This window comes from Juglans microcarpa x Juglans regia, chromosome 5D (genome assembly GCF_004785595.1).
Source record: "Juglans microcarpa x Juglans regia isolate MS1-56 chromosome 5D, Jm3101_v1.0, whole genome shotgun sequence".
Taxonomy (NCBI): Eukaryota; Viridiplantae; Streptophyta; class Magnoliopsida; order Fagales; family Juglandaceae; genus Juglans; species Juglans microcarpa x Juglans regia.
The window spans coordinates 6,787,717-6,912,845 of record NC_054602.1 but is presented as its reverse complement, the minus strand read 5'-3'; the positions used below and the strand labels follow the sequence as shown (position 1 = coordinate 6,912,845).

Here is a 125,129-nt window from a genome sequence, read left to right as displayed (position 1 = left end):
TTTTGTATGCTAAGGTTACGTTTGGATGTTGAGATGAGTTGAAGTGAGTTGAGTTTTTTATGAATATTAGTGAGTTGAGATTGTTGAATGAGTTTGGTGGGATCCACTTAAAATGAGTTTAAAATGTGTTTAGATGTTAAGATGAGCTTAGATATATTTATGAATAAACGATTTCGTCAACTGTAGTCTATCCTTAAAATAGTTGTTTTGAAGTCGAATAAGTTGTTTACGACGAGATCATGGTGTCCGCGTACGACGAGACCGATTGGTGCAGGAACGACTACATATGAGATTCTGCCAAGACAGAAATTGGGACTTTACAAACTTCCAACGGCTATTTATTAATAGTGCCAATTTGAAATTTGAAAGAACATAAAACGTAACGGTCGTCGGTCCCGGTGTATCGTTCTTTATTTTTTGTGCTTTTAGGATATAGCATATTTGTAAGCCCCAAGAGAGTTCAAATATCTCTCAATACTTAACTGCAATTATTATTATTATTATTATTTTTAAGAAGAACCGGTAGCCACACACATAGCGGCCCCGTCCCAATATTTTACTATAATTTTTTACGCTCAAAAGCATTTTCCCAGATAAGAAGTTCCATGCAGTAGTCGATCAAGGCACTCCTTTCTTAGCATCGTCTTCATCAAGGTTTTGCTTTTCTCACATGCATCATTATTGCTAGAAAGAAAAACAACTCATACGGTGAATTGTAGACCTCCATTTTGAATTTTCGACAACTGAAAGGGATCTTTATTTTCGTTATGTTGATGTCGTGTTTCGCAACCCGAACAGTTCCGTAAAGCCCAAGCTTCCAGGTACCTGCAACTAAGAAGAAAGTGAAGCTCTCGTGGCCTCCGAGATCACTCTGATGCCCAAGTCAATGGATTGCTCTTTGGAGAAGGAAAACACAATGCAAAATAAGAGTTACGTAAGTTGAATCGAGATCCTCCCGTAAGAAGGTTATCCCTTATTTATACTTGAGTGGGGCCTTTTAGTCGAGGGAGATCGTGGCGTGTCAGATGTCAGGCCTGACACCACCCATTCTCTGTCGCCTTAGTGGGGGCTAGTTTGTGGCCTAACGAGGGATTGTGCCGTGTCTGTTGTCCTACGTCTGTGCAGCTACCACTTCTCTGTCATGCAAGGAGATGTCAGATTGCGGGCGAGCCATCTTTAGCTCGTGGGACATTCCACTATGCATCGGATTTCCTAACATCGATCTGGGTTGGCTCGTGCTTGGGATTAGGGACTCTAGGATTGGAGGCATGATGATGTGTTGCCCATCTGGCCCGGTAACTTGATTTGCTAATTTGCAAAACCCGATCCTTCCGAACCCTGAATTGATAGGCTCGGTTAGATCGGGCCTGCGCTTACTTGACTTCTCAACCCTCTCGCCCTGAGTTCTTGGCTTCCCTACTCGGGCCTAGGCTTCATGGTTCAACCTTCCTAGGCTTGGGCCCTTCGGAAATGGGCCTTAGCTTTCTTAGGCACGGGCCTTTTGGGAGCAAGCCTTCCCTCACACATTACATGACTAGTTTTTTTTTTTTTAAACTTATTATAGGTGAGATGAAGGAATATGGGATGATTCAAGAAATACCAGAAAAATTGAACATTGGTTGAAGTTTATGCATACATACTCAGTATGTGGGAAAGAAAGAATGGTCTTCCAAAGAATAACAACCACAGTGTCCTTTCTCCATTTTCTCCATGATCGGATCAGGTCTTCAAAGGCCTATGCAGCAGGGGGATCTTGGCAACCGGGTTCATTCGCGTACTTCTTGATGCTTTCGAAAGCATGACAAGTCCATGCGTTGGAGGAAATCTATGGGGAAGGTTTCCCTTTACCGGTTTTCTAGCAATGGTGTCAGCCATTGGAACTATAATGACGGAAGCTTTTGCAATAGGGTACCAAAAGAGGTCCGAGCTTAAAAAAGCTTAGTCGGAGAATGCCAACAAGGAAAGTGATGGGGCACATGTTCATGGTCCTGCATTAAGAGGAGGGGAGACCGCCAGCTGCTGAGATAACTCATGACTGTACTTCTGCGAACGAGTCAACTCTTCGCGAGTCCATGCAAAATACACTAATAATAAGCCAAAGACCTAGCACTAACATTAAATTACACTAACAAGAAAAAGAAAAAAAAATGGTCCTGCATTTGTCTCAGAGAGGTCAAATTCTTCTGATCTCATATGCCACCACATAATATCTTAGTCAAGGACTCCTTTTACCCCTCTCTCTCTCTCATATGCAACCAGCACTTTTTTTCTATAGTTAAAAAAGCATCCACCTGATAACAAGTGAACTTCTTATGCAAGAGTTAAACATAATTTCCAAGATTTTCAAACTCTTATGCTTTTTTTTTTCTTAATTAATTTGAAGTAATGAAAACTATCCGTAGTTCCTCTCCTTTGTGTTATCTTATTATTTCTCGAGAGTCAAGCAATATCATTCTTATCCACCACCGCAAACTATTTCTAGAAACTCAAGTAACCTAAAACCCTAAATCCTCACCCTAAAAACCATAAACCCAAAAACCCTAAACCCTCACCCTAAGAAGTTCCACGCAGCAGTTGCTAGAAGGTTTTCTGGCTGTTAATCTCTTACATTCTTGAGCATTAGTGCATCAAATCAAAGAAGAGTCATTTGAGCAGCATGTGCCGCCACAAATCTACGTGTGTAAACGGTATACGGGCCACATCGATCAATCCACCACCGATGTGTGTGACAAATACATTGGTACAATCTCCTAAGCCACTCATGCTAATAGGGGCTTAATTAGGATTTGGTGGTGTCTAGGGAGGCGATCGACAAAATGTGCGGAATGTGTCAGCATAAATAATATGTACTTTTTGCACGTGACTATATAAAAAAATAATTATATGTCATAAAATTATACAATTTTTTTCGATTTACTTATATTTTTCTAAGCTTTAAGAAAAATTTATAGATTAAGAATAAACCTAAAATAGTATCTAATAATATAAAAGTCGTTAGATTTTTTATTGTATAATTGTATTACTATTAATAAGTGAACAAAAAAAAGCATGTAAATAACTAATAAATTCTTCACAAAAGAAAATAAATTCTTTACATACTCTCTATCTCTCTAGAAACATCTCATCAATCATCTAGCTAGATAAATTTGCTACCTCTCATATGCAAGAATCTTACAGATTTGTTTTAATTATTAGATAAACTCTATTGAAACTTCTAGCTAGTTAACTGATTAATATGTGGTTAAAAACATCTCAAAGGTTGTAAAGGAAGATTATGTACAAGTGATAGACAAGAAATTTAATGAAGTTGAGAATAACCCAAATGAAAAAAAAAAATTGTGTAACTATATATGTAAACTCAGAAAGATAAGAAAAACTTATATGATATCATTGATATGAAACTAAACAAACAGCACAATGTACACTAAAGACAAATAAAGAGAGATAGAGATGCCAAATCAAGACTATTATGTTAATGGACTTAAAGATATTCGAGTGATATACTGTGTGTTTGAATGTTGGGAGGGCAATCTTAAATATTTTAAGAATATTTATACTTAAAATTATAATTATAATATATATATATATATATATATATATATATATATATATATATATATAAGACTAATTTCTACAACATAGTTCCGCCCCTCCATGCTAACAATTTGGTCTATGCCTCGAGATATCCTGTTACGGTTTCTCGTAGATTTGGAGATAACAAAAGTGGATAGCCTCGTCCAAAACATCTAAACAATTAATGATTAGTGTACCCTTAATAAAACTGGGTCAATTATAATGGAATTTTTGTATAGAGCACCTTACCTCTTCCTCTCATATCCTCGATTTAGTTTAATGCATTGATGACTATAAAAAAATATCACCAAAACCATCGTGACCAAATGACACCTTATGGGTTGGTTGCAATTGACAGTTCATCTGTGCAGAAAGACAAACTACGTCGATCAAATTAAGGCATTAGACCTATGGATAATGCTACTAAGTAAGTCTCCTTAATTTGCCATCTCATTTAGACCGCTCATGCATTTATTTATTTATTTATTTATTTATTTATTTATTAATAGTTAAGGAATTAACTATTAGTTTATTTGTATTTTTTTTTATTTTTTAAAAATGTTTGAACATGTTTAAAAAATGTTTGAAATAAAAAACAAAAAAAAAAAAAGTACAATTTGAACTAGACAGCACAGGAGTAGCCACCTGCAGGCAGCATAATAGCACCACTCTTAGACCTATTATCTCGAAGGCTACAAAAAGAAATAGAAAAGATAAAACATATAAAAAGGAAATCAAAAGTTATTATGCAGACCAATAATTCGAGAAGATAATCTCGACAAGATGTTCATTTGTCTTACTAGTTTTGAATTATTTGCAAGAAAGGGACATATAGAGTTTCGTGGAATTAAAAAGGCAAGAACTCAATGGAGAGGGGGGAGGAAAGGACACAAATTATCACAAGCCCTTGTAAGTTGCTCCTGATTGCTTGTGGATCGAATCTCTCTGTGTCGAATGGAATGACAGCATGATAAAGCTAGCAATCCTACGCTTGTCGTCTTGCAGTCTGCCTTCAATGACCTATACATATGGTACTAAACCAATTGTTTTCTCTCTGTCACTGTCTCTTTCTCACACACATGCCCACAAAAAGGATTTCTGGGAATGTAGTATGAGTCTAACTCTAACCTCTCTATTTATTATATATACTTCGCGTCAATACTTAATTCTCAAAACGAAGCTAAATTATTTCCTCGATTGTGTCTTGCCTACTAGTTACTTGTATCCTAACAATGATCAAGTTCCGAAGATTTTCCTGCAAATTCTTAACCATCACTTCTCTTATTCTTCACGTTGGGGGTCCTATCTTAGTCTCTTCAAAGTGCATATGTGAATCCCAAGAAGAAGATCGAAAAACATCCGACGCACTCAAATACAAACTAGTTGCCATGGCTTCGATCCTAGTTGCCAGTTCGCTAGGAGTTTGTCTTCCATATTTGGTAAAGAAAACATTTCTTCACCCAGAGAAAGATATTTATTTCCTTATAAAGGCCTTCGCGGCCGGGGTGATCTTGGCAACCGGGTTCATTCACGTACTTCCTGATGCTTTTGAAAGCTTGACGAGCCCATGCATTGGGGGAAATCCGTGGGGAAAGTTTCCCTTTACCGGTTTTGTAGCAATGGTGTCGGCCATTGGAACTATGATGATGGAAGCTTTTGCAACAGGGTACCAAAAGAGGTCTGAGCTTAGAAAAGCTCAGCCGGTGAACGCCGAGGAGGAAAGTGATGGGGCACATGTTCATGGTCCTGCATTTGTCTCAGAGAGGTCGAATTCATCTGATCTTATCCGCCACCGCATAATATCCCAGGTAAGTCAAGGACTCCCTTTACCCTCTCTCTCTCTCTTCCATAATTTTGGCTAGGCACTGGCTTCTACGTTCCTATTTTTATTTTTTATTTTTTATTTTTACATTAGGCCTAAAAGCATTTCTGCAATAATTTTGTTTAAAAAAAAAAAGGCTTGATTTCGTATAAATCAATACAATGCACAGGTTCTGGAGTTGGGTATTTTGGTTCATTCTGTTGTTATCGGGGTATCGCTTGGTGCTTCAGAAAGTCCAAAGACAATCAAGCCTCTAATAGCAGCGTTGAGTTTTCATCAATTTTTTGAGGGCATAGGACTTGGCGGATGCATCTCTCAGGTACTCTTAAAAAGAAAAGACACTTTTATTCGCATTTCTACACAATAAGTATCATAAATTCATAATATGATGAATTAGAAGGTTAAGGGGTGGTTTGGATAATGAAACACTCTTAACTCATCTCATCTCATTTAATTATTATAATTTTTTCAAATTACTTCCAATTAAATAAAATATAATAAACAATTCAATTTTTTTAAATTTCAAAACAAAAATAATATTATAATAATATTTTATTCAATTTTTCAACTCTCATCTCAATTAAACTCGACTTTTTGAAGGATTGGGTTAGGGTCCTCCCTTTGTTCCTGAATTTTTAGGTCCGTGACTTTCAACTTTGTGGCTTTGGGTAGTCAAGCCAAGGATCGGAGCGTTACTCCAAAAAAGTGGAAGAAAACAAGGTGCTTATAGTGAAACATATATATGTAATTTTTTTCAGGCTAAATTCAAGCATCGAACCGTAGCAATTATGATACTATTCTTCTCCCTGACCACCCCAGCAGGGATAGCAGTGGGCATAGGCATTTCGAACGTCTACAAGGAGAATAGCCCTACCGCACTCATAGTTCAGGGGATTCTCTTATCAGGATCGGCTGGAATTTTGATATACATGGCACTTGTTGATCTTCTTGCTCCTGACTTCATGAACCCCAAAATGCTAACCAATTTTAGACTTCAAATCGGAGCTAATTTTACACTCCTTCTAGGAGCCTGTTTTATGTCGCTCCTGGCCTTGGGAGACTCTAATTAACATTTTCTTTTTTCCACTTTATATAAATCTAAAACATATCCTTATATTTCCTTTCTGGTTTTGTTTTGTTTTATGTTTTTACTGCCAATTGCAAGAATGGGTCCTAAAGATTCTGAACCTAGGTATTACTTTTATAATTGATGGATCCATTTACAAGTTAAAAAAATCTATTCATCATCTTTTCATCATCTCATGATGTGTCATTAGATGATAGGTTTATAAATGAAATATAATAAATAATCTCCAATCATCTAATGACACATCATTGAATGCAGATGAGTGGATCATGAAAATTAGGATCATGAGTAGCATTACTCTTACAAGTTATATAATACACAGATGGATATATAGGACATATCTTTTTGTAATATTCAAGATTAAAAATTGAGAAATACTTTAACCACAAATGAATTACATAAAAATAAACTTACAAATTGACGTGACTTGATGTGATACATCAGATTTAAAGTTACTCTTATTGTAAAGTAGATCTAATAGATTTCATCAAATCACGTCAGTTTATGAGTTTATTTTTATATAATATATTTGTCTTTATAGCAGTTCTGTTAATAGTTGCTCTTTTTGCGTCTCATACATGCTATATCACACTATATGAATCTTTGGTTTTACTCCCGTCCCCATTTTGGAACAGTGAGACTGACTGGGAATGGAATTCCATTGACACGTAAGTGTTTGAAAAACTGATAAATGGCTTTCGATTGTAAGCTATGTTAAGCACTACCATTGGGTTAGGCAAAGTTTTTAAGTCTTTGGATTCAAAAAATACTTCAATTCATATCGTTTCATCTCATCTAATCATTATAAATTTTTTAAATTTCTAAATAAAATATTATAAACAATTCAATTTTTAAAATTTTGAAACAAAAATAATATTAAAAATAATATTCTAATAATATTTTATTCAACTTTCATTTCATCGATCTCAACTCACTATCCAATATTTTGTCACTTTTTTTTTTACATTTTGGCTACTCTATTAAAAAACTTAACCCATCTTAGATTAGACATCTAACTCTCTATAATAATAAAACATTATTTTTTATCCATTTTTTCAATTGTCATATTTTTCAGATCTATTGATCATGTTTTTTTTTTTTTTATTTAATTGTCAAATTTTTAAAAATGTACATTTCCAATTACGGTCTTATTTTATAGAATCCAACCATCCTAAGAATTATACTGCCCACGTATAATCAAAACTATAAATATTTCAATTCAATATGTATTCAGTATTGAATTGAAATATTTATAGTGTTCAATAAAAGATGTTAAACAAGTGTTGCTGAAAGTCATCTTACATGTGAGATGCCTACTTTAATGTAGATCAAAATGACCACGTGTTAGACAAATAACGTTAGGTCTGGTTTGGATAGAGAGATGTTTTCATCTCATCTCAATATCTGAATACCACGAACATAAATATTTTTAAATTTTAAATTTTTTTATCTAATCATTATAGTTTTCTCAAACTTTCAAACAAAATAGAAAAAACAATTCAATTTTTTTAAATCTCAAAATAAAAATTATATTCTAACAATATTTTAACTTTATAATATTTTTATTCAACTTTTTATTTTCCCTTTCTCAAAATCTCATAAAAAATTTTAACTCAAACTATTTTTAACTCATCTCATCTCAACTCAAATATTTCATTCATATTTATAAATCATTTCAATTTATTTCATCTCAATTCACTGCCTAAATCAGGCAAACAGCTAGTGGTTTTAATAATGGGGCTTTTGGGAATCAGCCTGTTTCTTTTGGGATGATGGGCTTACGCAAGGAGCCAGCATGGTTGTCTTGTGTTTGAATTAATAATACTTGAATATATGTGATCTGTTTGCATTACAAGCCCGAAACTTTATGCTAAAATTAAGTCCTTGTAAAATTAAAAGATCGAAGCATTTATGATCTGTATCTTATGCCTCGAATAATCGCATGTCTAGGAAAGAGAGATGTCGTGAAAACGACTATAGAAAAATTAAAATAGAATAAAAAATCAACCACGCAATATAAAGATTTATGAGAATTGACAATTTCCTTATATTCACGAAACTGCAAAAGATTTTATTCTCTTAAGCAATGTTAAAGTACTCTATGGGATGAAATTACAATGTTTAGAACACTCATATTGTTCATAATAAACATATATATAAATTATACACACAGATGGAACTACTAAGAGGCTTGGGGAGGCCTTGGCACCCCAAAATTTTATTAAATTAAATTTTGAAAGGTATTTTTATAAAGTAGACTATAAGAAAATTAGTATTTGACCTTCTAAAATTATTTTTTTGTAACTTGGCTCCCCAAACCAGATTTTCTGGTTCCGCCCCTGGTTACACAATGCAAGTCCTAATTTTTCAATTATCACATTATTCGTTTAAGTAAGGTGTCAAGCGAATTTCGAGCAAACTCTCTGCTTGATGTTCACTTGAGCGACATGTCAAGTGAATGTTGAGCGAATTCTATACCAAAACTTTGCTCTAGCAACTTGCCGCGCAAACATTGAGGGAACTTTTTGTCCCTCATGATACCTATGTTCACTTTGGCTTGTGCTTATCGGCTCAAGCCTCCTTGAAACTTTTATCAAAAAATTGTGACGAATCATTGTCGGGTCAGGTCATTAAATCGGGTACCACAAGAATAAATCAGGCTCTATAAACCCAACAAAGGAGGTGTTAAACGCACTCCGTCAAAGAGAAAGCCTCTAAATGCATTTGAGATGAGAATCTTGAGAGGAGTGAATCGATCGCTAGGCCGTCTTTGTGATGTTTTTATTTTTTTCTTGGCATCATCGTCTTCCTGAAAGCTTAAAGCTAGCACTGTTTCGTACACAAACATCTTTATTTCTTTTGCTTATTCCTCAATGACCTATGGTTTGGAATTCGTTGCAAAAGAACAACTTCTTAAAAGGCAATGATCCTATCCGTTAGGCTACGGACGCTTGTTATTCACATTGTTTCGCACTGATCTAAAAAGTGAATGTCAAACTTCAGACCTTAGAGAGGACACCTCTCTATTCTTCTTTCTTCCTTGTCATCTTTCCCTCTCCTATGCACGTGTGTCTACACCAGCTCAAGAAAACTTTTCCTTTTCAAAATCTCCTTCTTATGACCCGCATTTTAGGTGTATGTATGCACCAAGTCATGATCTTGTTCTAACCATTAATGCATTATTCGCATTTTTATTTTTATTTTTATTTCTCTTATAAATATTTGGAAGTGTCCGATTTAAAATTATCGTGGACGGCATAGTTTAACTTGCTATTTGAATCATTCATATATATTTCCTTGCCCAATTTCGAATCCCATCTCGATCGTAATCGGTAATCACGACTACTTTCGGCCATGGCAATGGATATTGATGGTTGTTGCAAGGCGGACACCTGAACAGTAGACAAAGATGAACAAATTCAATGGCCTTTTGTAGACATTCTTCTTTATTATACCCATTATTGCCGACACCCTACACGATTCAACACTAGTAGTTAGTACTACTGCAACTTCTCTCCTGCATGTGGGTTCACGTTTCCACATCGTGTTGGCAATTTCTATGTGTTTTTCATTTTGCAAACATGTAAGTCAACAATGACGACGACTTTGGTATCGTTCCTGTTAGGACATGCTACAAAATGGTCGTGGATATTTAATTATTTATACGGTGGTCGGCCTCGTGGCTCCATTTATATTTTCTTTTTCCATATCTACAATATTGCCAATGCAAATCAGGTGGGATATTATATATGATTCCTCCACATGAGCTCGCGTAAGACATGCTAGCTATAATTTTCCCATTTTGTTTATTGAATGGAGACTTGCCTTTTAATTGCTGCTACAGTGTCCGATCTCTCCCATGTAAAACTGAAAGAAAAATAGATATAGTAAGTGGATTCTATAACATTTATTGAGTATTTAATACAGTCTCATAAATTTATTCAGATAAAATTATAAATGTAGCAGGTATCACTTCATATATCTATTTTTCTCATTAAATCTAGAGACTACACCCTAATGGTAGGATGCATCAACTCTTTAATTAAGGGTTGCAAAATCTTACCAATCGAGATGTTGAACGTACGGGGGGGTCCTACGAACACCAGCCATAGGTCACTGCCGGGGAGTATGCTCCCGAAAGAAAGAAAGAGAAGGCCCAATACGACTCCATGATCAGGGGCACTTAGCGAGACCAGTACTGTACGTAATCATACAAAATAATCTTTGTTTGAGTTCTCCTTTACTGAATTTTTTTAATATCTGCAAAGTTGAGGGATACTAAAAATAAATAAATAAATGCTAATCCACACTTTCATCATATAACTTCTAAAGGAAATATCAACTTATCAAGTATCTTCAATATTTTAAATATATAAAAAAATTTAATTATTTAATCGGTATTTTAAAACTCCTGGTTGATTCAATTTTCTTTTAACAATAGAGTTACATCATATAAATATATTTCAAGTATACATGAACAGTTATTTATACCATTATAAAAAATACTGGTCGTTTAAACGGTCCAAACTGATATCACTGAGTAAATTTAACATTACCTCGTTTGTATTTAAAACTTACATCAACTCATCTCATCTCATTATTACACTTTTTTAAATTATCATACAAAATATAATAAATAATTTAATTTTTTCAAATCTCAAAATAATTTTTCTAAATTTATAGACAAAATATAATAAATAATTTAACTTTTATTCTACTATTTACAAACGGCCATTTCAATCTATCTCAACTCATCTCTAAACCCAAACCACTTTACCAAACTAACTTTTAATTGCGAAGGATGATGTTGATAAAAAAAAAAAATACATATAATCCCAGTTATGACAAGTCGTTAACACGACCTTTTGGCTCTAAAGTCTAGGCATGATAATTTGGTTCTCGAATTTGGGTTTCGAATTTGTGTGTCGAATGGATTTTTTTTTAATTTAATGATTAAGGAAATATTTTTAATTATGTTATGAATTTTTATATGTTTTAAAAATATTTATGATGATTAAAAAAATAAAATAAAATAAAATAAACTCTTTTTATCTTTTCGGTGGGTTCTCGTGAGCATAGCACTAATTAAAATATCCTCTTTGTCGGTTTGTTTTTGTTCCTTTTCAACTTAAGTTGGTACGGCTGCTGCCTGCTGGTGATGATTCCTGGAGCAATAGTCGTGTAGACGTGAGTTCATGGCTCTCTAAAAGTTTGGTTGAAAGCTTGATCAATATCCCTCTTTAGACTTCTCTAATATTGGTCTTTTCTGCTCTTATTTATTTACTTGTTTATTTATACCCCAGCTGCTAATTGAGCTTATGATCAGGCTATGTTTTGTCTATTATCGCTGGCTTGAAAAAAATAAATATGGGAGGCGTTGAACAAAAGTTTGCTTGTTTTGATCCTCCCCAACCTTGGAATTAAGAATTTCATATTAATTTTGTCGTGCTAACACCATATTCATGTGACTGAATCACAGGCAAACTGTTGTAATAGTCAGCTGAATTAATATGGTGCTAACACCATTTCATATACTTAAGATTTTGTAATAGTCAAAATCAGCTGAATTATAAAATCTCAACTACATAGCAAATTCGGAATATATCTTATTAGGATTTCATTAGATTTTCCTTTAGTTGTTAGGAAGTCCCACTTGAGAGACATGATGCATATTCTCTGCTGCAATAGTCAAACAGATCGTCTCGGGAGGTTAAGACAATTAATTAATTGTGCTTACATATGGTATGAGGAAAGCAAAGATAATGTATTGATCAACATGAATATTGTCAAAGGCTCAGTGGCATATCTATTCTATCATAATAATCAAATACCTATTAGGGATTTTAAAATCACATTGCAGAGCCCATTGGCATTGGCAGTCAAGAAATCCAAAAATTAAGAGCACGTCGAGAATATTGCTTATTAGTTCAATTGTGTAGACAGTAATCCGAGGATTAGCTGGTTTAGTACGGCAGCCTTTGGGTGACTACATGCCAAGCACCAGCAGGCTGCTCAGTATTTTTAATCCAATATTTAACATCTGCGTTTGACTTACTGTTGAAATGTCTTTTGCAACTCAGAAAAAATAAAATTACTTTCTGCTCCTCGTTTGCTCTTAAAAGAAACGACCGATACTACTTGATTAAAGATGCTTTTTCCATGTCAGCTGCATGGATTATTGTCCTAGTGAGCCTCTGTCTTGGCCGAAAAGCCAAGGGTGCGTCTTTCTGCAAACCAATGGTTAACTTCGTGGATATCACTTTGTCATGATATAAAGCAAAACAAAAAGCACTTGCCCAAAAAGCGAAATCAAAGAAGAAGTCACCAATTCATCCCCAAAAAAGGAACAAAACAACCAAAGCTTGTATAAAAAAAAGAAACCATGATGGAGAATTTCAATGTGTACTGTCTGTTTTTTTCTCGTAATGGATAAGCAAGAGTCATAATGCACTGCAATTGCATATATTAGTCATGATACGACGAGGAATCACAATGCATTTATTGAGTTTGCCCAGAATACAAGAGAGTACTACTGTAATAAACAAAAAATGAGACGTACAGTAGTTGGTAGGAAAATCAAGGTAGGTCGAGCCCTTCAATAAATAAATCTGGTTCCACAAAGTGCTTTGATTAATTCCAGTATATAGCAAGGATTTCCCTCAGAGCAATGACATATTTAATCATCAACAGAACAATAAACACACCAGCAAACAAAAAGGTAGGCATGATGGGAGAAGGGGCTACGTAAAAGATTAAAAAAAAAAAAAAAAAAAAAAGGTCATGAAAAGCGGGCAAACTAGCAGAACCTAACTGCGGCCATGAAATGGACGTGCTTTTTTTTTTTTTCCTTCTTACTTTTTTTTTTTTCTTTTTTTTTTTTTAATGCAGAAAATGCCGAAAACAATGCCACGTGACTGTGAGCATGACACTATTTAAAAAGGTAATGATTCCCGAATTTACTAAAGAGTCAAAAGTTTTAATTCAAGTCTCGACCCAGATCCTTGCCGTTGTGAGCAACGTGGGGCCGGGGGACCATTCGGATCAGATACTTCGGCTTCACGGTTTTGACTTTGTTTTATGACTCGTGCAAGTTGCCGACCACTGGCTCGGAAATTCGGCTTCAAAAGCTATGGCTAGCTAGCTGAGATTGGCAATTCATCCGGATATCAAATTTCACTCTCAACTTTTGCCGGAATTAGGTATCAGATTAAATTACTCGTTATATTATTGGACCAGTAATTTGGTCTGTGATCTTGTTTCACTGTGTTTAGAATCTTAAGATAACTTGTTCATGTTCAATATGACATCTCAAATCTTTGTTCGAGACATGGATCCTACGTTGGCCATATGATTTCAGTGAGATTAAAACGTACGATAATTAAATACATAGTACGATAATTAGATGCATATAATCTTACGTGAGCAAGAAATATTATAAATATTGATTACTACTAATTACATTTCAACTCCTCACTAACAAAATATTGACATATTAGGTGATCAAAGTACGTAGGACTATTTAGGAATATGGTTTTATTGATCACACCTCAGTTTAGGACTTTAAGTAGTTGGTGATCTCGTTTAATTAGCATGGGATATATCTATAATTCGGCCTCGAGCTGCAGCTAGCTAGTTGTAAAGCCGAGTGGAAAGGTCACAATTAATATTGGGATATTGACATGTTTGACGGTGAGTGAAATTGCCGAGAAAGAAGAAACAGTACTGGCCGGCAGCTTAGCTCATTCTCACCTAACGCATCCCTCCACGCGGCGATTCCACCTTCTTTTTAGTGTTTGAAACCTGAAAGCTCAATTACACGATGCTAAGCAATGCCAATCCAACTGCCTTCAACTTCAAACTGTTCACTTTGACTTGGCCACCCATAACTTGTTCCCTACGCTCTCTCTTCTCGCCGTCACTGACTCGCGCGGTACTGCATGAAATTAAACACTCTCTTTCTGCCCAATTATCCCTATATCCCTCCCTATATATACACAGGCCAACCCCGACAAACCTCTCCACACTTAACCCTTTGCCTTGCGTTCTTTTCTCACAACAAAACCCAGAATTATTCATCTCTCTCTCCCTCTTTCTTTGATCTACCTCTCTTAATTGTTATCTACAATTCTATGGCTCGGTTAAGCGCTGTGATCCTCTTTTCCTTGGTTGTCTTCGCTGCGTTTGTCTCTTGTTTAGAAGGCAGGAAGCTCTTGGATTTGAAGCAAACTGAGAAGAGATCGATCCCTGCTTTGAGGGACAGTTTGATTCTGAGTGCCCTTCCAAAGGGTACGGTGCCAGCTTCTACTCCTAGCAAGAAGGGCCATGCGGTGGTGGTGGATGAAAAGCTCATTGGCCGGCACCTTATTAGCACTGATCGGATTCTGCGGTCTGTCCCAAGCCCCGGTGTTGGCCATTAATATCTTCATCAAGATCACCAGGCTTCATTTCTCTATTTGAAACACAATTTTCTCCATCAAATGTAGGCGAGCTTTAGATCACAGGGGATCATATGACAGTTGAGACGTATATATAGCATATGGCTTTATTTGTTTATTCCTCCATCGTTTCCTTCATTTAGGATTCATTTTGATATACATCCATGGTTCCCCTTTAGATTAATTAATAAGATTTCTCGATATTCTTCCATAGCTGGAGGAAGAGCACAAGAGTAAGTGTATGACCCTTTCCTTTTCAATTTGGGTACAAAATTGTATCTTATATCAAACTCAAGAAATAACAGTATTATATTTCTTGGTTGACATTTAATATTTTTATTTATACAAGTTGGCATTTAATATATGATGCTTCTGTATGTGTTCTGATTGATCCGACTGCCTTCGTGATCTATATATATTGTATATATTTCTGAGTTCAAGGCCGCCATATATACTGGCTACCAAGTCTCTTGATGCATGTGGGCGTGTTAATCTGAAATGGCTTGTATTGGATTGGATCATGAGATTTCTTCCATTTGTCTGTTCCAAAAGTTTTTTTTTTTACACATGAACACCACAATATTAAAAAATGCAGCCATTGAGTAATATAGATCACTTCAACCTTGAATAAAATAAATGTTAAAAAAATAAAATTATGAAAAATTCCGAACCAGAGAAGTTACACCCTCAATGGGTAGTGGGCACGGCCTCCACTAATTAATTACCCTCTTATAGGTGGGTATGGCATAACAGCACTACAAAACGTGGTAACTGAATCGGATAGGACATTTCTCCAATGTTTGATGAGTTTGAGGCATCCTCTCATTAGTTAATTAAGTCGCCGTTTAGATTTAGAAAAAAATTGAGATGGTTCGTGAATAGTAGAATAAAATATTATTATAATATTATTTTTTAATATTATTATTATTTTAAAATTTGAAAAAGTTAAATTATTTATAATATTTTGTGTGAAAATTTAAAAAAATTATGTGATGAGAAGAGATAAGTTGAAATAAATTAATGATGTGAGTTTTCAATCCAAAGAATCCTAAAAAGGAAAATCCTGGCACAGTAGTAGTTCTAGTTCTAGCTAGCTAGTTAGCTTTGAATTAAATATAGTGTGGTTGAGAATTAGATCGATCATGTCACGTAATGGTCTGCCACTTGAATCCAATGATCTGGTTGAATAAAATCACCGCGTCGACTTAGCTGGAGGCATATCCCAATTAGTGACAACCACTTCTCGCTTTTTACAAAGATATATAGTGATGATACTCATTAATTCAATTTACCTAAATTCAGATCATGCATATAAGTACTAGGCCGGGACCCAGTACTTGAGATCAGTCGCGCGTGTCCATATATGGTTGGTGCCACATACGGGTTCCAATTGATCATCTGCATTTGATTACGAAATATAAGCAGCTTGCTTATGTTTTCTTTTCTTTCTTATAAAATATTTTGAAATCTATGTTATCAATCTATAGGTATTTGGTGGACAATACTAAAGGCGGAAAAGAAAATTAGACTAAACATACATACATATATATATATATCGAGGCCGTGAATTACAATGAAATTCTTAAAGACATTAATTAATTAGGAAGGGTGCGTAGATGATGAGCTGTACAAGGTCCGTGAGATAGTAGCCATTATATATTTCTCCAAAGTTATAATTACTTGCTCGTGAATTTGAGTCATATCATTGACTGGAAATTGAGGAAAAAAAAAAAAAGTTTTATTAATTACGTGCGTGGAATATTGATCAAGCAAATTGTGTGGATCAGATTGTAGCTTTCAAGAATGACTGAAGCCAAAGTCCTACAAGTTATATATTGAGGTGTTTAATTATTCTAAGAAAATTGGTTTACGTCTTCTTCTTCCCGTGGAAGAAAGTGGAGATCTCTTCGTCAAAACTTTTACTAAGGATTTACCTCGAATTTTTGTCTAAACAAGTAGTCAAAGGCTACGAATAAACAGTCTAACAACATCTTATTATATTTAATTAATGAGTAATATTATATACAGTCATAAAGTATGCAAGCGACGTACAGTCACTTTAAAAAAAAAAGAGATTTATTATTAAAAAAATTAATTCCTTTTAATGTGAATATTGTATTTATTTATTTACACTCATAACTATAACTATCATTTTTCTTAATTAATTGAGTATTTCCTTTAAAAAAAAAATAATTGGATATTTCAACCTTAAACGAAACAAGTGTAGACTGTACAGAGAATGCATGTGATTACTTATATGTGCAAAATCTTTTAAGATGCCATACCTATAGGGTCATCCAAAAATCAGAACCATATATACAAGATTATTGTTAGATCTATAAAAATATATTATAAAAATAAACTTACAATTTAATGTATTTTGATGTAATACATCAACTTTATTTTATAGTAAAAAATTTTATAGTTTAACATGACATATCAAATCAATTTAATTAAGAATATTATTTATACAATCTTTTTCTTAATTAGAATCTAAGAAACGAATCCTGCTTCTTGCAGGTAAGTATGTGAAAGAGAGGCTTAAGGAAAGAAAAGAAAGTATGTGAAAGAGATCAGGCTTAGGGAAAGAAAAGATAGTATGTGAAAGAGAGAAGATGAATATATGTATTAATATAAGAGAAATAATAATTGTAATTGTGATTGCATAAAAATTGTATAATTATTTTGAAAAAAATAAAAAAATATAAGATTTATATGAAAAAAATTAATATTTTAATAATAAATCTCACTTTTTTTTTAAAGTGATTCTACAATATTTAGACTGCGTTTAGATGTTAAATTAAATTGAATTAAATTGAGTTGAGATGATAAAATATTGTTAGAATATTATTTTTTAATATTATTATTTTAAATTTTAAAAAAATTAAATTATTTATTATATTTTATATTAAAATTTAAAAAAATTATAATAATAAATTAATGGTAACAAAGCTAGTATCTCGCTCTCGCTTTTTTTAAAGAGCCATGACAGAGAACTTGCATGGATGACAACTAGCACGCGGGACATGCCCTGCCAGGCTAACTCAAGTACAAAATCATGAACCGTCACCTTGTAATTAATGCTTCTTAATCGTATCTAAAAGGGAAACTTTTGGAGCGCTTTTTCACGACCGCTTGAAGATTTTACACGGCATATTGATCTACGATTAAGAAGTATTAATTACATCTCCTAAAACTAATCTCATCATTATTTTCATCTCATTTTATCTTAAAATTTTCATTTTATTATATCTTCTTCTTAAATATTACTTAAATATAAATATTTTTAAACTAATAATTATAAATTTTTTAAACTAATCTTTACAACTTTTTAAAACTTTCAAATAAAGAATAAAAAACAATTTAATTTTTTCAAATCTCAAAATAAAAATTATATTCTAACAATATTTTAATTTTATAATATTTTTTATTCAACTTTTTTTCTCTTTTTCCAAAATCCTATAAAATATTAATTTAAACTATCTCACTATTATTCATAGACTATCTTATTACTATTCACAAAATTCACATCTCATCTAACTTTAATATTATTTTTGTTTGGAGATTTGAAAAATTTGAATTATTTTTTATTTTTTGTTTGAAAGTTTTGGAAAATTGTAACGATTAATTTAAAAAAGTTATAATAATTAGTTTGAAAATATTTATATTTGAGTGATATTTGGGAAGAAGATGTGATGAGATGAAAATTTTTAAATAGGATGAGATGAGAGTTTTTAGATGGAAACTTTTTCTAAATTAACAAACCTTGATTCAAATTATTTCACTATTATTCACAAACTATTTTATTATTATTCACAAAATTCTCATATCATCTCACTCCCCAACCTTGTACGTTAGTCTTATCAATAATTGAGTTAGGAAAATTTTCACGAAACGTTTAGATAAATCGGCTATGGACATCGACCATGATGCGTGGTGCGTGTGTGTGTCTATATATATATATATATATATATATATATATATATATATATATTATAGTCTGGAAATAGGATCGAGCTTCCATAATTTACATAAAAATATGGTGGCTGCCAGATAGGGCTGCAACCCGAGCAACCCGTTCAACATTTGAGCCCGATCCGATCCGACCCGTGTTTCTGAGTGTGTCAGACCGACCCGACCTGACCCGTCTTGTTGTTGTTTGTTAGTTTTTTTTTTTTTTTTTTTTTTTTTTTTTCGGGTACACGCCCAAGCCAACTAGAACTGGTTGCTGAACCCTACAACACCACCTCTTTATGCTGGTGATTCCCGTCGGGTTTTGTGGAATACTTCACCCAGAGTTGCGGAGGAAAGCAACGGAGAAAAGTAGCAGAGACAGAGAGATCGAGAAGGACCAGCAGGATGGAGATCTGCTGCAGAGCTTCACGGTTTCAACAGGACACAGGATCTTCGACCAGAACACCCCTCTGGTTTTTTAGCGGCGGCACACAAGATCTTCGACCAGAACATCCCTCTACTTTCTTACCCAGTTACCGAGTGTTGTAGATAGCCCAGATCCCCTTATTCTGGAATCGCGTCAACAGCTTCTTCGCCTAAATCTAAAGCTCTAGCCAAGGTTCCGTACTCTTTGCGTCGGTGATTCCGCACTTATTCAAACGATTGGAGTCCACAAAATGAGAGACAGCTGAAATGGGTAGAGACATGGACGGAGAAAATCGAAGAGAGTGGCAAAGGAAATACCGTGTGCCATTGAAACCGTGAAGGGAAACAGAGGCGATGGTGAATTGTATCGCGAGGAAGAGAAGTGGCTAGGGTTTCATCTGCAGAGGATAAAAATGTGGGCTTGAGTTTTTAAAGTGGTGGGTCGCCGGGTTGTACGGGTCGAACCCAAACATTAGTTAAAACCAATTTGTCGGGTCGGGTTTCACAGACGGGTAGGGTCAATCGGTTTCTTGCACAGGCCTCCTGCCAGACGTTTCTTTCCTAAAATCATTTCAATTTCCGTTCTTAACAATGAAACGAAAAAGAAGAATTTCGGCAAAAACTTGTAATATTATACGCATCATGTATGAATTAACGTACAATATTGGATTACACCGACGAAAATTGGATATATCCATTCCATAAAAAATGTGTGTATTGTTGATGTTGAATATATAAAAGTCGAGATAAACGGTGTACACGTGGAAATTCACAAATGAATTCGATCCATGCACGATTAATCAATATTTACGATAATCACTTTAATTTGTCGGTGTTCCCTTTAATTTCCTCATGACTACAACAACCTAGTTTGACTAAAATGGTGTGATTAATGTATGATCTAAAGTTTGCTAAAGATATATATATATATATATATATGTGATTTAGTGAAATTAATGCAACTTTTTCAGTACATATCCAACATTTTTGGTAATTTTGTATCAATCAAGTCACTTGTCAATTAGAGTAGTAGGTAATCTCATGATCATCTCATATAATTAATTAACTTAAAGTTCAATTTGATAAAGTTTAGTCATGGTTCTAACAAAGATGACACATATTTCCGGCCAATATATCACGTCTAAAAACCAATAGTAGTGATCATGAAATTAATTATGGTATTGCCTCCAGCAAACGATGTGAGTTTCAAAAGCAAATTTTGGATTGTCTAAACCGACACGCGCGAGGGCTCCACACCAGACCGTCCCTTTATACATGGGAAAAAGTTTAGCACTACTACCGACGTATTTGTTTGCGATTTACTCGATCGATCGATGTTCACCTTTGACAACTTTTTACGCAATAAGTCAGCAATGTATTTGTTAATTACAAAAGAATGAAGAAGTCAGCAATGACGAGAACGTAAACAGCAGCAGCAGCAGCAGCAGTAGTAAGTAGAATATCATGGTGAATATATAATCTTGGGGCCTGATTAAATATTATAATTGGTTTATTAAGTCACCGGACAAAGCAAGGAACCTCAACTTCCAGCTGTGGACACTAGTCTAGTGCTCATTGATCTGATGCTTAACAGCTAAGAGTTTTAATTTGGTCATTTTTCTGAATGGTCCGAGTGGCATAAAGATGCATGGCATGCACATAACTGGTGGTTTTGGGCTACATGCATTTCTGGCCGGAAATGTTTCTTTTAAAGCTCGAATCTCCCAAGTAATTATGTACTATTTGTTTTGGCTAGCTAAGAGAATATAATCCCTTAAGATTTAAAACTTTCAAGAAAAGAACAAATTGGCCTGGTTTTACAAATTATTTGTGGATTACAGAGCTGCGAATCGATGCTTTCAACAATTTCTGCTTATTCCTCCTATATATATATATATATATATATGTACATGTCTGAATCGGTGAACGTGTAAATGTGAATGGTGGTTGTAGCTCACCAGTCAATTGCATCACTGGGCAACCTACTGGAAACATCCTTTTAATTACTCTGACATCTGATGTAGGACCGCACGTGTCATTTTCGTAGGCCTAAAATATTCAATGGACTACGTAGAAGAAAACAATCTGATCTGCTGACTGCACACATGATTCCCCATTCTTGGGCTACTTATGACTTGAATACCAGTATCGGGAAGAATTTAGCTAGTATGATGTTACGCATGTATATTTAATGGGGGAGCTAGAAAACGTGCAGTCAGTCAGTCGGTCTGACTATCAAAGTATGACTATGACTATATATATGGCTCGGATCGTTGATTTTCAAATCAGCTGGAAACTTTCTGAGAAGCGATGGAAAACAAGTATGATACGGCATTAATATTATAACTTTGCCACTCCCCGGACTTGATCAAAATCTGCCTAATAAACGATTTCCCACGCATATACCAATATATATAACATTTACACCGATAAAATCATATCAAACGCCGATACCTCTTGAGACTTGAGCCATGAGTTGGCATGCACCTTAATTCACGTACCCACCTCAAGTATGCATGGGGACGACGTGAGACAACTGGTTGTTGAATTCCCCCTGCCTAAAAAAAGCCACCAATAAAAAAATCAAATTTAATTATCATGAGTGACGTTTGACAAATAAATGAAGAAAAATGAAAGTATTAGAGGTAAATGGTGGGGAAAGTGGGAAGTGGGGGTTATATTTACTATTGAGCACTGTTTCGTCAAATTAATGCAACACTTTCGCGGAAGGGGACGTTTCTAGCTAATTAATTTGACCCTATAAATTAACAAGGGTCGAGAAGGTGGATTAATTTGACCTCAATAAAATACAAATTAGGAAAGCATTTTGATACAACTACTTCGAATCGAAAGATCGATGGAATTAGTGCTTGCCGACCCATCCCCATACATGACCAGAAGATACATGGAATATGACACTTGCGATGGACAATATTCGAAGCTCGATCCTCAACAAGTAATGCCGTGTGTTATGCACAAAGCTGGTCTTTTATTTACTCAAATGGAATCTCGCCTTAATTTGACTTGGAAAAATCAACTCCACGATTTCCATAATATTATTTTTTAAATATTTTTTTTTTTTTGAAATTTAAAAAAGATAAATTGTTTATTATATTTTGTATGAAAATTTAGAAAAATTGTAATGATAAGATAAGATGAGTTGAGGTGTTTATGTATCCAAACTAAAAGGATCGGCTACGAAGAAAGCGTTCCAATTATGTATTTTATATGTCTGTCCACTGATCGTGTCATGCATGATCAATATGTCATTTTTTATTTCTTTCCAATTTTGCAAACTGTTAGGATTAACCGGTTATCGATGCCTAATTTAAAGTATAATAGCGGAAAAAAATAAAAGTAAATTCGAAAATCACACAAAGAACACCAGGATATAAGTGGTTCAGCTCAATGTGAGCCTTCGTCCACTGTCGAGGTCAGTTTCAATGAATTCATCACCATCAACAAAGGTGGAGTACAAGAGATCAATCACAAAATCTTGAATCCCAAAGCCCCAATACACCCAATGAGCTCTAAGGATTCTTCGAAAAAGGATTATCTCTCTCTACAATGTTCAGTTGCTAATGAGTTGAAAAATACATGAGAAAAGCATGTATTTACAGTCCACGGCGTGAGAAACCTAATTTCAGAACATTCGCTCGAGCATATTGTCAAACGAAGTGGCGAGCCAGGGTCGTCCGAGCCAAAGTCGAGCCACAGATGAGCGGGGTCAAGCCAGGGTCAAGAAATAGTCCAGCCAAACCTCTGAAATGGCATTTTCAGTAAGAAATCAAGTCAAACTCAACACATCTCTACCTTGGCTTGAATTCCATCAAGTCTAAACAAAAAATCCATTAACTAGAACTCAATTTCTATCCTTGAAGAACTCAATTTTTATCCAAAAGTCTTCAATTTCATAGACCACTTAACTAAATCACAAGTTTGGTCCTAATGAAAGGATTCAATCTCACCACACAAACGCAACACACCACTATATAGATTGTTTACTTGAGCAATGACTTCTGAATATGCACAAAGGCAAACAACATTTATTCTCTGCCAAAGTAAGAACACCACAAAAGTCTGCATGATCATATCCCAAATATGGCCAACTGCCTCCTTTATCTATCAAATGAAACTGTAGACTTGCTCTCACTGTGTGCCAATAAAAAAATCAAAATCATGCTTAATTTCAATATCATGATCTTGAGTACCACGTGCACACTACGGTAAAGCTCTCCTAGTAACTCCACCTTCTTGTTATAACTCTGCTCTCATTTCCTGTGAAAACAACAACTGCAAAGCTGTGAAATGAGAAAAATATACCCAATAGCGAGTTGTGTTGATCGCTTCACCCAAATCTGTAGACAAGCCTAGCAAACCCAAAAACATACTACAGGCATTTCTCAAAAGTTCGATTCATTCGTTCAGTTACTCCATTTTTGTAGAGTGGACCTAACTATACAGTCTGGAAAAAAATGCTCTAGCTTTTTGTCTGCAGATCACTAGCCTTCTCAAGTGCTTAACACATCAAACATATCACTAAACAAAGAGTTTAAAAATAAGTAAATCTAAGTTTTTTCTCAAATGGTCATCAACAAATATGAGTACAAACAGGGAACCACATCCCATAAGATGTACCCCAAAAAACCAGAAAGAAATAAACTGCAGTAAACCTGATTCTGCACTGCTTCACAAGAATACAATGCCAACAAAAAATCAAGCTTTCATGTCTTTTGATGACGCAAAGCAAAAAAATTGCCTATTCACAAATACAACACTCGTTCACCCAATATGGCTCAGTCAACGTGCCATAAACGAGTAATACCTGAATCTGAAACGTCTGAAGATGCAACTTGACCGATCACTATACTACCCTGAAAAGGATCGGATTAGCATTGAAGTTTTAGGCCACATTTGAGGTTAGGTCTCTAAAATGGAATAGCGAATGCATAATTTGGTAAGTTTGTAGCTTCTATTCTTAGGGCAAAGAATGTAATTGTTTTAAAAAAATAAAAACAAAATCTCAAATTCTAAAAACTGAAAAAGAATTCTTTAATATTTTTGAGGTGGCAATTGAAAGTAGTTGCTGCCCCAACAAGATGACAGGCCGCAGTCCAACCACCTCTAGAATCCAATTTTGGTGGTGGCCAAACTACTCCGCTACCATTAGAGGCCGTCACCTCATGAGGAGCCTTAGGTTGTACTACCGCTGTAATATGTTTCCATGAGTGGTTGACCCCATCTCCGAAATTGTAGTTGGACAGCGTTCAAACCAACCCCAAAGTTATTTGAGCATCGGGATGCACTACAACAGAAATGGTCTATTGGGACGAAAATTTTCGTCCCAAAAGACCCCAATTTCGTCCCAAAAAAATTTTTGGGATGAAAAAAATTCATCCCAAAGTCGTTCCAATATCACTGTGCCAAAAGGTATTTTGGGACGAAAATCACAATTTCGTCCCAAAAAATTTCTTTTGGGACAAAATTGAAGGAAACCGTTCGAACACGTTCGAACGAAAAAATTTTTTGTCACGGTTTAAATTCGTCCTAGAAAATAGTTCGAACAGAAAAAATTTTAAGTTCAAACAGTAGTGACGTGTTTGAACGATTTCGAAATATGTTCGAACACACATGAATTCGTTCGAACGTTATGAATTGTCTTTGTGTTCGAACGTTAAATGGTCAGGTCGAACGGTATAGGCTATGTTCGAACACGACTGAAATTATTTACGTTCGAACGTTGTGTGATCGTTCGAACTCTACGAACATAAATTTCATTCGAACATTACGTTTACGTTCGAACGCTATTGTCGTTACATAGAGTTCGAACGTTTTACGTTCGTTCAAACGATATCTCTTTAATTTAAATCAATAATAGAAAACCAAATAGACATTCATACTATTTGAAAAAATACATTAGAAACTGTTTAACACTCACAAAAGTGTTAAAATAAGCGCAAACTAAATAAATAACAGTCGAGACGGGCATTGTTCGTACATAAATAGATAATCCCAAAATCCATCAGTTGCTTGGAGGCCTGTACTGTTGCATAAGCTGCTGCATTTGGAGTTGCATCTGTCTTCTGAACTCTTCTTATTGTTCTTCATGTTGTTTGAGGCGCATCTCCATATCTGCTTGTTTTGCCAATTGAGCCTCTAACTCATGCTGTCTTGCAGTCAATTCTTCGATTCTGGAATTTGCATTCTCTAGCGCTATAGAAGTCATAGATGCATTCTCAGAAGAAGAGGAAGAGGGACCAGGCTTTACACAACGACCCAAATCCCTCAAATATCCTGAACGTTGACCCAGGACTTGTGTAAAAATCTCAATATCACTTGTTGAGGAATTTTAATCTGACGCAAATTCAGAACGTAGGGCAATCATTTTATCCTAGCCATATATAAGATAAAGAATTAATATCGTCATAAATATTCTAATATATTTAATTAAAACAGGTTATAAAACTTACATAATTTTCACGGGCATCAGGATTAGTCCACTCTCCATTACGATCAGTGTGCGATGCAGCATATAATTTTATCAGATCATAATTAGTATTTGAATCTTGCTACAATAAATGTGTTAAGATATAAAGTCATTATGATTCATCCAAATAATTAACTATATCTAATAAAAAAAATAGCAATACCAATTTCTTAGAAAGGCGATGGAAAGATCTTGAGCCTGCATGATGATTAATCTTCAATTTTGATCTATTTGTTTTGTTTATAGAACTTCGCTCCTGCAAAGAAATTGAAAATATAATGAAGCGAAATGACAGATAGGACAAGTAAAATAATTAAATTTCATTATACCTGATATGATGGATCCTCAAACATGTCACAAAGTTTTTCCCACTCAGAAGGTCGGACATCCTGGAAAGGATGTTGGCGTGCATCTTCCTTCTTCTCAAACTTATTATAATACTCATGACACCTCGCCTTATATTTGCAGAATGCATTACCCATAAGCTCTTCCACAGTCTTACGCTCCTCTCTCCGACCAAAATTTAATTCGAAATCATCCTTAAAAAAATAGTCACAAACACATTATCATTTATAATATTCTAAATTTAAGTAAAATATAGAAATTTATTCTACTAAATCAATGTTTTAAGCATTACCAAACAAAGCTTCTTGATAAGCTCTTTAACATCTTGGGGGACTTTCTTCCATGAAGTCGTTGCCAAAGGTGCGTAAGTTCGTGTAAGAGCACCCACATGTAATGCAAGCCAAGCTGCTGGTTGTCCTTCGCCCCCAGTATGTTCGTCAGGAATGTTAACCTTGATCTTACCCACCTTCCGATATTTTTCCAACGTCACCCCTCTAGTGGTGCCTCGACCTTGACGAGATTGTACTGTAGATTCTATAAAATATAACATTGTAATCAATTTCATTTATATCTCTATTATAGGACCTTAATTAATAACTTTTATGAGTATTAGATTTTTACCTTATTCTGTAAAATCAATCTCTAATGGTGACAATGAAGGAGAGCTAGGAACAGGTGGAGATGGGTTGCGAACTTCCTTCCTCTTTGGCGGCATAATTTCAAACTACTGATACATTCAATAAGTAAAATATTTGTCATCAAGTGTAATGTTAACACATAATTGGTCAATCAGAATCTGTATCAGTTTCATTTGACAATTCGCTCTCATCATCTGTAGATACTTCAGATGATTCAACATTTTCCTCAACTGTCGCATCAACAATTTCAACCTCAATATCTTCTCTATTTATTGGAATCATCTCATACTGGCTCAAATCCACAAACAAATTTAAGGCGGGTTGACTCTCTTGGTATGCTTCTTGAGTAGAAGAGTCATCTTCTTTTTCATCTTGTCATTCCGCCTGAGGGATAACATCATATATATTTCTTGGAGAATATTTTTGAACTACTCGCCATTGATTTCCTAACTTCGGGTCATCTAAGTAGAATACTTGAGATGCTTGAGAAGCCAAAATAAAAGGATCATCTTCATACCATTTTTTTGATGTATTAACACTCAAAAAATATTCATCATCACGGACTCCAGTACGAGGATTGCTTAAATCCCACTAATCACACTTAAACAGATACACCGCAAGCTCTCCCAAATATTTCATTCCAATTATATCGACAATAACCCCATAGAAATTAATATTTTCTCCATCATGACTTCCTTCGACTAGGACACCACTATTTTGGGTTTTCCTATAACAATCTCGATCCAGTGTGTGATACCTACTTCCCCGAGAAATACATGCAGAAAATCGAGCAGCGCGTCTCGATGGGCCACGCGCCAATGCATACAGTTCATCAGATATATCATTTGGATTATTCGCATGCAATTGTACAACCTACATATTGAGTAAAGCGTATACTATATCAAAGTTGAAATTAATAATTTTTCATTTGTTATTGAGTAACGCATATGTAATTTCATTACCCGTTCTTCAAACCATCTCGGGAACTCCTCTTCATGTTTTTGGTTTATATCATTTACTCTTAGTTCCTTGAGCACGTTAATATGATTACTGAAATTGATGATTACCACAAATATTTTATATTTTGTATTTTTTTAAAATTAATGAGGCAATTTAAATTAAGAAAAAGTTATAACTTACTTCAAGTAGTTCTCTATCTCAGGGCAATTGTTCAGCACGTACCACTGAGCTTTCTCGAACTCTCTTCCACACAAGTCATAACCAAGCACTGCACCAATTGGACGAACTTGTTGGGAAAACACAGAATATATTCCGTTGTCTTGCTCGGTCAACGTCAAAGTTTCTTTCTGGCCGATCAAACCGAGTGTCAACTCCATGGAAATATTTGGAACGGAAAGTATGTCACTCATCGTCAATATATGCTTCTGCAATTGATCCTTCTGGACGGGCCTTGTTACCCACTGTACGTTTCAACTTTCCAAGAAATCGTTCAATGGGATACATCCATCTATATTGAACTGGTCCTGCAAGTCGAGCCTCACGTGGCAAATGAACGACTAGGTGAACCATGACATCAAAGAATGACGGTGGATAAATATTTTCTAGCTTACACAATATTATGACAATTTCTCGTTCCATTCGATCCAAAGCTTCTACATTTAACGTCCTAGCACATAAGTCTTTAAAAAATGCACCTAACTCAATCAAAGCCACGCGCACATCTCTGGTCAAGTACCCACGGATACCAATAGGCAAGATATGCTGTAAGAAAACATGACAATCATGACTTTTTAATCCAGTTATTTTCCAATCATTTGTTCTCACACACCTTGTTAGATTCGAGGCATAACCGTCCGGTAATTTGATCTTCATTAGCCACTCACAAAATGTAACCCTTTCATTCATTGACAATGTATACCACCCAATCGGCATGTAGACAGACGAACCATTTTCTTGCAACTGCATTTCCCGTCTTATTCCCAACCGCTTCAAATCCTTCCTTGAGTTTATTGTATCCTTTGTTTTTCCTTCAATTGACATCAATGTTTCCAATACGGATTCGCAAATATTTTTTTCAATATGCATAACATCAAGGCTATGTCGCAATTTTAACTTCGACCAGTACGGGAGTTCAAAAAATATACTCTTCTTTGTCCAATTCAACTTATTCGTAGCTCGTTTTCTCTTTCATTGTTTTTTATCAAATTCATTACAACCAACATTTATAAATTGTGCAAGTACATCTTCGCCAGACAAATATAGTGGAGGTTGGCCCCATTCAACAGTTCCATCAAACATTCTAGAATTTTCACGCCATCTATGGTCACCAGGTAAAAATCGACGATGACCCATGAAACATAATTTCCTCCCGTACGTAAGCCATTCAGATTTGGTATATTTGTTACAAGTTGGACATGTCATTTTCCCCTTAGTACTCCAACCTGACAAATTCCCATAAGCTGAAAAATCATTTATTGTCCACAACACCGCAGCATGCATCTTGAACGACTTGCCTGTTGACGAATCAAATGTGACAACCCCATTCTCCCACAAATCTTTCAATTCTGCAATCAATGGCTGTAAGTGTATGTCTATATCATTTCCCGGTGACCTCGGACCTGGGATGAGCAAACTCATCATGAAATATGGATCTTTCTTACACTTCCACGGTGGTAGATTATACAGCATAAGTACAACTGGCCAAGTACTATGACTAGTACTCATGTTCCCAAAAGGATTAAATCCATCTGTTGCCAACCCAAGTCTTACGTTACGCGGTTCTTCAGCAAACCATGGGTGTTCCTGATCAAATTCCTTCCACACCTGGGAGTCAGCAGGATGTGACAAAATATTATCATTCCTTACTCTGTCTGATGAGTGCCATGTCATATCTACAGCCGTTGCGTGTGACATAAATAATCGTTGTAATCTAGGTATTATTGGAAAGTGGCGTATGACCTTTTGCTGAACATTTGCCTTGTCCGATGTCCATCTTGACTCGTGGCATATAGGACACTCGCTCAACTGCTCATTCTCTCGCCAAAATAATGTAAAGTCATTCTTACATGTATGTATTACGTTGTAATCAAATCCGAGTCCTCATTTCAACTTTTTTACTTCATAAAAGTTACGAGGTAAAGTATTGTCTGTCGGCAGTGCCTCTTTAAACAGCTCAAGTAACATATTGACTGCCTTAATAGATAATCGACACATTGATTTTATGTGAAGCAATCTTACGGTAAACGACAACTTACTATGTCTTCTGCATCCTAGATATAGCTCAGGCTGTGAATCATTTCACAAGCGTGCAAAAGTGTTATGGCCCCCATCATTTGAGCTTGATGTGTCCGTGTCACCTTCATTCATAAACATTCCCGCACCGATGTCACCTAACATTTCCTCCATATCCTCATTGTAATCATCTCCAACAATCTCTGGTTGTAAATCTTCATCGATCTCTTCTTCTTCATGTGGAGCTTCAAATGAAGTTGGATATGGTTCACCGTGTAAGACCCAATCATTATAACCCTTATCAATACCTTTGACAAACAGATGCTCTCTCACCAAGTCTATCTTATGAGAACGCAAATTCCTGCATTCTCTGCATGGACATCTGATACGCCGATCACTATCACATGTACCCAATGCAAACTCTAAGAATTTCTTAACACCTTCAGTATATACATTGTAATTCTGACCCAATCAATCGCTAACTCTCATCCAACTCTTATCTATGCCGACTATATTCATTACAAACAATATTGTAATGCATCAGCAAACAACTATGTATCATGTACCAATTAATGAGTATGTCACCTTTCACCGGATAGTTGGTCCTATCCCGTTCGGTATTGTAAGATCATAGTCGCCAACCTATGATCTATTATCTGTCACGTCCAACAAAATTTCGGCAGCATCTCCCCATAGTTCTCCAAATATGCTCGTTTGGTTGTGTGCACTGACGATTAACACGTCGTTGCACCATCACTGAAACTGCATATCCAGAGAACAATGGATGAATCTACCAAAATCATAATGTTGGACGACAACAGATATAGTTCTATAGTTTGCGAGAATGATCTTACAATCCCAAACTGTCCACTCTGGACAATTCAAGAGTTATCAATCAAGCATTCATCCGGATTGATAATTCTCAAACGGGTCTAAGGTTTATTTTGATGAACAAACAATGCAAAATATGCTAATATATGTCAAACAAAAACAACATATTATTTATACAACAATACAACAAAAACTTAATTAGTAGGTATTATTAAATCTTAACTATTTATATTTTAATTTAAAGATTTAGTAGTATTTTAATTTGAATATTTATTTTATTAATTTATATTTAACTATTTAAGTATTATTAAATCTTAACTATTTATATTTTAATTTAAAGATTTAGTAGTATTTTAATTTGAATATTAAACTTATTAATTTATCTTTAAGTATTTAAGTATTATTAAATCTTAACTATTTATATTTTAATTTAAAGATTTAGTAGTATTTTAATTTGAATATTAATTTTATTAATTTATATTTAAGTATTATTAAATCTTAACTATTTATATTTTAATTTAAAGATTTAGTAGTATTTTAATTTGAATATTAAACTTATTAATTTATCTTTAAGTATTTAAGTATTATTAAATCTTAACTATATATATTTTAATTTGAATATTAAACTTATTAATTTATCTTTAAGTATTTAAGTATTATTAAATCTTAACTATTTCTATTTTAATTTAAAGATTTAGTAGTATTTTAATTTGAATATTAATTTTATTAATTTATATTTAAGTATTTAAGTATTATTAAATCTTAACTATTTATATTTTAATTTAAAGATTTAGTAGTATTTTAATTTGAATATTAAACTTATTAATTTATCTTTAAGTATTTAAGTATTATTAAATCTTAACTATTTATATTTTAATTTAAAGATTTAGTAGTATTTTAATTTGAATATTAATTTTATTAATTTATCTTTAAGTATTTAAGTATTATTAAATCTTAACTATTTCTATTTTAATTTAAAGATTTAGTAGTATTTTAATTTGAATATTAATTTTATTTATTTAGAATTAACAATATTAAATGGTAGTTGGTTCTAATTATTTGTGATTTAGTAGTACATATAATTTATAACCATACCAAACCTAACGTATTCTGTATACGTTATTGATGTAATGTCATTATCCGTTCGAACTATGAGAACCTATGTTCAAACAAAATGAATACGTTCGAACGGTAATCCGAACCCGTTCGAACGTATTCATTCCAGATTCCAGTCGCCTTCAACAACGCCGAAAACTCTATTAATCCCAAATTCTAACAAACACAAACAACAATCTCAAAGCATACAACTTTCTAACATTGCAAAATATTAAGTGCAAACCATACATTTCTATTTTAAAAGAAATACCTGATTTTTTGAAGATGAAAAGGAAATAATCCGAGAATAATCTGAGAATAATCACAAACTATCCTACAATTAATAATCCGAGAATAATGGAGTGAGATGAACAATTTTTTTGAGCTTAAGGGCTAGTTTGAGAAAGAATACCTCTGATATGCGAAGGGGTAATCTTCGGGCGACCACACGGAGCGACAGCAGGAGGAGAGAAACAGAATTGTGAGGTTCTGTCGTGTTTATGAAGAACATTTCATGTTCGAACGGTTATTTACTAACCGTTCGAACGTGAAAATATTAAGCGGGAGAAAATTCCCTCCTAATTTTCACGTTCGAACGTAACAAAAGTATGTTCGAACGTTATTGATTTATTACCGCTTGAAAATTAACCGTTCGAACTTTAATTTCTAACTGTTCAAACGGTATTGTAAATGTTTATTTATATTTTTTTTTCATTACACCTTTTGAATAAAAGAACAACATTAATATATATAGACATATTAGATGATACTATAGTTTAATTGGCGGGATATTTTCCCACCACTGCAATAATCCGTTCGAACTATAACAAATTACGTTCGAACGGTAATCCAGCTGTCTTGTTTTTGGCGGGATGTTTTCCCGCCATTTGCCTTGTCCGTTCAAATGTTTTTTTACGTTCAAACGTTAACATATGTGTTCGAACGGTTTACGAGTACCGTTCGAACACATATCCTTTATGTTTAAATATAACTTTTTTCATCATTAAATGAAAAGTACTATAACATCATATGTATTAGTTATATATACTATCATATATAATGTAATATATACTATCATATATATAGTAATCTATACTAAATATATAGTATATATATATAGTAATATATATTATCATATATGTAGTGACCTATACTATCATATATATTATTAAGATCATATGTATTAGTAATATATACTCACATATATATAGCCTCAAATATACTAAGGTCACATAATAAAGTGTAGAGAAATTTATAAGATGATAGTATATTAGTAAGCTATACTCTATATATATATGTTGTATAATATCATATATAACTTTAGTAGGTAAAGTATAATGGAATATATAATATGACATATATTAGTTAAGTATAAACTCATACCATATAGCACTACATGCTATTATATGGTACTATATACATATTAATATCTCATATATAACACTTTGATAGTAAAGTATTATGATATATTACTATTATAATATAAAAAAATATTTTATAAGTTATTATGCTTTCATTTAAAGTATTCTACTATCATAATATATATTATAATATTACATATATATTACAGTATATATAATCTACTATAATAGTATATATATTATAACAATTTATAGGAATATAAATATAGTATACATTTAACTATAAAAAAATATTATCGTTCGAACTTTAACTATTAACGTTCGAACGGTTATGCACGTATAAGTTATCGCAGGCAGCTCCTTCTCTCACGCCGCCGTCCCCACCTTTTGAAAAAGCGAGAAAACGTTTGAACGCACTACATTCACCGCCGTCTGCCGTCGTGATCAGCACATACGTCAATCACTTTTCCTCCCAAGTAAAGGTATGTATTTTCAAACTCATTTTACCGTTTATTTTATAATTTTATGGTTTTATTTGTTTTTTTTTTAAATTGCATTTTTTCATCAATAATTACCGTAGACCATCATAAATCTATCGTAGGATGTTTAGAAATGAAGAGTACTTTATTTTTAGTCAAAGAAACCACGGAATCGATTAATTTTTGAGTATTTTCATGGCCACTGAGTTGACTCAGTCATGGCCGAGTTAGATCTGTTTTACGTTTGAACGGTATTAACCAGTCCGTTCAAACAAATAAACCTGTACGTTCGAACTTGATCGACACGTTCGAACGTTATTAATTGTCCATTCGACCATATATTTAGACGTTCGAACGCTAATTATTAAATTCATTCCATTAACATTTTATTAGCTTATGAAATTGTTTTCATCGTTTAATTGATTATATGTTCTATCAATTAATTTATTAAATTACTATTAGTATATAATTTTGTAAATCTTTTAGTCGTAATTAGATTTTATCACTAATCTTGAATGTATATTTTATTTTTAAAATCTCAGGATCATAATAATGTCTTATTGGGGCCGTAAACATGGTAGATCAGGAGAACCTTCCATCCAAACAGTTCGAGAGCGGACCGTTTTACTTGAGCGACAAGTAAAACTGTCTGATTTTGTCGCTCTTATATAGGAGGGTCATTCCCTCCCATCAGTATTCGATGATCGTGGTTGGGCACCAATCTTAGATCAGCGAGAAGAAGGAATGGAGCTCGTTTTCTTCATTGAGATCGTTACTGAGTTCTATAAAGAGCTCGGTGCTGCTAGCCCAGACGATGGAGGGGCATATAGGATCTGTGTCCGAGGAGCTCCTGTTATATTTTCAGCAGACGGACTCGCTGTATATCTGGGTATTCCTAGGCTTCTTGATGCCTATCCAAACCTGCCGCCTAGAGAGTCTGGTCCTTCAGGTGATGCAGCTATGTCTCAGGACAAGGGACTAGATTACACAGATGAGATCGATACACTTGCTGATCACGAGGTCAGAGACTTGATTGTTGGTCCAGATGCTCCAGTGTACGATGGCTCCAAGAGTATTAGGCAGGCAGATTTATCTTCTTTCTTCAAGATTATGAATTTGATCATTGCCAATAATATTGACCCACGGCAGCACAAGACGGAGGTCGGCATGGATCGAGCGAGATTTATGATACGGGTCGCTCGTGGCATCCCGATCGACCTCGTTGGTTATATATTTGAGAGAATCCGATCAGAGGCACGGTTCATTACGACAGATATACTTTCGTTTGGGATCCTCATCACTCGATTTTTGCTACATGCCGGGGTTGTGTCCGAACCTGCCGAGCGTTCCCGATTTCCGATGGCACCGATCAACAACACCACCCTATCACGGAGCACGGGACACTCTAGATTTCGTTTTCGTGGGGCTGTTCCTGACAGGGCTGAGATTCAGAGAGATGCGCAGCCGGGAGATACTGGAGTATCGGCTGGTGAGACATCTACACAGGCTGAGACATCACGCACATATATTCGCGAGGAGATGGCTGACATATTGTGTGCTGAGATCAGCGTACACACATCAGCAGTGATTGATGCAGTGCATACTGCCATGTCTGAGTTGCGTACAGAGATTATGGCTACCATCTCTGGGTTACGTACAGAGGTTAATGAGTTACGTACAGTGATTAATGCCAATAATGCAACTCAGGTCACAGTTAGTACTCGACTGACACAGGTAGAGACACAATTAGCTACAGTCGAGGATGTGTGTAGAGACCTCGCATCACAATAGTTTTTATCTTTTATTTATATTTTCTTTTGTTGTAATTATGACAATATTATATATGGCATTTTGATAATTTGCTTTATTTGGTTGATTAATATATATGTGGTTGATAATATTTATTTAACTAAAAATCTTATTTAACGTAAAAGAAATTATTAAAATATTTTAAAATTAATTACATAAAATTAATTATTGAATTTGTATATATGATATATATTTTTTATATTTTGAGTTTCGTACCGAGATTAATATTATACCTTCGAATGTATAAATGTGGTGCTTGAATATGTTCTAACTACATATATTCCGTTCGAACGATTTAGAAACCTTCTCGCCAGGATTTACCACCAAATATTTTCCGTTCGAACACAACAAATTCGCGTTCGAACGTTTTTGAACTTTCCCCGCCATAATAAAGTAATTATCCGCCAAATTTTACTGTTCGAACGTATTTTTTCACTTTCGAACGGAAAAATTTTTTTGAGACGATTTAATTCGTCACATAAAATACTGTTCGAACGGTTATTTTGACGTTCGAACGATTTTCTAAATTCATCGATTTTTTGGGATGAAATTTAAATTTCGTCTCAAAAAATGATTTTTAGGGATAAAAAAAATTTCGTCCCTAAATAATTTCGTCTCAAAATCTCAAATTTGTTGTAGTGATGTCCGGACTTTCAAGCTCTATTTAGAATATACTAAGAGTATATCAGATTATTTGTGAATAATAACTAAATAATTTGTAAATAATAGTAGGTATTTAATTTAGAACAAAATTTGGGTTTGGATATTTTAAGAATTTTACTCTTTCCAATGAGACATTTTGTTCTGAAAAGAATATGAATGAGCACTTCCCATCTGCATCAGTTGGTAATTTCTCTGGGCTGGCCCTTTCCTCTCTGTTACTAATTAAGGAGATTGATTTCTGTTCGTTAAAAGGCTAGAGCCAAATTTATATGAAATTACGTTGATTAGTTCTCTGTTTATCGTTTTTGTTTTTCGGTTAATCTCTCATTTGCTTTTCATTTCTAGAGAGGCCCTATAAGAAAAATGGATTTTTGTGACTAATTTATTTCAATCAAAAGATTATTCACAATTAATTTTAATTGCAAATAGTCATTTCGCTAGAATTAACTGGTCGCAAATAAGTAGTTTTCGTGTAGCGGATTTGGTCGACCCAGGATCATTAGAGGGGAAGTGTGAGAAAAATTAAAACCAATGAGCTCCCAGTTCATGAGACGCATATATATATAGTCTCCATCACATTGTGCTAATTTTCTTATACATCATCTAAGAAAAGAACCAAATTACGGTCCCAATTCAAGTACTCATTACCATTATTTAGGAATTAAATGCCAAATAAAATTGATCCATGTCCTCATAGGCAATCTCAATCGTACAAAAAATGATTAATTGCCAGCTGATCCGGGGATTGCAATTTAATTAAGAACGTAACAGCAATGCTGGGAAGCTATAGAGATGCCTAGTGGAAATGGGTCCTTTGTGGCCTCTACGGCTTGGACCCGAAGGCGGTGGGATACGACGCTTGGCGATGACATGGGAAGGGGATACCACCTCATGATGCAACTCAAGTAGTTAATTGGCCAACTTGTATATAGTATTTGGAATAATAGGGTTTAATTGGGAGATATATAGAACCTCATCATGTACGTAGGCTAGTTAGGTATATATGGTGGGTTTAATTTATACAATCGGAAAGCTTTGAGATTACGCAATCTCCTAGCTTTGAATAATATTGTACAATTTCTAGGTGACCCCTAAACACAGCACAAAATGCTAGTGTATAACTAGATACCCTCGGCGACGAGCCACTTACCGTTTTAAGTTCATCTTCCTGCAGGTCAACCTACTTTACTGCACCTTCGACCACCAAAAAGTGATCAGACCGAGAAAAAAGTTCCCATCTTTCTTTTTTCGTCTCGAGTTTTCTTATTTTCATGATTGGGGCCATGCATGCAAATATTTTCACAATATTAATTTATTTGAATTTGGACCGATTGATGTGGCCAAATGATGACCATAGGCGAGCTGGAATTACTGGATTTTTACTTGTATCTATGTATTTAGCTGAATCAATGGCAGATGTTGATAGCATTCACGGGCTCCGTAAGGCAGGGGTTAAACCATGTGCGTCTTTTCATGAAAAAAATTATGAAAAATGATATTTAGGTCTCAAATGCACAAGTTTCACCTAAATCGTATGTAAAAAAAAAAAAAAAAAAGATCACGTCGTGAAAAAGTGTGAAAATTTTATTTTTTCTTTGATGGGTTCATATTTTTATAAACAAACTTGTACAAAATTTGTATAAATGTATATAACATTACTAAAAAAATATATAATTTTTGCTATTAACCAACGCATGAAAATAATATTACTAAAAAGTTCCCAGAAATAAATAAATGGATATTATAAATTATATATTTTTTTAGTAATGTTATATATTACTAAAAAAATGTATAATTTTTGCTATATACGAAGTAAAAAGCTCTCCCGTGGATTGTGACAAGTTCGAAGGATTCAGGCATGCATCGTTGTATTGAGATATAATTGACTTCAGCATAGCATATAGATGATCTGGCTGATGCCATTGAGAGATTAATGGCACTTGCCCCGAAACATAACAAAACAAAACAAAATAAAAACCATCAAGGAAATGATGAAACCTTGGAAAGTCAGATAGAACAATATTCACGGAGAATGTGGGAAGTCGACGATATGAATGGTTAGGTGAACGAAAAGTGATTGTCAAATAATGCATGCCCTGCCTGATCTTAACATTGAATATAAGCACATATAGATTAATCTCCTTTCTGGGCTCTGTCTTTTGCACCCCACAACCTGCGCGCCAATGGGGTACGTGTTTTTATCACGAAACAGTACTGCATGTATTTTCCACCACGAAAAGAATATAAATGATTGATAGCTAGCTTTAAATGATCTTCTTCGTACGATGACAGCCAAATAATTGATCATTTTCATTTTATTTGAAAGTTTAGATGAACTCTTTAAGACATTCAATTATTAGATTAACTATTTGGCTGGTTTTAAGTTTCACATGTTTATATGTGGTTTGTCTCTCTGTATTTGGCTGGTTTTAAGTTGCTCATCACAACTCACAAGAATATTTTTCAAAACGATTTTTCCCATAGCTACTTGTTGAAAAATCCTACCATCATTTAGACTTTGAAAAACAATCTCCATGATTTCCATGAAAAGGTAAAGGGTTACCTGACCTCATGAATTGAAGCCCGGCCACCTTTTGGAAAGGTAATTAAGGTCTCTTTGAGAGCATAATTATTTTCAGATATTCTCATACTACTTTATTATTATTCACAAATTATCATCTCATAAGATACTTTTAATATCCAAAAGAAATTGTCCTCTTTTAAAAAACATTTCATCAAAGTATGCCTATCCAATCATAAAATACAATCCTTAATTGAAAAATGATAAGACATACAATTATTTTTACAACATTTTATACAACTATATTTTAAATGAATGACATTTTTATAAATTAACTTATCGGCATAACTTTACATAAATATCCTTATTTTAAAACATGTTTGTATAAATATCTTAATGTTATTTGTTCCTAATCATGATACCTAGTTAGGGACAATTTGATTCCTTCTAATCGTTTAGATTCTCTTATATGGCCACCAAATTAAGATTTACATCAGTCTAAAAGCTCTTAAACTGAAGTGAAAAGGGTACAAAAAGGGTTTGGATTGATTACTATGAGGCCTCGGCAATCACAAGGCTCATTGGTCTCTACTATTGAGGTAATGAGTCGATCAATTTACCTTTTTTGATGCATAGAAATCTTTTGAAGCGTGATGAGTTTCAGCATGCTATATATATATGCATGACTTTATATTTGTTAAACTATCAGATTTAAATATGAGCCCACACAGTCTTTTGGATGCCTGGATTTTGATCCTTTATAATTGTCTGTAACCCCCAAGTATTTGCTTGTAATTACGGTTTTCTTCTATCATAAATGAAGACTATCAATAAATTTAGGGCACCGTCCTTTTTAAAAAAAAATTAAAAAAAAAAGAAAGAAAAACCTTTACTAACTTTCATGTTTGCGCATGTGAGACTCATGCGCCAATGAGAATGAATAGAGTGAGATGCATTTTGTAGCTTTGAGATCAAAAATATGTTGATGCAGGATTTGTGATGGTTACAGTTGGAGCAACATGAAAGACATATGAGCGCCTCTCGCATAGGGAGAGTGTTGTGATCGCAATTTTCTTGCAGTATATACACCATGCACCTATTTTTATTTTATTTTATTTTAACAAGTATATAGTATAAAAATAATGAATAAAATAACTCTTTATTTTTTTCGCATCAATAATTTTCAGATAATCGAAATCTTAGTTTAAATAATAGTCACAGCTCGAAATCTGTACGAACCAATTCTTTTTCCAACCTAATAATTATAAAATGCTAATTTAAATAATAATCATTTAAAATATGTCACTTGAAAATCATTTCTCTTAGGTCAATGCTGGCTGCTATAGCCTTATTTTTGTCATTTCGTCTGCAAAATGACACTTGTATCAATTGTAACTCGGTACCTAAGAAAGGTGTCGTCATGCGAAAAAAAAAAAAATTGAAAATTGAATGATGCAACGTGACAAAGGCGATATGTATTTATATGACTCTATGAGTGTGACAAAAGAGATAATTCGCAGCATCACACATTACAAGTCAATTTGTGGCATAGTGATACTTTAATTTCCTTGTGTATACGAATAACTAAATAAGAAATCTTAAAAGGGTTTTTGACATTTTGTATCACTCGTCCAAAAGGGTGACGATTTATGAATTAGAAATAGTTAGAATGTCCCTTTCTTATTGTTTAATATTAGGGATTTTTTGTTTCCTTAATCATTGAAAATGGATGTGATGAAATGATATAAAGTGATTATGGGACATTCTTTCTTGTTAATTAATTAGGTGGAGTTAGTTTGAAATGGGACGGGGAAGTACTCTCTGACTGTTAAGTACCCCCTCACGTGTTTTGGAATGTGACTTAGAAAATAAATTTCATGGTAGGGCACTCGAGCCTTCAAATTAAAGTGAAGTTCCATGATTAGCAATAAATAAATAAAAATAAAAATAAAAAGGTTCTAAGGACACAAATGTCCGCAACTATGTGTCGGTAGATCAAAACACGTGTGCATGCGCATATTATAATGCCTATTCATTAAGTCCCTAATTTTTTGAGTTGAGTAGTCACGGAGGTTTTATGGACACAAATGTTTGTTTTTGTATGCGAAAAGTTGAGATAAAAGTTAAAAAATAAATAAAATATTATTAAAATATATATTTTTTTAATCTTATTTTTATTTTAGAATTAAAAAAAATTAAATTATTTATTTTATTTTATATAAAATTTTTTAAAAAATATAATAATTAAATAAGATAAAATAAATTAAGAAGTGTTTTAAAAATTAAGAGACAAATGTTTTAGAGCCTATTGTGAAAGTTATGAATATTTTTTTAAAATGAGGATAAATAATGAGATTTATGTAAAAAAAACAAATTTTAATAATAAATATACTATTTTTCAAAAAAATAAACCTAGGCTATCTTAAATATCAATAGTGAAAAGAGTGAATAGGGTGAAAGATAGGACGCGGGAGACCGTACCGTGTTGGGTTGGGGAAGCCTCACCGAAAAGGATAAGGGAATTTATATTGGTTTATCTATCTTCGTATATAAAGTCATATTTGTATAATTTGAGTTTAAATTTTTTTATATTAACTTATGCATCTCTAAATATTTAGTTAGCTGTGAATAAAATTTATGTAAATTTAGAGATTAACTATTCACTCTCCAAAACATATTTTACTCATTTTTTCTCTTTCATTCCTTTCTTGAGAAATTTGTATTGTATTGTAATGATATTGGAGAAATTTGTATTGAAATGAATTTGTATTGTATTTGTATTGTAATGTATTTGTATTGTATTTCCATGTTAATATGTGTTGTTTATGAGCACATGTGATTCATTTTTTGTGTATATAAATTTGATGTATTTTTTTTTTATAAGAATTTGATGTATTTAATTATATATGGAATTGCTAAATTTTTTATGCATGAAATTGTATTAATATATGTACTAGATGCTACGAAATTGTATTTAGGCAAAAAATTAATAATAATAAAATAATAATATTTTATTATTATTTTGTCTTAAATATACATAAACCAATGTAAGAGTTTTGATTGAATGGAAAAGTGGACATGCAAAAGAGGTAATTTTGCATATGCATATGCATATGCTAATACTCTTAAAAGAAAATAATGCATAGTCAAAAAAAGAGTTTACAACTTAATTTACGTTGAAAAATCAGTACATATATCTTGTTAAAAACATTTGGCATTCTAAAATATTTGTCAACTGTAGATACCTAATACCAACAGTATCTTTTTGTGGAGAGCCTATCTCAATGCCCTTCTTACTAGTGTTACTCTATTCAAGAGAGAGATCATTTCAAATTCTGATTGTCCCTTGTGTAAACAACAACCATAAACCATCGAGCATGTGCTTTGGGAGTGCAATTCAACTAGTGATGTTTGGGGTCAATGTTCAACAAATTTACAGAAGAGTGTATCTAATTGTCAGGATTTCAAGGACCTAATTGAGAAGATGTTTGGTGCCCTTAATCAATTTGAAATGGAGGAATTTGTTGTTATTGATTGGCTGATCTGAAAGTTAATGAATGAATTTGTTTTCATAGACAAGTTTACTCCTACTACATTAATGCTTCAAGCAAAAAACTTTACTTTCTGATATAAGGAACAGTTCTGGACCTGGCAAAAGTGTGGCCAATAGGCAATTCTCGATTGATGGATGACAGACCCTCCTCAAGGTAAGGTAAAATTGAATTGGGATGCAGCTCTGGACAGAATTGAGTGCAAAGTGGAGATTGGAGCATCTATTTGAGACTAGGAAGGGAAGATCAAGGCTACACTTAGATTGCAAAAGGGCTTCCTGACCCCCTCCTTGCAAAATCAACAGGAGCATTTCATGCAATCTTATTTTATCAAGAGCTGGGTTTTAGAGACATTATTCTCCAAGGAGATTCATTACAAGTTATTCAGGGACTTGAAAGTGATCATGAAGTTGGAACAAGTTTTGGCTTGTTGCAGGCAGACTCTAGAGTATTGTTGGCAAATCTCAATTCTTGGTCAGTGCAACACACTTGTAGGTCTAATAACAGAGTTGCTCATACCCTTGCAGAGAATGATTTCACCTCTCATTGTATTGGATGATATTCCACTATGTATTCTTCCTTTTTTTATAGAGGTTTTGAATTAATGCAAATCTGGTTATAAACAAATAATAATAATAATTTGAAAGATGAGTCCCGACCCTTATTTTTTCACAATATATATATATATGTTATGAGGTGGCTTGAATTCTGATTGAACAGTGCAAGTGTCGTAGGTTCGCTCGAGCGGAGGTTCACTCAGCTCGAGCGAATTCAGACAGAGAGCTTTGCTCGACATTTGCTCGACATTCAGCTCGAGCGAATTCAGACAGAGAGTTTCGCTCGACATTCGCTCGACATTCAGCTCGAGCGAATTCAGATAGAGAGATTCGCTCGACATTCGCTCGACATTCAGCTCGAGCGAATTCAGACAGAGAGCTTCGCTCAAGTATCGCTCGACATTCAGCTCGAGCAATATCCAAGTCAGAGAGTTTCGCTCGACACTCGCTCGACACCCAGCTCGAGCGAGTTCAGGCAGAGAGCTTCGCTCAACTCTCGCACAATTGTTGGCTTGAGCGAAGTGCAGAATATCTACGTTCGCTCGACACTCGCTCGACGTTCGCTTGAGCCAATGTTCACAAAAGTGAATTCTCACTTTTTCCTATAAATATCAAACGGCGCCTCTCTCATTTGCAAGACTTCAGAATTCATTTGAGTTGTTTCTTTAGTGTTTTCTTGAGAGAGAAGTCTAGAGTGAGTTTTGAGAGATAACTTCCTTGTGAAGTTTTGTTGTATTGATTTGTACTCCATCTCTGTTGATAGTGAAATCTTCGATACCGACCCTACCAGTGGACGTAGGCTCGTTTTTGAGTCGAACCACTTAATTCTTGGTGTTCTTTCTGTGTGATTGTCATCAATTTCTTTCGTTTAGTTCCGCTACTATACTTCGTGTTAGTCCTAGCTACACTCATTCCCAACAAACTGGTATCAGAGCTTAGCTCAGGATCTGGAGGGATGGCAATGGCTAAGTTCGAAGTGGAGAAATTTGACGGTCAGAACAGTTTCAGTCTATGGCGCATCAAGATGAAGGCTTTACTGCGACAACAGGGCTTGTCAAAAGTATTAGAAGTCTCGGTATCTGAAGATTCTCCGGCTCCTTCGAAAGAAGAAGAAGAAAAGGTACACAGTACTATTCTTTTGTCACTATCTGATGGAGTTTTAAGAGAGGTTGCTGATGAGGAGACTGCAACTGGTCTCTGGTCGGCACTTGAGAATCTGTACATGAAGAGATCTCTCACTAACCGGTTGTATTTGAAACAATGGTTATACACTCTCAAAATGAAGGAAGGTACTCTTATTTCTGAACACCTAAATGAATTTAATAAAATCATTATGGATCTGAGGAACATAGATATTAAGCTTGAAGAAGAAGATCAAGCGTTAATTATTTTATGTTCATTACCCACATCTTTTGAGAACTTTGTAAATTCCATGTTGTATGGTAGAAATACAATTTCCTTGGTAGATGTAAAGTCTGCTTTGAATTCTAAGGAGTTGAGGAATAAATTGAGTGTGAAGAACACTAATAAACAAGCTAGTGGCTTGTTTGTTAAAGGGTCCTCAAGCAGGGGTAGATCGAATGACAGGGGTTCAGAGAAGAATAAGGGGAAATCCAGGGGCAGTTCACAAACAACGTTTAGTACGAAAAACGTCAAATGTCATTACTGCCATAAGTTTGGTCACTACAAGAACGAGTGTCCAAAATTGAAAAACAGGGAGGACGGCACTAGTTCATCTAATGCCGTTAGTGTTGCTGATGATAGGTCTAACGACCTAGATCTTGTTCTAGCAATAAGCGACTCCAATAGTCGCTTTAGTGACAAGTGGGTCTTGGACTCAGCTTGCACTTTCCATATGTGTCCCAAGAGGGACTGGTTCACTAACTATGAATCGGTCAACGGAGGTTCTGTTTTGTTAGGGAATGATATGGGTTGCAAAATTGCTGGAATTGGTTCAGTCAGAATCAAGATGTTTGATGGAATTGTCCGGACATTGTCTAATGTTCGACATATTCCAGAGTTGAAAAAGAATCTTATTTCTTTGGGTACTCTTGATTCTCTGGACTACAAGTACACTGGTGAAGGTGGAGCTATCAGAGTCAGTAAGGGCTCTATGGTTGTGATGAAAGGAGATAAGACAAATGGTCTTTATTTCCTTCAGGGCTCTACAGTGACAGGTGCAGCTACAGTGTCAGTCTCAGATGATCCAGATTCAGATGTCACTCGTTTGTGGCATATGCGTTTGGGTCATATGAGTGAAAAGGGAATGTCAATTCTGAGTAAGCAGGGTTTGTTATGTAATCAGAAGATAGGGAAACTGGATTTCTGTGAGCACTGTGTGTTTGGCAAACAGTGCAGGGTTAAGTTCTCTACAGGGGTTCACAGAACCAAAAGTTCTGTGGACTACATTCATTCTGATCTTTGGGGCCCATCTTCCGTCCCGTCAAAAGGTGGAGCTCAATACTTGCTTACGTTCATTGATGATTTCTCTCGGAAGGTTTGGGTCTACTTTTTGAAGCAGAAGAGTGATGTATTTGTCAACTTCAAACAGTGGAAAGCTTTGATTGAAAATCAGACAGGCAAGAAAATCAAGCGACTTCGCACTGACAATGGTATGGAGTTCTGCGGAGGTGAGTTTGATGAATTCTGCAGAAATGAGGGTATTTCCAGACATCGTACAGTTAGACATACTCCACAGCAAAATGGGGTAGCTGAACGGATGAACAAGACCCTTTTGGAGAGAGCTCGCAGCATGCTTTCTAATGCAGGCTTGGCTAAGGATTTCTGGGCCGAAGCAATCAACACGGCCTGTTACTTGGTCAATCGCTCTCCAGCCACAGCGATTGGTTTGAAGACTCCGAATGAGGTATGGTCTGATACTCCTACTGATTATTCAAATTTAAAAATTTTTGGTTGTCCTGCATATTTCCATGTTAATGATGGAAAACTTGAGTCAAGGGCAAAGAAGGGCATATTCATTGGGTATGCCAGTGTGGTGAAGGGATTCAGATTGTGGTGTACTGATCCTAAATCACCCAAGTTTGTAATCAGTAGGGATGTCACTTTTGATGAAAAGTCCATGCTTAGTCCGAGGAAGGAGAATTCTGAGTCTACAGGACAAGAACAGGATGTTAGAAAGCAGGTGGAGTTTCAGGTGGAAGCATCACAAGGGCTGCCCAACGGCGCCCAAGATCATGCTTTTGAAGATGAGCATGATTATGATTCAAGTAGCGGCGCACAAGGTGAGCAAGACTACAATATAGCAACTGGTAGACAGAGGAGGCAGATTAGACCACCTCAGAGGTATGCTCATGCAGATATGGTTATGTATGCTCTTACTACGGCAGAGAATATAGTTGGTCAGGAACCTTCCAGTTATTCAGAAGCTGTCAAGAGCGTAGAATCTGCACAGTGGTGCGCAGCTATGACTGAAGAGATCGAGTCTCTTCACAAAAACCAAACATGGGATTTGGTTCTGTTGCCAAAGAAGGTAAAGACTGTTGGCTGCAAATGGGTTTTCAAAAGAAAAGAGGGAATCCAGGTGATACAGATGCAAGGTACAAGGCACGCTTAGTTGCTAAGGGCTTCAGTCAAAGAGAAGGCATCGACTTCACTGAAGTCTTCTCTCCAGTGGTGAAACACAGTTCGATCAGATTACTACTAACTTTAGTAGCATTGTATGACTTAGAGCTACAGCAACTTGATGTTAAAACAGCGTTCTTACATGGTGAACTTGAAGAAACCATTTACATGCATCAGCCAGAGGTATTCATTGTTGAAAACAAGGAAGATCATGTGTGCAGATTGAAGAAGTCTTTATATGGTTTGAAGCAGTCGCCAAGGCAATGGTATAAGCGGTTTGATTCCTTTATGATTGATCATGGTTATTTGAGAAGTAACTATGATAGTTGTGTTTATCATAAGGAATTATCTGATAAGTCTTTCATTTATTTGCTATTATATGTTGATGATATGCTTATTGCTGCTAGAAGCATACTTGACATAGGTTTGTTAAAGACCCAACTCAGAAATGAGTTTGAAATGAAAGACTTATGTGCTGCAAAGAAGATTTTGGGAATGAAAATCTTCAGAGATAGGAAAGCTGGAAAGTTGTACTTGTCCCAGGGAAAGTACATTGAGAAAGTGCTTCAGAGATTTGGGATGTTTGATTCCAAACCAGTAAGTACACCACTTGCTACGCACTTTAAGCTTTCAGCGTGCCTATCTCCTCAGACAACTAAAGAGGAACAGTTCATGGCTAGTGTTCCTTATTCAAGTGCAGTTGGCAGCATCATGTATGCAATGGTTTGCACCCGCCCAGACATTTCACAGGCAGTGAGCGTAGTTAGCAGGTATATGGCTAACCCAGGTAAGACTCATTGGCAGGCTGTGAAATGGATACTCAGGTATCTGAGGGGAACCCTGAACTTTGGGTTAATATTTGATAGAGATGTCGATCTCAGTTCCAAAGTTACTGGTTTTGTTGATTCAGATTATGCTGGAGACTTAGATAAAAGAAGATCATTGACAGGTTATGTTTTCACTCTGTGTGGGTCAGCTATCAGTTGGAAAGCAACACTACAATCCACTGTTGCTTTATCAACTACCGAGGCAGAGTACATGGCAGCAGCAGAGGCTGTTAAGGAGGCCATTTGGTTGAAAGGCTTGGTCAATGATTTGGGTTTACAACAAGATGGGATCTCAGTATTCTGTGACAGTCAGAGTGCAATACATTTGACCAAAAATCAAATGTATCATGAAAGAACGAAGCACATTGATGTCAGGTACCATTTTCTCAGAGAGATTGTTATAGAGGGTGCTATACAGATTCTGAAGATTGCTACTACAGAGAATCCAGCAGATATGATGACTAAGCCAGTTGCAGTATACAAGTTCAAACTTTGTTTGGACTTGATTGGTGTTCGCATTTTGTTATTCCCGTAAGGGATTTGGTGGTGGGGATTGGTTTTGTGGTCGGAAGTTTTTTGTGTTTTGGCAAAGTTCAAGCCAAGGTGGAGATTTGTTATGAGGTGGCTTGAATTCTGATTGAACAGTGCAAGTGTCGTAGGTTCGCTCGAGCGGAGGTTCACTCAACTCGAGCGAATTCAGACAGAGAGCTTCGCTCGACATTCAGCTCTAGCGAATTCAGACAGAGAGCTTCGCTCGACATTCGCTCGACATTCAGCTCGAGCGAATTCAGACAAAGAGCTTCGCTCAAGTATCGCTCGACATTCAGCTCGAGCAATATCCAAGTCAGAGAGCTTCGCTCGACACTCGCTCGACACCCAGCTCGAGCGAGTTCAGGCAGAGAGCTTCGCTCAACTCTCGCACAACTGTTGGCTTGAGCGAAGTGCAGAATATCTATGTTCGCTCGACACTCGCTCGACGTTCGCTCGAGCCAATGTTCACAAAAGTGAATTCTCACTTTTTCCTATAAATATCAAACGGCGCCTCTCTCATTTGCAAGACTTCAGAATTCATTTGAGTTGTTTCTTTAGTGTTTTCTTGAGAGAGAAGTCTAGAGTGAGTTTTGAGAGATAACTTCCTTGTGAAGTTTTGTTGTATTGATTTGTACTCCATCTCTGTTGATAGTGAAATCTTCGATACCGACCCCACCAGTGGACGTAGGCTCGTTTCTGAGTCGAACCACTTAATTCTTGGTGTTCTTTCTATGTGATTGTCATCAATTTCTTTCGTTTAGTTCCGCTACTATACTTCGTGTTAGTCCTAGCTACACTCATTCCCAACAATATATATATAATAACCTTTTCACTCTATATAATTTGTTAAAAAGAAAATAAAAGAGTGAAATCGACTTCAGGAATATGCAAATGATGTGAAGGCGTTTATTACTCTTTAAATCATGGAAATGAGTAGTTGGTGGTGGAAGTTGGTAAGTCAAAGCAAGCATTCTTTTATTAACTCGAATGGACCATGCGAAAGATCTCATCCCATAAAGAAAAGAAGAAGAAAAAAAGTTAAAAAACAAAGCATGCTTTATATATTTTAAAGCGACCAAGACCCAGTGATCAAAATAACTCCGCACCAAATTTCCTGAAAATTTCGAATCTTCAAATAGATTGTAAGTGAAAAAAATTTGTTAAAAATGTTTGGAAATATTTATAAAAAAAAAAAAAAAAAAACTATTATGTTACTGATGTGTTTCGCACCCTGCTTGCTTTCGACAGTCACTTGAGACAATGGAAATTGATGACTTAGAGTGTCAGAAAGCACATCCGATACATAAGTTAGTTTTTAGATCTAAAGAGAGTGTGAGAAGACCCTCGAATTGTACCTGTGTTAAGGATTTTATTGTTCTATTTTCTGATGGATCACTGTTCCTCTTGTACCTAAAGTGTCTGCCCTACCTTGATAGCATATTGTTACATTTAATGTTGCAGCACTAGTTGGAGACAAGATCTCCCACCGGGATCTCCTGCCAAAGCTCTCTGTCTGCGCATTTAATGCAGTGTAATTCTCTCGGGCCATTCGATTAGTGGCATGCCCAACACTGTCCCCTCTCTCTACCTTGGCCTAGGCCCTCTGCTTCCTTATTAGCCGGTGGACTTGCAACATCTAGGCTGTGAGCCTTAGTAGAAAAGGGTTGGGCTTGAGACGAGGAACGAATATCTCTCACCACCTTAAACTAATTTGCTCATTTTTTTCACAAATATATATATATATATATATGTATATATCAACTTGTATTACATAATGATTTCCTACTTGTTTGTTAAATTATTAGTGGTGTGCTGAAAGTCAATTAAGTAAAGAAAAATGCTTAAGACAGTCACCTGCCTCAAGCGTCATGTAAATGGCTGTTGAGTTGGCAAAAAACAAAACGCTGCATTTTATTTTATTTGTCATTTGTCATGCTGCAAGACCCTTCCCTCTCCTTGAGACGTCCCAAATCACGCAGACCCTTCCCTCTCCTCTATCCCAAATCACGCTGCAAGACCTTCCCTCTCTCTCCTTAGACCCACGCTGCAAGACCTTCCCTCTCTCTGCACAAACCATATGAACCGTACGGTTTTGGGAGCTCACATAGGTCCGACATTGCCTAGTAGTCTAAGGCCCACGCGGATTCGTCCCAGTAATATCCTTTGAGCTTCTCGTCCGGTTCAAACCAAAGTCGAAGGAATCCATTGATGGGTCTGTGGAAGCTGTTGAAGGGTTGTATGTCCACTGGTTTGCTTCCATTTTGATACATGCCCAGATATTCGTTTGTGTTTAATTAGGCGTAAATCGGTCCTTGCCTTCTACTACCTCTGCTTTGGCCTCCATCGTTGTGTGTTTGTAGTATATCTAATCAGAGTTTGATCCAAAGTTCGCATATAAGCCCCAAAAGTTGTAACCTAAGCGCATTGAGTAAAGCCCATTCAATGAAATCAAACACAAATAATTATGGTCCATAATGGGAGTTTCTCCTCCACAAACTGCGGCAGGTTTTGACACAAAAACATAAATTTCATTCACACATGAATTTACATTTCTACGGCATAAACACAAGAATAAGTTTTTTATTTTTGTGTTTTCATGTTTTTTTTTAAATAATAAATAAAAACTAACGTGGCATTATTATATTTGCCGTTTACTCCCCGTTTGCACGAGGCGACTGTACATAGAAGTTCTATTAAGTAAAATGGAGAGGTTTGGTCATTTTACACTATTTCTATTTGTTTTAGAACCAACACCCAACACCCAACATGCATGATATGTGCATGAAAATAATAGATAGTAACTAAATACTCACAATTTATGTTAGGAGTCTCAAACAAAAAATGAAGTATCCTTGTATACGGATAACATCTAACGTATTTTAACACACTCACATACGCACACTATATGCATTTTACAAACCTAAAATGCGAGGGAATGGGTCAATCCATGTAATTAAAACTTTGGCATATAGTCGGATCACGAAGGAAGACAGGTAGAAGTACCTATTTCTATTCAACAATATATATATATATATATATATAATATAAATTGATAACCGATATTATTTCGTTTCGATATTTTATTTATTGATATGAAAATGTGGCCCCACAAGGTTCACCAACACCGGTACCAGCACAGCACCGTCAGCCACAAAGGAAGATTAGGTAAAAGACAGCATGCGAGTCAAAAACAACGCACACAACCCTACATGACTCCCCCTTTTCCTCTTTTATTACTATTATAAATAATATCAAATTGCCCTTAAGCTTAGACAACAACAAACTAGTTCGTGGTCATGAAGTAAACTCGAGGAGGGTGAAAACGACATTTCGCGCTTCTCCTTTTCTCGTTACCCCAACCAATGACAGTCCGTCGTGTCGTTCCTTGATCCTTGCTCAGAAGGCCCCCCCCTCCCCTCCCCCCCAAAACATAATCAAAATTAAAAATATATATAAAAAACACGTGGTACCAAGTCTTTGTAATGAAGTCACCTATGACCTCATTAAGAGCGCCATGTCATCATCCGGAATACCTTATCCGCTGCATTCCTGTGACGTTATGCCACGTGTCAAGATCGTGAAGTTGGGGGCACCCACCATGCGGGTCCCCTCCCTGCCCCTGCTGGTAGGCACGTGCCGTGATTATCTGGAATTTATTTCTAATTTTTTGGTTACGTAGACACGAGGCACATGTGAGTCGCTGCATTGTGCTATTCAAATGGATTTTTCCTTTCTTTTATTTACGTATCTATTATGCGGTTGCGTGTGGGGCCCGGGGGAGCTGTTTGCCTATGGGAGCTGGACACGCAAAGCTGGACCCGGTTCTGTCTAACGTCTTGGTTTTGATACGTGGCAGTACATGCGAGCGACATGTCAGCGACTGCCTTGGTTGGAGGGAGTAAGAGCGCGTGAGGGAACGACTCATCAATGCCAGTTGGCATTACTGGGTAGTCTACTGGCCGACCTTATCCTCTTCCTTTTTATGAAAACAAATATTAATAATATTTACTAATTTGCTTTCTTTTTCTTCCAAAAGGAAGAGGCATTGTATATTGTAGAGAGAGGAGTGAGAGAGAGGGAGAGATTGGAAGGTGACTCTTGGGGATAGACAGAGGACCAAACCAAAACCGAAAGAAACCCTAGATTTCTTGCTGCTGAAAGAATATAGATTTCTTTCGTTGTTTGGATTCTCAGATCCGAGCTTGCCTGAAGGACAGGAATGATCTTATTCTAGAGCTTTTGGTAAGTATAAAATAGTGTCGTTTTATCTTTTTTTTTTTTTTTTTGGTATAATTAGCGATTGGTTAGCTTCTTCTACTCATGTTTTTGTATGGATTTTATCGTTTGGATTATGAATATGCGAGTTTTAGTGAGCAGGAATTGTGTACGCGGATCTTTAACCATATTTGAATGTCAATGACTTATCCGCGTTAATTCTTGATTATGAAGAACCTGCTTTACTTTTTACTTTTTCCGTGGAAATTAATCTTAATGATGCTATTTATGTTATGCTCATTACAGATCGTGCCCAGTTATAATAATTTCGGGACAGAAGCAATCGTGGGTTTGGTGTATAATATTGAGGTCTTGTGAAAGATTTTGGATTGGGAGTATATACCATAGAAACCGTTAAAAATGATGTCCAGATCGTATACCAATCTTTTAGATCTAGCTTCCGGAAACTTTCCCGTCATGGGCCGTGAAAAAAAGCGCCTTCCACGCGTAATGACCGTTCCGGGGGTCATTTCTGAGCTTGATGATGACCAGACCAATAGTGTAACATCAGACGTTCCATCCTCTGTCGTTCAGGATCGTATCATTATTGTTGCTAATCAGCTCCCTGTGAAAGCTAAGCGCAGACCTGATAATAAAGGCTGGAGTTTTAGCTGGGATGAGGACTCTTTGTCATTACAGCTGAAGGATGGTTTACCTGAAGATATGGAGGTATTGTATGTAGGGTCTTTGAGGGTTGATGTTGATTCCAATGAGCAAGATGATGTGTCACAGCTTTTGTTGGATAGGTTTAAGTGTGTCCCTGCTTTTCTACCGCCGGATATTTTATCAAAGTTTTATCATGGCTTTTGTAAACAGCATTTATGGCCGCTTTTTCATTACATGCTTCCCTTCTCTGCAAATCACGGTGGACGGTTTGACCGGTCTTTATGGGAGGCATATGTGGCAGCAAATAAGATTTTCTCACAAAGGGTGATAGAGATTATAAACCCAGAGGATGACTATGTTTGGATTCATGATTACCATTTGATGGTACTGCCTACCTTCTTGAGGAGGAGGTTCAATAGACTACGGATGGGGTTTTTTCTCCACAGTCCATTTCCTTCATCAGAGATATACAGGACCTTGCCAGTAAGGGAAGAGATCCTCAAGGCACTTTTGAATTCAGATCTTATTGGTTTCCACACTTTTGATTATGCTCGGCATTTCCTGTCTTGTTGCAGTCGAATGTTGGGTTTGGAGTATCAGTCAAAAAGGGGTTATATTGGATTGGAATATTATGGGAGGACTGTGGGGATAAAAATCATGCCAGTTGGAATTCACATGGGACAGACTGCATCTGTTTTGAAACTCGCGGATAAGGAGTGGAGGGTGGGGGAGCTAAAACAACAGTTTGAAGGAAAAACTGTGCTTCTTGGGGTTGATGATATGGATATCTTTAAAGGCGTTGATCTGAAATTGTTGGCAATGGAACAGATGTTGAAGCAGCACCCAAAGTGGCAGGGAAAGGCAGTTTTGGTACAGATTGCAAACCCTGCTAGGGGAAGAGGGAAAGATCTTGAGGAAATACAGGCTGAGATACAGGCAAGCTGCAAGAGGATTAACAAAACTTTTGGCCGACCCGGTTATGAACCGATTGTTTTCATAGATAGACCAGTTACTCTCAGTGAACGAGCAGCGTATTACACCATTGCTGAGTGTGTTGTGGTCACAGCTGTGAGGGATGGGATGAATCTTACGCCTTATGAGTACATTGTTTGCAGGCAGGGTGTTTCTGGGTCTGAGTCAAGTTCAGAATTTAATGGGCCCACGAAGAGCATGCTAGTAGTATCTGAGTTCATTGGGTGTTCGCCTTCCCTGAGTGGTGCAATTCGGGTAAACCCATGGAACATCGAAGCAACTGCTGAGGCAATGAATGAGGCAATTTCAATGTCTGATTCTGAGAAGCAGTTGCGGCATGAGAAGCATTACAGGTACGTTAGCACACATGATGTGGCATACTGGTCGAGGAGCTTTTTCCAAGATATGGAAAGAACTTGCAAGGACCATTTCAGAAGACGCTGTTGGGGAATTGGTTTGAGCTTTGGTTTCAGGGTTGTGGCACTGGATCCTAATTTCAGAAAGTTGTCTATTGATGCCATTGTATCTGCATACTTGAGGTCCAGAAATAGGGCTATACTCTTGGATTATGATGGCACTGTAATGCCCCAAACTTCCATCAACAAGACCCCAAGTCAAGAGGTTATATCAATCATAAATATGCTTTGCAGTGATGTTAAAAACATAGCGTTTGTTGTCAGTGGAAGAGGAAGGGATAGTTTAGGCAAGTGGTTTTCTCCTTGCAAGAAACTTGGAATTGCTGCTGAGCACGGTTACTTCATGAGGTATGCTATTTTTTACTTTTGCCATGTGTTAGCACCTGTTTTCTGTTTCCTAATGCCTAAATTGAATAATATCTTAGGTGGCCTGCAGAAGACGTGTGGGAAACCTGCGGACAGAATAATGATTTTGGGTGGATACAGATAGCCGAGCCTGTTATGAAATTGTATACTGAATCAACCGACGGTTCTTATATTGAAACCAAGGAAAGCGCCTTGGTTTGGCACCATCGGGATGCTGACCCTGGTTTTGGATCCGGCCAGGCTAAGGAGATGTTAGATCATCTAGAAAGTGTGCTGGCAAATGAACCTGTTTCTGTCAAAAGCGGTCAGTTCATTGTGGAAGTGAAGCCACAGGTAGGCCTCTGAGTTCTCTAGTCTTGGTTCTTTGGACTTCCTATGTGAATGTGGGTCCCTGTCAATCATCAATATTCATCATATCTTATGATCTAATTGCCATGATTTCTCCACCACCAAACTGACCTAATTGTTGGAGTTTATGTGAACTGATTTTACTCGTATGATGCTTTAAAACCACGTCTGTTATTTGTTACGACTGCTGGTAGAATACACTTGATAAAAACCATGTTCTTCCAGCCTTGAAAAGAAATATATGTTGTTGGACTCACCCATTTTGTTGGAACACCTGGCAGATGCATTTATGGGCTAATGCCTTCATTTTCCCCAATATGACTCAATCTTTTGCAATTATATAATTATGTGAACATTATCATGAAAGAAGTAAGAACAACTGAATCGCATTATTCAAATAATGCGACACGAGGCCATATATGCTTTCATATGTGCATCATTTGTGAGGAAATTGAAACCCAATTTGAGTAGGATGTGTTAGGTTTGGTTGAGAAACCTTATCTCTAACACATTGAAGATGAGTCGTTTTATGTTGGCATGAGGGACAAGCATTAAAGCATAGCATTTAGCATTTGACCCCTAGATTTTATGCGCCATGTTGGCAAAGTGCAACTGTTGTTGGTTCCTTTTAATTAGAGTTGGGCATCCATGTAAGTTGGAGACTTCTGGGCCTAAAAAGATCAAGGACACTGGACTTCCACACAATGAGGTGCTTTTACTTTTGTTTAGAGGGTGTTTCTACTTGCAGTTTAGCCTCAAAGGATGGATTGCTGAAATTTACACGACAAACCTTCACTAGTGGTGGCATGTCAATTTAGCTTGCAATCACCGGCGTGTTACTGAATATAACTTCAATGATCCCATATTTTCATTGCCTATGTCATTCGTATTAATAAAACTGTCTTTGTTACTTATCAAAAAGAAAATCTCATATTTTCATTTGTTCAAGGCTGATTATTTGCTTGCGGATTGAGTGTGTTGTCGGATTATATGGATGCTGACAATATAGCCAGTAGTTGTCTAGCAGTGGGTATAAGCTTTCTATAGACACAAGTAAACAAACGAAGAATAGAATCTGTCTTTATTTGATGCCATGAGAATGCGATTGATATTTCCATGGATTGCTATGTTAACCTAGCTGCAATCATTTTGAAACCTTCCTAATTATTTGGCTTGAATTAAGTTCTTGACGCAAATGATGAGATAAAGTACTTTACATTTAGCTATGGTTATGCAGATGTTTATTCACTGCTTTGCTGTGTCCTCATGTATTTCTCGAAATTTACCTTGCTTATGATCGTGGTTTTAGATATATTTTCTTTCATTATGGTTCCCTCTAGACTTCTTGTGCCACTTTTGGTGCTTTTATTATGCTCCTTTCTAGCTATGTAATGGAGCTTCTATTGCTCAGAAAACGTGATATTTGAATCTGACCTATCATGTGGTCTTTAGGGAGTCAGTAAAGGTGTGGTTGCAGAAAAGATCTTTGCAGCAATGGCGGATCACAGAAAGCAGGCTGATTTTGTACTGTGTATTGGCGATGACCGATCTGATGAGGACATGTTTGAGATCATTGGCAATGCAATGAATAGTGGTGTCCTCTCTTCTAATACATCAGTGTTTGCATGCACTGTTGGACAGAAGCCAAGTAAAGCTAAGTACTATTTGGATGACACGACAGATGTCATAAACATGCTTGAAGCTCTTGCAGAGGTTTCAGACTCTACACCCTCCCCCTCAGATGAAGCTGGAATCTCCCCTTGAAATCTTCCTTGCCTTTTCTGACTCCGGTGTCTTCTGCTTTAAACCAATGGTGGAGATAAGAAGCTGGCCTGGGATTGAAGGTGACGATGACTCATCTCTGTTTGAAGTAACTTGGTGGGAGAAACCTTAAATGATCTTTTCTGATCGGTCTGTGGCCACATGCGATTTTTTTTCGTGACGAACAATGGAGCAGCAGTCTTGATTGCGTGGTTTTTACTTTGGAAAGCAGGATTTCTTTTGCATAAGCTAAGACATCTGAAGGATTGACGGGACCTACCATAAAGATTCATGGAGAGCTGACTGGAGTTGGAAGAAAAGCCTAAATAATCCTTGCATCACATACACATAAAGGCTGCTCAGCCGGCCTAATGCAAATATCAAACTGACCAATGCCGTTCTCGTGCATCTCACTTGAAATTATACCAGGGATAAGTTGTTAATGTTGGGAAAGATGTTCAGGTGGGGTAACAGAAACAGGTTTCAGCTGGTGTAGTGGACGACGCCTCATTAGATGAAACAGTACACTCTAGTGTCTTCTTTTAGTTTTTTCCCCCCCTCTTTAAATTTTTTGAGTGGATTTTATTTTGCAATTGTTACTCCGATATATTTTATATTTTTGGCGTATTCTGTAAATTTTATAGCAAAATATTAGTTTTATATCCTCTATTTCCAATGTCGTATTTTTTACCAGGACCTCGTAAAAAACCGAGGTTTTAACGGTCTCTCTCTGTGCTGGGTGCAGTGGAGCAATAAGATAATGCAAAAGAGAGGAACTCCTTGCATCCATATAGAAGTACTGTGTATTAGTTTCATCTTTCGAATGCTTTCTCGGCATGGAAACTTTGCAGCAGAAGCTTAACAGATTTACTTGCACTAGATTGGATTTCGAGGTCTTTTTACTTTCAATTTTCCAAGGAGAAAATCGTGTCAATCTGTCTTGATTCGTTGATTTATTTTGGTATATAACGTTCAACATGACTTAGAAAACATATAAGAATATATATATATATATAAAGATATTCTACTCTCGAATTCTACGCACTATTCACATAATGAAAATGGTGAGATTTGATTTGTACTATTCAAATTTTATAATTTATCTACTAAATTAAATTATGTCATACAAACACTTTATTATATGTGATACACACACTTCGGAGCAAATTGTCTTGAGAATATAAATTTTCATATATTTTAGTCAAAAAGGGATTTTGATCAAAGGAACTATATTATGGTTGAGGACATTATTAGGTGAATTAAATCATTGGGAAATATTTTATTTAACTATGTAAGTTAGATATGAATGGTAGTTAGAAATATTTTTTCACAGAGAGTTGGCGATACCATATTCTAAACTAAACCGTGCTTGTATCGTTTGTATTCGAACGACTTCTCATTTTCACTGAAGACTGAAAAGGGCAGACAGTGAGGATCGAAAACTGGCCCTACCTATAAATAAACATGGGGCTTGGCTGGCACACAGTTGAAAACCGCAACATTGGAAGCGCCTTTATTTCTCAATCTTTATTGAGAGAACTTTGACAGAGCTTAAGGGGTGCAGCATTTATTTCTCAATCTCATTGTCCTTGTCTACGCCCGACAAGGTGTCTCCCGATTACAAACTCGAATGATTGTTTGTTCGATCTTGGGTGTACCAAGGTGCACGAGGATGTCAAACTTGTCTCATTTAAAGTTCAAAACTTCCTTATTATCCGCATGTGCACTTCTGACTAATAGACTATAGTTTGCAGATGCTGTTTGGGCAATACTTACTGCATGCCTGCATGCTGCTATAAAATGTTTAGATGCTATATATGCTATCAATGACACCCGTTTTGGTTTGCTTAACTAAAGGGTGTCACCACTGAATCCTCTAAGAAAATGAAAGCCGCCAAAAGCAGCAAAATGACACCTTTTTTCTCGGTTTTAGTATCCCTTTTTTGACATGTACTGCTGGGAGCCTGGGGTGGTGGGCACTCGCTCGGAGATTAGATAAAAGGCTAAACTGCTTCGGGCATGCGAGTCTGTGACACAAGATAGAGCTAGCCCGTGAACCAGGCTCAGGCTCAGGTTTCCAGTCCTGCTGTCATTTCGCTGAACGAAATATGGCATTATCTGGCAGTATAGAGATTGTTTTCTTTTAGTGAGTGAAATATAATTAACTAAGATAAAAGATAATAGCCTAATAGGAGGGAGGGATGACAGACCAAAAAAAAAAAGTCAAAACTACCATACAGAGTGATAAAGAAAAACTAGTCAGGAAATGGAACTAAACTGTTTTGGTCCCATAATTACTCCGCGTGTGGTCGAGGAGAATGCCGCCTTGAATACAATTTCTTTGCTTGAAGGAGAACCCATTAGAACTAGGATGTAAAAGTTGATGAATGGTTTACATTGAGAGGGTTTCCCCTCCGACATCCTTTTGAATAGGGAGCATACGAAAGTTATCTCCCTTGTAAAAGAAGTGGTGGAGAAGAGCTTGTAAGAAGGACAGCATTGTTTGTGGGAGCCACACATGCCGGTGAAAAGGAGGCGGTGGAGTCAGACACCAAGAGACTCTCATTGAGGTGCATGAAATGAATAGCGATTTGGCGCAGATTTGGAAGTTAATGTCAATGAAAAGATGCAAAAAAATTAAAAATACAAAATAGGACATGTAAGACAGCCAAGCAGTTGGCTAAAAAAAAGGGTTAAAACTCGAGGCATTTAATATGAGAATAATAAAAAAAAGATCTAAGAAAATAGAGAAATAAAAGAAAATAGAGAAAGGGAGAAACTAGTGGAGGAAGGTTGGAATTTTGAGAGGAGAAGGAAGGCTTATGGGCATATTTTTGGGAGGGGGTTTTGTGAAGGATGGACTAATGAGTTTTGCATAGCTTTATCGGATAGAGATTGATTATAAGAAGTGTTTTATCTCATCTCATTATTATAATTTTTTTAAATTTTCACATGAAATATAATAAACAAATCAATTTTTTTAAATTTCAAAATAATAATAATATTAAAAAATAATATTTTAACAATATTTTATTCAATTTTCAACTTTCATATTAACTCATCTCATTTTATTTCAACTCACTATCTAAACTACACATAATTGACCACATACTATTACCGCACACCTACAAACACCCTAGTTTGGATTCAAGAATCACTTCATCTCATTTCACTTCATCATTACAACTTTTTAAAATTCTCACACAAAATATAATAAACAATTCAATTTTTTTAAATACAAAAACAATAATAATACTAAAAAATAATATTCTAATAATATTTTATTCAACTTTTATATAAAACCATCTCATCTCATCTAACTATCCAAACCACACCTAAAAAACTAGTAAGCTACCTCCATTTTTACTAGCTCTTCTTTTTTTAACCTTTTATTGACAAGATTTATTTTATTTATATTGATATACAGTTTTTGGCATAATCCAACTTCCAATTAGCCCAACCTCCCATTTTATCAGACATCTCTTGACCTTGATCGGGTCGGAATCGTCGGATTGCGTCCCTCTTCCACGCCTTATGACTTGGTTGGCCTTTCTTTTGACCCAGTTTTTTTAAAAAACTCAGGACTTAGGTCCAGTTGTTATTCGACCCAGTCATCTACAATCTCTATTAATATTACTAAGCCAATTTTCGTATCTAAACGAAGCCTTCGAGACCTACATAAAACTGATGTTAAAACATTTCCTTATATATTCAATATTATTAAAAAAAATTAATTTTAACAATATGCTATTATAATCACATATATATATATATATATATGCCCGTATAAATTGTTGCCTATATAACTCTGCATTTTCAGATTTATACTTCTTCCAACAGATTAATACTTGGAAACTGGGTATATATACAATACCATCAGCAATCCATTTAATATCCCATTCTCTCAAATATGTGGAATATAAGCACCCCTATATGGATTAAAATATTTTTCTAATTATAAAGTTTTTATAATTTAAAGGGAGATAGACACCCCATGAATTTTACTATATTAATTGCTGTACGTTGATTTCAGTATTAAATACTAGATCCATCTTTCTAAATTATAATATATATTTGAGTAATAAATTTATATGAAATCTCCATTTCATCCATAAAGAGATTATAGACAAGTATATTCACAAATTGAGATAAATTCACTTAATCTGTTAAATTTATTTTATTAAAAAAATAATTTTACAATTTAACGTATCACATTAAATTACATCAATTTATAAATTTAATTTTAATTATTTGTTAAAAGAGTAAACTTAGCTACAAATTATAAATAAACAAATCCTGCATAGACCATTCGTTAAAAAATAGATTTTTTTTTTTTTTTTAACATTTTTTCAAAATAAAATCCACTTTTCTACAAAAATTTAGATAAAATTTATCTACTTAAAATTTGTACTGATCATTAAAATATTACTCATAGCAATAATATACAAAATATGGTATGGATTTAAAATTCCCGTTACATAGAAGTAGCAGACTAACTTTCCCAAATATGATACCGGAGCGTGTGAAAAAAAAGAGCGTTGGTATTGTACTTTGTCACATGCAATATACAGAACTTTAGCGACTCGCCGGTGTAGTAGTAGCCGGAGACAAATAAACCTGACTTTGTATTACGGTTTTTCCAATCTTGAAACCCGGTACGACTGTGAAACCCACGCTGGGCTCGCCACCGCCATTTCCACCGGCGATTTCACCGGAGTAGAACGACCCTTCCTCTGCCACGCATTCCATGTACACCTCAGAATACCTACAGTTCTTCCTTACCTGAAAAATGCTTACCTCTTCATCGAACGAGAATGCCAAGCAATGTAAAAGCCACACGCGCTTCGCCATCTCAGCAAACGCTACGAAGAAAGAGGAGTCAGGGACGCCCCCGGAGTTCACGAGCTTTCGCTGATTCAAGTTACCGAAGAGAGAGCACTCCATTTTCGCATGTACGAGGTGAAGGTACTTGGCCCTTGTGAACTTTGCAAACGACGAGTTCGGATTATGGGAAAGAAAATGTCTTGGATTCACGTTTGTGAGCTTCTTGAACTTGTCGAAGAAGAGGCGATTGCGGTGTGTTTCAAGAGGAGGTTGTTGTTGGGAGTGATCACTTGGTTGGAACTGAGGGCAATTGAAGCCCTGAAACATGCTTATGTTTACGAAGGATTCGAAAGCGAAGAACCGGTGGCTTGGGTTTGTAAAAACCGCGTCAGGTTCGATGAACTTAACGGCCGCGTCAAGATCCCAGTGCGCCGAATCCATTTTACGTATCATTAATTTCACGAAACTACGAATGGATCGTAGGGTGTAGTGAAGAAATTGGACAAAATGGGTCACATTGAGCACCGTAAGTCGAAGATTATCGAACATGGACAGAGACCCACTTGAATTTAACCTCTTATATAAGCGCTTGTTTAGTGAATTGGAGTTGTCGAGTTGGTTCTGAAGCGAAGTGATGTTGGAGTCTTTGAGGTCAGCCTCAGTCTTGAGCTTCTTGATGGTGATCTCGTAGGTCTTCATCAACCCCTGCTGCTCCTGAACCTCCGCGAGCATGAGCGTGACTTGTGGTGAAAGATCGAGTTCTTTTCTTAAGAAGCTGCGCTTCAGCTCGGAAATTGCTTTGAGCTCGTCCACCACGGTCTGGTCCGCGACCTGAATAGCTTCGCAGTTGTAAGGGTTCTGTGCCATTTGGAGCTCAGCATAAGCAGCTTTGATCGAAGTAATGCCCGCGAAAAGCTTCGCCACCAAAGCTTCCAGCACAGCTCTCTGCTGCCGGCCTCTCGCATCAATATCATTCTTGTCGAACTGCTGGGAGTTTCTATCGGGGAAAGAATCCTCCTTGACGTTGGATTGCGATGTGAGCATGCAAATCCCATTGTTTGAAGTCCGGAGGTTGATAACTTTTTGGAAAGTGCGCGCTAACTTGTTCTTGCTGTTCAAGGCTGATTTGGGTGTCAGTGTATCCATCTTAGAAGAAAGTAGAACAGAGTCGTGTTTTTGGGCATGAAATTGTGAGGAAGTAGTAAGTCGAAAAAGAGGACGGAACTTTCGATTAACAAAGGAAATTCAAAAACAAGGGGTTCGATCGAGGGGAAAAGTTTTTGGAAGATAGCTTATGGAGTGATTTCTACGTTGAAAAGTAGGCACAAAATTTTGACTATATCAGAGTGCAGCCGGAGATGGAGATGGAGATGGAGATGAAGAAAAGTAGGATTTAAAGCGCGGGAAGGCTTTTACGTTACTGCAGATAAGTATTAGTATGCCCTTGGATGTTAAATTTAGATGAGTTGAGTTGAGATGATGAAATATTATTAAAATATTATTTTTTAATATTATTATTATTTTAAATTTAAAAAAAAATTAAATTATTTATTATATTTTATATTAAAATTTAAAAAAATTGTAACGATAAATTTAGAATAATCCAGTAACCAAAAGTTGCACAATTTAGTGTTCTTACAGCACATTTTTTCATCTAAAATTTTATTATTTATAGAAATTATGATTTAATTTAGATAATTATCTATTTTATATCACCTCATATTAGCTATTAATTAATTAAAGAAACAATTTTTTAAGAAGATATTTAAATTGTGCAATAAAAAAAATAAAAAAATGATGTTTGGTTGTAGAATTAATTTGGAGTGGGTGAAGCTATTGGTATGCAGAGGGATAATGATTGTGGGTCCTGCTAGTCTGTAAGGTCATTGATAGCTCACTATCCACTAGTGGACCCTTCCTTCTACAGTCGTTTGGAATGCCAAGAACAAGAGCGAGCTCTCTCTCTCATTTACTTTTTACTGTTGTTAAGACTGCATGATTAACGTCCCCGCAGTTCAGGACTATCTTCTCTCCACTCCTCCCATTTAAATTTTATTTATTTTTATGATTAAGATCAAATGAGATAAAAATTAAAAATATTATTAAAATATTATTAAAATATATTTTTTAAATATTATTTTTATTTTAAAATTTAAAAAAATTAAATTATTTATTTTATTTTATATAAAACTTAAAAAAATTATAATAATTAGATGAAATGAGATAAAATGAATTAAAAAATTTTTAAAAAATAAACTATTACTTAATCGTTATAATTTTTTTAAAATAAAATAATTTTTTTTTAATTTTAAAATAAAAATAATATTAAAAATATTTTATTTTAATAATTTTTATTTATTTTTTATTTTTAATTTTAATTTCAATTCATTTTATTTTATCTATAATTTCATTTTGAAAATAAACGAGATCTGAATTGCTGAGAAAATCCGAGAGAGATGTGCAGTCCATGTTCGGAAATTCAGTACGGCCCCACGTATCTGTTCTTGGAATTTTTCATGTAAATTGTGCAACTAATTGCAGGAAACTCGATCCATCGTCCTTATTTCTTTACATAAATCTTTATGTTTCCTGTAATTTGACTACCATAATTCATCGCTATTATATTATAAAGCTATAAAAAAAAATAAAAAATAAAACACGCTTATTTTATTTACTAGCGATCTAATAACTTTTAAACGTAATTTTTCTTTAACGAAATAGAATTAAAATATATGAATATAATTTTAGGAAACAACGAAATGATGCTGGGGCCTGGCAGCTGAACGTGGCGATCCTTGGTGGTTCCGAAGGCTGATACTCCTTGATATGGATAGAGCAATGGTCGGTGAAGTTCATCGGCGGTGGGCCAAAGATAAGACCGTACTCCCTCCCAAGTTCTTCTACTGCGAGAATTCTGGCTGTGACTCCAACTAATAATTATTAATAAAATAGCCTCCCGTGACTCTTGGGCTTCACATATATAGATACCATGCACATTCATTTCCCAACTTATCTCTTCCCTTATTATTGCTTTACAGTTAGAGTAATATTATATATTATATTATCATCTTATTTTTATTTTATTAAGTAACATTTGATATATTTATTATCGTTAGATGATAAAAAATTATGTAATAAATAATCATTTAATAGTAATAAATATGTCACGTCATACTTAGTGAAATGAAAATATAATAGTAGTATAGTATATAGAATTTTCCTTACAGATAATATATTTTTAATAAGAGAATATTATACATCACACTATCATTCTATTTTGATCATACTAAGTAGTATGTGGTACATTCATCATCATTAGATGATAAAAAAGTATACAATAAATAATCATTTAATAGTAATAAATGTACCATATCATACTTAATAGAATGAAAATAAAATAGTAGTATAGTGTATAGAATTTATAATAACATTTACAAGCCTTTTAATTATCAATATCCTTGGATCAATACTCTCTCTCTCTCTCTATATATATATATGAGAGTATTATTGATTATTTCATCTTAATTATATCGTTTATTTTATGTCATTAAAGTTGTAATACTATGTGGTATATTTATTAAAAAAATTTAAAAAATATATTCAAAATAAAATAACATCAAAATATAAAAACTTAATCCTAAATCTGAAAATATATCAAACACATAAATGTTTCTGAAGGCAATGATTACCTGGAAAAAAAGAAAAGAAAAAACGTCCCGTACTAATTAATAGATACGGAAGATGCATGCATGGAGTAGCAAGAAAGAAAAGTCGAAGCTTCCCAAAGAAATTTTTGCGACTTGGCGAGTATTCATTGAAGATCAAGTCGTGTAATTGTTGCTCTCCTTTTCTAAAAGGATGCAAACTTCTTCAACGCCAAGGTATGTCGACCATCCTTTTCTTAGATCAACCCTTGCTACCGATTTAAGGCTTCCTTTAGTTTGAGAACTCATCTCATCTTATTATTATATTTTTTTAAAAATTTTATATAAAATATAATAAATAATTAAATTTTTTTAAATCTCAAAATAATAATAATATTAAAAAATAATATTTTAATAATATTTTAATCAATTTATCTTATAATAATTTCATCTCATCATATCTCATCTCGTACTCAATTATTTTAAATATGATATTAAACTCTACCACTCACTTATTTTAAATATTTTATAAGTTGGATTCATTCATTTATTTATTAAAGAGTGGTCTAGCTCTCATCTTTTACAAGTTTTGATAAAGAGGCCGCCCACCTTTAGAAATAGGTATTTTCACGTAGATAATGAATATTATTCACACATTTTTAAAAAAAATACATTAAAATTGTACAAATCTTATGCTTTATCTACTATGGTTTGCAAAAAGCTGGAACCTCGTATAAAGCATTAGAAAAATAAAAAAATAAAAACAAAGAAGACAGCCGAAAGAAGATGGTGACGGAAACACATTATTTTACTTCTTGATCCCGAAAATACAGTTTTATTATATACAATCATTTTTATGTGTTTTTTATACATTTTATTAATATAATTAATCAAAACAGTTATTTTATATTAAAATATAGTCATGCATCCACTCACATTACTAAAGTGCACAATAAATATATAAAAGTGATTACACATAAAATTTTTAATATATTAATAAACTAGAGATCAAGGGATATTAATTTTTAATTTTGAGGAAGAAAAAGATACTAGATTAGTTAGGGTCCGTTTGGATATAGATGTGAGATCACTTCATCTCATATGATCTCATCTCATCTCATCTCATCTAATTTTAACTAATAATTTTATTACTATTCATAAACTATATTTTTAACTTATTTTATCTCATCTCACTATCTAAACATACCTTAAATGTTTTATTATTAAGAAAGATTTTAATGTACATATATTCCTTCAAGATCTAACGTACTGTCAATATAATTAAGTAGATCATGATAGTTTAGGAAGAAAAAGTAAGTGAAATTCGTATTAGTTAAAGGATGAAATTAAAATATATTTTTTTTATTAATATAATTCAATGTTTGAACTTATTAGTTAATTTAAATCTTTTATATTTGCTTGTTCAAATGAATTGAAATCCTATGGACTAGAAACAAATAACCACTTTAAATATGGAGTCCAATTTAGTTGGAGGTAAAATTGTTCATGCCCCACAAAATGTGATGTTATTTTATTCAATTTATGGACCTGAATAGATATATATATATATATATATGTATGTTTATTTGTTATCAATTACTGGTCATGGTAGGTTGGGAAAAAGAAAATGTTAGTGGTCATGGCAATCATTAGCTCAGACTATAAATTAAAACACCATCACAAGTTTACAATTAAGGTTAGTTTAAAACCAGGGACATAGCCAATTACACATGAAAGCAGTTTAATTATTGAAATCAGAAGACGTGACCTCTATCAAAATCAAGGCATTCATTCAAGGATGGAATTATTTTGAAAGTGATGGTACTCATGCTGTGAGCATAAAGGGCAAAGTATGGCACAAAATGGATAAATTCTAATTTGTATCTATTTCTATCTTACATTAAATTCTAATTGTTTTTTAAAAAAAATGTAAGATCTAAATGATCATTTTCATGTTCACAACTTCACATGCCTTACCGTACTGAAAATGAATTAATTAACTTCAACTTCTGCCAACAATCCCCCAAATGCATTAAATTGCATTCATGGCATAGGTATGCCGTCAATTGGATTTTTTTTTTTTAATTATTATATATAATATATAGAATCGTTGGGATGTTTGAATTGAATAGAAAGGTTTTGCTACAACAATTTATGTCAAATATTTATAGGCGATCTCTTTATCTTTATATATGCTCCTAGGGATCACCAACAAGGGATATATTGGTATGGCCTTATAATGATTATTTATGGTGCTCTTATTTTTTCAATATACCCATTTGTTACAGATTTAATTAATAATTGTTCGTGGATAAGGTACTCTTTGATCACGTCCGACATACAAAATTATGACAATTGTATTAATTAGGATGGAGGAAATGTATTTAAATGAGTGTTTGAGTAAAGCCTTCGTTAAGTGGCTTCGCCACTACTTTTTTTTTTTTTTCCTATCATTTGGGACACAACCATGTCTACTTCAAGTTTCCATTGGCCTGGATAGCAGAAAGAGTGATACTATTCATCATTTCAATTATCATCATATTTTCATTATTTTATGATGTGACATTAGATGATTGATAACTATTTATTATCTTTCACTTGTAAATCAATCATCTGAAGTCACATCATGAAATGATGAGAATATAATGAGAATATATTTGTTGTATATAGTAGTATAGTATACAATATTAATTACTCAAGTCCAAACAGGGGACGCGACAGTGTTGCTTGGTGTTTAGATATACATCATATTGTAGTATGAGGTCATTCATCAAGGAGGAGAAATGTATGAACTAAGATTACAGTGGCATGAGCCATGAAGAATTAGATGCCACTGTCATCTATCCAAGAAGAGCATCCGACAAGCTTCCATGTAGTGAGTGAAAATGGAGACACTTGGATTACAGTGTCATGAAGAATTACAGTAACAAGCGTCCACCCGAAGGAAAATGAAGCCAGTGGTTTTAACTAATTACCATGGTAGATATATATATATATATATATATATATATATATATCTTAAATCTAACGAAGACTAATTTTGGTAATGGTAGCATATTAGAATATATCATGACTCCTATCATCATCATCATTATTATCATTATTATTGTTAATGCTAAAAAATGGTGCAGCCTAGAAGGTAAGAAAGATCCATTCTCAGACACGCTGAGGTGGGCTATGCCTCGATTGGTGAGGTGTGGAGCTCCCTACAGTGATCCAGTGCGGCTGTACGGTGTCCGTGCATACATTTATAGCTGTGAACAATATTTAAAAGAGGAAAAAATAAGAAGAGATGAATACACAGATTTACGTGGTTCAGCACTAGGCCTATGTCCATGGGGGTTTGGAGAGGGAAGATTCCACTATAATATGCTTGTTTACAATCTCTCATAGTCTCTCATCCTTATTGTACAATAGAGATCTGACTTCACTCCTCATTTGGAGTCTATTTGTCGTGAGGTTGAAGAAGATGAAGTCCTCCCAAGAAGCCTAACCAAAAATACTCAAACCGTCCAAAAGAAAGTCCCTGAAACCGTAGGCACCTGTCCCTTTTATCTCATTCCCCCTTTGCTTTATATCAATTTCTTTTTATTTTATGTCAAATCACCCATTTTCTCTCCTAACACATTACTCATTGCCTTCTCTTGTCCATTCTCTGTCCCCTTTCCCTCTCTCTTCCATTGTCTTCTAGTGATGACCCCTTAATGGGCTGGGCCGGGAGTGGACCCTGGTCATCTATTACTTTCTTTTTAAGCAGTAAAGATTTCTGAGCGTGGGATTAGGCGGGAGATGGGCTCCACTGCATAAAGTGCAAGTGCAAAACCCTTCTTGGTGAGATAAGCAGGAAGTAAGCTCGACCACATGGAGTGTCAGCGTGTAGCTCAGCTATGGTGGGAGAGGGGCTCGATCGCGTAAGATGTGTAGGGTGTGAGCACGTAGATTGCTATGGTGGGAGATGTACTCAACCACGTAGGATGCGAGTGTGTAGCTCGGCTATAGCACGAGATGGGCTCGACTGTGTAAGATGCATAAGGCGCGAGCACGTAGCTCGACTATGGCGGGAGATGTATTCAATCGCGTAGGATGCGAGCATGTAGCTCGGCTATGGCGAGAGATGTACTCAACCGCGTAGGATGCGAACGTGTAGCTCGGCTATAGCGAGAGATGTACTCGACTGCGTAGGATGCAAGCATGTAGCTTAGCTATGTTAGGAGATGTATTCGACCGCGTAGAGTGGGTACAAAAGTTGGTTAGACAGTCAAGTGACTTGCCCGCCTATTCAAACACCTGGGTGGTCGGGCGATTCCTGAACTTTCCCGCTTCTTCGAGCATTTGGGAGGTCGGGCGATCCTTGAACTTTCCCACCTGTTCGGGCATTTGGGAGGTTGGACTGTCCCTAACCTTTCTTGCATATTCTAGCACCTGGGTGGTTAGGCAATCCCTGACATTTCCCGCCTATTCTAGCACCTGGGAGGTCGGAAAGTCCTTGGCATTTCCAGCCTGTTCGGGTACCTAGGAGGTTGGGCAGTCCCTGACCATTCCAGCCTATTTGGATTCCTGGGAGGTCGGGCGGTCCCTAACCTTTCTTGCCTGATCGGGCACCTCGGAGGTCGGGCAGCCCTGACCTTTCCCGTTTGTTCGAGTACTTGGGAGGTCAAGCGGTTGATGAACATCTTGACCGAGGAGCATGCATGGCTGGGGAGAGTCTCTGTCCGAGGAGTATGTGGTTGAGGAGCAGACTACAGAGGAGTTGGTTGCTTGCCAACGACTAAGAAGCTTGTTTGCCGGTCAACGAGCATGATGGCCTAGGGTGCTCACCAGTGGCCGACGGGCACATGGCCATGGAGTGGCTGGCAAACGAGTGTGGTGGACAACGAGCTAATGGCCGAGGGGTGCATGTGCTGTCTGACGAGTACATAGACAGCTTGGGCGAGGAGGAGATACCATAGGCGAGGAGTTCGTCCAACCAGTCAGTCCGAGAGGCTAACGGGCAAGGAGCCCATGACCTCGAGGACTCCCCACCAAGGAGTTCAAGGGCTATTAGTTTGGCCGTATAGGTGTGGCTGGTGGGAAGGCTCCTCACCAGGATCTTCTGCGGTCAAGGAGTAAACTACCGGCAATAGAGATCGTTAAGGGTCACGATGGCAGCAGCTGTGCTGTCTGCCAATCCATAGTGAGGATGAGGGGCTTACAACAGCGCAGTGAACTAGTCAGGTGCCAGGTGCGTGGTCGTTTGCCACCGTATGCCAGTTGCAGGTGTAAGGTGCCCCATCAGCGAGGTCAGAGGGCGATGATAGACCTAATAGTGGCTGCCTACAACGAGCTTCCCATCGTGCTGCCAGGCGCACCCGTACTGTGCATGGTAGGGACATGATGCCCATGCAGCCACTGTGCACTTTAAGTGCACAATATTTGCCCGCTGTGCACTTGTATGAGCCTAGTGTATATTTTTTAACAGTATTTATACTGCTCACTTAAATATACTATGTACTTAAAAGCACAGGGAGTAGTGGGCGTTATTTAAGCTCAAGTGACCGAGGAGTTTGGGACCCAACCCTACACATTGGATGTATAAAAAGTATTTAAGTGTAGTACACTTTTAATCGCTTGGGCGAGGAAAGGTTCACTCGCCCCTTTTCTACAGTAGTGATTTTCATAAAAATAAAAATGGAAAGGCTGAAGATACTTATATGGATGAGTTTTATCTGCTCATTCAGAGATTATTTGGCGCACCGAAAAATCGTCATTCTTCCGCTTTCGGTGTAAAAATAATCTTGATCCCACAAATAGAGCCACTGTCAACACCTTAAAATGGCGCAGTCCGGAAGGGGCGAATTTCTGTCGCGAGGTTGAAGAAGATGAAGTTCCCCCAAGAAGCCTGGCCAAAATTCCCTTCAACCGTTCAAGAGAAAGTCCCTGAATCCATAAGCACCAGTTCCTTTTATCTCATACCCCATTTGCTTTATGTCAATTCCCTTTACTTTATATCAAATCACTCATTTTCTCTCCTATACATTACCTCTTGCCTTCCCTTGTCCCTTCTATGTCATCTTTTCCCCTCTTTTCCTTTATCTTCTAGTGATAGCCCTTTGATAGGTTGGATCTTAAAAATCATTTTGGGTCAGTTGTATTTTACCCCCACACAATTATTATTATCATTATGATGCTTTCTTATTAATTAACATTATTGCATGTCTTGATCACCGATCGAATACGATCGAGTTCGTGACTTCTACTTCTTGACACTTAATTGTGTTGGTTTTGGGGCATTATAATTCCAATTCAACGAGACAATCTAAGAAGTCCCTCCGTTAACTAGTTTTATAGTTTATTTCTCTCTGAATTAGTTCTTTAGTGCGCGCGCGCGCGCACATATATTAACATGAGAAACTAACCCTATTGGTCACGAATTATACCATTTTAACTTAATTCCGAACTTTTTTTTGTTCTTTTCTAGCTTGATAGAAATCACTTGCTAATCAAATGATCTATTTCTTTATTACTTCCTTTCTTTATACATGAACGTTATTCTTCAAATTATTTTAACAGAGATGAACATTTTACAATTTTAAAAGTTTATAGTTTCCTTAGAGCCTTAATTTATATATACACACACACTTCAGGCGATCATAATAACATTTATTTGCATCACCATTACGAAGAAACAAATTATTGGTCATATTTTTCAGGTTCCAGTCTATTGATCATTGATAGAACACAGAACTAAATTGTGCATGACCATTAAAACCTACGCTGAAGTGTTGGTTTAGCGGTAAGAGATAATTGATTTCCATATGGTTTGGTGATGAATTCATCATCATGCATGGGTTTGAGCGTCCGTATATATAAATAATATCGAGGACATAGAACCGATGCTCATTATCTCTATCTACGAACTTATTACTATTATGTTTTTAATGAGACTGAGATCATGTTATGAATTTTAAGTTCATTTTAATGGAGGTGTTTTGATTTCTGTGTCGACCCCACTTTGCGGATTCTTCGCAAGCTCCCTGTGGAACCCCATGATGAGTGAGTCCCAATGCCTTACAGCCATAAATAATGTGTTGATGTTACAGAGGAATTTAATTTTTACCAATTATTATCCTCCATACTAGTGGAGTGGGATGGGATAGATGCAAGACGAAATTCTGAAAATCCTTGCAACTTGTATCAATAAAATAAGATGATAAACAGGAGTTCTGTAGCTGCCTACCTCCCTCACCATGTTTTACACGACTTGAAGTCCATGACAGAAGCGTACGGTCTAATCACAGACATAAGGCTGAGCCCAGCCAAACTTTTCTCAGTGGAATTTCTGCACCTTTTTAAAAAATTTCTCCTCTGAGCAAGTGGAATTCAAACAGCATAGCTGTAGCATGTCCATCCGATAATATCCTTCTGAAATATAACCCAAAAAATAAAAAGGAAAATAAAAGGACAGTATCCTAGGGCTAAAAGTGGGACTTACTGTAGAGGAAATGAGTTACCTTCTCAAAAGATCCAACAGTAATATACAAAGGACATAGAACTCGATTGGCTCTAAAGAAAGCGTTCAGTTTTGCAATTGAGACCCAAGAGGACGAAATAGTAGCCGTACTTTGGTGGTGTCGACAGCTTTTTATTTTTTTTGGGCTGGTTTGGTTTGGCAAAGCAGAGAGGCGTAGTCCAAACTCCAAAGATGGAAAATGGATTCCAAAGGGTACTGATGGAGATGTGGAGAGGAGAGGGAGATGGGTCTGCTATCTGCCTGAGTGTAGGACCCGGTGGGCGGCTGTACTGTCTCTTTAGTGGCCGAAATGCTCTGAAATTTACGTACTACTTCTACTGTGCTTCACTCTAAACTACATGCTCCTGCCAACCAGTCACTCAACTCAGCCCACCTGCGACTCCAACCAGACTCCCTCTGTTCTCTTGCCCTGGATTTTTATCACTCCAAGAAAAAAAAATTGGGGTATATCTCAATTTTGTGAAATTTAGTTTTGCAAAATACTTATATAAATTTAATAAATTTTTTAATAAAATATTGTTATTTTTTGAATTCAAATCATCAAAGTCAAATATATTATTGAAAAATTATGTAAAAGTAATTCTTTTTTCAAACCATATAAGTTATACATTACTTGTCTATATAGTTTTTGAACGTTTAATAATGGAGACACGGGCATGTTTTTTGGTTTTTCAAAGCTGTTTTCCACAAATTATCGTCCTTCTTTTCTGGCTTTTTAAAAGAGAATAAAATCACCCTACTTGTTGGGGGAAGGATTTCTTCATCAGTGAGCGAAGAAAATGTGAAAGGAAAGAAAAAACAAAAACAAGACTTTTGATCGTATGTTGTCCTTGCGGGAAGAATGCATATAATATATGGATTTATTTTCATGCTCTAATGACCTAATTTAGGTTGTAAAATAATAATTTATCTTACAAATCAAATCTTACTATGTAAGTAAGGTAATGGTCGTAGTTTCCATATTAACTTACAAGTAACTCCAGCTGAGTCAATCATATCCTGTCACATTCTTAAAAACACTCATGAGTTCATTCTTTTCAGCTAATGGACACCAAAATAAAGCTAAAAGTCGCTATAGTTTCAAATAATGGATGTATGCACCATCATTGCTATGCATGATTCTATGCACAAAACAAATCGAAGTCCATGTCATTAGCAAACCTGTAACTTCTTAGATTTAAGGATCCCCTTTCTCTTAAAAATAAACAAATAAATATTAAATAAATGGGGAAGAGAGAGAGAGAACAGAAAAGAAACGAAAGCGTTTCTATTTTAAATTTACGAGAAAGCTATCTAGTTCACATAAACATCATCAATCAGAGCTAACCTCTTGCTTCTCATTCAGCCCAGTGTGTGGAGCAGCTGCATACTCGAGCTTTCAACTTTTCAGTGGAGTCGGAAACATGCGAAACTGACCAAGAAACAAGAAAAACAGAAACACCAAAGACAGAAGAGCACATTGTAAGAGAGCACTATATTAAATGATTGAAGGAAACTTTATTTCAATGGGTATCTCCTGTGTCTTAATTTATAACACCCAAATTATGGGGAACCTCCGGATTCAGAGTTTCTCTGGCAGCATGCAACTAAACAACATCGATTATGCAACGAGATAACTAAAAAACAAAAAAAGTTCTCTTTTGCAGACAGTTATGCTTAACTTCCCCGGTCTGCTACGTAACTCCATGAAATTAAGAGGCGTAGCAAGTCAATAACCATAACCAAACTACGTATTGACCTCCATCCACGGTTTGTCGAGGAAGGGCCTACTCATCTTTCAGTTCATCAAAACTGACGGGAAGTTCATCAGCACCACCTAAAAGAGCTAGCATTCCCTAAAACAGACAACTACGGTTTAAAAGCCAAAGAACCCCAGCTCACTCGCTCTTTCCTTCTCAAATGTCTCGAAGTACTGATAGATTATTGTAACAGCAAGCAATATCCCAGTTCCTGAGCCAATTGCTCCCATGAAATCCGCCAGCACTGTGAGTGCACCAATGCACATCCCACCAAATGCGGCTGCAGTAGGTATGTAGCGATTCAATTCCTTCTGTAAGTTTGAATCACGATGTCCTGGCATCACCATTTGTTGTTCCTGCAGAACCAGCATGCGAGCATTCAATATCATCAAGAAATATATGGTTTCTAATTACATTCTTGGAACACCATAACGTATTTCTACAGATCTCTCATCTACAATTTAATGTTCGTGATGATTAATCTGCAATAGTACCTAAATACACATCATGAAGCAGCACGAGAATTTTAACCATGCTCTTGTAAATCTAACAAAAAATTTGTATCAAGTTGCTGCATAGATTAGAGCATGGGGTCCTTCATACGACCATAGAACTAGTGAAGCAAGTGACATAGTTAATTAATATTGCAATCAAGTGTCATTGCTGATCGATAACAGTAACAACAATTTAAACATCATTGACAAAAAGAGATAGCTCTTCAACTTGAAAAAAAAATTACTCATAAATATGTCTGTGGGTGTCTAGTTTACATGAAGTCTCATCTCGGAATACCTTAAGCTGCTTAGCAACATCTCGGGCAGAAGACCCAGACACTTCAATCCAAGTTTTAGAGAAGAGTGCACAAGCTGAAAGCATAAACACCAGATAGAATAGAGCATGGAATGGATGGGCTGCCATATCTGCCAAGCTGTACAATGATACCGATGAAAAAAAAAAAGTATGAGACCGGGCGGAGAGTAGGTTGCATTTGGGTAGTGAGGTACTCTCGGGTATTCTATGAATAGTAGTGAAAAAGTAATGAAAAATTAATGATAGAATATTGAATAGTAGTGAAAAGTAATAATAAAATAATGAATAATAGTGAGGTACTTTCAGTACTCAAACTAGTAGAGAAAAGGCTCGAGGACCAGCTACTCTCAGTATTCTGCACTAGAATACAATAATTATATAACACAGGAAAATACTGCATCACCTTGCTGGTGGAGTGACATAGTAAGCAAGACCGCCGACTGGAATAAACTGGCCACCTGAATATTCAGATTCCTTCCACTTACCCAACAGATTTACAAAGAAATTTCCACTGTACCTCCTGTATAGCAGCTGTAAAAAAGAGAAATGCTATTGCGTTAATCACAACGTAATGCATAGTATTCACCAATGCATAGCTAACTTCAGCACCTGGGAGATGAAATAAAGATTGGAAACAAGGGCTGATTGGAGAATTATAGGCATGTTGGAGGTGTAGAAAAGTTTAATCGGATATGATCCCTGTTGCCCTCGAGCATTCTTTGATCTAACAGGCAGAACTACTCGGAAACCTTGGAAGTAGATGACAATTAGGAAGATCAAAACCGTAGCAAGCAAATTAGTAACGTTGGGAAGGTTCTGCCGATAAAAAGCCTCTCGAAGAGCACGAACTTTGTCGCTCCTAGTTATAAGTAGATGAAACAAAGCAATAACAGCACCTTCAAATTCAGCTCCCCGGCCACTGTTGATAGTTGTGGGGCTAAAAGCTTTCCAAATAATGTTTTCACTGCACAGTAACCAAAAATCAATGATTAAAGAACCATAGATCTTAACACACTAAAAGCTTATGATGGAAAACAAATTTGAAGCCTACCAGATGTTGGTAGCTATGAAAAGGGAGATCCCAGAGCCCAAACCATATCCCTTCTGGAGAAGTTCATCTAGGCAGATAACAATAATTCCAGCAAAACAAAGCTGAATAATGATAAGAATGGCATTCCCAACACCGAGTTGACCAACACTACCATACATCCCAGATAGGACATACGCAACGGCTTCACCAACTGCAATCAGGATTCCTAACAACTTTTGTGCCCCATTTCTGCAAGAATAAATGCCCAACAGAGCAAGGTGTAAGAAAATAGAAGCTACAGAGCCAAACCTTTTTTTTTTTTTTTTTTTTTGTTGAACGGTAAGAAGCTAGAGACCAAAGTACAAGTGAAAGATAATTTTTAGAGGCTAACACGGCAAGGCTGTGCAACTTTTAATTGCATGTACATGCATGCACATTGAAAATGTATATAATTAATTACCTAGTTTTAAAATTTACAATGTGAATTTCTTCACAGAGACAGCATCTCAATACGAAAGCAAATTCCACTATCCTCTAGGACAGCAAAAATTCATGCTTTTCTAAAACAAGAAAACTTAGGTCCAAAATAAAAATATTTAGACAAGTATATAAACTTAAAGCTTTTACATGTAATTTTAGCACTGAACTCTAACTAAATGCTGACAACTGCTTGTAGTTGTCTCAATACTTACAAGAGGGCACGATCCTCACGGACACTGTTGTCCACTTCAATGATTTTAGAACCAGCCAAGAGTTGAATGACTAGCCCAGATGTCACAATAGGGGTGATTCCAAGCTCCATCACAGTCCCACGGTTTGATGCAAGAATAACACGCATCCAATAAAATGGATCGGCACCCGTTGTTGAGTGTATTCCATACAGAGGAAGCTGACTGCAAACTAGAAAGATGAAAAGAGAAATGACTGTGTATATGACTTTCTCTCTGAAGGGAATCTTCCTGTCAGCACTCTGAACCTCTGGCAGAAATGAGAGAAATGGCCTGACCAGGTGCAGCACTCTAAATCCTCCTCCCATCTTGAACAGTGAGAACTAAACCAAGGACCTGCTTCCAAAGTTACACATTTTACCAATAATAGATATTCAAATATGTACCAGGAAATTTACTTATTCAAAGATAAGATTCTAGTTCATCAGAATCTTTAGTCGAATTTTCAGCTTATGAGGAGATGAAATCGTTGAAGGGCAAAGGTTATAAATTAAACATGGTGAAGAACCATAAATCTTACTAAAGCAAGCACATCTAATCAAAACGCTTATTGATCACAAGCATCTTTATTGGATGTCAGCCTATTCAGTTCAATATAGCATAATCCACCCTGCGGTATAATTGTTTTCATCATCATACAAACCAAATTATCACACAAGCATCAAAACGAGGAGATTAGAACCATGACAAATAAATAATGATTCAGACTGCAACGAGGCATACTGTATCTGCTTCCACAACAATAAGTGTGGCAATAATTAGATAAATGAAATACAAGCCTCTGGCACACCCAAAAGAGGAAACATAGTCAGCCACTATGATGTCGTATAGGCTACCACAATAGGAGTATGGGCATAACAATTGGAACTCACAACCTCAGACAGTTTGCAGATAATCCTCAGTAACCAGAAAGACTTTAACACATTCCCAGAAATATTTAATATTTGACAATACATCCCATGGGATTTAAAAGGGGCTGCTGATTAAGCAGAATAGAAGACCTAGATCACAAACCAAATATCACTATCACCCATGCCACCAGCAATTCGACCAAGAGGAGCCAACTAGCATGAATTTTTGTAGTCTTCAAGCCTCATTGTTCTTGTACTATTTTCTTTCTTAATACTTTTTTTTTATAAGTATATTTTCTTTCTTAATACTATAGCTGCTCCAGAAACTTAAACCAGAAAAAATTTAGTCCAATGCTTAAAGAGATACATTGTGATACGCATACTAATAAGAATGAGAAGAGTAGGCGGTGTATGGGATCCAACATTGTTAGGGAATGAGAAATTCTTGTTTTTTATAATGGTTCCAATAAAGTATAAACCCAGATGTGGCTTGGGCCCTTGGGGGTTATAAATGGTATCAGAGTCTATCCCAACTAGAAATGTGGGACTTGAGCCGTGTCTCCTACAACGGACTAGCCCGATGAGGACGTTAAGAATTTAAGTGGGGGAGAGTGTGATACCTCATACTGAAGATAATGGTAGCTGGTATATAAGATCCCACATTGCTTGATAAGGAAAAGTTCTTACTCTTTATATTGGTTCCAATAGAGCTCTAGTTGTACCAGTGGTTAGTCTTTTTGGAGTATAAGCCCAGCCAAATGTGACTTGGGCCTCCCTTGAAGCATTTCATACATACATTTATTCTCGCATACATACATAATACACTTAGGTGCCATCTAGTTCACATTCATTAGAACCTATCATTCTTTCAGATTTATTAATAATACACTAGTTATAACCTGAAGAAGGGCTAGGTTCACTTGTATTGTACTTATCAAAGCTACAACTGAAGCTCCTATAATCAATTATATAACCCAGTTTCACCCAGTAAACAGTCGATGGGAGACTCGGCACTCATGAAACACCTTAACAATTTATCGATCCAATGTGAGGCATACCACATTTTACGATGCGGACTTGGATATCACCGTGCCTGTGTACAACGGCACTGACATAAGTAGTTTCCGAATACCTCCTAATAGTCACGAACCAGTCCATCGCCATTCGCCAACTAGTTGGTCTCATATTTTAACAGGGAGGAATTCGTCGCCCTATTTGACTGAATGCATTATTACACTCACAAAGCATGAACTATGCAACACGAGAGAGAGAGAGAGAGAGAGAGAGAGCTGAAACCATTGAAACCAAGGAATATGCTGCTAACATTTTAAAAATGGGAAAAAAAGTTCGTTAGCTAATCCCACGTTAGCGACAAATTGGACCACAACAAACTGTTTTGAAATTTCATGCTCCAAGGAACAAAGAAAATGTAAATTAATTTTAGTAGTCGCAAAAGCAGGGACGATGAAATAGAGAGAGCACGTAAAACGCAGCGTTAGAATATCTATAAAAGAAACAAATTAACAGAAGAACATAATGCTACGAGATCTACAACCCAAATACGGAATAAAAAACCAAGCATGCATAAAGCTAAGGAATTGGATCAGAAAACGTTATTTGATTTAAAATATCAGGAATTTTCAACGGATAAATAATCTGGACACCTTGATATTTTCCGAGGAAGAAATATGAATTGAAATCAATAGAGCACAGAAAACCGTGAGAACTTTCTCAGATCAATAATGTGGATCGTGCAATGTATAAAAGAAGACAACGAGGAGAACCATCAAAATACTGAAAGAAAAAAAGAGAGAGACTTACACTGAGAAATCAAAGATTCAAAGATATGAGAGAGTTTTTACAGACCTGAGATAGATAATCAGATCAGATATAGGGAGAGGGAGACAGAAGCCGAATCAAACACCCACTCGCAATGTCCGGTTTAAATCTGGCGTGGGAAACGGAGCTTACGAAACCCACCGCAGGGACGAGAAAGGAAAAAGAAAAGAAGTTACCTCATACACTTGGCTGCTTTCTGATGCATCGTGGCGCACGGTTAGGATACCACTGTCTACTACGTGTAGCCAATGGTTAGTGCACGCGTGTGATTGAGTTGGACTTTGGTGACGTTGGATTGGGTTAGGTCGTGGCCGTTGCAGGGTTGTTTTATCAACTTCCTAAGCAGGCCCAATAATAAAAAGAGGGGAGCCCGTTCATTTCGACCGCTAGCTTTTTTATTTTCTTTCACTTTTTTTATTTATATTTTTTATCATTTAAAAATATTTTTAAAAAATATAAAAAAAATCAATACATAAATAATCATGTAATTAAGTAAAAAAAATTTAAAAAAAATTAAAATACATTAGATGTCAAAATGAGTGGATCAGTTGAGTGGAAAAAATAACATTTTTCTAATAAAAATGTTGTGTTTGGGTTGTCATTTTAGAGGAAGTAACAAAACATTTCATTTTATTTTATCATTATAACTTTCTCAAATTTTCATATAAAAATATAATAAATAATTCATTTTTTAAAAAAATTTAAAATAAAAATGATACTACAAAATTTTATTATAACAAAATTTTATTTAACTTTTAACAAAACATCTCATATCATCTCATATGTAGGTCTATCCAAACCTACCAAAGCATCACACCCGTCACTTAGGTGAAACATATTAAACACAAATAGAATTTTAGAAATACATCCGTAACTATTTTATAGTTTATTTTCAATCAATTAGTATAATCATGTGACTCTATTGAAAATAAATCTTATATTATAAACTACCATTCATTTTATGTTAAGTTGTGAACTAGTTATAAGTCCATCATTTTTTGTAAAAAAAAAAAAAAATTGATTGAAATTCCTCGTAATCAAAATAAATTATTAGTTTTGATTATGGGCTAAATTTTTTTAAAAGAAAACTTAATTTTGATTTTAGTTATATTAAAATTATATTTTTTTGTCCTATCCCGTCGTCGACATAAGCTTTCCCTAATTCAGATGAATAAACTAAAAAAAAAAAAAAAAAAAAAAAAAGCCATCCAAAATGTATTAAACGAAAATAATATGCTTAGAGTTTGGCTGTTCATTTGAACTTAACATTAGTCATTAGAATGTAAAACTATTTTTATTGTAAAATAAATCTAATATATCTTATGAAGTTATATCAATTTATGAATTTATTTTTGTGAGATTTTTTTGTAATTATAACACTCATCTTTTTTAAAAAAAAATTGATATAGTTGCCACTAATATTATTATATTATTAAAACAGTAAAATCTTTGAAATAAAAAATAATAAAAGTCTAATTTATGAATCAAGATTTTCAATATTTTTTATAATTTGAGGAGATATAGTCTATAGTTATAATATATTGACATTAAATTAAATGTCAATAAACTGTTTATTTTCTTTTTCTAATTGTTAAAAAGCATAAAGTCGTTGAAGTTGTTACATCTATATTTCTGGTGGATATCTCAGAGCCTGTTTGGGATTGAAGCTTTCATATAGAAAAGTTCGATAACTATATATTTTTAAAAAATTAATGTAGCTAATTATAAAAATGCTTTACATTCATATTTATCAGTAAATAATTTTTGAACTATAAAGTTTATTATTTAAGTTATAAGTTATAAACCCAAACATTCACTTAATTCAAGTAGAAAGTTATGCACCGAAGCAGATGAATGCCATTACATCCATCTATTGCTTGAGCCGAAGCAGAATGTAAACGTAGAAAGAGAAGGAACTCAAACGTTCAAAACAAAGACGGAGCCCAACAGACGGACACCGGTCGGTCGGGTCTCTCGCATTTCCAACCCACAAAGACATAACAAAGATAACGTCAGAAAGCAACTGAACAATTTTTTTAGAGAGAGAGATTGAGAGAGAGGGATCTCTAAAACACATATCTTTTTCCGCTTTTTCCCAAGTGAAATTAGCGTTGGTCGGATTGGAGGGATGGCCGGGTACAGAGCTGAAGATGACTACGACTACCTCTTCAAGGTGGTGCTGATCGGGGACTCGGGTGTGGGCAAGTCCAACTTGCTCTCCAGGTTCACTCGCAACGAGTTCAGCCTCGAGTCCAAGTCCACCATCGGCGTCGAGTTCGCCACTCGGAGCTTGAACGTGGATGGCAAGGTTATCAAGGCCCAGATTTGGGATACCGCTGGCCAAGAAAGGTGAGGGTCTCTTTTTCTTTGATTCGGGTTTTTACGATCTGGCGTTATTTTTTCCTTTTGGAGTTTTTCCGGGTTTCTGGAGGAAAAACGAAGGGAAAAAAAAAAAAAAAAACTAGCTTGATATCTTTTGGCTCTTGTTGTTCTAAATAAAAATCTCATGCCAAGCAGAAAATGATTCTGTGGGGGTTGTGGAGTAATGGGTTTAGTTTCATTGGATTCTAGCTGAGATATTGTGATTCTATTGGGATACAGAGACGGGTTTGCTTTTAGAAGATCTCAAAGGGTTTGAATTGAGTAACTTATACCCAACTTGTTCTTTCATTGGTATTTAATGATGGTGATTAGTCGAGGAGATTCACTTTGCTTGCAAAATAATCGGGCAGCATGATAAATGAAGCTTAGATTACTCGTGTGCAATAAGAGATCCTTGTATCATGCGCGTTGTTATATAAAGTTGTGTGTAACTTCTGCAATCTGTATACAAAATCTGACAATGAGTCGCAAATGAAATGACATATTCGAACTTGTGATCTGGGCTGGTGCTTATTTGCTTCCTATTAGACGCGGATTACTTTATGCAAAGAGGCAATACTCTTCTTTCCCTCAAGGAGGTGAAGATGTTGCCATCTTTATCTGGCCGTAACCATAGTAATATCTTGTACTTTTTAGGAGCTTCTCAGCAAGTCCAAAATGGTGGGGAGCCACATACGCTCTCTAAAACAGATTTGAGTAACAGCCTGACCCTAACTCCACCAAAGAAAAGTGGTAAGAACCTGGTAGACAGGGATAATAAGCATGGGGCAAATCTCCTTAACGTTATCTCCATGGTGATTCAAGCTCATGACCTCCCATCCACCAAACCACATGGCAATAAGTTTCTTACCACCTAAGTCAACACTTTTGGAATAAGTCACTATTTGAAAGTGTTGCACTCTTCATTGTGGGGGCTGTTATACTTATAAAAAAAATGTTGTGGGTGCTGTTATAATTTATTTAGGTATTCGTGCAGAAATGTTTTTAAATGTTTATAATATTTTCTCTCTTGATTCACAATCTTTTCTGTTTTAGTTGTTGTTCTTTTCCTTGCCTGTCTGGCTTGTTCAACTTTCCTTTTGACTTTACTCATTGTTTCTATACTGAAGTTACCTCCAATTTCTTCTACTCCTATATTGATGGGTTTGGTAGTTGGTAGTTGTTTATCATAAAGATGCTCACCCTATGAATGCTTGTTTTGTGGAAGTGGTCCTAATTTGCTATCTTTTAAAATAAGAAACTATGGCTAGGCTTATGTTATCTTGAAAATCTTCGTGTATTTTTTTTTTTTTTAATCAACTTGTACCAATGACATTGTACACTTAAAGCACTGCTCATGATCAGTTTGCCCTCGTTTTTGTCTGCTTGCTCCTCTCTATCTCTCTAGAGGTACACACGCCTAGGCAGATGTGTGTCCCTGATTTTTGTAGTTGATGATATCAACAGTTCAGTTTCCTCACGTCCACTGGTTTGGACCAACTCCTTATATTATCTTTTATCACCTTTGCATGCATCCCTGCTTTGTGGTCCTTGAATTTTATTTGGGGTGTGGGAATAAATGCATATCTTTTTCCTCTCCAATTGTTGGAAAGTTGATGTTTCCACTATATACCCTCTCCAAGTATAAGAAATGTACATGATCAGGTTAATAATATCGTTTTCAAGTTATGCTTTTCTCCCGTCCTTTCCATAAAATATTATGTGTGGAATTGCAGTTTAAGTTTTACCTTTCACGAACCTGGACTTTTGAAAGTAGCTTCTTAGTTTAGCCCCCCACCCCCTTCTCTTTCCTCTGTTTGTGTACTTGGTGTTATTTCATTGTTACGTTGCTCTCGTGTGTAATTGTTAACGTCTTGCATGTTGTATGATGTGTATTGCACTGCAATGCAACTTCTCTGTTATGTGTGATGTATCTTCTTCAATGAATGACCAGTGGGAAATGCCCATGCAATGAGAGTGCGACATATTGATAGCATTTTTGTGCCTGTTTCTTAGTGGTAAGAACATCAAATAGTGGGATTGTAGGAGGATAAAGGTGGTGCCACCGTTCTTGTAATACGCGTTTGTTTTTGTTTACAAAGTGAAGGTAATGGTAACAGTCGCTTCACAGGACATTTATAGAGTGGTGGTGGATCCTGATTGTAATGTCTGCAAGGTTTTGTTAAATTCTCTAGCAAAAGTCCAGATGCTGTTAAATTGTTCTAAATCGTTATTGTGTCCCAGATGGGGAAAAAAACAGTTTGAGCTAAATTCAATGCTCCCCCTTAGACATTCTTATTCGTGCAAATGCATGCATCATTTTCTAAATATGTTTGTATCGCAATCTTGAAAAGTTACATCAACTACAGTTGTTCAAGACCATGGAATATGGGTGTTCTTATGTGTTTCAACTGGACACTGTCGTGTCACTGGTTAAAGTGGTATTTTTATCGTTTGTCGAGAAATACCACTGTTGGATCAGGCTCACATTTTCTCTTCAATGGCATCCTTGATTTGAAAGGAGATCTTTTAGGAGCATGATATTGATTTTAACTAAGCAAACACTGATTGAAATTACTGCAACCACAATCAACACCACCACCACTGCTACAGCCATCTTTAACTTCTCCATCGTGACTGCTGGTCTTTCATTGCAAGTTCACCACATGTACTTTTCACTAAGAGTATCAGTAGGAAAATCACTTTACACACTACGGATGTATCCTTTGTGTAGTCATACTAGTCCAAAAGAAGTTTTTGTTTAAGTCATGTGTGTTCTTGGATCATTGCCAATTTGTGTACTGAAAGGGGCTGTTCTGAAACCCAGCCACTGAAGATTGTTTTAATTGGGATCTCAATTTGTTTAATCTAATATTAATATGTGGTTATATGATACTATTATGTGTAGTTCTTCTATGAATGGTCAGTTCTGCGATTTTTTATAATCAGGCTTAAGGTGGTGCTTTTAAGACCATGTCTAGTTGGTGTTTGAACTTGGCAACATGATGTGTTTTGGATCCTGCCTGGTCCACTTCATTATATTCCAAAATAAATTATATGAAGAGATATCGTGGTCTACTAAAGATGCTGCACATCTGGTTGAAAGGTGGGTAAAAAAATCACATTGTAAAACTTGGAATATAATCTTTGAAGAAGTTGTTTGTGACATATTGCTGGCTGGGATACATTTATTTTTCCACCAGCATATTGATGCATTTGAAAAGCGACAGAGAGATGTTGAAGGGAGCTTGTCTTAATTATCAAACGAACTGATGGGGATTGAAGCAAGCTGAAGTAAATCTAATCAATTTCTGTATGGATTGTTGTATCTAAGTTCAAGATGCAACTCTAGGTAATGTGTCAGAGAGTTTAAACCCTTGCAGCTCTAGTTATTGTTATTGGGTCCTTCTCAAAACCAAAGCTCTTCCTCCTGAAAAAAAAAGTCCCTCCCACAAAGTGCTTTCTGGAAGGAAGCTCTGGCGTCTCTCTTCCTCTTCTTCACCTTGGTTTCCCTCGTCCCTTCTCCTCTCTTCCCTCTTCCTCTTTGCTATTTTTTTTCCTCTACCATTTTACTTGTCCCCCTCTCCTCCAAATGCATTGCTCTTGTTGTTGAAGCCTAGATCTATGGGTTTTTTTTTTTTCATCCACGCCACACATGCTCCTCGTTAATGGCTTCTCTGCCCATAGATCCACCACAACTAGTGATCCCAACCCTGTTCCACTGGCACATAATCACACACTGCTCCCTTGTCGTGACATCAATTCCATTATCAACCCGCTTTTGGAGAACCAGACTTTTGGCCATTCCACGGCATGTTTACTAGTCGTTCCTTTATCTAGAAGCAGATGCCCTTTCTTGCTTTCTAATTTGAGGATTTGAGCGATAAAGGTGTGGAAAGCTCTACTGGACTCCCCAAAGTAGTCGACTTTACTGCACCATTTTCCAAAGTCACAGTATCACAATCCCTAAGTAGTTGGGATGTATCACAAACTGCCTTTTATGGTGGTTTTCTCCTTGTCTAGGCCTAGGAACGCGGGCCAGTACCAATTTATTGGCTCAGTTGCCTTTTTTTAATCTTTATGCATTGAATTTGCTGTAATAGAGAACTCCTAGGGGTTGGCTTAGGTGGTAAAGACCTTGGGCTTGGGGTATGCTCCCCCCAGGTCTAAGGTTCAAATCCCCTTGGGTGCAAACAATCTCTAGGGGCGATCGGATTGAGGAATTTTCCCCTTGAATTACCCAAGGTGCACTTGCGGAAAACTCCTTGCTAAGGGCCTATGCACTCCTGGGATTAGTCAGGACGCTGTTCACGGTCACCCGGTGCCAATAATAAATAAAAAAAAAATTGCTGTAACAGAGTATGGTTGATGCTCCTCACTCATTTGGATCTTTCCTTTTAATTTGATGCAAATCTTGCTTAAAAAAAATCCTCGAAGTATCAGGAATTGTGGAAGCTTCACTTGATGAGATGATGAAATGTTAGATGATAAGCTAGTTTACCATTTAATTAGATGTAGTACTATTCTATTGGAATCTACACGTTGTTCTTTGAATAGTTTTCTTTTCTTTTTAAAATTTTGTTGTGATCAAGTTTATTTTTCAGTTTTGGAGTTTTTTATTCCTATTCTTTTTGTCTACCCAAATCCTTTCAATTGCAGTCTATGCCTATACCTTTTGTATGCCTGTAGGCTGTACCTCTTGGAGTCTACACATTGTTCTTTGAATAGTTCTTTTTTTCTCATTAAAACTTTATATTGTGATCAAGTTTATTTTTCAGTTTTAGTTTTTTATGCCTATACCTTTTGTCTATCCAAATCCTTTCAATTGTCTGAACTCGTGTTTATGGAGTTTTAGGTACCGAGCCATAACTAGTGCTTACTATAGAGGGCAGTTGGTGCGCTACTCGTGTATGATGTCACTAGGCATTCCACATTTGAAAATGTTGAGAGGTGGTTAAGGGAGTTGAGAGATCACACTGATCCAAACATTGTGGTCATGCTCATTGGTAACAAATCAGATCTTCGTCACCTTGTGGCGGTCTCAACTGAGGATGGGAAATCTTTTGCCGAGAGGGAGTCCCTCTTCTTCATGGAAACTTCTGCTCTGGAAGCGACTAATGTGGACAATGCATTTGCTGAAGTTCTTACTCAGATCTACCATATCGTAAGCAAGAAGGCCATGGAGGCCATAGATGATGCTGCAAAGTCAGCTGTTCCCTCCAAAGGAGAGAAAATTGATGTCAATAAAGATGTTTCTGCTGTGAAGAAAGGTGGATGCTGTTCCACCTAGAGTTTTGGTTTACGCTGATGTGGATTGTTTGTTGTGCAGCATCTGTTTCTATCATTGTTGTGCAGCATATGTGGAGATTGTTTTTCAATGTACAATTAGATTGTTTTTCAGAGACGCCTACTGTAGGAGATAGGCTATATATGTTTCCACTTTACTTCCAAAATTTTTTGGTGTGGACTGAAATTTTTAGGTAAGAACTTGTGCAGGATCTGGGTATTTTCACCTATTGCTTTCAATTAGGTGCTGAACCGGATGGGCTCAAATTCGCACCAAATATTTGTTTGTTGAGAGATTCTTGCTCAGAATTCAGACCCATAATCAAAGTTTCTGTATTTTCATCTCTCTGTGTGTGGGCTCTCCCGAGTGAGAGTCGAGCTAACAATTTTATCAAATTTTGTAGAACCATTATGTGCCCTGAGCTTTGTTTTTCCTGCAGTCATTCGAATAATCAAACTCGGAAGATGCAAGGCAAAATGTAAAATTAAAATTTAACATCTCTTAGCAGATTTTTAGGCTGTTACTCGTTGATCTTAGGTCCGTTTGGAACTTAGACCGAACTATCTAATTTTAAGTTAGAGTTTGGATATCTAAATACCAACTCTCAAATCATTAAAGTCATATCAATTTAAAACTTCTCTACATGTAAAATCTACAACTTTTTTCAACTCAACACCTCTTTACATGCAGAACTCGCAATCTTTTTTAACTTCTAATAAATACATCTAAACTCATCTTAACATTTAAAAAATCTAAACTCATTTTAGATGGGCCTAGCAAAACTCACTTCACCATCTCGATTCATTATTATTTATAAAGAATTCAACTCATTTTAACTCAGCTCAACATTCAAATGGAATCTTACTGTTCGATTAAGTTATGAATTCAACATCCAAGGATTTTGTCAATCTCTTAACCGTGTAATCTGCAGCTAACTCCTCTGTCTCTTTGCAGATTACTTGGATTGAGGGCAACCCCTCATGGTTAAGCTGGCATTTGTCGAAAGTTTATGGCAAATTAAATTAGGAAGAATATTTCACAATAAGAGCAAGCAAATATAGGGTGGCATTACCTTGACTCACCATGTGACACTTTGCTTAAAATATGAGCATGCTAGTAAAATAAAAGCCATTTATATATATATAGGTAAATTCAAACCAAAACATATAAGATTAATGAGGGTGTTAATGAATTAATCTAAATCCAGATTTGTCTTACCTTTTGTCACTATGAAACAAAACAAAGATGCGCAATGCATAATTTTAAAGGTACCATACTATAATACAACTCCACCACAGAGGTGATTGAGCCCTTATCCTCTTCAACCACTCCCCTTGTATAATTTAGATCTATGTCTCTGTCTTGGCTGCTTGAAAATAAGCTATCTAAACCATGGGCGGCTATAAATTTTTATTTAAATTGTTTTGAAGTAACCACCAAATATATATATATATATATATATATGGGTGCAACTCAAGGCAAAGAATTTGCCAGCTATATATAGCACCTAAAAGTCAAGAAATTTGTTGGTTCAAGTTTGACTTTAAGGTTAGGGCGGCCAGAGAATTCAATTACAACTATTAGAAAGCTAAGCTGCTTCTCTTCTTTCAAGCCAACCAAAGTGGGCATTTAAGAATCACTGGCATCATTATCTTTGATTCAACACCATAACAAAAGGGGCATGAGTTTAAGAAATTATTCCTTTTGTTTTTGTTTTTTGTTTTTTTTTTTTTTGCTTTTGCCGGCAATCAGAAAATTACATGAAAAAATCGAAGAAAGTTAAAAAGAGTTTTGATTCGCCCAAAAGAAATTTCTCTAAAATTTTCGATTGGAAACTATTTTAGCAGACCAATTGTGAATGCTCGAAATATCCCGATACTTTTCGACATGACCGACCATGATTAGTGGGTCCCGATCAAATATATCCGAGACTATACAAACCATGCTCAGATAAAGGGCAGAAAAAAAAACAAAGACATTATTATTATTATTATTATTCATTCATTTACGAAGCTGAAAACAAAGGCAAATTCTTTTTCTAATGAAAAAAATTACAAAAAAAGAAAAACAATGTAACAAAGAGAAAAGAATTGGTGTCTTATGGCGCACGAAACGCGCACAATTTGACAAACTGGGGGGGTGTTACACGCGTGTCAGCAGATCTCGACTCGTGGTCCCACGCCGCGGAAGACGACGGAGCACTCCGGCAGCTCCCCTAGATCGGCGTAGAGCAACTCGTCCTCCTCCCTCATTGGGAAAAACATCGCCACGTCGGCGTCGCCTGAAATCCTCTCCGCAAAAATGGGGCTCTCGAGCACTGTCGACGATGTCGTCTCCATGTCGCCGAACCAACTGAACTCGTCGCTCGCCATCAACGACGACTCGTCCCCTAGATCCGCGAACTTCTCCTCCGGCTCGGGCTTGGCGCTTGCGACGGTTTCGGGCTTTATGGGTTTGTTCATCGAGTGGTGGTTTCTAGAAGCCGGCCATGGATGGTTGTGCTCGCACGAGTAGGTGACCACTAGCATCGTGGGGTCCACGCGGCTCCTCTCTACCTGTTTTCTCGCCGGACATCCCTTCGAGCTGCTGCACCTGTAGTAACCCCTGCGATAAATCGAACATACAACCTTCGATCAATCTCTACTTCTACAGCCATACGTATATACGCAGAAGGAAGTTCGATAGATATAGTTCAGTTACCTGGGATAGGGAGATCCTTTGATGGGTTTCTGACCATACTTCCTCCAAGCCCAAGAATCGGACGGTGGAGTATTGCTCTCTCCCTTGAGCCGGGACCCTTCTACGTCCTTGATCGGTACTGACACCACTCTTTTCTGTATTGCACGCCGACTGCAACAAATACCATCACGTTTTCAGCTGTTAGGCTCAAAGATAACAACTTTTCCTCCAAGAAATAAGAAACTTTAGGAGTTGGTTGCGAATTACGCAGAGTGAGAACTAGTGAAAGTGTCTACGTTTCATCTTGTGCATGTGAAGGGTGAGGCGTGAATCACGAGGATGATAGGGCATATGAGATAGTAGAAAAACACTGACCTTTTTCTCGGGGACGAAACGGAGGAGGTGATCTTCATGTCGTCAAAGATGGTGGAAGGAGGGGATTCGGCCCCATTTTCTGGGATGCTGTCAATGTTCTCTTCTTGTCCAGAGCTACTGATAAAAGAGCTGGTGATGAACCTGCCGTCCATGCCTAAGTATTCACGATATATGCTGGATATAGAGCTCTCTGTATTTTACCGTTTGGTACTAGTACTGCTGATGATAGTTTTAGGAAATATACAAAGTGACTGACGGGGAGAGAGAGAGAGAGAGATAGATAGATAGATAGATGGGGGAAGAGGAAGAAATTGGAGAAGGTCATGAACAAAATGGGGTCCTTTAAAAATGGGCCGGCATGTTGGCTGGTTATTAGTTTATTTCAGGACGTGCAAACAAATGTATTGGATAAATAATCTTCTAATTAAACTATACATATTCGCATCGCGATTTGAAAGCAACTTTAATGATTTTTTGGATAAATCTCAAGTTTTATTAGTCTTTAGGAAATCAAATTACATGAAGTTTTGATTCATTCTATCAAGCCTAGAATATTACAACAAAATCTACATTAAAAAAATATTTATGAAAATAAGAATTAACAAAGCTATTAATATGTCACAAATTTGGTGATGTTTAATTTCATTTTCGGTTTAATGAAACCTGAATTAGCTTCGATTTTAGTTGAATTCCAATCATATAGGTTGGTTTAATTTGAACTTCTTCGATATTTTGTTGGCCTTTTTTTTCTTTTTAATTCTTAATACCATCAAATGATCAACGGACCGAGGTTGAGAACGATTCATTGGTGAGAACTAACTCATTAAACTATATCCAGATTATTATATAAATTAGGCTGATTTGATTATACAAAATCAAATTATATCATCTCATTTTATATAATCATTATAATTTTTTTAAATTATCATATAAAAGATCTCATCTCATTTTATTTGAAGTGCGAGACTAAAGACTTACACGATAGACACTTAATTAGAATGTAAAAAAGGCGCTTCCTCCCATTCAAGTTTTCAGGCATAATCGCAAGCGTCCAAATAATCTGATCGCAGATTAATCCAAACTAATTAACTAAACTCTCTGGCTTACAAAAATAAATTTAATAAATAAATACTAATATATAATAAAAAAATCTCTCACTTCAATAAAAGGGTGAGACACTTTGATCGGGTTCACATGGCCTTTTCGATTAAGGCACAGTGCAATGTAATCAACCTACTTAATTATTTGTAGCTGATGATGTCATCAACTTCGTCTTTATCATTTCCTTCATCCAATGGCACCGTTCCTCCCATGCAACTTACCCTACATTTAAATTTGCATTTCTTTATTATTTAGAAAAGTCAAATGAATCTTCTCTTAGTTATCATCTACGTTAATTTTTTCCCCCTCATATTGAGCAATATCACACATATTAAACAATCTCGAAGAGATACCATTAAATTTTCATATATATATATTTTTTGAACGGGTCAATATTTAATAAAAAAAAATTTCACTGAATATGTCTTGTTATATAAATAAATAAAATAAACGGTTGAGATAATTGATTGTGGTGAATAAAAAGCTGATCTCATCCGTTTATTTTTTTAATATAATACATGAAAATCATTGGGTGTAGCAATTTTTTTTTTGAAATCTCAACATCATCATCTTTTAATCTAATTACTCTTTCCAACAACATATATGCATGCATGATGAACCTAACACATCAAATTTGTGTTCACATTAATTCAGACAAAGTTTTCAGTAGGTATATACCTTTTCCTTCGATCGATCCCATATTTATATATTAGAGTGACAAAAAATACCACCAAAAGCTAGCTAGGCAGAAAATTAAAGGAACCCACATGAGCTATACTACGTACATAGGATTATCACTAATTAAAGGAAACAAACTTCTATCATCTAGAGGGTTATCACTAATTAATCAAAGTATATATATATATATATATATTTATAGAATTCTGACGGTCGAACATTGAAATTAATTCTTGAGAAATCTTGGTGTAGTTCCACATTTGACAATATTGCATATATAATATTTATATAAGTTGGAAGGAAGATAAATAGATAGCTAGCCCACGCCCACGATGTTGAAATACGTGGGAGTCTTGACTGGGTCATGTACTGTTATTGCTGTCTGTCCCTCTCAACTCGGAAATGACCAATTGGACAATTTGCTACCTAAATCATGAAACATATAAATAAAATGTTAATATATATGGTGTTGATGAATGCGTGAAGCAATGTGACTATATAATAATTTTCTGTTCACGACTTGGCATTATTTTTTCTATTTTCTTTTTTCTTTTCTAATTTGAATATATTCTATATATCCTCTCTAGTGTTAGATTATTTGATCATGTTCTCCATCTGAGACTTCCTTAACCCACGGCATATTCTTTAATGCCCCAATTGCATATACACTTCTCTCTCTCTCTCTCTCTCTCTCTCTCTCTATATATATATATATATATATATATTGTGTTTGGTTAAATTGATTTACTCTTTGTCAAATCTATCTCATAAAAGTCTCAACGACCACATTTCCAAGGAACAGAAACTTCCTCATGCCTTCCTCTAATTTCATATTCATATATATTTATCTCTTGCGACTCTCTCCTGAATTCCAACATGTTCCTTTTTTTTTCTCTACGCAGGCCTGGACAACAATATCTCTCTCACTTTTCTTTTCTTTCTCACTTTTCTTTTGCGTGCCTTATATATATATAAATATAGTATGTATGTATGTATCTATGTATGTATACACTTCATAGTTTAACAAAAATCAAACATGACCAACGTGTTGTCGGTGTGAGTTATATATACTTAAGTGTATATACATACAAAATTGTATGTACCATTATTTCTGATTCCAATCACTGGTAACCAATGAAGTGTAATTCGCACGTCCTCCGGCCAGCCGGCCCTTGTTATAGAGGGGTCAGAAGTTGAACAGTAATCTTTCGACACAACTCCCTATCGTCGAAGGAGAAGTGATACAGTTACAAAGAAATTTCATAAAAATAAATTGATCTGATATGATTTTATATAATATATTAGATCTACTTTATAATAAATATAATTTTTTACAATCTTATGACATACCATATCAAATCTTGCACGTCAGTTTGTAGATTTACTTTTATAAGATTTTTTTGCGAGTAAAATATTTCTTTTATCGGAGATCCCATTATTTGAGAAGGATGAAGGATCAAAATGCATGCATATGATAAATTAAACCGCTTGACAATTCTTCCTCCCCGGAACTATCTGTGCGTTTGATTTTAATGTCTAACTTTGCCTAGCCCAATGTTCTAGAATTTAGATAGGTTGAGTAGTTAATGACTACGATTAAGATACATGTTAGAGTTACTTTCAAATTCTAATTAAGACCTAGAACGGGAAAAAAGATGAATACAAGAATCTTAATTATAATATTCATTAATGTTCCTCTCCTGTACGTAAGTCTATCGAGTACTAAAACTAATCAAGTCCTCGATAAATATAATTAACTACAACAGATCAAATTAATTATTTATTTTGACGAAATCTTTCATCTAAAAATGGTATTTATATATGTTGTAGCGATTATAGTATTTATCTTATCATGTATTTATTTAACTCTCACTTTAGACTAAGGTTCGGACAAAACTCGATCAAAGAAAACGGAGATGAAATATATATGCTGCTGTAATATTCTAATGTCCTTCATTTGATCCACCCGGCCGGTTGTTGGGAGTGATATAAGTGCCTTCAAAAGGGACAAATCTCTAAATTCACTTGAAGAGGGAATGAATTGTTAGCAAAACCAGAATTTATTAAATGATTTACGATGGATGAAGACAACACATGATGATGCATATGAAAAGTTTGACATGGACTCAATGGCCCTCTACTTCTTATCTAAAAGAAAAATACTTTATGCATAAATAGATCTCTTAAAAATAAAAATGTACAACTATACTTTAAATTAAAAAATTACTTTTATTAATATAAAATAAATATAACGCATCATATAAAACCATATCTGTGTATGAATTTAATTTTATATAATCTTTTTATGTTAGTAGAATTTCTCGTAAAGAAAACATCTAATTCAAACATTAATGTTCAAAAAATAAAAATTAAAGAAAAAATCTAAAATTTCGTTATTAAGTGGGTGACATGATCCACCAGGATAAACTAATAATAAAGGGTCAGATGATAACGATGTCTTATGCAGACTTTTCTTTGTCTTCTTATAAGATTAATATTTAATTAGTAGGGCCACTTCTTCATTATCCGTTCCTTTTGTTTAACTTGTAACTAATTTTTTTTTGTTCTTAGTGCCTGCCTAGCTATATATGTTCACAATGTACATATTTATAATATTGCTGTTTCGATGTTTTCAATGCTTAGCTTGTACCTTTGCATTATTGCGTGGGAAGTTCCTAGCCTGTGTGCATTGATGGATGTATAAAGAATTATTGATTCTTGACAAATTAATTAACGGATGCATCTATAAATATAATATTGGGTTTGTGTTGGGTTTAGAGTTGGATTAATTAACAACTAATTATTTGTATGATTATCATGTGGTAGACTGCTTTCTTAGGGTCCAAACCGAGCTAGCTAGCTCGCTCTTAATTATCAGTCCTATATTTTATTATTAAAAAAAATGATATTTGTAATTTTAAAATGTGTACATCCTGACTCTTGTGTCCTTATTTAAGAAAATAAATAAATTTGACACTTACATAAAAATATCATTTTTGATGCCGGTCAAGCGGTTGATAGTTATATTGATATTGTTATCTTTTTCTTCTAATTCGAAAATATTATTTATTATTATTATTATTATTATTATTATTATTATTTTAAAAAGATTCTTCTTATTAATTATTATTTATCATCCTATAGAGTGAATAGTAGTCACACCCACATTCTATAAAAAATATCTCTATATCTTATAAAAAAATTTCATATTTTATGAAAAAATTATAAATATAAAATATGAGAATAAATAATGACTGATGGATAAGGATTGACGATATTATTTGATAATCAACGGAACATAGAGGACGGATCCAGCCTTAGGAGTGGGGACCGTTAGAAAACTTATCCAATCTCCGGGATTTCAAATGTGAAAGTTGCTACAGAAAATTAAAAACAAAATGAGGAAATTAAAATAATATAATTATTAGACAATCTCGAAATATAATAAATAAGATTAATTTTATCTTATCATAACACAGGAAAAAGGGGAAAAGATTTTTCCTCTTAAACTGTGGCAAAAGGAGGGGAAAAGGGTAGTGAAATTTATATTTTATAGAACAATGTAGAGTGGCCAAACGTGAAAGTGACCAAAGTGAAGGAGAAGGAGATCCCACCATAAGTGTTTCGAGGCTTTGATTTTGATGAGCTTTCGATAAATCTTTTCTCACCAATCAAATGGCATGCATGCAAATTCAGCAAAGCAATAAAATTAAGCAAAGCAATAAACTGAGCAATGGCATCACTCAGCACTGAATGTATACAATATATATATATATATATATATATATATATATGAAAAATACTACAAAAAAGTCTTACACCACATACGGAGATCTAACCAATACGTAATTTGTCATTTTATTTAAACACATATATATTTAAACATTACGATAAAAGGATAAAAATGTCAAATCATATATTAATTAAATAGAAATGTATAATATAAGACTTCAATTATATATATATATATATATATATATGTATATATCCCACGTTATATTGATCGAGGAAGTGGGCATGACAGACGGACTTTACTGCCCAAATTAAAAGTTCGCCTCATTGTGTAGTTGTTGGGCCAAGGTGAATCTGATGTGCTTGCTGAATGGGAAGCTCTCATTCCGAAGGTCAGCCCAATTCCACAAAAATGGACTGGTCGGCCAGGAAATTGATTAGGTACGTACCCACTAGAAGATCTTGCGGTACACCTGTCGTCTGAGAATAATTGAGATGGTCATTTGGCAATATTTCTACCGAGTACATATTTTGTAGATTTTCTTCGATAACTAGTTAAGCATTTCTCTAATACGAATGGGGGTTTGAGGCATCGCAGGGCAACCCACATTTTATGACAATGATATATATATATTGTAAATTTTCGATGAAATTATTAGAGAGAAAAGGTAAAGTTGCAATCTATCTTTTTATATTACTGTAGCTGTACAAAAAGCTATATATAGGAACATTTACAACTTAACTAAAAAATAAACTAAACAGTTACAAGCCAACTAAATATGAAGACATCTAGTCAGCACAAATAAAAATAGTACAAACTACTTTTAATACTCTCCCTCAAGATGGAGTGTAAATGGAATGAACACCCATCTTGCGAACCAAATAATGAAATTGCTGACTACCAAGGGCTTTAGTGAGGACATCAGCAAGCTGATGTTGTGAAGAAACATGAAAAGTCTAAATAGTGTTATCTTGAATTTTGTCACGAGTAAAATGACAATCGATTTCAATATGCTTGGTATGCTAGTGAAAAACTAGATTAACAGCAATATCTAGAGCACCCTCATTATCACAAAACAACTAAGCACTTTGAATGTGATAAATCTGAAAATTTGAAAGTAAAGCAAGTAGCCAAACTATTTCATAGTTTAGAAGCCATGGATTGAAATTCCGCTTCTGCTAAAGATCGAGAAACGATTTGTTGTTTTTTACAGTTCCAAGAAACTAAAGATTCACCAAGGAAAACACAATAGCCACTAAGAGATCGACGCGTATCAACATATGCAACCCAATTTGTTGTTGACCCAACCCGTGAGTTGAAAGCCCTTTTAGGCACTGCTCTGCCTTGTGCCGCCACCTTTGGGCAACACTTCCTTTCGTGCGATCTTCCAGAAAATTTTCATCTTCTTATATGTAATTTTTCAACGCAAATTCATGAGTTCTAAAATTGCGTTATTGGCTTTTATTGTAAATGTTGGTTTGTTGGGTATTAAACGGAGTTGTTGTTGGAATTGGGCTTTGGGCAGTTGAAGTATTAGGATTTTAAATGTAGTTGTTGGAATTGGGCCTTGGGGCTAATTGGAGGACGAGATTACGTGTGTAATTGGTTGTGAACTGTATTTTTGTAATTATTATGAATTTATAAATGAGCAATTTAATATGTTATCCAATAACTGTTGAAATGCATATTTTTCGTCTTTAATACATTGTGCTGTGAAGTCACATTGTTTGTTTGGAATTGAGACTGATTATGTGGGTGCGTGTGTATCACGACCCCAAGCCGAGATGGGGCATTATCTCGTTGGAGCTCCTCTGGTCACTTGGGAGAGTAACAGACTGACGTGACGTCCCCTGAGTTGTCGTAGGGCGACGATGGGAACGGACGAGATGGTAACGCTCTCGTACCAATTCCGTGACCTTTTGGCTCGAGATGTTAGATGATGTTTGGCTATGTACGCACTGGGCGCAGAACTAGGCATCACTCATTACGAAATCTCATGCACGGACGTTACTCGTGGTGTGACGATGAAAGCTAGGGTGTGCGGACGGTCCATAAGGGAGACCGTGGTGCATGCATAATAAAATAATGCTTATGATTGGGCCAAATGAGATTTTGGCGTGAGTGATTAAAAGTATAATTTTGGGAAAAGGAAATGTGGGTTTGTTCCTTCATTTTATCCGTATCGGGATGTGTGATTGTATTAACGTGTTGTAAATCTACTGGTTGTTGTTTTGGTTAATTACTTGCTGAGATGTCATAATCTCATTGTGGTGTTTTACCCTACGGTTCCGTCTTATGGTACCGTAGAATTTGACACAGAGCCCGACTATGAACTTGAAGGGCCGACTACGCCAGAGGCTTGAGTTGCTGATATGTTGTTCAGCATTTTGAGATTTGTTTTCCTTATGTTATTTCTTGTTTTTAATTTATCTGTCAGATAACTGTATAAATCTTGTAATAATTTTTTATTGTTTTTGAACAATTCTGGTACTTAATAAAGAAAGACCTTTTTATTTCTCCGCTACGAATATTATTTTGTATGCTTATTGCATATTGTACACACTTTGAGCACTAGTAGTTGAGATGCATGATCCGTGTGGTCATCATCTCGTTGTCACGAACTCTACAAAAATAACATGTAGAAGTCGAGGGCACCACACGTGTCGTCAATAGAAGCAGAGAGAGAAGCCATCGAAGAGAGAGTAATCGCAAGAGCTTCAAGAATCTCTGATACCATATTAGAGAGAAAAGGTAAAGTTGCAATCTATCTTTTTATATTATTGTAGCGGTACAAAAAGCTATATATGGGAACATTTATAACTCAACTAAAAAATAAACTATATAGTTACAAGTCAACTAAATATGAAGACATCTAGTCAGCACAAACTACATTTAATACCTACTTTTGCTTGACATTGTGAAATATTTGACGCTTGCACATGTAGATGTAGGCTAGGCGTACATGGAGCTGATCAACTATGTGATTAATTCTCTATGTTAGTAGAATATGGTTATTTCCATCGTAAATAACTGATCACATATATAGTTTGGAATTTTTAGAGCATTATGGTGGACGATGTTATTTATTATTTAACACCTGACTTTTATCTATGATGATTAGGAGATCGAAGTTGCGAAATTTTTTCTTGCTTTAGGTGATTTATTGGTTTTGCTTAATTTTGTTAAAGCAAGTACTTTAATGTATTTTAAATAATATATACACGTACGTACAAGTTCCTTTTCTTTTCTTTATTTATTTTTTTCAGTTTTCTGTTTATTCTATCATCTCTCTTAATCTATGGCGTCATGTGCACAAATAATATTGTAATTCTATTTTTGGAGTAATAAAGAATTTCGCCCATAAATTATCATTATTTTTTACTTTATGGGTCTAAATTAAAAAACTTTTAATTTTCACTCTTTACCATCTATATTTTTTAAGTTGCACCATCAATTAAATCTAATTATTAATTAAGATGAATGAAAATTTGACTATGTGAGCCAATTTCGACAGTCAAATTTGAAATTTTTGTGGTCTATATTACAAAATTATAGGAAAAAAAGTAGTAGTGATTTGTAGAGAAAAAAGTTTTCCCCTTCATTTGATATAGATAGTAACTCGATGAACAAACACATCACTTCGAGTAAATAGTAGCTACAAATATTTCCCAAGCTTATTCATTAATGTGTTGGCCCTCCCCCTTTTTTTTCAGTTGTCCTAAGAAGAGCTTTGATTACTTCCTTTACATCCAGAGCTTGGTCTTCAGCTACAGCAATGGCTTCCAACGCAAAACAGTTGCTGCACGAAACTTTAGCTTGCTGAACATTAAGACCCATCTCATCAAACGCCTCTAGGATTGTAACCAGTTTATCTGTTCCTTTCTCACAGTTTACCCTTACTAGAAATCCCTGCCCCACCTTGTGCACTTCCACGTCCTGTTAATTCCATGCATGCACATTGGTAAGATACAATAATCATATTATGCAAAAATATGTCTGTGCGCGCGCGGGCGCGCGTGTCACAGAGAGAGGGAGAGAGAGAGAACCGGGGGGGGGGGGGGGGGGGGGGGGGGGGGGGGGGGGGGGTGTGGGCGGCACACCTTATTGGGCACTTGCATACGCTTCATCAGCTTTAGATATTGTCTTATCATAGCCGAGTACTCTCTTTTGATTGCCTCCAATTTGAGTTTTAGCTTCAGTGGTGATAGAAAGTAGTCAGTATGAGCTCGAAAAGTTTGTGAGAAATGAACAACTTTAAAAGACATTTGCTTATAGGTAAGGCAAAGGAAAGAACGTAGTCTCTGATTGCGCATTACAGATTTGGAGCTGCTATGGGCTCGCAGGATGTGAATCTTTCTTCGCAATGTCATCCTCTTTTGCAGCATGGAAGCCATCTCTCTCTCTATCTCTTTCCCTCTCTCTCGCTCTCCCTCTTTGTGTGTGGGTGTGTGTGTGTTTTAAATGTTTTGAGCAAAGTTAGATCATTTTGGCCTGGCTTTTATAGAATGGGAAAGGAGGGATGAGTATTTGGCTGATTTTATCCTGCATGGGATCTCCGATTGCCAAGCTACTACCCGTTTGTCTTGTATGAAATTGGAAAGTGCAAAACATATTATAATTGGAAAGAGAAGGCCGTTGCTCTTTGTAAAATGATAACATCAAAGTATTTTCTAAGACGTTAACATGGTCAATTAACTGAGAGCTAGCGGCATTAATGGTGCTGATCATATATATCAGGAAACTTAACGTGGTCATAATAATAATATATAATAACAAAAAGGTGTAGGAAGTTAGGACTTCAATTCCAAATTGCAATTCCATGACCCATGGTAACCATGCATTTTTTGCTGCTCGAAACGAATATTTCATCTAGCTTCCCTAAAGAGCTTGAATATGCAACGTAAAGTAGATCCTGATTTACCGTACTGGGCGTGGCTAGTTTTAATGAAAAGAAAATTACAACATGAACCGATGGGGATTAATTCGAGACAGCTAGACAAGAAATGCCAAAAGACGAACGGCTAGCTCATGATCAGTTGAAATGGAAAGCGGATGATATAGTTGTCATATTCACAAGCCTGTTAAAAAATGCATGGGAGGGGTTGTGGGAGCTGGTGAGTCAGACAACAGCGAGTGAGGCAGTGAATTAAGGCATTAATTACCTGTACTCTTTCACCGTTCACGGGCCTCTCGATTGGTTTCGCTTTGTCTCCCATGCATGCATGCCACCCTCTGCTGGCTGCTGCTGCTGCTGCTTGCTTGTGGCCCGCAGGTCACATGCTCCGACATTGCTGCAAATTCTGTTTTATTCTTTACCGTTCTTTTCTACTTCTAGATTCAGCAAAAAATTCCGTTCAGAATGCCCTTGATTTCGTACGCTTCCATATGTATGCATGCTAGCTCACGGTTCCATAGTACTGTTATGATCACAAGGCTAGCTGTTTAATTATTGCAGTTTTCACGTTAGTCTTGCACGGCCTCTTGCCTGATCTCTTCATCACAGTACTGAGGCAGGTTTACATGCATCTATATTATTTTAGTGCTTTATAATTCCTTAATTTGCTTCTTTCATTGATACGATCGATCTCTGTTCCTTTTTCCACACAACGTAAGGTACGGTTGAACTTTAAACGATTTGATTAGGAACGTACTGACAGTATTATTGAGTAAGTTCCACGTCCAGATCGAATAGTGCTCCACATGCATCAATGGATCTACGATAAGTATCGCTTTTTGCAACCAAAAAAAAGGCTCGATCGGTTTTGTTTTGTTATTTTCATTTTCTGAGCTGCTTTGTCACCTTTTCATTGTTCCCATGCTTCTTAATATATCTGTTTAGATTCGGACATATGCAGATACCATAAAACTTAATTTTCAAGATTATTGGACCTACGGACCATGGCTTCTTCTACCCTAATTAACCATGATTTACTTCCGTATTGAAACTTATCATTTTGAACAGTACTACTGGGATTTCGGGATTCTACTCCAATTTGCGCTTCTTTGTAAATACACAGTATTCGATGTTATCTTGCTGTCCATATCATGTTCTTTTCAGTACCTATTAGGACAGTAAAAGTCAGTTCTCTATCAATTATGCCTGAAGTCATTGAGACAGTAAAGAATGCTGCGTAACTCGATATAACTTTGCATAAAGCGGTCGGGATCAGTGACAGAATGAATTTCCTTGAAGTACATGATCTACTATCGATACACGAGTCCGAATCCAAGGAAAGACTAGGGATTCTTGATTTGTTGTCATGGAGGACAGACCAATAGAAGATCAGAGCAGATAAGCTGCCTTTTCCAACCAAGTTCGGTGCGGATTCATCCTTCACGTTATTTCTTTTAGCTCATTTTCTTGCTTTCTGGCATTCTCTGCTCTCCCTCCTCGTTTGGATTTTTCTGTAGATATTCCTGTTGGAAGCCAAATTCAGATAAAGAGGAAAAAAAAAAAAACACAAAGGAAAGTAGATGATTATGATCTGCAATTTTTTTAAACGAATATCTTATACATGATGATACAGTGAGTGCTCGGTTCATTCCCGTAAGCAACAAAATGCCAAGCATGTAGGACTGTCCTGGGTGTTATTAAATACAAGACTTGTCAACTTCTCAATTTCTTTCTGTCCAAAGGCAGGCAATAACATGAAAAAAGCCTTATAAGGACGATTTGGATTTTAATGGCTGCATGCATGCCAGCTTCTTGCACGACTTGGTAGCCTTATTTCGTGTAAAAAGCCAGCCTCTCATTTGAGAGCCATCAGGGGTACTTGATCTCTGTCTACTCCTCCATTCGATCTATTTCTTTGTCGACTTGTGCGTGTCGACGTCTCTGTCTAGTCCTTCAATAATCAAATCACTGAATGATCAGGGAGGATGAGATCAATGGCCGGAATTGCGTTGCATGTGATGTACTTGATCAACAGGCATAATATCTCGATGATGATTGCCTAGATAATTAATCTTGATTAATCTGAATTACATAGATTATCAGTAAAAGAGTACTCCCGGCCCCTCGCTGATAATAATGTTGTTTGTATCCAGAATATATAATAGATGCTTTGGTGATCGTACGTGATCTAGTAGGGCTACGTTTAAGGCTTCTCCAACGTACGATAGGACGTTGATCTTCATGTAACCTTTTGGCTAGGTTCACGTTTGGGTGTGAATACGTGAGATGTGCATGTAAGACCCAGCCACTGCCATCCATGCACGTGGTTCACATTTCCAGAATCGCTCGCACGGGTTCACGTCATTCGTTGCACAGGTTCCCGTCCAGTTTCTTTTCCATTTTCATGCATGTCCGTTCATCATTTTTCCTCTAGGTTTTATCTCTTTACTACTTTTATCTTATATATATATTAAACATCTTCAACCCTAAATTAATTGCCGCTGCCTTCTCTTTCACATCTCAGCCACTCTGAGTTCATCACCCCTATCGTACCCCCTGCTTGAAGCTGCCACCAGCGCCCTTGAAGCATTTGTTTTCAAGCCTCGTTTTCCTCTGTTTTATTACCCAAAAACAGGGCATTTCAGCCACCTTCAAGCCGCTGCAACCGCCTTCCATCGTGAGCTCCACCGCGTTTTGTCCCCAGAGAAACTGCCGGGGAGGGCATCCCATCACCCTAGTCCGTCGCATGCCGCCTCGAGTTCCTCGGTAAGAGCACGCCATTTCTATTGGTTTCTCTTCTCTCTCAGTTTCTCCCTCGTTGTCTCACCGTATGTCTCTCTCGCTCTCGCCGCCCAGCGTAGGTGGACTTGCTGCCGTACCCCCTCCATTGCACTCCAGTCGCGCCACCGTAGTCAACCGCCAACTCCACGTCGTCGTGTCCCCATCTCCCCGTAAGTGCTGCCGCTGCACTGTTGTTGCGTTTTTGTTCTCTGTATTTTTTTATTTAGTTCATTTTATGGTCTATATATATATATATATATGTGCATTTATGTTAACCATATAGTGGGAAGTAATATTACCTGTTTACCCCTTATAGTATCTCCTTCCAGATTTATTGTTTCGGGTGAATAGTTTAATGAGGTTATATCATGTACTTGGGGTTGAAATCATGAAGATATTACGTGAGTTATAGAGTATGTTTTTATTTGGACGTAGACGTGTGGATTTACTTTGTTAAGTGGGTATTTTAAAGGACTAATATTTTATTAGAATGGTTACTAAGTAGATACTGATAAGTAATACTAAAAAGAATTTTTTTTTTGTTTTATTATTATTTAAACAATGATGTTGGGATTCTAAGAAGAATGAAAATTTTGGGTTTTGAGGAAGTTAAAATATGTTATTTTAGATGTTTAGGCCTGAATATCGAAATGAGAGATAAATTGGAAATTTATGGAAATTTATGTGATTATTTTATAGGTGACGATTAATTTTATTGGGCGTTATTGAAGAAATTTTTGAAAAGCTAAAGATGTCCAGGTAAGCGGGGTTCCTATGTTAGATTTGTATAAAAAGAAATGAATTGAGGTTGGCTTGTAAAAATGTGCATGTTGTTTTAAAACAAAAAAGTGAAAAAAAAATCAATGTATGTTTTGCATTCAATCATAAGATACGGATGAAAGAGAAAATAAATGTTTTGACATAAAAGGTGTAGATATGAGCAATACTTGACATGCTTCTGAAATATGCAAAAGAGCGAATATGATACCATTGAGATTTTTATACATGTGGTATGAAATGATTTGGATCTGTTTTTGATCAAATGGAAATGATATGAATATGTTTCGCGCGTGTTTTGATATGATATGGATATGATAAAATTTTAGCATACTTATCTGTTCTAAATCTGATTCTGAATATGGTTCTGATATGATGATACGGGTTCACGTGATATGGTTGGTACCAACATGATATGATATGATATGAGTGCACTCACTTTGGAAACAAAGTGGTCTTTTACGTGTTCTTTTCTGTGTGCACACTCGGGACTCCAAGATTGAAAAAATGGAAGTTTCACAACATGATACTGTCTAGTTTGGCCACCGGGGATAGCACAACCCTACCGTAGGGATTAAATATGGTATATGACATTATGATATAATAAGATGAAGATGTGCAGTTACGTTATGCCAAAGCAGTTTTTTTTTTTTTTTGAATATGAATTTTGTTTATGAATATGAAAAGATTATAAAAGTCGCTCTGATTTTTCCTGATAATATGTTTTGAGATGTGTATATGAAAATGAAATGATTTATTTCTGCATACTAAACTTACTAAAATTGGCTCATGTTTACATACTAGCATATGTCCTCTGCTTACTGAATTGTGGATAACTCACCCCCTTATCTTCATATATTTTCAGATGATATTAATTACCCAGCTGTGAGTCAGGAATAGAATTGAAGCTGGCTAGATATGGATGGAAGGTTGGGTACCTAAGAGTACCATTGTTAGTAGATAGATTTAACTTGAGTATTTGAAGTACTTTATATTGTTTGAACCTATTGAGACCTAAAGATGTATTGTTTAATTTTGTTGAGGTTATTGGGAGATTGTGGACCCTCTTTGGTTTATGCTTTTTGTAATGATGACTGGGAGTTTGTATTATGGTTATTTGGAAAATATGAGTTTGTGTGCTAATCATGAAGTCCTTGGAGTTTTAAGTGCTTTGAGAGACAGGTTTGTAAGTAACAGGTAGTAATTCTCTGACCCTTCCAGGTGCAGGGCGTTACATATTAATTAAGAAACTAACTAACTAACTAAGTACTATATATTTCGTTTAAAAAAAAAAACTAAGTACTATATATATATATATATATTATATATATAACACTAAACTCACGCCCCACAGATATGTTAAGAAAGACCGATTAATTTGTTTACTCTAATGTTTCAATTCTTATATATGTCAGGCCTATATAATTCTCGATTAATGGACCAATCACAAACCTTGATATATAATAAAAACAATAAGCAGGTAGGCTACCACAGCTAGAAAGTGTTCAAGCAGAGATAGATCAGAATTTCACTTTCAACCTGGGATGCATCGGACGGCCATTTAGTCTCCATACACGTGAGTTTTACATTTCATTACTGACATTAATATATGTTGGCAGTGAAATCTCAAGGAAGTGGTCGAGGTTGAGGGAATGAAGTTGTTGAAGCAGCCTTCAGTTCCATGAGGAAAGCAATATTGTTGTAGTGGATGCATTTTTGTTGGGAGCGAGCTAAGGCTATCCCATATCTTTTATTAGTTGGTTGGTGTATATATATGCCTTGAAACTCACTCGATTGGTCATTTCCCGGCCATCAGCTCCCGTTTACATGAGCTGCATTAAGTACAGGGCGAGTCTCCTTGACATATGGCCCCCAATGTTTTGTTGAGTTTTCACGGAGTACTCATGCATGCATTCTCTCAACGTGCGCCCGGCCTTTTGCCAAGGAGATTTGTCCTGCAATTCATCTGTAACTCGAACCTGAAACACACCCGTCCTTGGTGATACTTGGCGAATCTAACACTTCATAATTATATATGATACTGGCTTCTCCTTTTTTCTGCTAGTTACGTGATGATTTGGTTCGATCGAGTCTGACCCGGCCCCTGGATAGTAATTCTGAGGAGGGTAAGTCTAATTCGCCTCAGAACTATTATAATATTTGAGACGATATTTTACATTTTAAGATTCACTTCACTTCTAGTATCAATCATGTTTCAGATAATTAAGTTAAGAGAAATGATTTGTACAAGCTCTAAATAGACAAACTCCATACAAGCCTTTGTAAAAAAGTGGACCATACTTTAAAAAAGTGTAAAAAAAACTATTATTTATTAATGAGACCTATTCATGTTTTATAAAAGGTCTACATGAGACTTGTCTATTTGGGGATTGTATCTAGCATTACTCTTAAGTTAATACGTTAGTTGACAATCTAGCCAATTACAATGCAATGCGACACATTAATTGTTTTTTCTAGATCTAGTAGGTCTTTTGTCTAGTCGGTACTAATTTCCTAGATTATTTCTTAGTCTTGTTACACTTTTCCTTTATGATTTCATTTCTTTTTCGGAACTTGGTTTTGGAGTTTTGCCTTTCCATCCTTGTAACACCCCAAATTTCTCTTTTATGTAAAAAGTATTCTTCCGCCTTAGATTTGTAATCAATAAAATTAAGCATCGTGCTCTTTCTCTTTTTGTTTTACCCTGCTATCAAAAAAGAAAAGATAGCAAGGTAAGCACGTATCAATGCTAATGAATAGCATGCAATTCTTAAATATTGATCTAGGCCGAATGCATGACTACTTGACTTCATATATTTATGAGTTGGGTTGCATATGGAGTCTGGTTTGTGAGCAGAAAAGACGCAGACATAAATTTCGCTCAACCCCTGAGTTCGCTCGAGATGTGCTTGACAATAAACTCGAGCGAACATCAGGCAAATTGTTCGCTGAAGGTTCGTGTGATGCTGGGGTCGGCAAACTACTTGAGCCAATGTTAAATTAGTTGTTCGCTCGAAGCGCACTCAACATATGCTCGAGCGAAGAACCCAATTTTACCGTTTAAGGTTTCAAGCGTCGTTTTTACTATATATATGTAATGTTTGTTCTTTTGTAAGTGTGTTAAGCAAATCATAGTGAACAAAAGAGGCAAAGGTGTGAGAGCATATTAAGAGAGAGAAAAATCCTAGAGAGTAACAGTTGAGATTGTGTGAGTAGAGTGGTACTCTTGTGACTCACTGTATGTGATTGTAATCTCCTCTGTAATAAAATTTTCTGCAGCTCTGTGAATGTAGGTATGTTATCAAATCATGTTAATTTTGTATCGTGTGATTGTTTGCTTTTATTTTGTTTATCATCATTGTTGGTTTCACAACACTATGCTCAAAATTACTCCGATCAATTACATCGGTTCTCGTCGTGATCTCTGTATTCTTTTTCCTCTTATAAGTGTCCCTTTCCACATTTCGTTCGCATCAACAAAATGTTGGTGCTTTATCATCTTTATTTGAAAATGAACAAAACTAATTAATATGCATAATAAATTACGGCGCTGCATGTTTTGAGGGGAAGATAACACTACTAGTACTACTCTAGCTATTTTGTACTTGATTCATGGGCGCTAATTAATGATCAACGAATTGAATTCTAACTTGTTGCATTCATTTAGTACTGCAAAATATGCCATAAAAAGTCCATATATATAACTACACTTTAGTATATTTCATCCATCCAATTAGAGTCCATATCAACCCATATTGGAGGTTGATCGAAAGGACGTAATAAAGGATCAACAAATTCAGATTGCATGTGCTGCGCCTCACGGAATACATATAATCAGTAATATTAATCATCACCGAATTCTACAATTAAAGTTTTACACTCAAACTCTAGTTTCTATAGTGTTTGGATAGAAGTAGTTCATTATATTATATATAGATATAGATAGCAACCTCGATTTTTAGCATTCACAAAAAAGGACATGATTTAGGGAACATGCTCCTGGATCTTCCATCCTAAGTCACCCATCGTGCTTTATTCTTTTATCAGTACCCATCATTCTTTATTCTTTTATTCTCTTGATATTTGAAAGTGCAAGCATTTCAGCTCCCAGGCGCTTCTTTTTATTTCTGAAGTTAATCATGTCACTCATATTAATGTCTCCTTTCTCTTCGATTCTAATTTACATATTGACGTTGCTTAGGAACATGAAAAAAGATAGATAGATCAGATAGATCTCATTAAAGTCTTTCATTACACTCATGAGTGCATCAAGTATTAATTATAACCGCCGTTGTAATTTTATAATTCGGATTAGTTAATTTTCGTCCGTCCATTTGTGGAAAAAGAAAGAAACATAGCATATTGTAAGCAAAGAAAAGTAGAAATTGTGCGTGTCTGTGTGTGTAACTCGATCGATCGGTCTAATTAAGCACAAGATCGAGTTTAATTTGCGTCCAAAACCATTTATATCAGCCATGCATGCATTTGTCTGGTCCTAAGAGCCATGGAAAGCGTAAGATGCCTGTAGAAGAAATTAAATGATGTGGGGAGAATATGCTCTTGGATCTTCCAATATCTCAGAAGATCGAAGCTATGTATATACCATTTATTTTTCTTTTGATGATCATCATGTACATCAATAATGACTCATTTATATAATATATTTGTTCTTTTTAACTTTCTTGAGTCACATATCTTTCTTTATATATATGGATGATTTATTCTCCTACTTTTGTCGTAAAAAGTACAGCTTTTAGTTAACGTCTTCCTCTTCCACATGATGATAATCAACTAGATGAGTTAGGACGGTGGACAAAACAGAGCGAATCTGAAAATTTCTCCCTAAATATATATCTCTCTCTCTCTCTCTCTCTCTCTCTCTATATGTATATCTTCGTCTGTTAATATCCATTAAAACATTTATCATAGAGAAAAGAAAGGTCTATTGATTTCATGTACTTCTTCCGTAGTAACAGTAAAATCAGAGAACCGGATCAGTACGTACGTAGTACTTGTTGTTTAATATCATTGATGTGGCTGTTTGTATTTAGAGATAAGATGAGATGGTTTTAGATAAAAAAATAAAAGTTAAAAAAAATATTATTATTATATTATTTTTTAATATTATTATTATTTTGAGAATTGAAAAAGTTGAATTAAGATTTGAAAATGTTAAATTGTTTATTATTATATTTTGTATGAAAATTTAAAAAAGTTATAATGATGAGATGATATGAGATGAAACACTTTCCAAATACAAACCGGGGCAAAGAACCAAATCTTCTAACTATAAGAACTCTTTACATTCGAATAGTACGTTTCTTTCCCCGCTATTTTGAGCCTTTACATCTGAATATCATGTGTATCTTATAGTGGCAATAAGTGCTACTAGATAGATCAATAACGTAATGGAAGGCATTGCAAAACACGTACGGGGTATTGTGCCACAGGATATGCTTTTTCCAGGTCTTCATAAATAATAGATCTCTAGACCATTGCTCTGCAAGCACAAGTGCAATTGCATTACAAGGCAAAATCACCATTGGCAGGTAGCCACTAAGACGTACGTACGTGTACTGGCTCAGCCCCTTGCATTCTTGTAGTGCGCTTTCTGCCAAAGGAGATTTGCCTGGCAATTCTATTGCATATATTATATATTTCGACCACAAATCGGCCGGCCACATTGTTCTGTGTTGATCATTTGCCACAGAGTTGGCAATTGCCAACCGTACGTAAGTATAACATGCACTCACAAGCTGACATGATCAGTATTCACGAAATATTATTATGCATTTTTGTTTAATTTAGGTCGTAATCTGTCTTCGTGATCTTCATCTGGCCTAGAAGAACAAATAGTGCATTAATGGACATGTAAATTAAGGAGTTTCCGCCAAGAATAATGCATAATTAATTAGCACTTTCAAGCTACCATGAATATTGATTGAAGTGATCGATCATGAGCTAGCTGCATAAGATATATATTTACGGTAGCTCGGTTAACTATTTCCTTTCTCATTTTCAATAGCAGCATGCACTTCCATAGCAGCAAAACTGGAAAATATCCTGTGCTGCTATGCTTTCCATTCAACCTTCATATAAAATTCTTTACATTCGAATATCTGTCACTTTTGATTGATCATTTCGATTTGCTGCTGTTGCATGCATGCAGGTCAAATTGGATGGATGTTGTGTTGGGTTATGACAGCCTGATCAAACTAGAAAATGCTACGTACTATGCAGACGCCTGCGATCGATCCAAATTTGCTACCTTTTAAAATAACTTTAGTGGAACTACAATTCCATCTTTAACAATAAGTTCAGATGGTAAAGTGATGATCTCTTGTTCTTGCAAATTAGTCGAATGTCATCTACACCAGAAAAGTTGTTCAGAATCAGATAATTTCCTTTTATAATTGCATAGTGTAAGCCCATATATATATATATATAGTGACTCCAATAGTCACTTTCAAGTTTCAGTACTTGATATGGCTAGTTTAGATATAATCAGGTATTTTTAGATATTTTTTTCCAAAAAATCACTTAAATACAGAATATTTTTTATTTTTAAATCTTCAATTTTTTTATTTAATAATTACCTAACCATTGTCCAAACGTAAAAGCCAATACAACTTTCCTAAATTTTCAAACAAACCATAAAAAATAATACAATTTTTTCAAATTTCAAAATAAAATTAATATTAAAAAATTATATTCAATCAATTTTTTAATTTTATATTATTTTTATTCAACGTATTCTCTCTTCTTTTTCAAAATCTAATAAAATATTTTAACTCAAATAATTTCACCACTATTCACAAACAATTTCACTATTAATTAATTTGAACAAGACAAGAAAGGCACTGCTTCTTCCAAAGATAGACGTTGATCTTGACATGCAAGAAGATTATTGACAATTCCATCTTATTGAGGACTCTTTATGTTGTCATGCACCACAAGAATAAAGAGAAAGATCGAGCATAAAGCCTGTATATAAATGCTGCCTCGAGTTTCTGCTTACAAAAAAAAATGGGGTCCATATAATTATATATATATATATATAATAATAATAATATTGGCGCTTGACAGACATCAAAGTGTATAAGATAATGATATCAAGAACATGCTTCTGGATCTTCCATGGAAGGGAAGAATGCAAGGATCACGATGGCGACCTATTATCTTTTTCCTTATGTATTATTGTCTTTACCTTACCTAGCATGATAGTGTGAAACGAGATCCTCAAGGAGACGCTGCGTGTGAAAGTTACGCTTTCATGTATATGACCTTAGAAAAAAATAATAATAAAAAAAAGAATAATCGAGAGGTTTCTAATGATCATCCATTGACAAAAGAAAGCTGATGATCATAATATACTTAAGAATATCTGTTGGGATTTTATTCCAAAAAAATGTCCACATTTGCATGTATCATGATATTGCATGCTGCTATTGACAAGACAACACACATCACAAATTACCATATTGTCAATTACTCGATCGTTTAACTTGAACCACGCGTTGACTCTAATGCAATCATCAAATTCTATGGATGGAATTCAACTATATATAGTGTGATAATGTAATTCTAGGGATCGAGTGGTCACATGGTAAGGAAGTACCTTTAACGACATGCAGTATAGGAAGCAATTAATTAAATGCATCGTTCCGTGGTATATATATGCTTCTCCTAGACCGCCATAATAAATAACAAGGTTTGGACGCCATGCCATCACTCGAGCTTGGACTTGGCATATCTCGGGTGCAGTTGTAATATTACAGGGCAATATCTCCATTGATCGGAGCCCAGTCGACGCTGTAATGTGCTCACTGCCGAAGGAGATTTGTCCGGCAATTCTTTCTTAATTCCCCCACACAAATTTAAAGTGCCGCGCGCTAAGTAGATTGTATCTATTTATACACGATGGCCATGAAGCATGTACAAATGACTCATAGTTGCCTTTTTGTTCCGCTACCTGCCCTATGCGGGTGGGCAGCTGGCCATCCCTTCCCCCACACCTGTCTAGGCTGGGGGGTCCCAATATCTTATGTGAGTGAGCGGCTCCGCCCTGCCGAACGTCAGAGCCCACGGCCTCGATTACGGAGACAAACTCGTGGATTTCTGAGCGGATTCATGGCTATCCACCCGTCGGTCGGACAGATAAAATCATCGTTTATCCCATAAAGTTAAAATAATGGGAAATTCGATTAAGATATACCATACAGGGTAGTTGGATACCGAGCAAATTAATTATGAAATTACTATAGCTGCGTGAGACAGCTGAGATATGCAGGGTGTATTAGAATTTTATAAAATTCTAATTAGATTGATTTGATCACTATTCTCTTGGTCTCCAGATCATTTTAGTTATTACTGCATGGATTTCATCCCGATTAATGTTTTCATTAGTAGATCATGTAGTATTTTTTAAACTGGATCATTTAAATCTTAATATGATTCATGTGACGGTTAATTAAATTTATTCTTATTTATTTCTGCTTTTTAAATATCCTGAAATACTACTAATTGGAGAAGACATGATATCAATATCATACATCACATGCAACACAAAATGTAGAAAGAGAAAAAAGCAAAAAAAAAAAAAAAAAAAACGAAAAATAGTCTGATCTTTCACTATCTCCTTCTCCATGTAACTATATATCTTCAAGCAGAGGCAAATTAAATGCCTTTCCCGATGAGTGGATGGACCACAAACATGTTGGATCACATACAATACATGGATTTTCAGGTTGCTTTAATAAGGACGGACTACATACATAATATATATATATATATATATATATATATATATATATATGTTAGATCGCTGTTATAAGGATGTTTAATTTATAATTATAGATCATCTGAAGAATCTTTCATCCCCCCGCCATTATATAAAAAGCCATTATAAACCTATTGACGCTTTACTTAATTAATTTACAATTCAGCCCACGGTTTCACATATGAAATTAGCAAGACTTTTACGTGCATCGATCTGTTGTGCGTTTATAAGGATATGGGAATAAAGTGAGTACCCTTTGAACGTGAGGGGAAACTAATTAGTCCTATCTAGAAAGCATTTAATTATTTATGTTTATGCAGAATATATAATATGCAGCCATTTAATTATAATGTCTTATAACTTCTCAGCGAGCAGAAGATCATACATGCACTTATTTCGTCAGCGGCAAGCTAGCTAGCTAGATAACCATGCAGCTATTGGAGTGCTCCAAGTAAAGGAATTACTATACTATATATTTGGGGCTCTTTTGATTCCTTTTTCTTAATTGGCTAGTGATTACTGCATCATGTTAATGAGAAAGCACGAATTCATGAGTAGCTAGCACATATATTATATATGGGCAAATATTTGTGTAACGGGCGCCCAAAGAAAGCTCAACCTAGCTAGCTAGCTAGCTATATGATCTAGATTAATGATCTAAAATTATTCGGTGTAACAATTCAAGAAAAGCTCAAACGTCCACACGTACTATATATAGCTGGTACTTATAATACTCATGAAGTACTAGTCAATGTTATAATTGCAATTACTCATTTAAAATTTGAATCTTTATAAGCCACATGAAAAGGTTCTTATTATCATGAGATAATATGGATCTCATGAGTGATCGATCTCCACTCTCTGATATCAAATCTAGGGTACGTATTATAATTGGAGCATGCGCGTAATTAGCCTGGTCGGTCATCATAGGTCACGTACTGATCATCTAACTTGAGCTTGACAAACCTAGCTAAGACAACGTACGTACGGCCCCTTGAATCTATTGATATATATATATATATATATATATATATATATATGTATGTATGTATGTATGTATGTATATAATAGCTTAATTTCAAGCGTGAAAGAACGGACTCTCATGTAGCTAGGGTCGTCGACTGCCAAATCCATGAGCCTAATTTATTAATGATTGAGCGACATAATCTTTGCCATAATATATAATATTGCAGTACATACAACAGAATATACATGAGTACTTCAAAAAATTTTTGCAACTCTCATCATTCATGACTTCAACACTAGTTGCTGATCTTTTCGTACTGCCAATGAAAGAAGATGTACATTATATATTTACAAGTATTCAAAGCAAAATTAAAAAGAAACTAAATCGTGCATGACATTAAGTAGATTATACTATTTTTAAGTAGTCATCAACAATAAAAAAGGCATTACTATTCAAATAAAGGTAGAATATTAAAGTATTGCATGGGTACTTAATAATCAAATGCTGACAAAAGGAGAAGCAACAAATTAAGCACTGATGATCATGATGCCAATGCGTTACTTTCTGCAAAGCAGAATGGCACTGTTATTCTTCTCTACCATCAGGACTTCCTATACATGATGATTTCCCCTCCATTCAGTTCTGTTTGTATTGCCAAAACCTCGATCCATGGCCCTCGGCCTTTTATTCTGCGTGCATGATCCGCACATTAGATATGCATATTCCAGCAGGAAATTAAATGAATTGGCATATGCTCTGGATCATTCCCGTTAGATCTTCTCTTCACATTTTCTGTAGCCATCATATATGGTCCCCCTTCCCAGCTTAATACAGTACTAGTTTTACTTCAATTATCTTTTTCTGTCCATACATATATAGCTTAATCTTAGACCTGTTCGATCAAGCTAGCTAGCGTAAAACAAACGTCAAACACATAACGAGTTTATTTATTATATATATGCATGCTGGGCCGGCAATATTAATGGTATTATATATACATATTTCATGATGAAGTCGTTCAAACATGTACGAGATTAATAAGAATTTCAGCTAAAAATGAAGAGGGAAAGATTATTACAAAATTAGATGGATCGATCAGATCAGTGAAGAGAGCATGCGCGCGGATGATCTAGTACCGAGCTGTCTCTGTCTAATGATCTTTTGTGACCACCCTTCAAGACGTACGTTGTCCCCTAGCGCGCTGTTGATGATCTTCAGGCTGCGATGGTAGTAGTACTGAACCCGTCGTCTGACGCAATTAGTGGGGAAAAGACGGAAAGTTGAAAATTCAATAATTTTTTGTACTTGATATGAGACTAATTAATTTGCCTCTTCAATTAACACATGCATTAAGAGTTGCATCACCTTGTTTACGAAAGAAAAATGACTTCAAGCAAGCCATGCAACCGTTACATATATTTGTTAATTAATAATAATAAAATAATTTGAGTTAAGATATTTTATTAAATTTTAAAAAATAAGAGAACAAAATTTGAATAAAATATTATAAAATTAAAAAATTATTTGAGCATTATTTTTATTTAATTTTCAAATTTGAAAAATTAGTATTTTTTTTTGTGTTTGGGAGCTTGGAAAAGTAATAGTAATGATTAGGTAATAAGATCAAATTTCCCGTTGAAGTCTTACACTACACATCTCCACCTAATGAATATGTGATTTATCATTTTTTATCATTCTATCTTAATGCTTAAATATGTATGTGTTCAAATAGAAGATAAAAATGACAAATAATCACATGTTGGTTAGATAAAAGTGTGTGGTGTAAGGCTTTCTCGTAACATTTTTCTTGGGTACGTAATAATTAAATGAAAAAGTTGAAGATTTGAAATTGAAAAGTATTTTGTGTTTAAGTAATATTTAGGAAGAAAATATCTTAGAATACTTGATAATAGTTCACTTGCCAAACGGACCTTAGGCTCGACATACCAAGTCTCTCTCTCTCTCTCTCTCTCTCTCTCTCTCTCTCTCTCTCTCTCTCTCTCTCTCTCTCTCTCACACACACACACACACACACAGGGATTACATGTTGGCTTTACTATTAACTCGAAAAGTATTTACTATTTATTAGGTGTCTTAAAAATTAAAAGGCCAGTCTCTCCTGGTGATGTTGTTTTGTTTTTTTTTTTTTTAAAGAAGATAACAATATCTTAAATTTTATTGTTATCTTAAAGAAGATAACAATATCACACAACAAATTTTAGGATTAAAAAACCCCAAAACTGAGATTAATTGATAAACTATGAATTTTAAAACCTGTACAAGAGAAGAATTGCTTACACGTATCTAACATGATTCTAGTAAAAGTCTCTCGATCGTGGCCATGTTGTTGCCATGATATCACCGCGCGCTGGGTCTCGCCCTAGCTAGCTAACGGCCATTACCTTCAAAAGATTAGATATAATTTATATATCGCTTTATGGCCAAAGATTGTCAACATATATCATTTAAAATGTTTCTAACTTTTCACAATTTATAATTATGATCTTTCTTGAACAAAAATATTCGTTTTAAAAGTTTTGTAAGTTTTCAGTTCTAATTCTAGTTTATATGAAGTAATAATTTATAAATGACTTTTTAAGACAGATTTTTCTAATTTCTAATTAGAACTTCATAAATATTCAATATTTCATCTACCCGTATGAACCGATCGATGTTCTTCAGGCATGTCATTCGATTCTTTTACATACTATACGTACGGTCGTTTGTCTTGGAGCCCTGCAGACTGCAGATCATCATACGGTGTGAACCGGCCTTCGAAGGGCCCTTCGTCTCGATCGTTTCTTATTGCATTTCACAGCAAGTGCTGCCATTGATTTCATAACAAAACGGCAGAAATCATGAAATCATGCATGTGTTAGTACCCAATTAATGATCTCATTATAAATGAAAAGAAACTGTAATCCGTCATTAATGTAGTCATTAGGAATGTAAATTAACGAATTCAATTAATTAATTACTTTATTCTTAATTCTTTATAAACAACAGCTAGCATGGTCTTAATTAATTGAATTTATTCTTAAATCATCAGTTTGATGAACTTCAGTTAATTTTCCATATAATTAATGAAATAATGAATTTATTGAGCTGCTTAGTTAGAAAAAAGAAAAGAATTCATTGAGCTAGTACTCGAGGAATTACGGAACAATTATACATAAGAAGGCCGGCTCTTTGTGGAGAAACACACGCACACGCATGCAGACGCGCGCGTGCACATGACATATATATATATATATATATATATATATATATATATATATATATATAGATGAAGCACTGATCAATGCATGCATGGAAAGGTCAATTAATTCTTATTGTAACAGGAACCCTTACAATGGCACAACAAAAAACCTTAAAAATAAAATATGGGCGCAGCGCATGCAATTTCCTAATTATAGTACTCGTCTACATGATCATGAACCACAAGGCCGCTTTTTATGTGCTACCAACGCGCACATACAAAGCGGCCTTGAGCACTAATGAATTTATGGAGGGGAAGGGGGATTGTAACTATGTTAGCACGGACAGAGATATGAACAGTATATTTACTGTTTATGTGACCCGTAAATGCAGTGTTTATGCGCATGGATACCCTTGCGCACATATTTTTGCTTCCAACTAGAGTAAATTGAAGTACCAACATATCAATTGCATTCTTGTAATCAGTATTAATTCGCCTCAACATGACAGAGCTAGATCTAATATTTAAGCTTGACAACACATGCATGCAGTACGTACTCCAATTTTGGAGTTCATTTGTATAACTGCTACTCTGATTAATCTGATCATCATCCCTGCTGGCCGGTAGCTACGATTGATATCTTGAAAATCACGGAGGAATATCATCAGCATTTACTTGCCTGCAGCATCCAAAGAATAAAAGATCAGTACATTAATTACTCGTTATAATGGCTAGAGAAACCAAGTCCTCGATCCTTTTTCCAAAGAAAAATAAAAAGCGAGAGAGAGAAATCAAATCCTTATTGAGAAGCTAGATATAGTGATGAGAGAACATTATTGTTGCAAGCTATGTATAACTACTGCTATGGTGGAATGAAAGTATAATAGGCGGGTGAATGGCAGGGCAATTCTCCTTTGGCAGAACAGAAAAGTTATATATTATGCAAGTGCAATTTCTCTCTGCCAAAGGAGGACTGCACTGTTATTCAGCAACCCCACATCTGCTTCGCTAGCTTCCTCTATCTGAGGCTCGAGTTGCCACGGTAATTTGATCAACAGTACTCCTTTTATACTTCGTGATTCGCACCAGCATTTGGATATGCCGAGGAAAGAAATAGCATATTCCAGCACAATTCTGTGGAGGTTCCATTCTCATTTCTTCATGGCCTCGTGGTCCCAGTTTCCTTCACCATCAGTCCTCTACTGAAGGCGAAGTAGTTGACAGTATCTTCATCACATATTTGTACGTAGGAGTTTTTACGTACTTTCTACACGTATGTACGTTTCACATGACTGATATAAAAATTGATATTAGCATTGTACCAGGGTTTAATATATAGCTTTCAGATGTAGAAACTAATTATTAGTTTATGTTCGTTCGTTCTGCATTTTGAGTTTTAACCAGTCATTTCAAACTCTCATTGAAATTTCCTAGTTATCAGGCAGGATTAATGACAGAAAGTAATTATCCACCGTACCCTTGTCGCTAATTTGTGATACTCCTCCCCTCTTCATGATAAAGAAGCTGAGGTCTTCGGTACCTTGTCTATATATCTTCCATTCCGGTGGATAGCGATATATAATAACAATAAGTACTATGCGTACATGCGAAGGGCAACCTCTTTGGAGGTTAATTATTTGCAAGTGAGTATCCATAAATTGATCTTGTTCTACACCGTACGTAAAATAAAATACATTATTATACATATGCGTAGTTGAAAAGTACCACAAATACTTAGAAAAAGAAGTATACAGGCATATTCAGCCCTAGATTTTCATGCATGCGAATTCACTTTCCGGGAACCTTTTGACAAACCAAATAGAAAGTGGAATTCTCGCTCTCTGCTTTTTTCTCTCTACATAGCCGCCCCTTCAAGAAACGCATACCAGAGGGGGCTTGGAGTTTTGGCTCATCCCTCCTCCCTCTTCTCTCTAATTTTTTTTTTTATATTTTTCTAGTTTTGTTAATTTTTTCATTTGCATTTAGGCAAAATGCAGATCTGATGTTCTCTGAAACCAGGTGACCACCACGCGCCCCACCACAAGATTCCTAAGGCACCAATCCTTTAGATGGATGAAGAATTTCGTCAAACGGAGCGGCGAGTGAGCCACACGTGCGCGCGGCCCAAACTGCACCTGTGACATCCACGCGCCACTGAAAGGAGAGCTCTATCATCGCCACAAGCGGCTTTTCTAGGACCAGGGTCATCGATTTATTTGGACCTGACGTTCCATCGTACTTCCAAGATGGAGCGTGTCCCTCACACGCCACCACAGTCTCTGTGTTTGCATTTTTTATTTCTTCTAAGGTTGAAAATGCGGCTCTACAGCTTTCCAAGCTATAATTCTCTATTTTTCCATGTATTTTTTTTTATGTTTTTTGTTATTTCCTTTGTTTTAGTTTAAAAAAAATACAGTCTCTTAGATTTTTGTCCATAGAATGTGTCCGCCGTCTTAGACAAAGTATGAGATTGTTTAATTCTGTCTTAGAACAAAATGTGAGATTTGTTAAATCTGTCTTAAAATAGAGTGATGTCTCTTAGACGGTTTGTCTATAGAGAGTTCCAGCAACGAACTAGACTATATCCGTCACACAAAAGTTTGTGTATTGGAAAGCCTTAAAAGCAGTAGTTGGCTTGTATTCTGTATATCTCAGGTTAAAATTATAATGCCCCGTTATGAATGAATGGAGTTTGTTCTACCTTAAAAAAAAACAAAATAAAATAAAAAGTGGAAAAATAAAGGTGAAGATTAGAAATTAACGAGGATAAGAATGACAAGCGGGTCGATGGCAAAGAGAGCATAACCATTAAATCTCCTCGAATATGCTCTCAGTTTCTTGTTAACCATTTCTCTGATGGGTATCGGATGATCAACTAGAACTAAAAGTGATGCAACTAAGCTTGATGCTTCCATTTCAGAACATGCATGTGGCCTTCCACTAGTTCTTGTTAGTCTTCGAAGAGGAAGGTCCCCGACCGGCCCGTACATGAGTCCTGTTACTGTCTTTGAGTTTTACTCCGTAATATATATGCACAGGTTTTTGGTTGAAGCATTCAACCTACTTGACGGGTACTCATCGTTGAGTATTCTTTAGAAGCTGTGACATAATTAATTGTTCCTCGCGTTCCTCTTAATTATTTGCCCATGCAGTTGTTATCTAATGAAATTTGATTCTGCTACATCTACAGTACTGCATATATATATATATATATATATATATATATATATATATCAGTATTACAATGTAGAAGAGTTTCTTGCATGCTTCCAGCCTTTTATTTCCAAAAATTTCCAAAATTAATTTTGACGATGCATTCGTCACAGTATTTCAAAGCTAATTGAAGCTCGAAGAAAATGGTACTGAACAGCAACGAGATATAAGAGGTGGCCAATCAACACACCATCAACTAATCATTATAATTTTTTCAAATTTCTACACAAAATATAATAAATAATTCTATTTTTTCAAATTTCAAAACAATAATAATATTAAAAAATAATATTCTAATGATATTTTATTCAACTTTTATTTTAACTCATCTTATCTTAACTTATTATCCAAATAGCACCTAATCAATGGGGTAAAGTATAAATTTCGTATTCCTCTGTTATGATATTATATATAAAATTATTATTTATTCTAAAAGTTTAAACTAATGAGAATAGATATATTTAATTATTTATATTTTGTCTTAATACTCTTCCTCGTGTGTGGACTATAAATAGAGATAAAAACAAGCTGATTCGACCCGTTTGGATTGAGAAATGATCTCAAGTACTTATCTCATCTCATCGTTACAATTTTTTCAAAATTTTACACAAAATATAATAAACAATTCAACTTTTTCAAATCTTAAAACAATAATAATATTTAAAAATAATATTTTAATAATATTTTATTCAACTTATCTAAAACTATCTCATCTCATCTTACCTTTCAATCCAAGCGGGGCTTAAATTGTTAAATATGTGTGCGAGAACGCAACAGACTACCAAAACGCTAAAGATATTCTTGAACTACCTACAAGAGGACACGTAAGAATGCTATGGCTTAAGAGAACCAATGGATGATTCTTTATTTAAAAATAACTAATATTTATGTATAATTATTTACGATGAAAATGAGAATAGCCAAACTCATTAATTTAATAAGAAATATTTATTGTCGTAACAAATAACGGGCGACAAATCATTTAAAAGCCAGTATCTTCCCCTACAAAATATCAAAAGAAGGTAGAAATTAAGGCTATGGAGAATTATATCTTTCAAGCGGAATCAAGTTCCTGTATGCTCTGAAAAATTGATCAGCCCGCCAGTTAAATCCCTATATGCTCAAAAGCAAGCAAAACATTATGAAAAAATTATAATGATCTAATTAGAGGTATGTGAAATAAGCTGCCTACGTGCACTTGAAATTGTTTCTTTCCTTCTTTGTCATCGGTTAAGAACGTTAAATTGTTGGAAATGGGGTTGTTTCCAGTGTTTTAAATTCGTACCGTACCGGTCAGTACGGTTGAAATTTTTCGTACTACCCATTTCGTACTGGCCAAAATACCGGCCGTACCAGCCTATATTTCGGCTTGTATTTTCTTTTCTTTTTTTTTCATTTTTTTAAACTATAAGCATATTTTTTAACCCTCAATTTAGACTAGACTATTTATAATATATATATATATATTTATATATAATTTATTTATATATAGACTATTATTTTAGAATATAATTTATATATATTTATATATATAATTTATTTATATATCGATTATCTCGAAACGTTATTCCAAAACGCTATCCCGAAACGATACTGGTAACGAAATATTTCGTTCCAGTACTTTGACCAGTACGGTATCCAGCACGGTATTCAAAACATTCATCATTTCATCCAACCCAAGCATGTCAACACGAGCCCTCTCTCTCTCTCTCTCTCTCTCGTTACAACTAGTCAAGCCCTTTCTTCTAAATAACCGCCTGCTCTCTTTAATTACGTCTTATGTTAAAAGTAGTAGAGGAAAAATCCAGTACCGCACTCCATCCTCCCTTGACAATCTCTGATAATCTTTTTTTCGAAAGGATGCTGATCTTTAAGGCAGTGTAAAGTAATAAGAATCGATCCGCAAGCATTTTAATCGAGCTAGCATTCATTTTCGATTCCTTAATTGACTTATGTAGTCCTATGGTTTTATGGCATATTTTTATAAATATTGGTTGAAGTCCTGCATAATTACCATATGCTTATACACGTGCATGCACGTACGAGACTTCAAGGAAGAAATAAGAGCATTATTATGAGCATATTCTTTACATGATCAGATAGTCCACATATATGCCATCTTTCTTTCTGTGAAGAGAGAAATTATACAAATTTTCGGTGGCAAACCGAGTACATGAGAAAAAGAGCCAGCTACGTGAATTGAAGCCTCAGGACCACTTTATAATTGCAAATTACAAAAGCAGAGGATGTGCCGAGAATATCCTGTACGCATGGCAAATGCCAGACCTTTCTTTGCAGCTATATATAGATATGGAGGCCCAAAACTGTTCATCAACGAAATCAAAGCAAGCACGTACTAGTCATGTATGTATGCATTACTGGGCAATTACACCTTGGGCAGTTGGCTGGCCACTCACCCTAGCTAGCCTGCCTGCAACGTGATTAATTTCACAAGGCGGCCGGAGATTGATTAGTTCACTGCCAAAGGTGATTTGCCCGGCAATTCTGCTATGCAATTATTCAGTCTCCCAAATATCTAGCTAACGACCCAAAAGGTGAGATTAATTAATATTTTAATTATGTTGATCAGGCGTTGGTAATTGATCATTGCTGATAAGCACACATGAGGCCGCATGCATGCATGCACCTTTTTCTTTTTTGATCTCCAGCATGTAGGTAACGAGGCATTATACATGATCCTGTCATGTATTACATTCATCATACGATCGCACATGCATTCAGTACGCAGATCGATGTTAATTAATTTTATGTTACAGGCACAACTACAAAGTAAAAATTAATTAAGGACACAAACCATGTGTTGTTGAACGTAAAATTGTAATAGAAAGGTTGCTAGTTTTGATTCGACCGAAAATGCATTTTGTTCAAACTGTGAGTTGTGCTGCATGCATGATGCATTTTCTGAGGTTGCATTTGCATACATGATTTTTTTAATCAATAGATTTAGCCTATATAGCTAGGGGGATAATTCGGACCAGATCTCTCCCCTATTTAAGTTATCAAAGTTGAGATCTTTGGATCAAAGGATACTAGAATCAAGATTTTCTCAAGTTATTACTCAAATTTAAAAACGTCAAGTGTGAGAGGAAAAAAAAACACATGAAATGAATATTCATATATATAACATTTATATATTGAGCTATATTTCATATATCTATCTCTCTCACTTAAAATTTTTAACTTCAAAAAAAAAATTAAAGAGATATTTTTCGATTTGCTGTCACATGCCCTTCACTAAATTATTATTTTCACTCATTTTAAGGACGTCATGATTTGAGGATCATCCGGCCTTTGAGTTCCCATAAGATCCGTACTTTCAATTCACAAGAATATAAATTCACCAAAAAATAAAAACTCAATTTTGAAGAAATAATTTGTACAATTTTAAAATATACAAGTCCATATATAATTCCCTTTAAAAAAAACTGGCAAATCTAGAAACTATATGAAAAACTTTACTTTTTAATTATAGCGGGTGTACTTGCAAAACTTTACTTCTTAAAACTGTATATACTTCAAAATAGACTTCAACTCTCTAAATAAAAGTTGAAAACGATTTTAACTAAAATCATCTACTTCATATATGAACTAGCTAGCTATATAGTTAAAGGATTTTAACAAACAAAGCATGCAAATGCACTAGACAGCCTGTAGTAAAACTGTCATAACTTCCCCTAGAAGCCTCCATTTTTTTTTTTTTTTTTTTTTTTTTTTGTGATTGATGCATTGGAAACCAGACACATAAAACTCTAATTATGCATGGCTTTAATTTTTCACGAGTTATATATGCTCGGCTTACTGTAAGTACTTGCCGTTGTAACTTGAGAAGTAATGTTACGTACAGTCGTAGAGTATATAAGTATTATACAATTGTTTTGAAAAAGAGTAAGGTTTACTATTAAAAAATTAATTTTTTTCATATAGATTTCATATTTATTCACTTTTTATAAAATAATTACGCGGTACTTACATAAGTTGTAGCTATCATTTCTCATATCTTATTCAATTTTGAATCTCATTTCATACTTACTATTCAAACCAGGGGACCCGTGACCTTCTAGATTAATCTTATTTTATGCTGGCCTTTTGGGCCCCCAAAATTATTGTTCCGAATGCTCCAACTCGAGCTGCTCTTGGGGCACAACGTAGGGAGCCCGTTTGTAAGCCGAAGGGTTTATATTAATAATATTATTATTTAACGTCTGCAAGTTTCTAGAGGATCGATGTTATAATATTTGCTTAAACGGGGTTGGGGTAGAATGATCGATGCCTTGTTTCGACGAATGGCCAAATTAAGAATAAAAAATAGAAATTAGCATACTTGAAATAAAGAAATACGAAGATCGAATGAAAGAAAAGTCAAAGAAACAAAACAAAGTTCAAACTTCATGTGTCAAATACCTGTTGGCCACAAAAAACACTCGCCTTACGCGTGGCCCGCGTCCTCGTGGCCCCGTGGGTCTTAGCTAGGGCACACGTGAGAGTTAACTCTTTGTGTTTATTATACTTGTATTAATGTTTCTTGGTTGCCTAACTTTCTTCTTCCTTATTGACGAGCAAATGAAGATGATGAAAGTCGTACTTGTGTCTCATTACAAAGTTTAATTTGCAGCCATGTATTTATTGGCGTTTTAGAACAACTAATCTGGTGTGAAAGCCATAAATCCATGGCTCTGAAAGCTACAGGGTGCCGCGCGCTGAATCCAGAATATTTTATTTATTTGGTTGGGAGGAAAAAAGAAGCTAGCTAGCTGCAGACATGTTTACTACTGCATGTGAAGCCATGTATGTTCTATATT

General features: G+C 35.5%; 7 protein-coding genes and 2 long non-coding RNA genes across 15 annotated transcripts; 4 read left to right on the top strand and 5 right to left on the bottom strand.

Moving 5' to 3' along the window:
- Positions 1-4,612: 4,612 nt before the first annotated feature.
- LOC121264039 (zinc transporter 5-like) lies at positions 4,613-6,509 on the top strand. The gene is made up of 3 exons (XM_041167080.1): positions 4,613-5,381; positions 5,565-5,714; positions 6,154-6,509. Exons 1-3 carry the CDS (start codon positions 4,806-4,808, stop codon positions 6,463-6,465), a joined length of 1,038 nt encoding a protein of 345 aa, XP_041023014.1. The 5' UTR covers positions 4,613-4,805; the 3' UTR covers positions 6,466-6,509.
- A 45,292-nt stretch (positions 6,510-51,801) lies between these two features.
- LOC121264884 (probable alpha,alpha-trehalose-phosphate synthase [UDP-forming] 7) lies at positions 51,802-57,170 on the top strand. The gene is made up of 4 exons (XM_041168221.1): positions 51,802-52,008; positions 52,288-54,383; positions 54,461-54,734; positions 56,202-57,170. Exons 2-4 carry the CDS (start codon positions 52,402-52,404, stop codon positions 56,511-56,513), a joined length of 2,568 nt encoding a protein of 855 aa, XP_041024155.1. The 5' UTR covers positions 51,802-52,008; positions 52,288-52,401; the 3' UTR covers positions 56,514-57,170.
- Positions 57,171-61,036: 3,866 nt separating this feature from the next.
- Positions 61,037-62,765, bottom strand: LOC121264883 (protein GRAVITROPIC IN THE LIGHT 1-like). The gene has a single exon (XM_041168220.1). The coding sequence runs from the start codon at positions 62,478-62,480 to the stop codon at positions 61,086-61,088; it is 1,395 nt and encodes a 464-aa protein (XP_041024154.1). The 5' UTR covers positions 62,481-62,765; the 3' UTR covers positions 61,037-61,085.
- A 9,543-nt stretch (positions 62,766-72,308) lies between these two features.
- Positions 72,309-72,937, bottom strand: LOC121264882. Its single transcript, XR_005940569.1, has 2 exons — positions 72,469-72,937; positions 72,309-72,379 (listed from the first exon to the last, which is right to left on the bottom strand). It is a non-coding gene; the product is annotated as an uncharacterized LOC121264882 (long non-coding RNA).
- A 1,024-nt stretch (positions 72,938-73,961) lies between these two features.
- LOC121264876 (protein transport protein Sec61 subunit alpha-like) lies at positions 73,962-79,683 on the bottom strand. 7 transcript variants are annotated; one of them, XM_041168212.1, is made up of 8 exons: positions 79,468-79,682; positions 78,708-78,865; positions 76,760-77,134; positions 76,089-76,316; positions 75,647-76,001; positions 75,441-75,568; positions 75,020-75,155; positions 73,962-74,583 (listed from the first exon to the last, which is right to left on the bottom strand). In XM_041168212.1, exons 3-8 carry the CDS (start codon positions 77,101-77,103, stop codon positions 74,344-74,346), a joined length of 1,431 nt encoding a protein of 476 aa, XP_041024146.1. In that variant the 5' UTR covers positions 77,104-77,134; positions 78,708-78,865; positions 79,468-79,682; the 3' UTR covers positions 73,962-74,343. The 7 variants fall into 7 exon arrangements, with proteins under 7 accessions (XP_041024146.1, XP_041024147.1, XP_041024148.1 ...); XM_041168213.1 differs by having other exon boundaries at positions 78,708-78,897; positions 79,513-79,682; XM_041168214.1 differs by having other exon boundaries at positions 79,513-79,682.
- A 1,664-nt stretch (positions 79,684-81,347) lies between these two features.
- Positions 81,348-87,474, top strand: LOC121264879 (ras-related protein RABA1c-like). Its single transcript, XM_041168217.1, is given in 3 exon segments — positions 81,348-81,834; positions 86,702-86,733; positions 86,736-87,474. Coding segments are annotated over 3 exon segments (654 nt in total). The 5' UTR covers positions 81,348-81,613; the 3' UTR covers positions 87,137-87,474.
- Positions 87,475-89,110: 1,636 nt separating this feature from the next.
- Positions 89,111-90,568, bottom strand: LOC121264878 (probable WRKY transcription factor 65). Its single transcript, XM_041168216.1, has 3 exons — positions 90,188-90,568; positions 89,834-89,983; positions 89,111-89,737 (listed from the first exon to the last, which is right to left on the bottom strand). Exons 1-3 carry the CDS (start codon positions 90,337-90,339, stop codon positions 89,287-89,289), a joined length of 753 nt encoding a protein of 250 aa, XP_041024150.1. The 5' UTR covers positions 90,340-90,568; the 3' UTR covers positions 89,111-89,286.
- Positions 90,569-99,278: 8,710 nt separating this feature from the next.
- On the bottom strand, positions 99,279-100,261 carry LOC121264880. The gene is made up of 3 exons (XM_041168219.1): positions 100,016-100,261; positions 99,800-99,892; positions 99,279-99,635 (listed from the first exon to the last, which is right to left on the bottom strand). The coding sequence occupies exons 1-3, from the start codon at positions 100,091-100,093 to the stop codon at positions 99,381-99,383; spliced, it is 426 nt and encodes a 141-aa protein (XP_041024153.1). The 5' UTR covers positions 100,094-100,261; the 3' UTR covers positions 99,279-99,380.
- A 492-nt stretch (positions 100,262-100,753) lies between these two features.
- On the top strand, positions 100,754-102,295 carry LOC121264881. Its single transcript, XR_005940568.1, has 2 exons — positions 100,754-102,018; positions 102,227-102,295. It is a non-coding gene; the product is annotated as an uncharacterized LOC121264881 (long non-coding RNA).
- The last annotated feature ends 22,834 nt before the right edge of the window (positions 102,296-125,129 follow it).

Coding starts and splice junctions, on each gene's coding strand:
- LOC121264039 (XM_041167080.1), top strand. CDS start 4,806: ATGATCAAGTTCCGAAGATTTTCCTGCAAATTCTTAACCATCACTTCT. Junction 5,382..5,564: donor GCCACCGCATAATATCCCAG/GTAAGTCAAGGA, acceptor TACAATGCACAG/GTTCTGGAGTTGGGTATTTT. Junction 5,715..6,153: donor TTGGCGGATGCATCTCTCAG/GTACTCTTAAAA, acceptor AATTTTTTTCAG/GCTAAATTCAAGCATCGAAC.
- LOC121264884 (XM_041168221.1), top strand. CDS start 52,402: ATGATGTCCAGATCGTATACCAATCTTTTAGATCTAGCTTCCGGAAAC. Junction 54,384..54,460: donor GAGCACGGTTACTTCATGAG/GTATGCTATTTT, acceptor ATAATATCTTAG/GTGGCCTGCAGAAGACGTGT. Junction 54,735..56,201: donor TTGTGGAAGTGAAGCCACAG/GTAGGCCTCTGA, acceptor TGTGGTCTTTAG/GGAGTCAGTAAAGGTGTGGT.
- LOC121264883 (XM_041168220.1), bottom strand. CDS start 62,480: ATGGATACACTGACACCCAAATCAGCCTTGAACAGCAAGAACAAGTTA.
- LOC121264876 (XM_041168210.1), bottom strand. CDS start 77,103: ATGGGAGGAGGATTTAGAGTGCTGCACCTGGTCAGGCCATTTCTCTCA. Junction 75,569..75,646: donor ATCTTTATTTCATCTCCCAG/GTGCTGAAGTTA, acceptor TCTTTTTTACAG/CTGCTATACAGGAGGTACAG. Junction 74,584..75,019: donor ATGTTGCTAAGCAGCTTAAG/GTATTCCGAGAT, acceptor CTGGTTCTGCAG/GAACAACAAATGGTGATGCC.
- LOC121264878 (XM_041168216.1), bottom strand. CDS start 90,339: ATGGACGGCAGGTTCATCACCAGCTCTTTTATCAGTAGCTCTGGACAA. Junction 89,984..90,187: donor GTTTCGTCCCCGAGAAAAAG/GTCAGTGTTTTT, acceptor TATTTGTTGCAG/TCGGCGTGCAATACAGAAAA. Junction 89,738..89,833: donor AAAGGATCTCCCTATCCCAG/GTAACTGAACTA, acceptor GATTTATCGCAG/GGGTTACTACAGGTGCAGCA.
- LOC121264880 (XM_041168219.1), bottom strand. CDS start 100,093: ATGGCTTCCATGCTGCAAAAGAGGATGACATTGCGAAGAAAGATTCAC. Junction 99,893..100,015: donor CCCATAGCAGCTCCAAATCT/GTAATGCGCAAT, acceptor TCACCACTGAAG/CTAAAACTCAAATTGGAGGC. Junction 99,636..99,799: donor GTATGCAAGTGCCCAATAAG/GTGTGCCGCCCA, acceptor TGGAATTAACAG/GACGTGGAAGTGCACAAGGT.